Raw genomic sequence first — 144,179 nt, 5'->3', positions numbered from 1 at the left:
TACAGTTAGGGTTGGGGCTAAAGTTAGGGTTGGGGCTACAGTTAGGGTTGGGGCTACAGTTAGGGTTGGGCTAAAGTTAGGGTTTGGATTAAATTTACAGTTGGGATTAGGGTTAGGGGTGTGTCAGGGTTAGGGGTGTGGTTAGGGTTATGGTTGGGATTAGGGTTAGGGGTGTGTTGGGGTTAGGGTTTCAGTTAGAATTGGGGGTTTCCACTGTTTAGGCACATCAGGGCTCTCCAAATGCGACATGGCGTCCGATCTCAATTCTGCGTTGAAAAAGTAAACAGTGCTTCTTCCCTTCCGAGCTGTCCCGTGCGCCCAAACAGGGGTTTACCCCAACATATGAGGTATCAGCGTATTCATGACAAATTGGACAACTTTTGGGGTCCAATTTCTCTAGTTACCCTTGGGAAAATAAAAATTTGGGGGCTAAAAAAAAACATTTTTGTGGAAAAAATCTTTTTTTATTTTCACGGCTCTGCGTTATAAACTGTAGTGAAACACTTGGGAGTTCAAAGGTCTCACCACACATCTAGATGAGTTCCTTGGGGGATCTAGTTTCCAATATGGGGTCACTTTGGGGGGGTTTCTACTGTTTAGGTACATTAGGGGCTCTGCAAACGCAATGTGACGCCTGCAGACCAATCCATCTAAGTCTGCATTCCAAACGGTGCTCCTTCCTTTCCGGGCTCTGCCATGCGCCCAAACGGTGGTTCCCCCCCCACACACACACACACACATATGGTGTATCAGTGTACTCAGGATAAATTGGACAACAACTTTTGGGGTCCAATTTCTCCTGTTACCCTTGCGAAAATACAAAACTGGGGGCTCAAAGCTCTCACCACACATCTAGATAAGTCCCTTAGGGGGTCTACTTTCCAAAATGGTGTTACTTGTGGGGGGTTTCAATGTTTAGGCACATCCAGGGGCTCTCCAAACGAAACATGGCGTCCCATCTCAATTCCTGTCAATTTTGCATTGAAAAGTCAAACGGTGCTCCTTCCCTTCCGAACTCTGCCATGCGTCCAAACAGTGGTTTTCCCCCACATATGGGGTATCGGCGTACTCAGGACCAATTGTACAACTTTTGGGGTCCATTTTCTCCTGTTACCCTTGGTAAAATAAAACAAATTGGAGCTGAAGTAAATTTTGGGGGAAAAAAAAGGTAAATGTTCTTTTTTTTTTTAAACATTCCTAAAATTCCTGTGAAACACCTGAAGGGTTAATAAACTTCTTGAATGCGGTTTTGAGCACCTTGAGGGGTGCAGTTTTTAGAATGTTGTCACACTTGGTTATTTTCTATCATATAGACCCCTTAAAATGACTTCAAATGTGATGTGGTCCCTAAAAAAAATGGTGTTGGAAAAATGAGAAATCGCTGGTCAACTTTTAACCCTTATAACTCCCTACCAAAAAAAATGTTGGTTGCAAAATTGTGCTGATGTAAAGTAGACGTGGGAAATGTTACTTATTTAGCATTTTGTGTGACAAATCTCTGTGATTTAAGGGCATAAAAATTCAAAGTTGGAATATTGCGACATTTTCAAAATTTTCTCCAAATTTCCGTTTTTCACAAGTAAACGCAGGTAATATCAAATTTTACCACTATCATGAAGTACAATATGTCACGAGAAAACAGTGTCAGAATCATCAGGATCCGTTGAAGCGTTCCAGAGTTATAACCTCATAAAGGGACAGTGATCAGAATTGTAAAAATTGGCCCGGTCGTTAACGTGCAAATCACCCTTGAGGCTTAAGGGGTTAAAGGGAATCTCTCACCCCCTGGACGATTTTGAGCTAATACTATGGGCATACAGGTAATAGAATGGTTTAACCACTGCTGCTGTGCAGAAGATCAATACAGACACTGCCTATAGGATTGTCACTTTTATCGCTGGTATAAAGCAAGGCAATGTTTTATACCTGTACAGAAGCTTCTTAGACCATGCTCTGATCATGGTCTAAGAGGCTTTCCATAGCCTGGTGACCCGGGGGTCATCATGACAACGATCAGGTCCCCGCAATGATGTCACGGTGGTGCCGACCTGAAGGGAAAAGCCAAAATGTTGAGATCACTCTCAAATCACAGCATTTAGGGGATTAAGCAGGCAGGGTCAATGCTGCCACCGACCCTGGCTATCCCTGCAGGAGCTTTGCCATTAGTAGCGCTGAGCTCCTATGGGGATTGTACAGGAAAGTGATGTTATTTCAGCACCTTCAGCGCGATCATGCTGTGATCAGTCAGTCAGATTAATTGGCTGATCACAGAGCCCCAAATGCGGGTACCGATGGCATGGGTCCTGGCACCTCTTCCCATGCCACTCAGCTTTCAGTGACCGAGGTCGGCATGGATCTGTCACAGCAGGTGACAGTTTTAAATCATGACGGTCATAGCTCGTCATGATGCAGGAACTGACACCTGATCATGAGGTGCTGTGTCCATCATTGGTCGTTAAGGGTTTAACTCACACTTTAGCCCCTATTCTCTTCATGAAAAACGTGTTCTGATAATATCTAGTATCTTGGGTATGCTCAAATAATATGTTCGAGTCCTTGCAGCTGCATGTTTTCCGGCAGTCTCTGCATATGATTTGGTCACGAATCATATAGCCATGGGGTACCTGAATATAGTATCCGAGCACACACAAAATACTCAGATAACACCCGAGCATGCTCCAACAGCACGTTATCCAAGCCCATTTGCTCATCACTATTAATTAACCCTATTACAAAGTGTATTTAAATTGCATTCCTAGTTAAAAAAAAAAAAAAAAAAACTTGTTGTTTTTTTTATATTTTAATTTTTATTAAAATGGATTCTTAGCCAATTTAAAAACCTTTTAAAGCTAACCTGTCATCAGGATTTTGCTAACTAAACTACAGGCATTGTCAAGTTGGCGCTGTTACATTGATTAAAATGATACCTGGGTTGAAGAACTCCATCTTGTGGTTCTTGTTTAATGTATGTGCTCCAGGGTGGTCTGTGAGCGAGGCTTTTTTTGTGTGTTCTGGCCTCATTGTCATAATTCTGGGCTTAAATGACAGGTCACTGAAGGTTCAGTGACCTACCTCCTATTTTAAATACTGCACCTGCACATTTAATATTGTGGTCTTCAGAAGAAAAAAAATTGCTTCAACAAAATGGTGTCGGCAGTGCATGCTCAGCAGCAGCTATCAGCAAGCGATGCTCTCAATCTGTACATGCGCTGTCCACTGTGTTCTTAGGGCCAGTGCGGGAGCATGCACAAGAAGAGGAAATCGTCGCCAATGAACATAGCAACGCTTCCACTCATGTCTCTGAATCACAGTGGGCGGCGTATGCAAAGATTGAGAGAATCACTTGCCGATAGATGCTACTGTGCCATTTTGTTAAAAAAATAAAAAAAATGTTGCTTTAAGACCACAATATTAAATGTGCAGGTGCTGTATTTAAAATAGGAGGCAGGCCACTGAAGATTCCATGACCTGTCATTTAATCTAAGAATGTTGATGAGGCCAGAGCACCAAAAAAAAGCCCCACCCACAGGCTGCCCCGAAGCACGAAAATCTCATTAACTCAGAACTGCAAACACAGATTAAACAAGAACCACAAGACAGATTTCTTCAATCCAGGTATCATTTTAATCAGTATAACGGCGCCGACCTGACAGTGTCTGTAGGTTACTGAGCATAATCCTGCTGACAGGTTCCCTTTAAGAACCAGACATTTGTGTCTTTTTTTTTTTCATGCCCTCATAGCTTAAACCATAGAATTTAAATGTATGATTCGCTTTTCTCATGACTGGTCAGGAATATCGTGATCTGTTTACGGACTGTGATATCACCATATGAACCTGGCCTGTCTTGGTGTTTTACCGGTCACGCAAGTATTACTGCGTCAAACCTCCTTTTCTACACAATATACACTGCTCGAAAAAATAAAGGGAACACTTAACCCCTTTACCCCCAAGGGTGGTTTGCACGTTAATGACCGGGCCAATTTTTACAATTCTGACCACTGTCCCTTTATGAGGTTATAACTCTGGAACGCTTCAACGGATCCCAGTTATTCTAACATTGTTTTCTCGTGACATATTGTACTTCATGACAATGGTAAAAATTCTTTGATAGTACCTGCGTTTATTTGTGAAAAAAACAGAAATTTGGCGAAAATTATGAAAATTTCGCAATTTTCCAACTTTGAATTTTTATGCAATTAAATCACAGAGATATGTCACACAAAATACTTAATAAGTAACATTTCCCACATGTCTACTTTACATCAGCACAATTTTGGAACCAAAATTTTTTTTTGTTAGGGAGTTATAAGGGTGAAAAGTTGACCAGCAATTTCTCATTTCTACAACACCATTTTTTTTTAGGGACCACATCTCATTTGAAGTCATTTTGAGGGGTCTATATGATAGAAAATACCCAAGTGTGACACCATTCTAAAAACTACACCCCTCAAGGTGCTCAAAACCATATTCAAGAAGTTTATTAACCCTTCTGGTGCTTCACAGGAATTTTTTTAATGTTTAAATAAAAATGAACATTTAACTTTTTTTCACAAAAAATTTAATTCAGCTCCAATTTGTTTTATTTTACCAAGGGCAACAGGAGAAAATGGACCCCAAACATTGTTGTACAATTTGTCCTGAGTATGCCAATACCCCACATGTGGGGGTAAACCACTGTTTGGGCGCATGGCAGAGCTCGGAAGCGAAGGAGCGCCATTTGACTTTTCAATGCAAAATTGACTGGAATTGAGATGGGACGCCATGTTTCGTTTGGAGAGCCCCTGATGTGCCTAAACATTGAAACCCCCCACAAGTGACACCATTTTGGAAAGTAGACCCCCTAAGGAACTTATCTAGATGTGTGGTGAGCACTTTGACCCACCAAGTGCTTCACAGAAGTTTATAATGCAGAGCCGTAAAAATAAAACAAAATTTTTTTCCCACAAAAATTATTTTTTTAGCCCCCAGTTTTGTATTTTCCCGAGGGTAACAGGAGAAATTGGACCCCAAAATTTGTTGCCCAATTTGTCCTGAGTGCGATGATACACCATATGTGGGGGGAACCACTGTTTGGGCACATGGGAGGGCTCGGGAGGGAAGGAGTGCCATTTGAATGCAGACTTAGATGGAATGGTCTGCAGGTGTCACATTGCGTTTGCAGAGCCCCTAATGTACCTAAACAGTAGAAACCCCCCACAAGTGACACCATTTTGGAAAGTAGACCCCCTAAGGAACTCATCTAGATGTGTTGTGAGAGCTTTGAACCCCCAAGTGTTTCACTACAGTTTGTAACGCAGAGCCGTGAAAATAAAAAATAAAAAATTTCCCCCCAAAATTATTTTTTAGCCCCCAGTTTTGTATTTTCCCGAGGGTAAGAGGAGAAATTCGACCCCCAAAGTTGTTGTCCAATTTGTCCTGAGTGCGCTGATACCCCGTATGTTGGGGGGAACCACCGTTTGAGCGCATGGCAGAGCTCGGAAGGGAAGGAGCGCCATTTGGAATGCAGACTTAGATGGAATGGTCTGCAGACGTCACATTGCGTTTGCAGAACCCCTAATGTACCTAAACAGTAGAAACCCCCCACAAGTGACCCCATATTGGAAACTAGACCCCCCAGGGAACTAATCTAGATGTGTTGTGAGAACTTTGAACCCCCAAGTGTTTCACTACAGTTTATAACGCAGAGCCGTGAAAATAAAAAATCTTTTTTTTTCCCACAAAAAATATTTTTTAGCCCCCAGTTTTGTATTTTCCCAAGGGTAACAGGAGAAATTGGACCCCAAAAGTTGTTGTCCTATTTGTCCTGAGTACGCTGATACCCCATATGTTGGGGTAAACCCCTGTTTTGGCACACGGGAGAGCTCGGAAGGGAAAAAGCACTGTTTTACTTTTTCAACGCAGAATTGGCTGGAATTGAGATCGGACGCCATGTCGCGTTTGGAGAGCCCCTGATGTGCCTATACAGTGGAAACCCCACAATTATAACTGAAACCATAATCCAAACCCATCCCTAACCCTAATCCCAACAGTAACCCTAACCACACCTCTAACCCTGACACACCCCTAACCCTAATCCCAAACCTATTCCCAACTGTAAATGTAATCTAAACCCTAACTGTAACTTTAGCCCCAACCCGAACCCTAACTTTAGCCCCAACCCAAACTGTAGCCCTAACCCTAGCCCTAACCCTAGCCCTAATGGGAAAATGGAAATACGTTTTTTTAATTTTTCCCTAACTAAGGGGGTGATGAAGGGGGGTTTGATTTACTTTTATAGTGGGTTTTTTAGCGGATTTTTATGATTGGCAGCCGTCACACACTGAAAGACGCTTTTTATTGCAAAAAATATTTTTTGCATTACCACATTTTGAGAGCTATAATTTTTCCATATTTTGGTCTACAGAGTCATGTGAGGTCTTGTTTTTTGCAGGACGAGTTGACGTTTTTATTGGTAACATTTTCGGGCACGTGACATTTTTTGATCACTTTTTATTCCGATTTTTGTGAGGCAGAATGACCAAAAACCAGCTATTCATGAATTTCTTTTGGGGGAGGCGTTTATACCGTTCCGCGTTTGGTAAAATTGATAAAGCAGTTTTATTCTTCGGGTCAGTACGATTACAGCGATACCTCATTTATATCATTTTTTTATGTTTTGGCGCTTTTATACGATAAAAACTATTTTATAGAAAAAATAATTATTTTTGCATCGCTTTATTCTCAGGACTATAACTTTTTTATTTTTTTGCTGATGATGCTGTGTGGCGGCTCTTTTTTTGCGGGACAAGATGACGTTTTCAGCTGTACCATGGTTATTTATATCTGTCTTTTTGATCGCGTGTTATTCCACTTTTTGTTCGGCAGTATGATAATAAAGCGTTGTTTTTTGCCTCGTTTTTTTTTTTTTCTTACGGTGTTTACTGAAGGGGTTAACTAGTGGGCCGTTACGGACGCGGCGATACTAAATATGTGTACTTTTATTGTTTTGTTTTTTTTTATTTAGATAAAGAAATGTATTTATGGGAATAATATTTTTTTTTTTCATTATTTTGGAATATTTTTTTTAATTTTTTTTTACACATTTGAAAATTTTTTTTTTTACTTTTTTACTTTGTCCCGGGGGGGACATCACAGATTGGTGATCTGACAGTTTGCACAGCACTCTGTCAGATCACCGATCTGAGAGCAGTGCAGGCTGCTTCACAGTGCCTGCTCTGAGCAGGCTCTGTGAAGCCACCTCCCTCCCTGCAGGACCCGGATCCGAGGCCATCTTGGATCCGGGCCTGGAGCAGGGAGGGAGGGAGGTAAGACCCTCGCAGCAACGCGATCACATCGCGTTGCTGCGGGGGCTCAGGGAAGCCCGCAGGGAGCCCCCTCCCTGCGCGATGCTTCCCTGTACCGCCGGCACATCGCGATCATCTTTGATCGCGGTGTGCCAGGGGTTAATGTGCCGGGGGCGGTCTGTGACCGCTCCTGGCACGTAGTGCGGGATGTCAGCTGCGATAGGCAGCTGACACCCGGCCGCGATCGGCGGCGCTCCCCCCGTGAGCGCCGCCGATCGCGCTGGACGTACTATCCCGTCCATGGTCATAGGGGCCCACCCCACATGGACGGGATAGTACGTCCGATGTCAGAAAGGGGTTAAACAGAATCTAACTCCAAGTAAATCAAACTTTTGTGAAATCAAACTGTCCACTTAGGAAGCAACACTGTTTGACAATCAATTTCACATGCTGTTGTGCAAATGGAATAGACAACAGATGGAAATTATTGGCAATTATCAAGACACACTTAATAAATGAGTGGTTCTGCAGGTGGGAACCACAGACCACATCTCAGTACCAATGCTTTCTGGCTGATGTTTTGGTCACTTTTGAATGTTGGTTGTGCTTTCACACTCATCGTAGCATGAGACGGACTCTACAACACACAAGTGGCTCAGGTAGTGCAGCTCATCCAGGATGGCACATCAATGCGAGCTGTGGCAAGGTTTGCTGTGTCTGTCAGTGTAGTGGCTAGAGGCTGGAGACGCTACCAGGAGATGTGGAGGGGGCCATAGGAGGGCAACAACCCAGCAGCAGGACCGCTACCTCTGGTTTTTGTGCAAGGAGGAACAGGAGCAGCACTGCCAGAGCCATGCAAAATGACCTCTAGCAGGACACAAATGTGCATGCATCTGCACAAATGGTTAGAAACCGACTCCATGAGGATGGTCTGATTGCCCAACATCCACAGATGGGGGTTGTGCTCAGCCCAACACCATGCAGGACGCTTGGCATTTGCCACAGAACACCAGGATTGGCAAATTCACCTTTGGCACCCTGTGCTCTTCACAGATGAAAGCAGGTTCACACTGAGCACATGTGACAGATGTGACAGAGTCTGGAGATGCCGTGGAGAGCGATCTGCTGCCTGCAACATCCTTCAGCATGACTGGTTTGGCAGTTGGTCAGTAATGGTGTGGGGTAGCATTTCTTTGGAAGGCCGCACAGCCCTCCATGGGCTCGCCAGGGGTTGCCTGACTGCCATTAGTGTTATGAATAGGTAATTCAGAACCACAATGGACCTTGAAGTTCAGAGCACACAAAGTGACCTGACAATAACCAAAAAACATAGGACGAGCTCTGAGACGTGGGAACTCTGCTGACCGCAATCCCTAAACCTATCACACCACGCTAGAGGTAGCCGTGGATTGCGCCTAACGCTCCCTATGCAACTCGGCACAGCCTGAGAAACTAGCTAGCCCTGAAGATAGAAAAATAAGCCTACCTTGCCTCAGAGAAATTCCCCAAAGGATAAGGCAGCCCCCCACATATAATGACTGTGAGTTAAGATGAAAATACAAACACAGAGATGAAATAGATTTAGCAAAGTGAGGCCCGACTTACTGAATAGACCGAGGATAGGAAAGATAGCTTTGCGGTCAACACAAAAACCTACAAACAACCACGCAGAGGGGCAAAAAGACCCTCCGCACCGACTAACGGTACGGAGGTGCTCCCTCTGCGTCTCAGAGCTTCCAGCAAGCAAGAAAAACCAATAAAGCAAGCTGGACAGAAAAAATATACCAAACAAAAGTAACACAAGCAGAACTTAGCTTATGCTGAGCAGACAGGCCACAGGAACGATCCAGGAGGAAGCAAGACCAATACTAGAACATTGACTGGAGGCCAGGATCAAAGCACTAGGTGGAGTTAAATAGAGCAGCACCTAACGACTTAACCTCGTCACCTGAGGAAGGAAACTCAGAAGCCGCAGTACCACTCACATCCACCAACGGAAGCCCATAGACAGAATCAGCCGAAGTACCACTTGTGACCACAGGAGGGAGCTCGACCACAGAATTCACAACACATTAGGAACCGAGATGAGATCCTCAGACCCCTTGTGAGACCATATGCTGGTGCGGTTAGCCCTGGGTTCCTCCTAATGCAGGACAATGCCAAACCTCATGTGGTTAGAGTGTGTCAGCAGTTCCTGCAAGATGAAGGCATTGAAGCTATGGACTGGCCCGCCCCTTCCCCAGACCTGAATCCCATTGAGCACATCTGGGACATCATGTCACGTTGCACCACAGACTGTCCAGGAGTTGGCAGATGCTTTAGACCATGTCTGGGAGGAGATCATCCGCCGCCTCATCAGGAGCATGCCCAGACGTACAGTAGGGAGGTCATACAGGCACGTGGAGGCCACACACAATACTGAGCATCTTTTCCTTGTCATGAGGCATTTCCACTGAAGTTGGATCAGACTGTAATTTGATTTTCCACTTTGATTTTGAGTATCATTCCAAATCCAGACCTCCATGGGATATTAATTTTGATTTACATTGATAATTGTTATGTTCTATTGTTCTGAACACATTCCACTATGCAATGAATACAAATTTGCAACTGGAATATTTCATTCAGAGATATCTAGAATGTGGTATTTTAGTGTTCCCTTTATTTTTTTGAACAGTGTATTTAGGTCTAAAGTCCAAGTCCAACGTATCTTCTGTAAAGGCCTACACAAAATGTGATCTTTGTTCTTTTAGACATAATGACAATTGAAGGTCTTCCTTAGCCGTTTTCACCCTGACTATATAAAGTGCATAGTTTATGATGTCTAAATCCTTTCTTATCAGTAAGGATATGTTCACATGCTCTGTTTTTTCTTCCTAAGGCAAAACCTGCTATCTTGACAGTAAGAAACTTGCCTCAAAAAGGCAAGTTTTGCTTAGTTTTTGTTGCTTTTTTTGGCTGCGTTTTTTTGCAGGTTGATCAGTGTACATTTGTCTCTTGTGGATGCTGCTAAAGTTTAGTGCAAAGAAAAATCTGATTCTATTTCATCAGGTTTTGGTGCAAAAAAAAAACCGCAGCAAAAACTGATACTTGCATTTTTGCACCACCCATTGCTTTTAATGGGTGAAAAACACTGACAAAAACACTGAAACTGATATGCTCCTTTCTGCAAAATCTCAGATATTGCACACAATACTGAGGACAAAAAACAAGCTGTGTGTAGGATATTTCTGAAATCGCATACCCTTTGTTGGTACTGTAAAATGCAGCGAAAACTTGTATAATTTTTTTTCCAAAGTTTTCATGATTGGCATTATTTGCAGGATAATCCCTTCTGGTTGCAGTGGGTCAGGCTCCTAGCAATCAGCCTTTTGAAAGAGATGATACATGAAAATATTTTTTTGTAAAATAATTATATTACTTTATTAACAATAGAGAAGCATAATAACACAAAATATCACATAAACATGAAGAATATTTTATTCATTAAAATCAATAAGAAAAATGAAAAAATTATAAAAGTTAAAAAATGTTATTGATAAAATCAAATACATTTAAACATCCTGTATGCACGGGGCAGGGTATGTCAGACCAACTGGTAAGAAAAAAAAAGCATTGTTTGATCAATATAAATAAATTAATAAAGCGATTAACACATCAAAAAATTAAATATATACAGTACAGACCAAAAGTTTGGACACACCTTCTCATTTAAAGATTTTTCTGTATTTTCAGGACTATGAAAATTGTAAATTCACACTGAAGCCATCAAAACTATGAATTAACACATGTGGAATTATATACTTTACAAAAAAGTGTGAAACAACTGAAAATATGTCTTAAATTCTAGGTTCCTCAAAGTAGCTACCTTTTGCTTTGATGACTGCTTTGCACACTTTTGGCATTCTATCAGGAGACTGGCTGATAGGAACAGCATGGAGCTGCACACTGTTGTAAAGTCCCATATGAAGGGCCAGCGTTAGGAACAGGCAAAATAGGCATTTGCATAGGGCCCCGTTACCTCAGGGCCTCCAGTCAGTGGCCTTATGGGGACTGTGAATCGGGGGGCCCGGTTCCAGCTCCAACCCTCCGACACCCCATTCAATTATATCAGCACCCAGCATCCAATGACACTCCTCCCATCATTCCCCCTCTGCCGCAGCGGGCTCATGATGTCACTTCATCGCACACCATGCTGTGCAGGGCAGTGGAGCTGCCGAGACATGCTGCAGACATCGGAGCAGCAGGGGAACGGGAGAAGCAAGTATTGTATTTTTTTTAAGTATATACAGTGGGGCAAAAAAGTATTTAGTCAGTCAGCAATAGTGCAAGTTCCACCACTTAAAAAGATGAGAGGCGTCTGTAATTTACATCATAGGTAGACCTCAACTATGGGAGACAAACTGAGAAAAAAAAATCCAGAAAATCACATTGTCTGTTTTTTTAACATTTTTTAACAATACTTTGTAATATATCCTTTGTTGGCAATGACAGAGGTCAAACATTTTCTGTAAGTCTTCACAAGGTTGCCACACACTTGTTGGTATGTTGGCCCATTCCTCCATGCAGATCTCCTCTAGAGCAGTGATGTTTTTGGCTTTTCGCTTGGCAACACGGACTTTCAACTCCCTCCAAAGGTTTTCTATAGGGTTGAGATCTGGAGACTGGCTAGGCCACTCCAGGACCTTGAAATGCTTCTTACGAAGGCACTCCTTCGTTGCCCTGGCGGTGTGCTTTGGATCATTGTCATGTTGAAAGACCCAGCCACGTTTCATTTTCAATGCCCTTGCTGATGGAAGGAGGTTTGCACTCAAAATCTCACGATACATGGCCCCATTCATTCTTTCATGTACCTGGATCAGTCGTCCTGGCCCCTTTGCAGAGAAACAGCCCCAAAGCATGATGTTTCCACCACCATGCTTTACAGTAGGTATGGTGTTTGAAGGATGCAACTCAGTATTCTTTTTCCTCCAAACACGACAAGTTGTGTTTCTACCAAACAGTTCCAGTTTGGTTTCATCAGACCATAGGACATTCTCCCAAAACTCCTCTGGATCATCCAAATGCTCTCTAGCAAACTTCAGACGGGCCCGGAGATGTACTGGCTTAAGCAATGGGACACGTCTGGCACTGCAGGATCTGAGTCCATGGTGGCGTATTGTGTTACTTATGGTAGGCCTTGTTACATTGGTCCCAGCTCTCTGCAGTTCATTCACTAGGTCCCCCCGCGTGGTTCTGGGATTTTTGCTCACCGTTCTTGTGATCATTCTGACCCCACGGGGTGGGATTTTGCGTGGAGCCCCAGATCGAGGGAGATTATCAGTGGTCTTGTATGTCTTCCATTTTCTAATTATTGCTCCCACTGTTGATTTCTTCACTCCAAGCTGGTTGGCTATTGCAGATTCAGTCTTCCCAGCCTGGTGCAGGGCTACAATTTTGTTTCTGGTGTCCTTTGACAGCTCTTTGGTCTTCACCATAGTGGAGTTTGGAGTCAGACTGTTTGAGGGTGTGCACAGGTGTCTTTTTATACTGATAACAAGTTTAAACAGGTGCCATTACTACAGGTAATGAGTGGAGGAAAGAGGAGACTCTTAAAGAAGAAGTTACAGGTCTGTGAGAGACAGAAATCTTGATTGTTTGTTTCTGACCAAATACTTATTTTCCACCATAATATGCAAATAAAATGTTAAAAAAACAGACAATGTGATTCTCTGGATTTTTTTTTCTCAGTTTGTCTCCCATAGTTGAGGTCTACCTATGATGTAAATTACAGACGCCTCTCATCTTTTTAAGTGGTGGAACTTGCACTATTGCTGACTGACTAAATACTTTTTTGCCCCACTGTATATATATATTATAAAGTGAGTACATGGCCACTGAGGACTCTGTGGCTGCATTATACTCCAAGGGGGGACTGCATTATACTTGGAGGGAGCTTCATTTTACTCTATGGAGAGCTGCATTATAATCTGAGGGTCTGCATTTTACTCTGGGGTGGCTGCATTATACTCTGGGTGTTACTGCATTATACTCTTCTGGGGTGGCTGAATCATACTGTATGAGGGGCTGCATTATACTCTATGAGATAGCTGAAACCAGAACACATGAGCTGCGCGCACAGTGAACAAGCCCGTAGAGACATGTTCACACCACCAAGAGACTTGAAAACACAAAAAAGCACAGTAAAACCAAAAACACACTGTTGCAAAAAAATCACAGTGGACAGCAAGTGCTAGTAAAAAGATGGAAAAAACAGGGTATTTGGTCGATACGTTTTTTGCAAAAAATGTATATTAAGCCGCTCTACCAAACGTCAAGGTATACCCATATCAGAGCAGTCCTAACTAATGTATGTAATCCCTATCTGATGTATTTAAAACCTGGTCATGTGTACAATACCTGTATGAGCAGGATTCAGAAAAGGAATGTCCATGTGGACACGCTGGACAGAACAGCTCCTGTGCGCACAGCTCAAAAAAAGAGGAGTGGAGGCCTCCCCAGTCTTGTGGACACAAGAAAACAATTATATGAAACCAGAACACATGAGCTGCGCGCACAGTGAACAAGCCCGTAGAGACATGTTCACACCACCAAGAGACTTGAAAACACAAAAAAGCACAGTAAAACCAAAAACACACTGTTGCAAAAAAAAAATCAGTGGACAGCATGTGCTAGTAAAAAGATGGAAAAAACGGTATTTGGTTGATACGTTTTTTGCAAAAAATGTATATTAAGCCGCTCTACCAAACGTCAAGGTATACCCATATCAGAGCAGTCCTAACTAATGTATGTAATCCCTATCTGATGTATTTAAAACCTGGTCATATGTATAATACCTGTATGAGCAGGATTCAGAAAAGGAATGTCCATGTGGACACGCTGGACAGAACGGCTCCTGTGCGCACAGCTCAAAAAAAGAGGGGTGGAGGCCTCCCCAGTCTTGTGGACACAAGAAAACAATTATATAAAACCAGAACACATGAGCTGCGCGCACAGTGAACAAGCCCGTAGAGACATGTTCACACCACCAAGACACTTGAAAACACAAAAAAGCACAGTAAAACCAAAAACACACTGTTGCAAAAAAATCACAGTGGACAGCAAGTGCTAGTAAAAAGATGGAAAAAAACAGGGTATTTGGTTGATACGTTTTTTTGCAAAAAATGTATATTAAGCCGCTCTACCAAACGTCAAGGTATACCCATATCAGGGTATAGGCAGCATGAATAGTAAAAAGATGGTCACACAGGGTTAATAGCAGCGTTAACCGAGTGCATTACACTGCGGTCAACGCTGCCATTAACCCTGTGTGAGCGCTGACTGGAGGGGAGTACGGAGCGGGCACTGACTGCGGAGAGGAAGGACCAGCCATTTTTCCGCCGGACTGTGGCTGTCGCCGATTGGTCACGGCAGCCATGACAGGCAGCTGGCGAGACCAATCAGCGACTTGGATTCCATGACTGACAGAGAGGCCGCGACCAATGAATATCCGTGACAGACAGACAGACAGATGGAAGTGACCCTTAGACAATTATATAGTAGATACTATATGGAGGACTATGGGGAGTGTATTATACTATATGGAGTGCTATGGGGCACATTATACAATACTAGCTGAAGAGTCCGGTGTTGCCCGGGCATAGTAACTAACTGTGGTTAGTTATAACAAATTATAATCATTATCCTCCATCCCATAGTCCAGTGACCATATACCCATCTAACAACCTCCATCCCATAGTCCAGTGCCCATATACCCATCACACATCCTCCATCCCATAGTCCCATGCCCATCATACACATCCCATAGTCCCATATACCCACCATACACATCCTCCATCCCATAGTCCAGTGCCCATATAACCATCATACATATCCTCTATCCCATAGTCCTGTGCCCATATACCCATCACACATCCTCCATCCCATAGTCCCGTGCCCATATACCCATCACACATCCTCCATCCCATAGTCCCGTGCCCATATACCCATCACACATCCTCCATCCCATAGTCCAGTGCCCATATACCCATCCTCCATCCCATAGTCCAGTGCCCAAATACCCATCATACACATCCTCCATCCCATAGTACAGTGCCCATATACCAATCATACATATCCTCCATTCCATAGTCCCGTATCCATATACCCATCATATATACCCTTCATCCCATAGACCCGTGCCCATATACCCATCATACATATCCTCCATCCCATAGTCCCATGCCCATATACCCATCACACATCCTCCATCCCATAGTCCCAAGCTGGCTGGCGCTGAGCAGGGAGTTCCTGGAGATATGCTGTTATGTAACCTGGCAATGCGGCTCTGTGCGGCCGTTGATGATGCAATTTTCTACGTCGGTAACAATAGAGCATGGCAGTAATGGAGGAGGCGGTGATTCACTTCTGTCATGTCTGGGGAGGGGGGGGGGGGCAGACAATGGCTGGGAGCTTATGTTCCCAGGGATGCTAGATTTCTCCCACCTGGTCAGTGTCTGCTGAGGTGTTGTGGAGTGGGAAAACTGTTGCTCGTAGCAACCAAACACAACTCAGCTTCTTTTAAACAGCTCTGGTGAAATGAAAGATGCTTAGTGATTGGGTGGGGCTATGTGGAGTGGACATGGCTGATACACATACACACATACACTCATTTTTATACATATAGATGGAGGACTATGGGGAGTGCATTTTACGTATGTGTAGGACTATGGGGGGGTGTATTATGCTATGTGGAGGACTATGGGGAGTGTATTATACTATATGGAGGACAATGGGGCATGTATTGTACTATATGGAGGACTATGGGGAGTGTATTATACTATATGGAGGGCTATGGGGTGCATTCTAATATGTGGAGAACAATGGGGTGCATTATACTAAACAAGCAAAATCCTGCCTATTCATCGAGTGATTGGATTGTTTATACTGGACAAAAAAATCATTGTTCTCAGCAGCACAATGCCTGGTGAACACTGCAGATATGCTGCTGATAACATGATACTGTATGTGGACAGATTGATTTATTAGTAATTGTTCAGTCCCCATCATTGTTCCTCAGCCAGCATAAAGAGGCCCAGAAACAAGGGCTGAACAACTGCAATATTGTCGACAGGCTCGGACTGGCCCACCGGGGAACCGGAGGATCCTCCGGTGGGCCCTGACACTGGCATCTGCTGGCAGGGCCTCCCCCCGCTCCAGGCCCCCCCCCCCCCGCCGCCGCCGCCCGCCCGCCCGCCTTGAATACTCACCCTGCTCCAGCGATGGTCTCGGCGTCTGCACTGCAGCTCGTCCTGAACGAGCGGTCATGTGACACCGCTCATTAAGATCATGAATATGCGCATATTCATGATCTTAATGAACGGTGTCACATGACCGCTCTAGCAGGAAGAAGGTGCTGCGCCGGCGCCGCCGCCTGGAGTCGGGACAGAGCGCGAGGGATGTCGGCATGGCCGTGCAGTGCGACAGGTGAGTATGAGGGACGGGGGAACGGGGGGGATGAAGGAGGACATAAGCCGGCGCGCCGAGCAGGATCGGAGAGATAAGCCTGCATACAGGGGGGAATATGAGCCATGCAGGGGGGGGGTAATATGAGCCATGCAGGGGGGGGGTAATATGAGCCATGCAGGGGGGAATATGAGCCATGCAGGGGGGAATATGAGCCATGCAGGGGGGAATATGAGCCATGCAGGGGGGGGGAATATGAGCCATGCAGGGGGGAATATGAGCCATGCGGGGGGGGGGGGGTAATATGAGCCATGCAGGGGGGAATATGAGCCATGCAGGGGGGGGGAATATGAGCCATGCAGGGGGGAATATGAGCCATGCAGGGGGGGGGGAATATGAGCCATGCAGGGGGGAATATGAGCCATGCAGGGGGGAATATGAGCCATGCGGGGGGGGGGGGGGAATATGAGCCATGCGGGGGGGGGGGGGAATATGAGCCATGCAGGGGGGAATATGAGCCATGCAGGGGGGGGTAATATGAGCCATGCAGGGGGGAATATGAGCCATGCAGGGGGGGGGGGGGTAATATGAGCCATGCAGGGGGGAATATGAGCCATGCAGGGGGGAATATGAGCCATGCAGGGGGGGGGGGAATATGAGCCATGCAGGGGGGGGGAATATGAGCCATGCAGGGGGGAAAATGAGCCATGCAGGGGGGAATATGAGCCATGCAGGGGGGGGGTAATATGAGCCATGCAGGGGGGAATATGAGCCATGCAGGGGGGAATATGAGCCATGCAGGGGGGGGGGTAATATGAGCCATGCAGGGGGGAATATGAGCCATGCAGGGGGGGGGGTAATATGAGCCATGCAGGGGGGAATATGAGCCATGCAGGGGGGGGAATATGAGCCATGCAGGGGGGGGAATATGAGCCATGCAGGGGGGGGGGGAATATGAGCCATGCAGGGGGGGGGGTAATATGAGCCATGCAGGGGCGAATATGAGCCATGCAGGGGGGAATATGAGCCATGCAGGGGGGGGAATATGAGCCATGCAGGGGGGGGGGAATATGAGCCATGCATGGGGGGAATATGAGCCATGCAGGGGGGAATATGAGCCATGCAGGGGGGAATATGAGCCATGCAGGGGGGGGTAATATGAGCCATGCAGGGGGGGGGGTAATATGAGCCATGCAGGGGGGAATATGAGCCATGCAGGGGGGAATTGTTATGTAGGCAATCCAGTGACACAGTGTGCCAGCAATCAGAGCACATACAGTGATCTGACAATAACCCAAAAACAATAGAACGAGCTCTGAGACGTGGAATCTCTGTAGACCGCAATACCTGAACCTATCCTAAACACAACTAAAGGCAGCTGTGGATTGCGCCTGTCACTACCTATGCAACTCGGCACAGCCTGAGGAGCTGACTAGCCTGAAGATAGAAAAACAAGCCTGACTTGCCTCAGAGAAATACCCCAAAGGAAAAGGCAGCCCCCCACATATAATGACTGTTAGCAAGATGAAAAGACAAACGTAGGGATGAAATAGATTCAGCAAAGCGAGGCCCGATATTCTAGATAGAGCGAGGATAGCAAAGAGAACTTTGCAGTCTACAAAAAACCCTAAAGCAAAAAACCACGCAAAGGGGACAAAAAGACCCACCGTGCCGAACTAACGGCACGGCGGTGCACCCTTTGCGTCTCAGAGCTTCCAGCAAAAACTAATAGACAAGCTGGACAGAAAAAGTAGCAACAAAAGCAAAGAAGCACTTATCTAAGCAGAGCAGCAGGCCACAGGAAAGATCCAGAAGCTCAGGTCCAACACTGGAACATTGACAAGGAGCAAGGAAGACAGAATCAGGTGGAGTTAAATAACAAAGCAGCCAACGAGCTCACCAGAACACCTGAGGGAGGAAGCTCAGAAGCTGCAGTACCACTTGTGACCACAGGAGTGAATTCAGCCACAGAATTCACAACAGTACCCCCCCCCCCCTTGAGGAGGGGTCACCGAACCCTCACCAGAGCCCCCAGGCCGACCAGGATGAGCCACATGAAAGGCACGAACAAGATCTGGAGCATGGACATCAGAGGCAAAAACCCAGGAATTATCTTCCTGAGCATAAGCCTTCCATTTAACCAGATACTGGAGTTTCCGTCTAGAAACACGAGAATCCAAAATTTTCTCCACAATATACTCCAATTCCCCCTCCACCAAAACCGGGGCAGGAGGCTCAACAGATGGAACCATAGGTGCCACGTATCTCCGCAACAACGACCTATGGAATACATTATGTATGGAAAAGGAGTCTGGGAGGGTCAGACGAAAAGACACAGGATTGAGAATCTCAGAAATCCTATACGGACCAATAAAACGAGGTTTAAATTTAGGAGAGGAAACCTTCATAGGAATATGACGAGAAGATAACCAAACCAGATCCCCAACACGAAGTCGGGGACCCACACGGCGTCTGCGATTAGCGAAAAGTTGAGCCTTCTCCTGGGACAAAGTCAAATTGTCCACTACCTGAGTCCAGATCTGCTGCAACCTGTCCACCACAGAATCCACACCAGGACAGTCCGAAGACTCAACCTGTCCTGAAGAGAAACGAGGATGGAACCCAGAATTGCAGAAAAATGGAGAGACCAAGGTAGCCGAGCTGGCCCGATTATTAAGGGCGAACTCAGCCAACGGCAAAAAGGACACCCAATCATCCTGGTCTGCAGAAACAAAACATCTCAGATATGTCTCCAAGGTCTGATTGGTTCGTTCGGTCTGGCCATTAGTCTGAGGATGGAAAGCCGAGGAAAAAGACAGGTCAATGCCCATCCTACCACAAAAGGCTCGCCAAAACCTCGAAACAAACTGGGAACCTCTGTCAGAAACAATATTCTCAGGAATGCCATGCAAACGAACCACATGCTGGAAGAACAAAGGCACCAAATCAGAGGAGGAAGGCAATTTAACCAAGGGCACCAGATGGACAATTTTAGAAAAGCGATCACAGACCACCCAAATGACTGACATCTTTTGAGAAACGGGAAGGTCAGAAATGAAATCCATCGAAATATGTGTCCAAGGCCTCTTTGGGACCGGCAAGGGCAAAAGCAACCCACTGGCACGTGAACAGCAGGGCTTAGCCCTAGCACAAATCCCACAGGACTGCACAAAAGTACGTACATCCCGTGACAGAGATGGCCACCAGAAGGATCTAGCCACTAACTCTCGGGTACCAAATATTCCAGGATGACCAGCCAACACCGAACAATGAAGTTCAGAGATAACTTTAGTAGTCCACCTATCAGGGACGAACAGTCTCTCCGCCGGACAACGATCAGGTTTATTCGCCTGAAATTTTTGCAACACTCGCCGCAAATCAGGGGAGATGGCAGACACAATGACTCCTTCCTTGAGGATACTCGCCGGCACAGATGAACCCGGAGAGTCGGGCACAAAACTCCTAGACAGAGCATCCGCCTTCACATTTTTAGAGCCCGGAAGGTATGAAATCACAAAATCGAAGCGGGCAAAAAATAACGACCAACGGGCCTGTCTAGGATTCAAGCGCTTGGCAGACTCAAGATAAGTAAGGTTCTTATGATCAGTCAATACCACCACGCGATGCTTAGCTCCTTCAAGCCAATGACGCCATTCCTCGAATGCCCACTTCATGGCCAGCAACTCTCGGTTGCCCACATCATAATTACGCTCAGCAGCCGAAAACTTCCTGGAAAAGAAAGCACATGGTTTCAACACTGAGCAACCAGAACCTCTCTGTGACAAAACCGCCCCTGCTCCAATCTCAGAAGCATCAACCTCGACCTGGAACGGAAGAGAAACATCTGGTTGACACAACACAGGGGCAGAACAAAAACGATGCTTCAACTCCTGAAAAGCTTCCACAGCAGCAGAAGACCAATTAACCAAATCAGCACCCTTCTTGGTCAAATCGGTCAATGGTTTGGCAATGCTAGAAAAATTACAGATGAAGCGACGATAAAAATTAGCAAAGCCCAGGAACTTTTGCAGACTTTTCAGAGATGTCGGCTGAGTCCAATCCTGGATGGCTTGGACCTTAACCGGATCCATCTCGATAGTAGAAGGGGAAAAGATGAACCCCAAAAATGAAACTTTCTGCACACCGAAGAGACACTTTGATCCCTTCACAAACAAAGAATTAGCACGCAGGACCTGGAAAACCATTCTGACCTGCTTCACATGAGAGTCCCAATCATCTGAGAAGATCAAAATGTCATCCAAGTAAACAATCAGGAATTTATCCAGATACTCACGGAAGATGTCATGCATAAAAGACTGAAACACAGATGGAGCATTGGCAAGTCCGAACGGCATCACTAGATACTCAAAATGACCCTCGGGCGTATTAAATGCAGTTTTCCATTCATCTCCTTGCCTGATTCTCACCAGATTATACGCACCACGAAGATCTATCTTAGTGAACCAACTAGCCCCCTTAATCCGAGCAAACAAGTCAGATAACAATGGCAAGGGATACTGAAATTTAACAGTGATCTTATTAAGAAGGCGGTAATCAATACATGGTCTCAGCGAACCATCCTTCTTGGCTACAAAAAAGAACCCTGCTCCCAGTGGTGATGACGATGGGCGAATATGTCCCTTCTCCAGGGATTCCTTCACATACAGTGGGGCAAAAAAGTATTTAGTCAGTCAGCAATAGTGCAAGTTCCACCACTTAAAACGATGAGAGGCGTCTGTAATTTACATCATAGGTAGACCTCAACTATGGGAGACAAACTGAGAAAAAAAAAATCCAGAAAATCACATTGTCTGTTTTTTTAACATTTTATTTGCATATTATGGTGGAAAATAAGTATTTGGTCAGAAACAAAATTTAATCTCAAAACTTTGTAATATATCCTTTGTTGGCAATGACAGAGGTCAAACGTTTTCTGTAAGTCTTCACAAGGTTGCCACACACTGTTGTTGGTATGTTGGCCCATTCCTCCATGCAGATCTCCTCTAGAGCAGTGATGTTTTTGGCTTTTCGCTCGGCAACACGGACTTTCAACTCCCTCCAAATGTTTTCTATAGGGTTGAGATCTGGAGACTGGCTAGGCCACTCCAGGACCTTGAAATGCTTCTTACGAAGCCACTCCTTCGTTGCCCTGGCGGTGTGCTTTGGATCATTGTCATGTTGAAAGACCCAGCCACGTTTCATCTTCAATGCCCTTGCTGATGGAAGGAGGTTTGCACTCAAAATCTCACGATACATGGCCCCATTCATTCTTTCATGTACCCGGATCAGTCGTCCTGGTCCCTTTGCAGAGAATCAGCCCCAAAGCATGATGTTTCCACCACCATGCTTTACAGTAGGTATGGTGTTTGATGAATGCAACTCAGTATTCTTTTTCCTCCAAACACAACAAGTTGTGTTTCTACCAAACAGTTCCAGTTTGGTTTCATCAGACAATAGGACATTCTCCCAAAACTCCTCTGGGTCATCCAAATGCTCTCTAGCAAACTTCAGACGGGCCCAGACATGTACTGGCTTAAGCAGTGGGACACGTCTGGCACTGCAGGATCTGAGTCCATGGTGACGTAGTGTGTTACTTATGGTAGGCCTTGTTACATTGGTCCCAGCTCTCTGCAGTTCATTCACTAGGTCCCCCCGCGTGGTTCTGGGATTTTTGCTCACCGTTCTTGTGATCATTCTGACCCCACGGCTTAGGATTTTGCGTGGAGCCCCAGATCGAGAGAGATTATCAGTGGTCTTGTATGTTTCCATTTTCTAATTATTGCTCCCACTGTTGATTTCTTCACTCCAAGCTGGTTGGCTATTGCAGATTCAGTCTTCCCAGCCTGGTGCAGGGCTACAATTTTGTTTCTAGTGTCCTTTGACAGCTCTTTGGTCTTCACCATAGTGGAGTTTGGAGTCAGACTGTTTGAGGGTGTGCACAGGTGTCTTTTTATACTGATAACAAGTTTAAACAGGTGCCATTACTACAGGTAATGAGTGGAGGAAAGAGGAGACTCTTAAAGAAGAAGTTACAGGTCTGTGAGAGACAGAAATCTTGATTGTTTGTTTCTGACCAAATACTTATTTTCCACCATAATATGCAAATAAAATGTTAAAAAAAACAGACAATGTGATTTTCTGGATTTTTTTTTCTCAGTTTGTCTCCCATAGTTGAGGTCTACCTATGATGTAAATTACAGACGCCTCTCATCTTTTTAAGTGGTGGAACTTGCACTATTGCTGACTGACTAAATACTTTTTTGCCCCACTGTAACTGCGCATAGCGGCATGTTCAGGCACGGATAAATTAAATAATCGACCTTTAGGGAATTTACTACCAGGAATCAAATTGATAGCACAATCACAATCCCTATATGGAGGTAGGGCATCGGACTTGGGCTCTTCAAATACATCCTGATAATCAGACAAGAACTCTGGGACCTCAGAAGGAGTGGATGACGAAATAGACAAAAATGGAACATCACCATGTACCCCCTGACAACCCCAGCTGGATACCGACATAGAGTTCCAATCCAATACTGGATTATGGGTTTGCAGCCATGGCAACCCCAACACGACCACATCATGCAGATTATGTAGCACCAGAAAGCGAATAACTTCCTGATGTGCAGGAGCCATGCACATGGTCAGCTGGGTCCAGTACTGACGTTTATTCTTGGCCAAAGGTGTAGCATCAATTCCTCTCAACGGAATAGGACACCGTAAAGGCTCCAAGAAAAACCCACAACGTTTAGCATAATCCAAATCCATCAGATTCAGGGCAGCGCCTGAATCCACAAACGCCATGACAGAATACGATGACAAAGAGCATATCAAGGTAATGGACAGAAGGAATTTGGATTGTACAGTACCAATGACGGCAGACCTATCGAACCGCTTAGTGCGCTTAGGACAATCAGAAATAGCATGAGTGGAATCACCACAGTAGAAACACAGACCATTCAGACGTCTGTGTTCTTGCCGTTCAACTCTGGTCATAGTCCTATCGCACTGCATAGGCTCAGGTTTAATCTTAGACAATACCGCCAAATGGTGCACAGATTTACGCTCGCGCAAGCGTCGACCGATCTGAATGGCCAAAGACATAGACTCATTCAAACCAGCAGGCATAGGAAAACCCACCATGACATCCTTAAGAGCCTCAGAGAGACCCTTTCTGAACAAAGCTGCCAGCGCAGATTCATTCCACAGAGTGAGTACTGACCACTTCCTAAATTTCTGACAATATACTTCTATATCATCCTGACCCTGGCACAAAGCCAGCAAATTTTTCTCAGCCTGATCCACTGAATTAGGCTCATCGTAAAGCAATCCGAGCGCCAGGAAAAACGCATTGACATTACTCAATGCAGGGTCTCCTGGCGCAAGAGAAAATGCCCAGTCCTGAGGGTCGCCGCGCAAAAAAGAAATAATAATCAAAACCTGTTGAATAGGATTACCAGAAGAATGAGGTTTCAAGGCCAGAAATAGCTTACAATTATTTTTGAAATTAAGAAACTTAGTTCTATCACCAAAAAACAAATCAGGAATAGGAATTCTTGGTTCTAACATAGATTTCTGATCAATAGTATCTTGAATCCTTTGTACATTTGTAACGAGATTATCCATTGAAGAGCACAGACTCTGAATATCCATGTCCACACCTGTGTCCTGAAACACCCAAATGTCTAGGGGAAAAAAAAGGCTGAACACAGAGCTGAGAAAAAAAAATGATGTCAGAACTTCTTTTTTCCCTCTATTGAGAATCATTAGGTTTAGTTGGCTCCTTGTACTGTTATGTAGGCAATCCAGTGACACAGTGTGCCAGCAATCAGAGCACATACAGTGATCTGACAATAACCCAAAAACAATAGAACGAGCTCTGAGACGTGGAATCTCTGTAGACCGCAATACCTGAACCTATCCTAAACACAACTCTAGGCAGCTGTGGATTGCGCCTGTCACTACCTATGCAACTCGGCACAGCCTGAGGAGCTGACTAGCCTGAAGATAGAAAAACAAGCCTCACTTGCCTCAGAGAAATACCCCAAAGGAAAAGGCAGCCCCCCACATATAATGACTGTTAGCAAGATGAAAAGACAAACGTAGGGATGAAATAGATTCAGCAAAGCGAGGCCCGATATTCTAGATAGAGCGAGGATAGCAAAGAGAACTTTGCAGTCTACAAAAAACCCTAAAGCAAAAAACCACGCAAAGGGGACAAAAAGACCCACCGTGCCGAACTAACGGCACGGCGGTGCACCCTTTGCGTCTCAGAGCTTCCAGCAAAAACTAATAGACAAGCTGGACAGAAAAAGTAGCAACAAAAGCAAAGAAGCACTTATCTAAGCAGAGCAGCAGGCCACAGGAAAGATCCAGAAGCTCAGGTCCAACACTGGAACATTGACAAGGAGCAAGGAAGACAGAATCAGGTGGAGTTAAATAACAAAGCAGCCAACGAGCTCACCAGAACACCTGAGGGAGGAAGCTCAGAAGCTGCAGTACCACTTGTGACCACAGGAGTGAATTCAGCCACAGAATTCACAACAGGGAATATGAGCCATGCAGGGGGGGGGGGATATGAGCCATGCAGGGGGGAATATGAGCCATGCAGGGGGGAATATGAGCCATGGGGGGGGGGTAATATGAGCCATGCAGGGGGGAATATGAGCCATGCAGGGGGGAATATGAGCCATGCATACAGGAGGGGGTAATATGAGCCATGCAGGGGGGAATATGAGCCATGCATACAGGAGGGGGGGAATATGAGCCATGCAGGGGGGAATATGAGCCATGCATACAGGAGGGGGGGAATATGAGCCATGCATATGGGATGGGAGAGAGATGAGCCATGCATACAGGAGGGGGGAAATATGAGCCATGCATACAGGAGGGGTAATATGAGCTATGTATATGGGATAGGAGGGAGATGAGCCATGCATACAGGAGGGGGGTCATTATACAGTATGGAGCATCATGTGTGGTCATTATACAGTATTGAGCATTATGTGGGATCATTATACAGTATGGAGCATCATGTGTGGCCGTTATACAGTATGGAGCATCATTTGTGGTCATTATACAGTATGGAGCAATGTGTGGCCATTATACAGTATGGAGAACTGTGTGGCCGTTATACACTATGGAGCATCATGTGTGACCATTATACAGTATGGAGCATCATGTGCGGTCATTATACAGTATGGAGCATCATGTGTGGCCGTTATACAGTATTGAGCATCATGTGCGGTCATTCTACAGTATGGAGCACTGTGTGGCCATATTTTTTTGTTTATAAATTGTATATAAAACAGTGTGATCAGCAGTGCTAAATGGCTGCGGTTGGGACGTGGATATGGGTGTGACTAGTTGTGAAATGGGTCTAGTCAGAGGCGTGGCCTAAAATTTGCCGCGGCGCTCTACGCGCGCCGCAAACTTTATACCTCCTTCCCTTCTTCAAAAGTTGGGAGGTATGGTACCACATTTCCCAGATCACGGCAAGTGCCGCAAATCCCATAGAGAATGACTGAGGCCGAACGCAGTGTTGCCGTAAGTGATCCGCTACGCGGCAGATGCAGAAAAACTGTAGGATCTGCTGCAAAAGGCGACTTTCACATCAGCGATTTTTGCCAAAGTCACTGCCGATAGTGTCATACTCACCAAAGGGGGAGGCAGCACTAAAAGTGCCTAGGGCAGCAGAAACTCTAAATACGGCCCTGGGGGGCAACATTATATTCTGTGGGGGGACTGCATTATACACAAGGTACTACATTATATTATGGGGGGCTACATCATACTATATGAGGGGTTACAGTATACTCTATGGGGGGCTGCATTATATTCTGTGGTGGGGCTGCATTATTCTCTCAGGGGACTACATAATATTATGGGGGCTACATCATACTATATGAGGGGGCTACAGTATACTCTATGGGGGGGCTGCATTATATTCTGTGGTGGAACTGCATTCTCTCAGGGGACTACATTGTATTCTGTGGTGGCTGCATTATACTATATGAGGGGGCTGCATTATACCCTATGGGGTGCTACATTATATTCTATGGTGGGGACTGTGTCATACCTGAGAGGGTTGCATTATATTTTGTGGGGTGCTGCATTATATTCTATGAGAGGGGACTGCATTATATTTTATGAGGGGGCTACATTATATTCTGTGAGGGGGCTACCCCAACCCTTGCTACATTATTAAGACGTGAACTACCTTATATTATACCCTGATATTAGCGCTTTTTACCGCACAATTGGTGGTCTTGTATCTATTTCTATGTAGCTACATAGTGGGCCCCAAGAATGATTTTCTCTGGTGGGCCCAAGGTGCTCCAGTCCGACGCTGATTGTCGATCGCACTTATTTACCGACCTGAACACAGCACATGTAAATACAGCCGAAATGTTTCTTTGTAATGGTGCAATATGCTAGTATTTGGAGCCCAACTTTAAACCTGTGCCCAAGGTCCACTTTGCCTAAAACCGACCCTGCCCAGATGGAGGGGTGAGCAGTGAGGAACAGCTCCTGTCATGCCGGCCCCCTGATAATGTCTCCATGTCTGCAGTTCTAGGTAAGGGGGTGTGGTGGAGCGGGGCCTGCTCCCTGCTAGTAGCCCTGCTGTGATGGAAACATCATCAGGGGCTGTTGCTACTAGAAACGGAGGATACGGGGAGGGGGGGAAGGCCAAGCCCCCATCATGCCACTTCACCTCGGACATTATCAGGGGCTGGCATGGCAGGAGCTGTTCTTCACTGCTCACCCCTCAGTCTAGGACATTACAGTAGTATCCAGCTCCATGCTGTTACTAATCAGCCAATCTCCTGATAATCTCTTTTTCTCTGCCCCCTCACCAAGGACAGGCTGTTAACCCTTGTCAGGCTGCATAATTTTACAACCTTAACAGGCTGCATAGGTACAATTGTACCTTCACATATACCTCCACTGTGGGAAGACTTTACTTGGTTTCAGAAACTAAAGTTCATTCAGCTACAAATGTTATGCTGATATCTATTGTTCAGTGTTGTTACTGGTCACTTATGTTGCTGTCAATTAAGTTAATTCAAACTGGGAGTGGCTTCTACTTGTCTTCCTGCCTCCCTCCTCTCATTAGCCATTTTGCTGTTCATCTCATTGCTGTGAGCACACATTTCTAGGCTTGTGAAGTCTTCAATTTCTTGGAAACGAAGGTAGGAAAGTCTCACAGCATCTAACAGCCAGTTATACCTTTATTCTCATTATGTGGGGACAGAACAGTCAAATTGTCTTTCAGCCTGGACTTGGCTTACATATATTTTGTATGAAACTTATCACTATAGGTATAATTTTTATACGAAAAATGGATAATAATTAGTATCTACATATTGTTTTACGATGTTTTATTTATATTCAGCACAAAATACGAAGCCAAAATTCATCTAGCAAGTCATCATGAGTGATAGTAATGCTGGATCTAGTTTCCGCCATAATCCAAGAAAACGTGTTTGCAGGTTAGTATAATTTTGTGAAAAGCCAATAATGTAGTATTTCGGAAAATTATTTATTTTACATTTTTTCATATTTACAGATTTACGTCTGACGAAATAATGCGAATGCTAGAAGAATCTGATTCTGAGCATGAGGATGAACCATATGTTCCATCTGATGATGAAAACTATGTACCACAAGTGGATGTTACTGAAGAAGATTCAGACATTGAACAAGAAATGGTCATAGAGCATGAAAATGAATACGAATCAGACGAAAGTGTTGAGGATGATTCTGTGCCTCAAAGTGCAGGCGACATTTGGACTGCTAAGGATGAAACTCAATGGTGCAGTAATCCACTGCCAAATGCACAAACAAAATCTCGTAATGTCCTACGACAAAGAGGTGGCCCTGCAGCAATCAGCAACCTATATACAGCAAAAGAGCTATTCAAGTCCATCATGACTCCCGAGATGTGTGACATCATATTACGGGAAACGAATCGAAAGGCCAAGAGAGTTTGTGATGCTTACAACAACGAACTGGTACAACGTTTTCCTGATTCTTCCAAACGGCCACCACAAAAAACATTCAAGCAATTTACTGAAACTGAACTTCATGCATTTTTGGGCATACTGATTGCTGCTGGTGTGCACAGAGCCAACAAAGAGAATCTGGAGGAAATGTGGAATGTTGCTGCTCTGCCTCTTATACGTGCAGCCATGTCTCGTGACCGCTTCAAGATGATACTCAGATTTATCAGGTTTGACAACGAAAATACACGTGCAGAACGTGTGCAAACAGATAAAGCTGCACCAATACGGGACATCTGGACAATGCTGAACAGTAATCTGGAGAGAGCCTACAAGCCATATCATTGTATCACCGTCGACGAGCAATTATTTCCATTTAGAGGTCATACTAAATTTACCCAGTATATACCTTCAAAACCAGCTAAATATGGCATAAAGATTTTCTGGGCTTGTGACTCATCAAATGCCTACCCTTTACAAGGTCAGCTCTACACTGGGAAACCAACTGATGGTCCTCGACAAGTAAACATTGGAGAACGAACAGTATTGGACCTAGTGAGCTCGTATAAAGGCTCTGGAAGAAATGTCACCACCGATAACTTCTTTACAACCATGGAACTAGCTAAGGTATTGAACTCCTGGAACATGACACTAGTTGGTACAGTGAGAAAAAACAAAAGGTTCCTACCTAACAACATGCAGCCTGCCAAAGAAAGGCCTGTATACTCGACAAATTTTGCCTACAATCATGATGCAACAGTCTGTTCATATGTACCAAAGAAGAACAAATCAGTCGTGCTTCTATCATCTATGCACATGACGGGAGAAGTTGAAGAGACACTAGCAGCCAAGCCAGAGATAATAAAATACTACAACATAACAAAAGGTGGCGTTGATGTTATGGATAAAATGTTGGGAGTACACTGTGAAACGACGAACATCACGTTGGACTTTGGCATTTTTCTACAATATGATTGATGTCAGTGGGTTAGCATCCTACATCATCTACAGAGAACACAATCCAAGCTTCAGGGCAAAGGATCAACGAAGAAAGTTCCTGAAAGATCTCGCAAATCAGCTGTGTATGATTGCAATTGAAGATCGTAGTACAAACAAAATGATAATGAGAAACCATTTTCTTCGAGGTGCAGTAGAAATGGTGCTTGGACGATGCATTGTGGTAGCATCGCAGCCAGCAGCTGGCCCCAAAATACCTCATGGTAGTCGTGGACCCTCCCCTGTTGTTGGTAGTTGCTATGTCTGCAGAGACCTGAGGCGAAAACAACGCAAGACTAGAAAGTCTTGTGTGGTTTGTGTGAAACCCATTTGCGATGAACACTCTGTAGCAAAGCCAACATGCATTACTTGCAAAGAAAATCAATAAAAAAAAGTTTCTTACATTTTCTTTTATAATGTAAATGAACAGTTTTTTACTTGTTTATAATAGTTAAATAGCATTATCATTAAAAAAAAATTTATGCTTTTTCCCTTGCATTATCTTCATTCAAAATATATGAGGTACATTTGTACCTATGCAGCTTGTTATGGATGCAAAAAGATCTCGACCCCTTATCTCGGAAGCGGGTGGAGATATTTTATTGAAATTTGGCCAATATATTCTGGACCAAAAATGTAGAGATGTCACGAAATTTCAGCCCTCTACGTCTTTTCAAAAAAAAGTTATTGCAATTTTAAAACGGAATAGTTACAATTGTACCTATTCAGCCGGATAAGGGTTAAGGTACCGTTACACTAAACTACTTACCAACGATCACGACCAGCGATACTACCTGGCTGTGATCGTTGGTAAGTCGTTGTGTGGTCGCTGGGGAGCTGTCACACAGACAGCTTTCTCCAGCGACCAACGATCAGGGGAAAGACTTCGGCATCGTTGAAACTGTCTTCAACGATGCCGAAGTCCCCGGGTAACGAGGGTAAACATCGGGTTACTAAGTGCAGGGCCGCGCTTAGTAACCCGATATTTACCCTGGTTACCATTGTAAAAGTAAAAAAAAACAGTACATACTCACATTCTGATGTCTGTCACGTCCCCCGCCGTCAGCTTCCCGCACTGACTGTGTCAGCGCCGGCCGTAAAGCAGAGCACAGCGGTGACGTCACCGTTGTGCTCTGCTTTACGGCCGGCGCTGAGTCAGTGCAGGGAAGCTGACGGCGGGGGACGTGACAGACATCGGAATGTGAGTATGTACTGTTTTTTTTTTTTAACTTTTACAATGGTAACCAGGGTAAATATCGGGTTACTAAGCGTGGCCCTGCGCTTAGTAACCTGATATTTACCCTGGTTACAAGTGAACACATCGCTGGATCGGGGTCACACACGCCCATCCAGCGATGACAGCGGGTGATCAGCGACCAAAAAAAGGTCCTGATCATTCCCCAGCGACCAACAATCTCCCAGCAGGGGCCTGATCGTTGGTCGTTGTCACACATAATGAGATCGTTAGCGGGATCGTTGCTACGTCACAAAAAGCGTGACGTTGCAACGATATCGTTATGTGTGAAGGTACCTTTACTCACAGTGAGATACTGAACACTGGTCTGTGATGTATTGTCCCAAACGGGAGGGGGAGCACTAAGGAGCAGGTGCTGTCACATGGTGACATAAGCAAATTGAAATTAAAAAAAAAAAGTGTACATAACCTATATCACTTAAATAAAAAACAACCTTAGTCATGTTTGGTATTTGCGTATTTGTACTGACCTGGAGAATCATATTGCTAGGTCAGTTTTAGTATTTAGTGATGGTAAATAAAAAAACGAAAAAACAATTGTGGAATTGCACTTTTTTGCAATTTTATCGCACTTTTGTTTGTTTTTTTGCCGTATTCCATTAGGCTATATAGTAAAATCAATGGTGTCATTTAAAAGTACAACTTGTCCCACAAAAAAACAAGCTCTCATATGGCTATATTGATGGAAAAATAAAAAAGTTATGGCTCTGGGAAGAAGAGAAAGAAAAATTAAAGCTCAAAAATGGAAAATCGCAAGGTCATGAAGAGGTTAAGGCTGGACAGCCCATTTGTTCTGTTTTACTTGTGTTTCCAATACCACATTGTCTGACTTCTCATACTTCACTTTGGCCCCAATTCATCCAACAGTTTTCATCAGAATTCTGTGAAATGTCACTAAATATTTGGCAAAAGCGGCAAAGAATTTCAGCAGAAATGTACTCTAGTCCATGAATGAATTCCCATTCCTGAGGTGGTACATGACAGCTGAAAGATGGTCAAAATGCAGTAAGAGAGAGACCCATTCCTCTTAATGAATTTGGCGCATCTTACTCCAGCTCATTATGAAGACACTAGATGGTGGCCCGATTCTAACGCATCGGGTATTCTAGAATATGCATGTCCACGTAGTATATTGCACAGCCCACATAGTATATTGCCGTCACGTAGTATATTGCCCAGCCACATAGTATATTGCCCAACCACGTAGTATATTGCACAGCCCACGTAGTATATTGCCCAGTCATGTAGTATATTGCCCAGCCACATAGTATATTGCCCAACCACGTAGTATATTGCACAGCCCACGTAGTATATTGCTCAGTCATGTAGTATATTGCCCAGCCACATAGTATATTGCCCAACCACGTAGTATATTGCCAGTCACGTAGTATATTGTCCAGCCACGTAGTATATTGCCCAGCTACGTAGTATATTGCACAGCCCACGTAGTATATTGCCCAGCCACATAGTATATTGCCCAACCACGTAGTATATTGCCCAGCCACGTAGTATATTGCCCAGTCATGTAGTATAATGTCCAGCCACGTAGTATATTGCCCAGCCACATAGTATATTGCCCAGCTACGTAGTATATTGCCCAGTCACGTAGTATTGTCCAGCCACGTAGTATATTGCCCAGACACGTAATATATTGCCCAGTGACGTAGTATACTGCACAGCCACGTAGTATATTGGCCAGTTACGTAGTATATTGCCCAGTCACGTAGTATATTGCCCAGCCACGTAGTATATTGCCCAGCCACGTAGTATATTGCCCAGCCACGTAGTATATTGCACAGCCACGTAGTATATTGGCTAGTTACGTAGTATATTGCCCAGTCACGTAGTATATTGCCCAGTCACGTAGTATATTGCCCAGTTACGTAGTATATTGCCCAGTGACGTAGTATATTGCCCAGTGACGTAGTATATCGCACAGCGACGTAGTATACAGCACAGAGCCACGTAGTATATTGCCCAGTCACGTAGTATATTGCCCAGTTACGTAGTATATTGCCTAGTGACGTAGTATATTGCACAGCGAAGTAGTATACAGCACAGAGCCACGTAGTATATTGCCCAGCTACGTAGTTTATTGCCCAGCCAGGTTTATCACAGGTGAAAAAATAAACATATACTCACCTTTCCGAAGGCCCCTTGTAGTCCACGGCAGCTTGCAGTTCCAGGGTTGGCATCAGAGCGCAGGACCTGTGATAACGTTGCGGTCACATGACCGTGACGTCATGGCAGGTCTTTCTAGCGCAGGCGCGCAGGGCCTGTGATGGCGTCACGGTCACATGACTGACGTCATGGCAGGTCCTTCTGCCATACCATCTTTGCCACGGGAAACTGCAGCGGAAGATGGCGGCCGGCGGGAGCGGGTCAGCGGACTACGGAGGGTGAGTATAGCAGGTTTATTTTAATTATTTTTAACATTACATTTTTTACTATTGATGCCGCATAGGCAGCGTCAATAGTAAAAATTTGGGGACACACAGGGTTAATAGCGGCGGTAACGGAGTGCGTTATCCGCGGCATAATGCGGTCCATTACCGCTGGCATTAACCCTGTGTTAGCGGTGACCGGAGGGGAGTATGCAGGCGACAGGCACTGACTGTGGGGAGTAAGGAGCGGCCATTTTCTTCCGGACTGTGCCCGTCGCTGATTGGTCGCGGCAGCCATGACAGGCAGCTGCCGAGACCAATCAGCGAATGAATAACTGTGACAGAAGGACAGACAGACGGAAGTGACCCTTAGACAATTATATAGTAGATTATACCTGCCATGCAAAACACCCGTCTTGATGAATTGTAGTTTTGTCTTTGCTTCCAGTTATGCGCTCTTTTGTCTAGTTTGTCCTTCTCATCAGGTTCATCCTTGACCTGATCATAAAACTGCAATCTCCTCTTTTATCTCCTTTATACCTGGAACAATTGTGGTTTAAATGGTTTTGCACAAACTTGTATAGACTTTAGTCGAGGATTATATATATTGACCGTCTTCTGAACACGTTCAAGGTTACATTCAGATATCTGTATTGTGGCAGGCTGCACAGAAATTGTACAAATCTTCCATATCTAAATGTGAACTTAGGCTCCTTTCCGTGAGTTTGTTTTCAGTGATGACTGATTATTTTGGGGTCTTGGTGATCACCAACCTTTGACATTTTCCTACAGTTAGGGCCAGAAATATTTGGACAGTGACACAAGTTTTGTTATTTTAGCTGTTTACAAAAACATGTTCAGAAATACAATTATATATATAATATGGGCTGAAAGTGCACACTCCCAGCTGCAATATGATAGTTTCCACATCCAAGTCGGAGAAAGGGTTTAGGAATCATAGCTCTGTAATGCATAGCGTCCTCTTTTTCAAGGGACCAAAAGTAATTGGACAATGGACTCTAAGGGCTGCAATTAACTCTGAAGGCGTCTCCCTCGTTAACCTGTAATCAATGAAGTAGTTAAAAGGTCAGAGGTGGATTCCAGGTGTGTGGTTTTGCATTTGGAAGCTGTTGCTGTGGGCAGACAACATGCGGTCAAAGGAACTCTCAATTGAGGTGAAGCAGAACATCCTGAGGCTGAAAAAAAAGAAAAAATCCATCAGAGAGATAGCAGACATGCTTGGAGTAGCAAAATCAACAGTTGGGTACATTCTGAGAAAAAAGGAATTGACTGGTGAGCTTGGGAACTCAAAAAGGCCTGGGCGTCCACGGATGACAACAGTGGTGGATGATCGCCGCATACTTAATTTGGTGAAGAAGAACCCGTTCACAACATCAACTGAAGTCCAGAACACTCTCAGTGAAGTAGGTGTATCTGTCTCTAAGTCAACAGTAAAGAGAAGACTCCATGACAGTAAATACAAAGGGTTCACATCTAGATGCAAACCATTCATCAATACCAAAAATAGACAGGCCAGAGTTAAATTTGCAGAAAAACACCTCAAGAAGCCAGCTCAGTTCTGGAAAAGTATTCTATGGACAGATGAGACAAAGATCAACCTGTACCAGAATGATGGGAAGAAAAAAGTTTGGAGAAGAAAGGGAACGGCACATGATCCAAGGCACACCACATCCTCTGTAAAACATGGTGGAGGCAACGTGATGGCATGGGCATACATGGCTTTCAATGGCACTGGGTCACTTGTGTTTATTGATGACATAAGAGCAGACAAGAGTAGCCGGATGAATTCTGAAGTGTACCAGGTATACTTTCAGCCCAGATTCAGCCAAATGCTGCAAAGTTGATTGGACAGCGCTTCATAGTACAGATGGACAATGACCCCAAGCATACAGACAAAGCTACCCAGGAGTTCATGAGTGCCAAAAAGTGGAACATTCTGCAATGGCCAAGTCAATCTCCAGATCTAAACCCAATTGAGCATGCATTTCACTTGCTCAAATCCAGACTTAAGACGGAAAGACCCACAAACAAGCAAGACCTGAAGGCTGCGGCTGTAAAGGCCTGGCAAAGCATTAAGAAGGAGGAAACCCAGCGTTTGGTGATGTCCATGGGTTCCAGACTTAAGGCAGTGATTGCCTCCAAAGGATTTGCAACAAAATATTGAAAATAAAAATATTTTGTTTGGGTTATGTTTATTTGTCCAATTACTTTTGACCTCCTAAAATGTGGAGTGTTTGTAAAGAAATGTGTACAATTCCTACATTTTCTATCAGATATTTTTGTTCAACCCTTCAAATTAAACGTTACAATCTGCACTTGAATTCTGTTGTAGAGGTTTCATTTCAAATCCAATGTGGTGGCATGCAGAGCCCAACTCGCGAAAATTGTGTCACTGTCCAAATATTTCTGGCCCTAACTGTATATTGACCAATATATGCGATAGGTTAAATTTGGCATCTCTGATAAAGCTGGCCATACACAATGGATTGCTGTCGGTAGAACGATTGTTCAGTTCACAATGATCTCTCCTGAGTCTTGAGTCCTTCATGGACAGGAACGCTGTGATCAGTCGGGTGCTCCTGTGTTTTTCATGAAAGAATCTCTGCCAGCGGTTTATCCTTCCACCTCAGAAAATAATCATCCTTTAAACTTCCAATAGATGAATACTTCGCTCCACATCATTTGTTGAGGGAATGTCGGGAGACCCCTATGCACATTAGATGATGAGCTGATCCTGTTGAAATTGTAGGGTTCAACCAACTTTTATCTAAAGTATGTGAGGGCTTTAAGACCTTTCTACCATGTGTGACCCCAGACCTCCACAAGATGTGTAAGAAAAGTTAGAGTAATATATACGAATATCAATGGAATAAAAATGATGTACTTTTTGTAGAGATTGTCCACTTTATCGGGACATGATTTTGTGGCAGGTGTTATCCTCCTGCACTTGTTAGTTTGGCTTTAATCGCAGCTCTCCTCCTGTCCTCAAAATGGCTGATGACGGAGAAACATGCGACCAGACCTGGAAGTTTGCTTCTTCCAATCGATAAACGCTGCACATGGAAAAGCTGTTTTTCAATTAGGGGAGGCAGATGGACAGGTCTGGTCGCATACTCACCTATCGACAGTCATTCTGTGCACATGAAAGCTGTGCAGTAGGAAATTACGCCATATTTACGCAATACCTAAAAGAAGATAAAGAGAACTAAGTCAAACAAGTAAAAAATATTAGGCATTTTAAACAATTTTTTAGGAAAATGATCCAATACCATGTCTGTGAGTAACAAAATGATGAGAACATTGAGGATAACCCCTTCACGACCTTAGACATTTCCACACGTTTAGGGTTGGGGAGAACTTCCCAACCTTGGACATATGTATATGTCCTGGCGATTTTGTGCACACAGGAGCTGTGGGCGTGACTGCCGCCGGGTGTTCAGCAAACATCACAGCTGACACCCGGCACTCACTGCCAGGAGCAGTGCCCGCTTCTGACAGTTTAAATCCTTAAATGCTGCGATCAATATCGATCGAAACATATAGAAAGCAGGGAGAGGGAGGGGACTTCCTTCCGATCAGTGCCCCTGCAATGTTATCGCGAGGGGCCGATCATTGCCGTGGTGACCCGAGCCACATACGGAACTACCTGACGTATAAAACTATCCAACCAACTAACCCCTTCAGTAAACACCGTAAAAAAGAAAGTGCAAAAATTAAGTTTTTTCATCATACCACCGAACAAAAAGTGGAATAAAATGCGATTAAAAAGACGAATGTAAATAAAAATGGTACCGCTTAAAACATCATTTTGTCTATGGCAGGGAGTGTTATGGGGGCACAATGGCTGGGAGTGTTATGGGGGCACTATGGCTGGGAGTGTTATGGGGGCACTATGGCTGGGAGTGTTATGGGGGCACTATGGCTGGGGGTGTTATGGGGGCACTATGGCTGGGGGTGTTATGGGGGCACTATGGCTGGGAGTATTATTGGGCACCATGGCTGACAGTGTTATAGGGGGCACTATGGGTGGGTGTGTTATGGGGGCACTATGGCTGGGGGTGTTATGGGAGCAGTATAGCTGGGAGTGTTATGGGGGCACCATGGCTGACAGTGTTATAGGGGGGCACTATGGGTGGGAGTGTTATGGGGGCACTATGGCTGGGGGTGTTATGGGAGCAGTATAGCTGGGAGTGTTATGGGGGCACCATGGCTGACAGTGTTATAGGGGGGCACTATGGGTGGGAGTGTTATGGGGGCACCATGGCTGACAGTGCTACAGGGGGCACTATGGGTGGGAGTGTTATGGGGGCAACATGGCTAACAGTGCTATAGGGGGCACTATGGGTGGGAGTGTTATGGGGGCACCCTGGCTGACAGTGCTATAGGGGGCACTATGGGTGGGAGTGTTATGGGGGCACCATGGCTGACAGTGTTATAGGGGGGCACTATGGGTGGGAGTGTTATGGGGGCACCATGGCTGACAGTGCTATAGGGGGCACTATGGGTGGGAGTGTTATGGGGGCACCATGGCTGACAGTGCTATAGGGGGCACTATGGGTGGGAGTGTTATGGGGGCACCATGGCTGACAGTGCTATAGGGGGCACTATGGGTGGGAGTGTTATGGGGGCACCCTGGCTAACAGTGCTATAGGGGGCACTATGGGTGGGAGTGTTATGGGGGCACCATGGCTGACAGTGCTATAGGGGGCACTATGGGTGGGAGTGTTATGGGGGCACCCTGGCTAACAGTGCTATAGGGGGCACTATGGGTGGGAGTGTTATGGGGGCACCATGGCTGACAGTGTTATAGGGAGGCACTATGGGTGGGAGTGTTATGGGGGCACCATGGCTGACAGTGCTATAGGGGGCACTATGGGTGGGAGTGTGGCGGACTGTGACGCGCCTGTTGCCCAGCCCCGCCGCATTCAGCACCTGGATGCCCTGCAGCCTGTGAGAACTCTCCCATCCTCCCCTCAGCTTCGCCCTTTGCCCCTCTCTCCACCTCTAGTATCAGTCCTGGCCGGGAGGAGCGGCCGCTGTCTGGGCTGGGGGAGGAGGGTACATGGCGCCATTCTGCACGCAGCCTCTCAGCTCCGGAGTAGGTGGGTGACTGCTCCCGCTGCGGACTCCGGAGCCCCCACCCACTGCTCCGTGTTACCTGCGGCGCAGGAGGGGAGCTCTGACACCAGTAGCCATGGCAGCGGCCGAGCAGGGAGCCGGGGCGCCGCTGGTGAGCGCCGTCACTGTGTACTCCCTGGCCGCCTGCGCCGCACAGCTGGCTCTGGGCTATGTGCTGGCTCAGCGCCTGGGGAAGAGGTGCTCGGGCGCGGACAGATGGGTGCTGGTCTGGCTCTTCTATGACGCCATTGTGCACTTCACCCTGGTGAGTAGTGTGGTGTGTGCTGTACAGCGCCTGGAGGGATGGAGCGTGATGTGCTGCCAGCAGGGGGCGCCTGTATGTGGAGCACGTGTATCTCTGCTGCTGGGGGAGAGCGGCATCTGCACATAACCACTAGTGATGAGCGAATATACTCGTTACTCCAAATTTCTCGAGCACGCTCGGCTGTCCTCCGAGTATTTTTTAGTGCTCGGAGATTTAGTTATTCTTGCCGCAGCTGAATGATTGTGGGGGTTGCCTGGTTGCTAGGGAATCCCCACATGTATTTATGCTGGCTAACAGATGTAAATCATTCAGCTGCGGCAAGAAAAACGAAATCTCCGAGCACTAAAAAATACTCGGAGGACCCCCGAGCGTGCTCCAGAAATCTCGAGTAACGAGTATATTCTCTCATCACTAATAACTGTGTCTGCCTGTAAACTGTTACATTTGGATCATGAAATCATTAGCAGGTCCGAACATCCCGGTCCATATTCAGACACTGGACTTAGGAGTCCGCACGGTAGACCATGTTAGGGCATGTTAGGTTAGGCTATGGGTTGAACTAGATGGACATATAGTCTTCCTTCAACCTTAATAACTATGTAACCAGCCACTGGGACCACTAGTTATAGGCTTAGTATAGAGTTGCACGCTGACCGCCGATGTCACTACTGACTGATATCCAACGAGGCGGCGTTCACTCTCTGACCCCCAGGGCTTGTTGTGCACACACATCTCACCCTAAACTCAAGGGTTAGAAAAGAGCATAACATAGAAAGCGAGGAGCCAGCACACCGAAGAAATGCAGGAAGCCCGGAACTCCGTCCTGATGTGACGTAAGGGATATCCAAGAAAGAAAAGAAAATGTTCCAGCTTCCAAGTAAAATATACAAATTTTAATCCAACATATTAAAATGAGGAGACAACTCCTGGGACGGCATCATACACATAGTAAAGCGAGCGACGCGTTTCGACCAAGCGGTCTTTATCACAGCTGATCTGCTAAATGACATATCCGGTATAAATGGAATATAGCACCAATCAAATGCTGGAGAAATGTCATGTGACACACAGGTCCTATACAATACAATATATATAGATAAAAACATTATAAATGTGAATACAAAACAATAATATATAAAAACAGTAAGGGACATTGCTAGTAATGAAACATCAATTCATTTCGTTTGTTTAACCCCTTAGTGACCGAGCCAAATTTTTGAAATCTGACCAGTGTCACTTTATGTGGTAATAACTCTGCAACGCTTCAACAAATCCCAGTGATTTTGAGATTGTTTTTTCGTGACACATTATACTTTATGATAATGGTAAATTTAGTTCAACATTTTTTGTGTTTATTTATAAAAAGTATAAAAAATTTGAGAAAAATGTTAAAAAATTAGCAATTTTCTAAATTTGAATGATTATCCCTTTAATACAGATAGTCATACAACAGCAAACCATTAATAAATAACATTTTCTATTCGCCACGACAGCACCCACTAGAGAGAGGGGATCCGCCCCTAGGAACAGGAAACCTACAGAGAGATAAAAGGGGCGGCCCCCCCTCGCTCCTCAGTTGGTTTCCTGTTCCCAAGGAGGGAACCCTCAGAGAGAATCTCTGCAGCTAAGAAGAGGAAGAGCTCGCCTGGAACACAGCCTGTACGTCTCTGCTGAGCGACAGGGGCCCCAGAGCGAGCATCAGAGACGGGGGTTCCTGTTGGTTCCCCCCTCATCTGGATACATCAGCATGCCGGGATCACAACAGTCTCCCTGTTGGGAGACCGTTGGTTTTTGCTCCACCGCCTAAAGAATCCCCGTCAGCACACCAAGTAAGTGTCGCTATGGAAAGCGCTTACCTTCCGGCCACAGTGGGGCATGAACGGCCGCGGTAGCAGGAGCTTCTCTTCCTCTGCAGAGAAGGAAGACGCGCGAGCGCATGCAGGCGCTGTATGGTCGGCGTACCCGGATGTAAAGAGCAACTTCCGGGTATGCGGGGTCAGCTGAGCATGCTGGCGTGGACGCCTTGGCGCTCAACAGCGGTGGAGAGGACCAATAAAGTTGGTCAGGTAAAAAAAAAAAAAAAAAAGGGGGGAGGAAACATGGGGGCGTGTATCCCTTGTAAGAACGGCTCTATATAAGGCTGAAGACACATGGCACTGTGCGCACCATGTCGTCTCGGGAAGATATTGAGCGCCCACTGGAGGTTGTAATCCTGCCTAGTGGTGATGCTAATAAGAAAATCAGCGGACACTCAAAAATGAGTGATTCCACGGATAAATCAGGGAAAAAATCGTCCCGTTCCAAACCCCAGGCCGACCAGACAACTCTGCAGCCGGTATATATTTTATTTTCCGGATAAGTATATATATAGCTTCATATCTCTTACAGTAGTCTCCTCTGCTTGTGTCTTTTTTATAGGCTAAGCGGACTTCAAAATCTAAACATAAGCAGTGTAAGATATGTAATGAGCCCCTACCTGACTCATATATTAAGGAGCTATGTCAACATTGCATTGATAACACTTTACAGCAGGAGAGTTCGGTCAGGATGAATGACATACGTCTCATGATCCGGGAAGAGCTTCAGTCCTTGAGGGGTAGTCCGGCGGTTAATATGGAAAGGAGAAGTAGAAGGACTCTTTCACCTATAGCCGACACATCAGCAGAAAGTGGAGAGGTGGACTCAGACATCTCTCAGAGATTGGATTCCTCGGAGGAGGAAGATTATGTCTGTTTTCCTACAGACAATGTAAATAATTTGGTTAAAGCTGTAAGAGGAACAATGGGGGTGTCAGAGTCTAAAGATCCCCAGACACCACAGGACATCATGTTCGCAGGTTTATCGCAGCGAAAGGGCCAAGTATTCCCTGTGAATCAGGCCATTAAAGACCTTGTTAAAAAAGAATGGGCTAAAGGACAGAAGGGCTTTGTACCGGTATCATGTAAGAGGCGGTACCCCTTTGATGATGAGGACTTGGCAGTTTGGTCTAAAATTCCTAAAGTGGATGCGGCTGTAGCATCAACTTCTCGCCGATCCTCCTTACCCGTAGAGGATGCGGGCTCCTTGCCGGACCCCATGGATAGAAAATCAGACGCTCTGCTTAAGAGGTCATGGGAAGCTTGTGTCACGGCATTTAAACCGGCGATCTCAGCCACGTCCACTAGTAGATCTATGCTGGTCTGGCTGGAACAGTTGGACCAAAATATTAAGAGTGGTGTATCTAGGGAGAAACTACGTGCCTCTATTCCTTTGATTAAGGGGGCGGCAGCCTTCATTTCTGATGCCTCTATAGACTCTCTCCGCCTAGCAGCCAGAACAGCCAGCCTTACTAATACGGCACGGCGCGCTTTATGGTTAAAGAATTGGAAAGGGGATGCCCAGTCCAGGGCTAAATTGTGTACTATACCCTGCCAGGGTGAGTACCTCTTTGGAACGGTCTTAGACGAAATTCTCACTAAGGCAGGTGAAAGGAAGAAGGGGTTCCCTAATCCCTTTATTCCTTCTTACAGAAGGGCGTTCAAGAAGCCACCATTCGGAAGGAAGGGAGGCTTCAGGGACCGATGGAATAACAAGGATTTCAAACAAAGAGGAAATTTGTTCAATAAGCGCCCCTTCAAGCCAGCAGATAAATTCCGCTGATTATATTTCACCGGTGGGAGGAAGACTAAAACAATTTAGTAAGCAGTGGAAAGACATAACGGTTAATCCATGGGCCATTGATTTAATATCTTCAGGCCTCACATTAGACTTTATTAGAAGACCTCCGGACTCCTTCCTCCTTACCACCTTAAGATCCAGGCCTCAACAAGAGGCACTTGAAACCGAAGTTAAATCCCTCTTACTCAAACAAGTGCTGGTAGAGGTTCCATCTTCCCAGATAGGGAGGGGATTTTACTCTCCCTTATTTCTGATTAGTAAGCCTGATGGCTCTTTCAGAACTATAATTAACTTGAGAAAACTGAACTCCTTTATAAGACCCAAAACATTTAAAATGGAATCCATACGTTCGGCCATAAAAAATCTATTTCCAAACTGTTACATGGTAGTATTGGATCTTAAAGATGCTTATTACCATATTCCTATACACCATTTACATCAGCAATTTCTTCGGGTAGCAGTTTGTATAGAAGGGCAAATTCGTCATCTACAATACCGGGCAATGCCCTTCGGTTTATCTATGGCCCCAAGGGTTTTTACCAAATTGCTACTGGAAGTAATGTCCTTTTTACGGGTAAAAGATACCTTGGTCATTCCGTATTTGGATGACCTATTGATTGTAGGTAAGAACTCCCTACAGTGTGAGCAGAGGTTACAGGAGGTAGTGTCATCCTTACAAAACCTGGGCTGGCTGGTTAATTGGGAAAAATCTAGACTCCAGCCAGTAACGTGTCAGAAATTCCTTGGGCTCCTTCTAGATTCAGTTGACCAGATTTGCAAGCTTCCTGAGGATAAGAAAACTTCCATATTCGATAAAGTGTCCTTAGCGATCAGAAAGCGTAGTATGTCATTAAGGAATGTCATGTCACTACTAGGTTCTTTAACATCGTGCATTCCTGCGGTCCAGTGGGCGCAGTTCCATACTAGACATCTACAAAAATTTGTATTGGATGAGGATATTAAAAATAGAGGATGTCTGGATAGAACAGTTTTCCTAACGTCAGAAGTAGTACACTCCCTTATGTGGTGGTTGAATCGGAAAAATCTTTCGAGAGGGGTTCTATGGGTAATCACCCCTTCTAGTATAGTGACCACAGACGCTAGTCCTGAAGGCTGGGGGGCACATTTTCAGAATCAATGGGTCCAGGGTCTTTGGTCCAGTTCAGAACTTAATAATTCCTCAAATGTCAAAGAGTTGAGGGCTATATACTACTCCCTACTTCACTTTCTTCCTCAGCTCAGCGGCTCACACACAAGAGTATTCTCCGACAACACCACTGCGGTGGCGTATCTGAACCATCAAGGAGGTACAAGGTCGGACAAACTCAGAGAAGTGGCTTCAGACATCATGGAGTTGGCCGAAGGTCATCTGCTATCCTTGTCAGCAGTGCACATCAGGGGCATAGACAATCTTCATGCCGATTTCCTCAGCCGTCACACTCTTCATCAGGGAGAATGGATGCTGAACAGGAAGATTTTCAGATTAATAACAGCTCGATGGGGTGTTCCTCAAATAGACTTGTTTTCCACAAGAGCCAACCGTCAGGTCAGGAGGTTTGCCTCTCTATGCAGGGAGGACAAGCCGGACATACTCGATGCCCTCCAGGTACCATGGACATTCGACCTGGCCTATGCTTTCCCCCCATGGAATCTATTACCTATAGTAATAAGAAAAATAAGGGAGGAAGGCGCAAGAGTTCTGTTAATAGCCCCATTCTGGCCCAAAAGGCCATGGTTCTCATGGCTGAGGGCGATGTCAGTGTCAGACCCGTGGATTCTGCCTCAGTCCAAGGACTTGCTCTCTCAGGGACCATTCCTTCATCCTCAGGCAAAGGGCATGAACCTGACTGCCTGGAGTTTGAGAGGCAGTTACTAAGTATAAGGGGGTTTTCTAGTGGGTTAATTAACACTCTTATGAAGAGTAGAAAACCTTCAACTACTAGAATTTATGTTAGAATTTGGAGAAAATTTCTTCAATTCCATACTGCACAACTTTCATCTGAGGTTCCTATATTTCCAGTGTTGGAATTTCTACAAAGAGGTTTGGAATTAGGACTCTCCGTAAGCACTCTGAAGGTCCAGGTTTCAGCTTTAGGAGCTCTTTTTAATTATGATGTTGCGGGTAATAGGTGGATATCCCGATTCATATCTGCCTGTGAGCGTTCAAGACCAATTAGCATACCGCAGGTGCCTCAGTGGGATTTATCCATAGTCCTGGAAGCATTGACACAGCCACCGTTTGAGCCTCTCCATACAGCCTCACTAAAAAATATTTCTTTGAAAACGGTATTGTTAGTGGCATTAGTTTCTGCTAGAAGAGTGAGTGATCTCCAGGCATTATCTATAGATCCTCCCTTTTTATCTGTAACATCAGATAGGATAATTTTGAAAACAGACCCTTGTTATCTTCCTAAAGTAGCCACTACTTTTCATAGAACCCAGGAGATCTTGTTACCTACCTTTTATGAGAACCACTCAACTCCAGAAGAAGTAAAACTTCATACTCTAGATGTAAAAAGAATTGTGCTAGCCTATTTAGAGAGAACCAGGGACTGGAGGAAGAGTAGGGCTCTCTTTGTGTCTTTCCAGGGTAAAACCAAAGGTACCAGAGTGACAAAGAACACATTATCTCGCTGGATCAGAGAGGCCATAATCCTGGCGTATAAAGCTGGAGGTAGAGATCCTCCAATGCATATAGGAGCACACTCTACAAGAGCCTTGTCGACTTCCTGGGCAGAAAGGGCGAATGTGCCAATAGACCTTATATGTAAGGCTGCAACTTGGTCTTCACCTAATACCTTCTATAAACATTATAGATTAGATCTATCCTCTGCTTCTGATCTGACTTTTGGGGTATCGGTCCTTGACTCAGTAAACCCACCCAGTCTATAGTCTCTGAAATTCTCTCTAGTGGGTGCTGTCGTGGCGAATAGAAAATACCGGATTACGTACCGGTAATGCTCTTTTATAGAGCCCACGACAGCACCCTTTCACATCCCTCCCTTTTCTGTATATAGTCGCACGTGGTGCTTCTTTGGTGAGGTGTAAATATTAGAAGAAAGTAGCATAAGGTTGTAAATATGTATATATATATATATATGAATATACCTGAACCTGTTAACTAAAACCTGGCGGCGGTTCCTCCTATTCTCTGTAAAACAACTGAGGAGCGAGGGGGGGCCGCCCCTTTTATCTCTCTGTAGGTTTCCTGTTCCTAGGGGCGGATCCCCTCTCTCTAGTGGGTGCTGTCGTGGGCTCTATAAAAGAGCATTACCGGTACGTAATCCGGTATTTCCCACATGTCTGCTTTACATCAGCACCATTTGTAAAATGTTATTTTATTTTGTTAGCATTTTAGGAGGTTTAAAAATGTAGCAGCAATTTTTCATTTTTTCAAAGAAATTTACCACATTTATTTTTTTAGGGACTTATCCATGTTTAAAGTGACTTTAGGGGTCCCATATATTGGGAAACCCCCAAACGTGATACCATTTTAAAAACAGCACCCCTAAACATATTGAAAACTGCTGTCAGGTAGTTTATTAACCCTTCAGGTGCTTTACAGGAATTAATGCAAAATGGCATGACAGAAATGAAAATGTGTATTTTTACCACCTAAATGTTGCTAACTTCTAAACAGATTACTACAGCCGTCAGACTCTAAGGCCGCTATTTGGTCATGAATTGCCATGGCAAACATCAGGACAACAAAATCATGATCTGAGGGCACCAATTGGGATAAAGAAGAAGCCCCCACACTCTGTTAACCATTTATAATGATGTAGTCACTATTGACAGCAGCATCTAAGGGGTTAAACAGATTTAGAAGGCGCAAATACTGATCGTGGCTGATACAGCAAGTTGTCAGCTATAGTGTACAACCGACAGATGCTGGATTGTCACCTGTATGGGGATACTATTCTCTTATATCTAAGGTCAGTTAAAAGACGTATTGGCGGTCATTAAGGGGTTAAACCATTTGGAAACCTTGTACCCAAATTAAAGATCCAGAACGCTTCTCTGGTAAGTAACGCTCTGTGAATATCCCCACCACGACGAGGCTGAAGTTGGTTTCTTATTCGGCAATTTTTTCTTTTCTGTTTTTTATAGGTTTAACAACAAAAAATAATCATCACAATAATAAAAGACAATGCAGCGAGGAGCCCTGATGTGAATACGCTTAAAAACGGCTACAAAAACAATAAAACTGGCACAAAAATGGGCATCAAAGTGGGCACCAAAGAGCGCTGAAGAAAGGGTTAAATACCTTTCAGCCACTGATCTCACACTGCAGACATATAGAACAGGGAGCCCCACATCAAATCCAGTTATTTCCAGCCTGGCCCAAATGGGTTCTGGGCATCAGAACTGGCATCAAAGTGGGCAGACAGTCAATTTTGGCCATTTGAATAAGTAGCTGATGTTATTAAGGGGTTAAATGCCTTTGGGCCACTGATATGACACTTGCAATACAAAGACAGTGATGCCCTGCATCAAACCCAGGTCCCTTCAGCCTGGCCCAAATGGGTTCTGGGCACCAGAACTGGCATCAAAATAGGCAAACAGCCCATTTTCACAGATTTGAATAAGTAACTGATGTTTTTAAGGGGTTAAATGCCTTTGGGCCACTGATACGACACTAACAATACACAGATAGTGATGCCCTGCATCAAACCCAGGTCCCTTCAGCCTGGCCCAAATGGGTTCTGGGCACCAGAACTGGCATCAAAATAGGCAAACAGCCCATTTTCAGAGATTTGAATAAGTAACTGATGTTTTTAAGGGGTTAAATGCCTTTGGGCCACTGATATGACACTTACAATACACAGAAAGTGATGCCCTGCGTCAAACCCAGATCCCTTCAGCCTGGCCCAAATGGGTTCTGGGCACCAGAACTGGCATCAAAGTGGGGAAACAGCCCATTTTCACAGATTTGAATAAGTAACTGATGTTTTTAAGGGGTTAAATGCCTTTGGGCCACTGATACGACACTTAAAATACACAGAAAGTGATGCCCTGCATCAAACCCAGGTTCTTTCAGCCTGGCCCAAATGGGTTCAGGGCACCAGAACTGGCATCAAAGTGGGCAAGCAGCCCATTTTCACAGATTTGAATAAGTAACTGATGTTTTTAAGGGGTTAAATGCCTTTGGGCCACTGATATGACACTTACAATACACAGAAAGTGATGCCCTGCATGAAACCCAGGTCCCTTCAGCCTGGCCCAAATGGGTTCTGGGCACCAGAACTGGCATCAAAGTGGGCAAACAGCCCATTTTCACAGATTTGAATAAGTAACTGATGTTTTTAAGGGGTTAAATGCCTTTGGGCCACTGATACGACACAAAAAATACACAGACAGTGATGCCCTGCATCAAACCCAGGTCCCTTCAGCCTGGCCCAAATGGGTTCTGGGCACCAGAACTGGCATCAAAGTGGGCAAACAGCCCATTTTCACAGATTTGAATAAGTAACTGATGTTTTTAAGGGGTTAAATGCCTTTGGGCCACTGATACGACACAAAAAATACACAGACAGTGATGCCCTGCATCAAACCCAGGTCCCTTCAGCCTGGCCCAAATGGGTTCTGGGCACCAGAACTGGCATCAAAGTGGGCAAGCAGCCCATTTTCACAGATTTGAATAAGTAACTGATGTTTTTAAGGGGTTAAATGCCTTTGGGGCACTAATACGACACTTAAAATACACAGATAGTGATGCCCTGCATCAAGCCCAGGTCCTTTCAGCCTGGCCCAAATGGGTTCTGGGCACCAGAACTGGCATCAAAGTGGGCAAGCAGCCCATTTTCACAGATTTGAATAAGTAACTGATGTTTTTAAGGGGTTAAATGCCTTTGGGCCACTGATATGACACTTACAATACACAGAAAGTGATGCCCTGCATGAAACCCAGGTCCCTTCAGCCTGGCCCAAATGGGTTCTGGGCACCAGAACTGGCATCAAAGTGGGCAAACAGCCCATTTTCACAGATTTGAATAAGTAACTGATGTTTTTAAGGGGTTAAATGCCTTTGGGCCACTGATACGACACAAAAAATACACAGACAGTGATGCCCTGCATCAAACCCAGGTCCCTTCAGCCTGGCCCAAATGGGTTCTGGGCACCAGAACTGGCATCAAAGTGGGCAAACAGCCCATTTTCACAGATTTGAATAAGTAACTGATGTTTTTGAGGGGTTAAATGCCTTTGGGCCACTGATATGACACTTACAATACACAGAATGTGATGCCCTGCATCAAACCCAGATCCCTACAGCCTGGCCCAAATGGGTTCTGGGCACCAGAACTGGCATTCACGGGTGCAAACAGCCCATTTTCAGAGATTTGAATAAGTAACTGATGTTTTTAAGGGGTTAAATGCCTTTGAACCACTGATACGACACTTACAATACACAGAAAGTGATGCCCTGCGTCAAACCCAGATCCCTTCAGCCTGGCCCAAATGGGTTCTGGGCACCAGAACTGGCATCAAAGTGGGGAAACAGCCCATTTTCACAGATTTGAATAAGTAACTGATGTTTTTAAGGGGTTAAATGCCTTTGGGCCACTGATACGACACTTAAAATACACAGAAAGTGATGCCCTGCATCAAACCCAGGTTCTTTCAGCCTGGCCCAAATGGGTTCTGGGCACCAGAACTGGCATCAAAGTGGGCAAGCAGCCCATTTTCACAGATTTGAATAAGTAACTGATGTTTTTAAGGGGTTAAATGCCTTTGGGCCACTGATACGACACTTAAAATACACAAAAAGTGATGCCCTGCATCAAACCCAGGTCCCTTCAGCCTGGCCCAAATGGGTTCTGGGCACCAGAACTGGCATCAAAGTGGGCAAACAGCCCATTTTCACAGATTTGAATAAGTAACTGATGTTTTTAAGGGGTTAAATGCCTTTGGGCCACTGATACGACACTTAAAATACACAGATAGTGATGTCCTGCATCAAACCCAGGTCCTTTCAGCCTGGCCCAAATGGGTTCTGGGCACCAGAACTGGCATCAAAGTGGGCAAGCAGCCCATTTTCACAGATTTGAATAAGTAACTGATGTTTTTAAGGGGTTAAATGCCTCTGGGCCACTGATATGACACTTGCAATACACAGAAAGTGATGCCCTGCATCAAACCCAGGTCCCTTCAGCCTGGGCCAAATGGGTTCTGGGCACCAGAACTGGCATCAAAGTGGGCAAACAGCCCATTTTCACAGATTTGAATAAGTAACTGATGTTTTTAAGGGGTTAAATGCCTTTGGGCCACTGATACGACACAAAAAATACACAGACAGTGATGCCCTGCATCAAACCCAGGTCCCTTCAGCCTGGCCCAAATGGGTTCTGGGCACCAGAACTGGCATCAAAGTGGGCAAACAGCCCATTTTCACAGATTTGAATAAGTAACTGATGTTTTTAAGGGGTTAAATGCCTTTGGGGCACTAATACGACACTTAAAATACATAGATAGTGATGCCCTGCATCAAGCCCAGGTCCTTTCAGCCTGGCCAAAATGGGTTCTGGGCACCAGAACTGGCATCAAAGTGGGCAAGCAGCCCATTTTCACAGATTTGAATAAGTAACTGATGTTTTTAAGGGGTTAAATGCCTTTGGGCCACTGATACGACACAAAAAATACACAGACAGTGATGCCCTGCATCAAACCCAGGTCCCTTCAGCCTGGCCCAAATGGGTTCTGGGCACCAGAACTGGCATCAAAGTGGGCAAACAGCCCATTTTCACAGATTTGAATAAGTAACTGATGTTTTTGAGGGGTTAAATGCCTTTGGGCCACTGATATGACACTTACAATACACAGAAAGTGATGCCCTGCATCAAACCCAGGTCCCTACAGCCTGGCCCAAATGGGTTCTAGGCACCAGAACTGGCATTCACGTGTGCAAACAGCCCATTTTCACAGATTTGAATAAGTAACTGATGTTTTTAAGGGGTTAAATGCCTTTGAACCACTGATACGACACTTAACATACAAAGACAGTGATGCCCTGCATCAAACCCAGGTCCCTTCAGCCTGGCCCAAATGGGTTCTGGGCACCAGAACTGGCATCAAAATGGGCAAACAGCCCATTTTCAGAGATTTGAATAAGTAACTGATATTTTTAAGGGGTTAAATGCTTTTGGGCCACTGATACGACACAAAAAATACACAGAAAGTGATGCCCTGCATCAAACCCAGGTCCCTTCAGCCTGTGCCAAATGGGTTCTGGGCACCAGAACTGGCATCAAAGTGGGCAAACAGCCCATTTTCACAGATTTGAATAAGTAACTGATGTTTTTAAGGGGTTAAATGCCTTTGGGCCACTGATACGACACTTAAAATACACAGATAGTGATGTCCTGCATCAAACCCAGGTCCTTTCAGCCTGGCCCAAATGGGTTCTGGGCACCAGAACTGGCATCAAAGTGGGCAAGCAGCACATTTTCACAGATTTGAATAAGTAACTGATGTTTTTAAGGGGTTAAATGCCTTTGGGCCACTGATATGACACTTACAATACACAGAAAGTGATGTCCTGCATCAAACCCAGGTCCTTTCAGCCTGGCCCAAATGGGTTCTGGGCACCAGAACTGGCATCAAAGTGGGCAAACAGCCCATTTTCACAGATTTGAATAAGTAACTGATGTTTTTAAGGGGTTAAATGCCTTTGGGCCACTGATACGACACAAAAAATACACAGACAGTGATGCCCTGCATCAAACCCAGGTCCCTTCAGCCTGGCCCAAATGGGTTCTGGGCACCAGAACTGGCATCAAAGTGGGCAAACAGCCCATTTTCACAGATTTGAATAAGTAACTGATGTTTTTGAGGGGTTAAATGCCTTTGGGCCACTGATATGACACTTACAATACACAGAAAGTGATGCCCTGCGTCAAACCCAGATCCCTTCAGCCTGGCCCAAATGGGTTCTGGGCACCAGAACTGGCATCAAAGTGGGGAAACAGCCCATTTTCACAGATTTGAATAAGTAACTGATGTTTTTAAGGGGTTAAATGCCTTTGGGCCACTGATACGACACTTAAAATACACAGAAAGTGATGCCCTGCATCAAACCCAGGTTCTTTCAGCCTGGCCCAAATGGGTTCTGGGCACCAGAACTGGCATCAAAGTGGGCAAACAGCCCATTTTCACAGATTTGAATAAGTAACTGATGTTTTTAAGGGGTTAAATGCCTTTGGGGCACTAATACGACACTTAAAATACACAGATAGTGATGCCCTGCATCAAGCCCAGGTCCTTTCAGCCTGGCCCAAATGGGTTCTGGGCACCAGAACTGGCATCAAAGTGGGGAAACAGCCCATTTTCACAGATTTGAATAAGTAACTGATGTTTTTAAGGGGTTAAATGCCTTTGGGCCACTGATACGACACTTAAAATACACAGAAAGTGATGCCCTGCATGAAACCCAGGTCCCTTCAGCCTGGCCCAAATGGGTTCTGGGCACCAGAACTGGCATCAAAGTGGGCAAACAGCCCATTTTCACAGATTTGAATAAGTAACTGATGTTTTTAAGGGGTTAAATGCCTTTGGGCCACTGATACGACACAAAAAATACACAGACAGTGATGCCCTGCATCAAACCCAGGTCCCTTCAGCCTGGCCCAAATGGGTTCTGGGCACCAGAACTGGCATCAAAGTGGGCAAACAGCCCATTTTCACAGATTTGAATAAGTAACTGATGTTTTTAAGGGGTTAAATGCCTTTGAGCCACTGATACGACACAAAAAATACACAGACAGTGATGCCCTGCATCAAACCCAGGTCCCTTCAGCCTGGCCCAAATGGGTTCTGGGCACCAGAACTGGCATCAAAGTGGGCAAACAGCCCATTTTCACAGATTTGAATAAGTAACTGATGTTTTTAAGGGGTTAAATGCCTTTGGGGCACTAATACGACACTTAAAATACACAGATAGTGATGCCCTGCATCAAGCCCAGGTCCTTTCAGCCTGGCCCAAATGGGTTCTGGGCACCAGAACTGGCATCAAAGTGGGCAAGCAGCCCATTTTCACAGATTTGAATAAGTAACTGATGTTTTTAAGGGGTTAAATGCCTTTGGGCCACTGATATGACACTTACAATACACAGAAAGTGATGCCCTGCATGAAACCCAGGTCCCTTCAGCCTGGCCCAAATGGGTTCTGGGCACCAGAACTGGCATCAAAGTGGGCAAACAGCCCATTTTCACAGATTTGAATAAGTAACTGATGTTTTTAAGGGGTTAAATGCCTTTGGGCCACTGATACGACACAAAAAATACACAGACAGTGATGCCCTGCATCAAACCCAGGTCCCTTCAGCCTGGCCCAAATGGGTTCTGGGCACCAGAACTGGCATCAAAGTGGGCAAACAGCCCATTTTCACAGATTTGAATAAGTAACTGATGTTTTTGAGGGGTTAAATGCCTTTGGGCCACTGATATGACACTTACAATACACAGAATGTGATGCCCTGCATCAAACCCAGGTCCCTACAGCCTGGCCCAAATGGGTTCTGGGCACCAGAACTGGCATTCACGGGTGCAAACAGCCCATTTTCAGAGATTTGAATAAGTAACTGATGTTTTTAAGGGGTTAAATGCCTTTGAACCACTGATACGACACTTAACATACAAAGACAGTGATGCCCTGCATCAAACCCAGGTCCCTTCAGCCTGGCCCAAATGGGTTCTGGGCACCAGAACTGGCATCAAAATAGGCAAACAGCCCATTTTCAGAGATTTGAATAAGTAACTGATGTTTTTAAGGGGTTAAATGCCTTTGGGCCACTGATATGACACTTACAATACACAGAAAGTGATGCCCTGCGTCAAACCCAGATCCCTTCAGCCTGGCCCAAATGGGTTCTGGGCACCAGAACTGGCATCAAAGTGGGGAAACAGCCCATTTTCACAGATTTGAATAAGTAACTGATGTTTTTAAGGGGTTAAATGCCTTTGGGCCACTGATACGACACTTAAAATACACAGAAAGTGATGCCCTGCATCAAACCCAGGTTCTTTCAGCCTGGCCCAAATGGGTTCTGGGCACCAGAACTGGCATCAAAGTGGGCAAGCAGCCCATTTTCACAGATTTGAATAAGTAACTGATGTTTTTAAGGGGTTAAATGCCTTTGGGCCACTGATACGACACTTAAAATACACAGAAAGTGATGCCCTGCATCAAACCCAGGTCCCTTCAGCCTGGCCCAAATGGGTTCTGGGCACCAGAACTGGCATCAAAGTGGGCAAACAGCCCATTTTCACAGATTTGAATAAGTAACTGATGTTTTTAAGGGGTTAAATGCCTTTGGGCCACTGATACGACACTTAAAATACACAGATAGTGATGTCCTGCATCAAACCCAGGTCCTTTCAGCCTGGCCCAAATGGGTTCTGGGCACCAGAACTGGCATCAAAGTGGGCAAGCAGCCCATTTTCACAGATTTGAATAAGTAACTGATGTTTTTAAGGGGTTAAATGCCTCTGGGCCACTGATATGACACTTGCAATACACAGAAAGTGATGCCCTGCATCAAACCCAGGTCCCTTCAGCCTGGGCCAAATGGGTTCTGGGCACCAGAACTGGCATCAAAGTGGGCAAACAGCCCATTTTCACAGATTTGAATAAGTAACTGATGTTTTTAAGGGGTTAAATGCCTTTGGGCCACTGATACGACACAAAAAATACACAGACAGTGATGCCCTGCATCAAACCCAGGTCCCTTCAGCCTGGCCCAAATGGGTTCTGGGCACCAGAACTGGCATCAAAGTGGGCAAACAGCCCATTTTCACAGATTTGAATAAGTAACTGATGTTTTTAAGGGGTTAAATGCCTTTGGGGCACTAATACGACACTTAAAATACATAGATAGTGATGCCCTGCATCAAGCCCAGGTCCTTTCAGCCTGGCCAAAATGGGTTCTGGGCACCAGAACTGGCATCAAAGTGGGCAAGCAGCCCATTTTCACAGATTTGAATAAGTAACTGATGTTTTTAAGGGGTTAAATGCCTTTGGGCCACTGATACGACACAAAAAATACACAGACAGTGATGCCCTGCATCAAACCCAGGTCCCTTCAGCCTGGCCCAAATGGGTTCTGGGCACCAGAACTGGCATCAAAGTGGGCAAACAGCCCATTTTCACAGATTTGAATAAGTAACTGATGTTTTTGAGGGGTTAAATGCCTTTGGGCCACTGATATGACACTTACAATACACAGAAAGTGATGCCCTGCATCAAACCCAGGTCCCTACAGCCTGGCCCAAATGGGTTCTAGGCACCAGAACTGGCATTCACGTGTGCAAACAGCCCATTTTCACAGATTTGAATAAGTAACTGATGTTTTTAAGGGGTTAAATGCCTTTGAACCACTGATACGACACTTAACATACAAAGACAGTGATGCCCTGCATCAAACCCAGGTCCCTTCAGCCTGGCCCAAATGGGTTCTGGGCACCAGAACTGGCATCAAAATGGGCAAACAGCCCATTTTCAGAGATTTGAATAAGTAACTGATGTTTTTAAGGGGTTAAATGCTTTTGGGCCACTGATACGACACAAAAAATACACAGAAAGTGATGCCCTGCATCAAACCCAGGTCCCTTCAGCCTGTGCCAAATGGGTTCTGGGCACCAGAACTGGCATCAAAGTGGGCAAACAGCCCATTTTCACAGATTTGAATAAGTAACTGATGTTTTTAAGGGGTTAAATGCCTTTGGGCCACTGATACGACACTTAAAATACACAGATAGTGATGTCCTGCATCAAACCCAGGTCCTTTCAGCCTGGCCCAAATGGGTTCTGGGCACCAGAACTGGCATCAAAGTGGGCAAGCAGCACATTTTCACAGATTTGAATAAGTAACTGATGTTTTTAAGGGGTTAAATGCCTTTGGGCCACTGATATGACACTTACAATACACAGAAAGTGATGTCCTGCATCAAACCCAGGTCCTTTCAGCCTGGCCCAAATGGGTTCTGGGCACCAGAACTGGCATCAAAGTGGGCAAACAGCCCATTTTCACAGATTTGAGTAAGTAACTGATGTTTTTAAGGGGTTAAATGCCTTTGGGCCACTGATACGACACAAAAAATACACAGACAGTGATGCCCTGCATCAAACCCAGGTCCCTTCAGCCTGGCCCAAATGGGTTCTGGGCACCAGAACTGGCATCAAAGTGGGCAAGCAGCCCATTTTCACAGATTTGAATAAGTAACTGATGTTTTTAAGGGGTTAAATGCCTTTGGGCCACTGATACGACACTTAAAATACACAGAAAGTGATGCCCTGCATCAAACCCAGGTCCCTTCAGCCTGGCCCAAATGGGTTCTGGGCACCAGAACTTTCATCAAAGTGGGCAAACAGCCCATTTTCACAGATTTGAATAAGTAACTGATGTTTTTAAGGGGTTAAATGCCTTTGGGCCACTGATACGACACTTAAAATACACAGATAGTGATGTCCTGCATCAAACCCAGGTCCTTTCAGCCTGGCCCAAATGGGTTCTGGGCACCAGAACTGGCATCAAAGTGGGCAAGCAGCCCATTTTCACAGATTTGAATAAGTAACTGATGTTTTTAAGGGGTTAAATGCCTCTGGGCCACTGATATGACACTTACAATACACAGAAAGTGATGCCCTGCGTCAAACCCAGATCCCTTCAGCCTGGCCCAAATGGGTTCTGGGCACCAGAACTGGCATCAAAGTGGGGAAACAGCCCATTTTCACAGATTTGAATAAGTAACTGATGTTTTTAAGGGGTTAAATGCCTTTGGGCCACTGATACGACACTTAAAATACACAGAAAGTGATGCCCTGCATCAAACCCAGGTTCTTTCAGCCTGGCCCAAATGGGTTCTGGGCACCAGAACTGGCATCAAAGTGGGCAAACAGCCCATTTTCACAGATTTGAATAAGTAACTGATGTTTTTAAGGGGTTAAATGCCTTTGGGGCACTAATACGACACTTAAAATACACAGATAGTGATGCCCTGCATCAAGCCCAGGTCCTTTCAGCCTGGCCCAAATGGGTTCTGGGCACCAGAACTGGCATCAAAGTGGGGAAACAGCCCATTTTCACAGATTTGAATAAGTAACTGATGTTTTTAAGGGGTTAAATGCCTTTGGGCCACTGATACGACACTTAAAATACACAGAAAGTGATGCCCTGCATGAAACCCAGGTCCCTTCAGCCTGGCCCAAATGGGTTCTGGGCACCAGAACTGGCATCAAAGTGGGCAAACAGCCCATTTTCACAGATTTGAATAAGTAACTGATGTTTTTAAGGGGTTAAATGCCTTTGGGCCACTGATACGACACAAAAAATACACAGACAGTGATGCCCTGCATCAAACCCAGGTCCCTTCAGCCTGGCCCAAATGGGTTCTGGGCACCAGAACTGGCATCAAAGTGGGCAAACAGCCCATTTTCACAGATTTGAATAAGTAACTGATGTTTTTAAGGGGTTAAATGCCTTTGAGCCACTGATACGACACAAAAAATACACAGACAGTGATGCCCTGCATCAAACCCAGGTCCCTTCAGCCTGGCCCAAATGGGTTCTGGGCACCAGAACTGGCATCAAAGTGGGCAAACAGCCCATTTTCACAGATTTGAATAAGTAACTGATGTTTTTAAGGGGTTAAATGCCTTTGGGGCACTAATACGACACTTAAAATACACAGATAGTGATGCCCTGCATCAAGCCCAGGTCCTTTCAGCCTGGCCCAAATGGGTTCTGGGCACCAGAACTGGCATCAAAGTGGGCAAGCAGCCCATTTTCACAGATTTGAATAAGTAACTGATGTTTTTAAGGGGTTAAATGCCTTTGGGCCACTGATATGACACTTACAATACACAGAAAGTGATGCCCTGCATGAAACCCAGGTCCCTTCAGCCTGGCCCAAATGGGTTCTGGGCACCAGAACTGGCATCAAAGTGGGCAAACAGCCCATTTTCACAGATTTGAATAAGTAACTGATGTTTTTAAGGGGTTAAATGCCTTTGGGCCACTGATACGACACAAAAAATACACAGACAGTGATGCCCTGCATCAAACCCAGGTCCCTTCAGCCTGGCCCAAATGGGTTCTGGGCACCAGAACTGGCATCAAAGTGGGCAAACAGCCCATTTTCACAGATTTGAATAAGTAACTGATGTTTTTGAGGGGTTAAATGCCTTTGGGCCACTGATATGACACTTACAATACACAGAATGTGATGCCCTGCATCAAACCCAGGTCCCTACAGCCTGGCCCAAATGGGTTCTGGGCACCAGAACTGGCATTCACGGGTGCAAACAGCCCATTTTCAGAGATTTGAATAAGTAACTGATGTTTTTAAGGGGTTAAATGCCTTTGAACCACTGATACGACACTTAACATACAAAGACAGTGATGCCCTGCATCAAACCCAGGTCCCTTCAGCCTGGCCCAAATGGGTTCTGGGCACCAGAACTGGCATCAAAATAGGCAAACAGCCCATTTTCAGAGATTTGAATAAGTAACTGATGTTTTTAAGGGGTTAAATGCCTTTGGGCCACTGATATGACACTTACAATACACAGAAAGTGATGCCCTGCGTCAAACCCAGATCCCTTCAGCCTGGCCCAAATGGGTTCTGGGCACCAGAACTGGCATCAAAGTGGGGAAACAGCCCATTTTCACAGATTTGAATAAGTAACTGATGTTTTTAAGGGGTTAAATGCCTTTGGGCCACTGATACGACACTTAAAATACACAGAAAGTGATGCCCTGCATCAAACCCAGGTTCTTTCAGCCTGGCCCAAATGGGTTCTGGGCACCAGAACTGGCATCAAAGTGGGCAAGCAGCCCATTTTCACAGATTTGAATAAGTAACTGATGTTTTTAAGGGGTTAAATGCCTTTGGGCCACTGATACGACACTTAAAATACACAGAAAGTGATGCCCTGCATCAAACCCAGGTCCCTTCAGCCTGGCCCAAATGGGTTCTGGGCACCAGAACTGGCATCAAAGTGGGCAAACAGCCCATTTTCACAGATTTGAATAAGTAACTGATGTTTTTAAGGGGTTAAATGCCTTTGGGCCACTGATACGACACTTAAAATACACAGATAGTGATGTCCTGCATCAAACCCAGGTCCTTTCAGCCTGGCCCAAATGGGTTCTGGGCACCAGAACTGGCATCAAAGTGGGCAAGCAGCCCATTTTCACAGATTTGAATAAGTAACTGATGTTTTTAAGGGGTTAAATGCCTCTGGGCCACTGATATGACACTTGCAATACACAGAAAGTGATGCCCTGCATCAAACCCAGGTCCCTTCAGCCTGGGCCAAATGGGTTCTGGGCACCAGAACTGGCATCAAAGTGGGCAAACAGCCCATTTTCACAGATTTGAATAAGTAACTGATGTTTTTAAGGGGTTAAATGCCTTTGGGCCACTGATACGACACAAAAAATACACAGACAGTGATGCCCTGCATCAAACCCAGGTCCCTTCAGCCTGGCCCAAATGGGTTCTGGGCACCAGAACTGGCATCAAAGTGGGCAAACAGCCCATTTTCACAGATTTGAATAAGTAACTGATGTTTTTAAGGGGTTAAATGCCTTTGGGGCACTAATACGACACTTAAAATACATAGATAGTGATGCCCTGCATCAAGCCCAGGTCCTTTCAGCCTGGCCAAAATGGGTTCTGGGCACCAGAACTGGCATCAAAGTGGGCAAGCAGCCCATTTTCACAGATTTGAATAAGTAACTGATGTTTTTAAGGGGTTAAATGCCTTTGGGCCACTGATACGACACAAAAAATACACAGACAGTGATGCCCTGCATCAAACCCAGGTCCCTTCAGCCTGGCCCAAATGGGTTCTGGGCACCAGAACTGGCATCAAAGTGGGCAAACAGCCCATTTTCACAGATTTGAATAAGTAACTGATGTTTTTGAGGGGTTAAATGCCTTTGGGCCACTGATATGACACTTACAATACACAGAAAGTGATGCCCTGCATCAAACCCAGGTCCCTACAGCCTGGCCCAAATGGGTTCTAGGCACCAGAACTGGCATTCACGTGTGCAAACAGCCCATTTTCACAGATTTGAATAAGTAACTGATGTTTTTAAGGGGTTAAATGCCTTTGAACCACTGATACGACACTTAACATACAAAGACAGTGATGCCCTGCATCAAACCCAGGTCCCTTCAGCCTGGCCCAAATGGGTTCTGGGCACCAGAACTGGCATCAAAATGGGCAAACAGCCCATTTTCAGAGATTTGAATAAGTAACTGATGTTTTTAAGGGGTTAAATGCTTTTGGGCCACTGATACGACACAAAAAATACACAGAAAGTGATGCCCTGCATCAAACCCAGGTCCCTTCAGCCTGTGCCAAATGGGTTCTGGGCACCAGAACTGGCATCAAAGTGGGCAAACAGCCCATTTTCACAGATTTGAATAAGTAACTGATGTTTTTAAGGGGTTAAATGCCTTTGGGCCACTGATACGACACTTAAAATACACAGATAGTGATGTCCTGCATCAAACCCAGGTCCTTTCAGCCTGGCCCAAATGGGTTCTGGGCACCAGAACTGGCATCAAAGTGGGCAAGCAGCACATTTTCACAGATTTGAATAAGTAACTGATGTTTTTAAGGGGTTAAATGCCTTTGGGCCACTGATATGACACTTACAATACACAGAAAGTGATGTCCTGCATCAAACCCAGGTCCTTTCAGCCTGGCCCAAATGGGTTCTGGGCACCAGAACTGGCATCAAAGTGGGCAAACAGCCCATTTTCACAGATTTGAGTAAGTAACTGATGTTTTTAAGGGGTTAAATGCCTTTGGGCCACTGATACGACACAAAAAATACACAGACAGTGATGCCCTGCATCAAACCCAGGTCCCTTCAGCCTGGCCCAAATGGGTTCTGGGCACCAGAACTGGCATCAAAGTGGGCAAGCAGCCCATTTTCACAGATTTGAATAAGTAACTGATGTTTTTAAGGGGTTAAATGCCTTTGGGCCACTGATACGACACTTAAAATACACAGAAAGTGATGCCCTGCATCAAACCCAGGTCCCTTCAGCCTGGCCCAAATGGGTTCTGGGCACCAGAACTTTCATCAAAGTGGGCAAACAGCCCATTTTCACAGATTTGAATAAGTAACTGATGTTTTTAAGGGGTTAAATGCCTTTGGGCCACTGATACGACACTTAAAATACACAGATAGTGATGTCCTGCATCAAACCCAGGTCCTTTCAGCCTGGCCCAAATGGGTTCTGGGCACCAGAACTGGCATCAAAGTGGGCAAGCAGCACATTTTCACAGATTTGAATAAGTAACTGATGTTTTTAAGGGGTTAAATGCCTTTGGGCCACTGATATGACACTTACAATACACAGAAAGTGATGTCCTGCATCAAACCCAGGTCCTTTCAGCCTGGCCCAAATGGGTTCTGGGCACCAGAACTGGCATCAAAGTGGGCAAACAGCCCATTTTCACAGATTTGAGTAAGTAACTGATGTTTTTAAGGGGTTAAATGCCTTTGGGCCACTGATACGACACAAAAAATACACAGACAGTGATGCCCTGCATCAAACCCAGGTCCCTTCAGCCTGGCCCAAATGGGTTCTGGGCACCAGAACTGGCATCAAAGTGGGCAAGCAGCCCATTTTCACAGATTTGAATAAGTAACTGATGTTTTTAAGGGGTTAAATGCCTTTGGGCCACTGATACGACACTTAAAATACACAGAAAGTGATGCCCTGCATCAAACCCAGGTCCCTTCAGCCTGGCCCAAATGGGTTCTGGGCACCAGAACTTTCATCAAAGTGGGCAAACAGCCCATTTTCACAGATTTGAATAAGTAACTGATGTTTTTAAGGGGTTAAATGCCTTTGGGCCACTGATACGACACTTAAAATACACAGATAGTGATGTCCTGCATCAAACCCAGGTCCTTTCAGCCTGGCCCAAATGGGTTCTGGGCACCAGAACTGGCATCAAAGTGGGCAAGCAGCCCATTTTCACAGATTTGAATAAGTAACTGATGTTTTTAAGGGGTTAAATGCCTCTGGGCCACTGATATGACACTTACAATACACAGAAAGTGATGCCCTGCATCAAACCCAGGTCCCTTCAGCCTGGCCCAAATGGGTTCTGGGCACCAGAACTGGCATCAAAGTGGGCAAACAGCCCATTTTCACAGATTTGAATAAGTAACTTATGTTTTTAAGGGGTTAAATGCCTTTGGGCCACTGATACGACACAAAAAATACACAGACAGTGATGCCCTGCATCAAACCCAGGTCCCTTCAGCCTGGCCCAAATGGGTTCTGGGCACCAGAACTGGCATCAAAGTGGGCAAACAGCCCATTTTCACAGATTTGAATAAGTAACTGATGTTTTTGAGGGGTTAAATGCCTTTGGGCCACTGATATGACACTTACAATACACAGAATGTGATGCCCTGCATCAAACCCAGGTCCCTACAGCCTGGCCCAAATGGGTTCTGGGCACCAGAACTGGCATTCACGTGTGCAAACAGCCCATTTTCAGAGATTTGAATAAGTAACTGATGTTTTTAAGGGGTTAAATGCCTTTGAACCACTGATACGACACTTAACATACAAAGACAGTGATGCCCTGCATCAAACCCAGGTCCCTTCAGCCTGGCCCAAATGGGTTCTGGGCACCAGAACTGGCATCAAAATAGGCAAACAGCCCATTTTCAGAGATTTGAATAAGTAACTGATGTTTTTAAGGGGTTAAATGCCTTTGGGCCACTGATATGACACTTACAATACACAGAAAGTGATGCCCTGCGTCAAACCCAGATCCCTTCAGCCTGGCCCAAATGGGTTCTGGGCACCAGAACTGGCATCAAAGTGGGGAAACAGCCCATTTTCACAGATTTGAATAAGTAACTGATGTTTTTAAGGGGTTAAATGCCTTTGGGCCACTGATACGACACTTAAAATACACAGAAAGTGATGCCCTGCATCAAACCCAGGTTCTTTCAGCCTGGCCCAAATGGGTTCTGGGCACCAGAACTGGCATCAAAGTGGGCAAGCAGCCCATTTTCACAGATTTGAATAAGTAACTGATGTTTTTAAGGGGTTAAATGCCTTTGGGCCACTGATACGACACAAAAAATACACAGACAGTGATGCCCTGCATCAAACCCAGGTCCCTTCAGCCTGGCCCAAATGGGTTCTGGGCACCAGAACTGGCATCAAAGTGGGCAAACAGCCCATTTTCACAGATTTGAATAAGTAACTGATGTTTTTGAGGGGTTAAATGCCTTTGGGCCACTGATATGACACTTACAATACACAGAAAGTGATGCCCTGCATCAAACCCAGGTCCCTACAGCCTGGCCCAAATGGGTTCTAGGCACCAGAACTGGCATTCACGTGTGCAAACAGCCCATTTTCACAGATTTGAATAAGTAACTGATGTTTTTAAGGGGTTAAATGCCTTTGAACCACTGATACGACACTTAACATACAAAGACAGTGATGCCCTGCATCAAACCCAGGTCCCTTCAGCCTGGCCCAAATGGGTTCTGGGCACCAGAACTGGCATCAAAATGGGCAAACAGCCCATTTTCAGAGATTTGAATAAGTAACTGATGTTTTTAAGGGGTTAAATGCTTTTGGGCCACTGATACGACACAAAAAATATACAGAAAGTGATGCCCTGCATCAAACCCAGGTCCCTTCAGCCTGTGCCAAATGGGTTCTGGGCACCAGAACTGGCATCAAAGTGGGCAAACAGCCCATTTTCACAGATTTGAATAAGTAACTGATGTTTTTAAGGGGTTAAATGCCTTTGGGCCACTGATACGACACTTAAAATACACAGATAGTGATGTCCTGCATCAAACCCAGGTCCTTTCAGCCTGGCCCAAATGGGTTCTGGGCACCAGAACTGGCATCAAAGTGGGCAAGCAGCACATTTTCACAGATTTGAATAAGTAACTGATGTTTTTAAGGGGTTAAATGCCTTTGGGCCACTGATATGACACTTACAATACACAGAAAGTGATGTCCTGCATCAAACCCAGGTCCTTTCAGCCTGGCCCAAATGGGTTCTGGGCACCAGAACTGGCATCAAAGTGGGTAAACAGCCCATTTTCACAGATTTGAATAAGTAACTGATGTTTTTAAGGGGTTAAATGCCTTTGGGCCACTGATACGACACAAAAAATACACAGACAGTGATGCCCTGCATCAAACCCAGGTCCCTTCAGCCTGGCCCAAATGGGTTCTGGGCACCAGAACTGGCATCAAAGTGGGCAAGCAGCCCATTTTCACAGATTTGAATAAGTAACTGATGTTTTTAAGGGGTTAAATGCCTTTGGGCCACTGATACGACACTTAAAATACACAGAAAGTGATGCCCTGCATCAAACCCAGGTCCCTTCAGCCTGGCCCAAATGGGTTCTGGGCACCAGAACTGGCATCAAAGTGGGCAAACAGCCCATTTTCACAGATTTGAATAAGTAACTGATGTTTTTAAGGGGTTAAATGCCTTTGGGCCACTGATACGACACTTAAAATACACAGATAGTGATGTCCTGCATCAAACCCAGGTCCTTTCAGCCTGGCCCAAATGGGTTCTGGGCACCAGAACTGGCATCAAAGTGGGCAAGCAGCCCATTTTCACAGATTTGAATAAGTAACTGACGTTTTTAAGGGGTTAAATGCCTCTGGGCCACTGATATGACACTTACAATACACAGAAAGTGATGCCCTGCATCAAACCCAGGTCCCTTCAGCCTGGCCCAAATGGGTTCTGGGCACCAGAACTGGCATCAAAATAGGCAAACAGCCCATTTTCAGAGATTTGAATAAGTAACTGATGTTTTTAAGGGGTTAAATGCCTTTGGGCCACTGATATGACACTTACAATACACAGAAAGTGATGCCCTGCGTCAAACCCAGATCCCTTCAGCCTGGCCCAAATGGGTTCTGGGCACCAGAACTGGCATCAAAGTGGGGAAACAGCCCATTTTCACAGATTTGAATAAGTAACTGATGTTTTTAAGGGGTTAAATGCCTTTGGGCCACTGATACGACACTTAAAATACACAGAAAGTGATGCCCTGCATCAAACCCAGGTTCTTTCAGCCTGGCCCAAATGGGTTCTGGGTACCAGAACTGGCATCAAAGTAGGCAAGCAGCCCATTTTCACAGATTTGAATAAGTAACTGATGTTTTTAAGGGGTTAAATGCCTTTGGGCCACTGATACGACACTTAAAATACACAGAAAGTGATGCCCTGCATCAAACCCAGGTCCCTTCAGCCTGGCCCAAATGGGTTCTGGGCACCAGAACTGGCATCAAAGTGGGCAAACAGCCCATTTTCACAGATTTGAATAAGTAACTGATGTTTTTAAGGGGTTAAATGCCTTTGGGCCACTGATACGACACTTAAAATACACAGATAGTGATGTCCTGCATCAAACCCAGGTCCTTTCAGCCTGGCCCAAATGGGTTCTGGGCACCAGAACTGGCATCAAAGTGGGCAAGCAGCCCATTTTCACAGATTTGAATAAGTAACTGATGTTTTTAAGGGGTTAAATGCCTCTGGGCCACTGATATGACACTTACAATACACAGAAAGTGATGCCCTGCATCAAACCCAGGTCCCTTCAGCCTGGGCCAAATGGGTTCTGGGCACCAGAACTGGCATCAAAGTGGGCAAACAGCCCATTTTCACAGATTTGAATAAGTAACTGATGTTTTTAAGGGGTTAAATGCCTTTGGGCCACTGATACGACACAAAAAATACACAGACAGTGATGCCCTGCATCAAACCCAGGTCCCTTCAGCCTGGCCCAAATGGGTTCTGGGCACCAGAACTGGCATCAAAGTGGGCAAACAGCCCATTTTCACAGATTTGAATAAGTAACTGATGTTTTTAAGGGGTTAAATGCCTTTGGGGCACTAATACGACACTTAAAATACACAGATAGTGATGCCCTGCATCAAGCCCAGGTCCTTTCAGCCTGGCCAAAATGGGTTCTGGGCACCAGAACTGGCATCAAAGTGGGCAAGCAGCCCATTTTCACAGATTTGAATAAGTAACTGATGTTTTTAAGGGGTTAAATGCCTTTGGGCCACTGATATGACACTTACAATACACAGAAAGTGATGCCCTGCATGAAACCCAGGTCCCTTCAGCCTGGCCCAAATGGGTTCTGGGCACCAGAACTGGCATCAAAGTGGGCAAACAGCCCATTTTCACAGATTTGAATAAGTAACTGATGTTTTTAAGGGGTTAAATGCCTTTGGGCCACTGATACGACACAAAAAATACACAGACAGTGATGCCCTGCATCAAATCCAGGTCCCTTCAGCCTGGCCCAAATGGGTTCTGGGCACCAGAACTGGCATTCACGTGTGCAAACAGCCCATTTTCACAGATTTGAATAAGTAACTGATGTTTTTAAGGGGTTAAATGCCTTTGAACCACTGATACGACACTTAACATACAAAGACAGTGATGCCCTGCATCAAGCCCAGGTCCTTTCAGCCTGGCCATAATGGGTTCTGGGCACCAGAACTGGCATCAAAGTGGGCAAGCAGCCCATTTTCACAGATTTGAATAAGTAACTGATGTTTTTAAGGGGTTAAATGCCTTTGGGCCACTGATACGACACAAAAAATACACAGACAGTGATGCCCTGCATCAAATCCAGGTCCCTTCAGCCTGGCCCAAATGGGTTCTGGGCACCAGAACTGGCATCAAAGTGGGCCAACAGCCCATTTTCACAGATTTGAATAAGTAACTGATGTTTTTGAGGGGTTAAATGCCTTTGGGCCACTGATATGACACTTACAATACACAGAAAGTGATGCCCTGCATCAAACCCAGGTCCCTACAGCCTGGCCCAAATGGGTTCTAGGCACCAGAACTGGCATTCACGTGTGCAAACAGCCCATTTTCACAGATTTGAATAAGTAACTGATGTTTTTAAGGGGTTAAATGCCTTTGAACCACTGATACGACACTTAACATACAAAGACAGTGATGCCCTGCATCAAACCCAGGTCCCTTCAGCCTGGCCCAAATGGGTTCTGGGCACCAGAACTGGCATCAAAATGGGCAAACAGCCCATTTTCAGAGATTTGAATAAGTAACTGATGTTTTTAAGGGGTTAAATGCTTTTGGGCCACTGATACGACACAAAAAATACACAGAAAGTGATGCCCTGCATCAAACCCAGGTCCCTTCAGCCTGTGCCAAATGGGTTCTGGGCACCAGAACTGGCATCAAAGTGGGCAAACAGCCCATTTTCACAGATTTGAATAAGTAACTGATGTTTTTAAGGGGTTAAATGCCTTTGGGCCACTGATACGACACTTAAAATACACAGATAGTGATGTCCTGCATCAAACCCAGGTCCTTTCAGCCTGGCCCAAATGGGTTCTGGGCACCAGAACTGGCATCAAAGTGGGCAAGCAGCACATTTTCACAGATTTGAATAAGTAACTGATGTTTTTAAGGGGTTAAATGCCTTTGGGCCACTGATATGACACTTACAATACACAGAAAGTGATGTCCTGCATCAAACCCAGGTCCTTTCAGCCTGGCCCAAATGGGTTCTGGGCACCAGAACTGGCATCAAAGTGGGCAAACAGCCCATTTTCACAGATTTGAATAAGTAACTGATGTTTTTAAGGGGTTAAATGCCTTTGGGCCACTGATACGACACAAAAAATACACAGACAGTGATGCCCTGCATCAAACCCAGGTCCCTTCAGCCTGGCCCAAATGGGTTCTGGGCACCAGAACTGGCATCAAAGTGGGCAAGCAGCCCATTTTCACAGATTTGAATAAGTAACTGATGTTTTTAAGGGGTTAAATGCCTTTGGGCCACTGATACGACACTTAAAATACACAGAAAGTGATGCCCTGCATCAAACCCAGGTCCCTTCAGCCTGGCCCAAATGGGTTCTGGGCACCAGAACTGGCATCAAAGTGGGCAAACAGCCCATTTTCACAGATTTGAATAAGTAACTGATGTTTTTAAGGGGTTAAATGCCTTTGGGCCACTGATACGACACTTAAAATACACAGATAGTGATGTCCTGCATCAAACCCAGGTCCTTTCAGCCTGGCCCAAATGGGTTCTGGGCACCAGAACTGGCATCAAAGTGGGCAAACAGCCCATTTTCACAGATTTGAATAAGTAACTGATGTTTTTAAGGGGTTAAATGCCTTTGGGCCACTGATACGACACTTAAAATACACAGATAGTGATGTCCTGCATCAAACCCAGGTCCTTTCAGCCTGGCCCAAATGGGTTCTGGGCACCAGAACTGGCATCAAAGTGGGCAAGCAGCCCATTTTCACAGATTTGAATAAGTAACTGATGTTTTTAAGGGGTTAAATGCCTCTGGGCCACTGATATGACACTTACAATACACAGAAAGTGATGCCCTGCATCAAACCCAGGTCCCTTCAGCCTGGCCCAAATGGGTTCTGGGCACCAGAACTGGCATCAAAATAGGCAAACAGCCCATTTTCAGAGATTTGAATAAGTAACTGATGTTTTTAAGGGGTTAAATGCCTTTGGGCCACTGATATGACACTTACAATACACAGAAAGTGATGCCCTGCGTCAAACCCAGATCCCTTCAGCCTGGCCCAAATGGGTTCTGGGCACCAGAACTGGCATCAAAGTGGGGAAACAGCCCATTTTCACAGATTTGAATAAGTAACTGATGTTTTTAAGGGGTTAAATGCCTTTGGGCCACTGATACGACACTTAAAATACACAGAAAGTGATGCCCTGCATCAAACCCAGGTTCTTTCAGCCTGGCCCAAATGGGTTCTGGGTACCAGAACTGGCATCAAAGTAGGCAAGCAGCCCATTTTCACAGATTTGAATAAGTAACTGATGTTTTTAAGGGGTTAAATGCCTTTGGGCCACTGATACGACACTTAAAATACACAGAAAGTGATGCCCTGCATCAAACCCAGGTCCCTTCAGCCTGGCCCAAATGGGTTCTGGGCACCAGAACTGGCATCAAAGTGGGCAAACAGCCCATTTTCACAGATTTGAATAAGTAACTGATGTTTTTAAGGGGTTAAATGCCTTTGGGCCACTGATACGACACTTAAAATACACAGATAGTGATGTCCTGCATCAAACCCAGGTCCTTTCAGCCTGGCCCAAATGGGTTCTGGGCACCAGAACTGGCATCAAAGTGGGCAAGCAGCCCATTTTCACAGATTTGAATAAGTAACTGATGTTTTTAAGGGGTTAAATGCCTCTGGGCCACTGATATGACACTTACAATACACAGAAAGTGATGCCCTGCATCAAACCCAGGTCCCTTCAGCCTGGGCCAAATGGGTTCTGGGCACCAGAACTGGCATCAAAGTGGGCAAACAGCCCATTTTCACAGATTTGAATAAGTAACTGATGTTTTTAAGGGGTTAAATGCCTTTGGGCCACTGATACGACACAAAAAATACACAGACAGTGATGCCCTGCATCAAACCCAGGTCCCTTCAGCCTGGCCCAAATGGGTTCTGGGCACCAGAACTGGCATCAAAGTGGGCAAACAGCCCATTTTCACAGATTTGAATAAGTAACTGATGTTTTTAAGGGGTTAAATGCCTTTGGGGCACTAATACGACACTTAAAATACACAGATAGTGATGCCCTGCATCAAGCCCAGGTCCTTTCAGCCTGGCCAAAATGGGTTCTGGGCACCAGAACTGGCATCAAAGTGGGCAAGCAGCCCATTTTCACAGATTTGAATAAGTAACTGATGTTTTTAAGGGGTTAAATGCCTTTGGGCCACTGATATGACACTTACAATACACAGAAAGTGATGCCCTGCATGAAACCCAGGTCCCTTCAGCCTGGCCCAAATGGGTTCTGGGCACCAGAACTGGCATCAAAGTGGGCAAACAGCCCATTTTCACAGATTTGAATAAGTAACTGATGTTTTTAAGGGGTTAAATGCCTTTGGGCCACTGATACGACACAAAAAATACACAGACAGTGATGCCCTGCATCAAATCCAGGTCCCTTCAGCCTGGCCCAAATGGGTTCTGGGCACCAGAACTGGCATTCACGTGTGCAAACAGCCCATTTTCACAGATTTGAATAAGTAACTGATGTTTTTAAGGGGTTAAATGCCTTTGAACCACTGATACGACACTTAACATACAAAGACAGTGATGCCCTGCATCAAGCCCAGGTCCTTTCAGCCTGGCCATAATGGGTTCTGGGCACCAGAACTGGCATCAAAGTGGGCAAGCAGCCCATTTTCACAGATTTGAATAAGTAACTGATGTTTTTAAGGGGTTAAATGCCTTTGGGCCACTGATACGACACAAAAAATACACAGACAGTGATGCCCTGCATCAAATCCAGGTCCCTTCAGCCTGGCCCAAATGGGTTCTGGGCACCAGAACTGGCATCAAAGTGGGCAAACAGCCCATTTTCACAGATTTGAATAAGTAACTGATGTTTTTGAGGGGTTAAATGCCTTTGGGCCACTGATATGACACTTACAATACACAGAAAGTGATGCCCTGCATCAAACCCAGGTCCCTACAGCCTGGCCCAAATGGGTTCTAGGCACCAGAACTGGCATTCACGTGTGCAAACAGCCCATTTTCACAGATTTGAATAAGTAACTGATGTTTTTAAGGGGTTAAATGCCTTTGAACCACTGATACGACACTTAACATACAAAGACAGTGATGCCCTGCATCAAACCCAGGTCCCTTCAGCCTGGCCCAAATGGGTTCTGGGCACCAGAACTGGCATCAAAATGGGCAAACAGCCCATTTTCAGAGATTTGAATAAGTAACTGATGTTTTTAAGGGGTTAAATGCTTTTGGGCCACTGATACGACACAAAAAATACACAGAAAGTGATGCCCTGCATCAAACCCAGGTCCCTTCAGCCTGTGCCAAATGGGTTCTGGGCACCAGAACTGGCATCAAAGTGGGCAAACAGCCCATTTTCACAGATTTGAATAAGTAACTGATGTTTTTAAGGGGTTAAATGCCTTTGGGCCACTGATACGACACTTAAAATACACAGATAGTGATGTCCTGCATCAAACCCAGGTCCTTTCAGCCTGGCCCAAATGGGTTCTGGGCACCAGAACTGGCATCAAAGTGGGCAAGCAGCACATTTTCACAGATTTGAATAAGTAACTGATGTTTTTAAGGGGTTAAATGCCTTTGGGCCACTGATATGACACTTACAATACACAGAAAGTGATGTCCTGCATCAAACCCAGGTCCTTTCAGCCTGGCCCAAATGGGTTCTGGGCACCAGAACTGGCATCAAAGTGGGCAAACAGCCCATTTTCACAGATTTGAATAAGTAACTGATGTTTTTAAGGGGTTAAATGCCTTTGGGCCACTGATACGACACAAAAAATACACAGACAGTGATGCCCTGCATCAAACCCAGGTCCCTTCAGCCTGGCCCAAATGGGTTCTGGGCACCAGAACTGGCATCAAAGTGGGCAAGCAGCCCATTTTCACAGATTTGAATAAGTAACTGATGTTTTTAAGGGGTTAAATGCCTTTGGGCCACTGATACGACACTTAAAATACACAGAAAGTGATGCCCTGCATCAAACCCAGGTCCCTTCAGCCTGGCCCAAATGGGTTCTGGGCACCAGAACTGGCATCAAAGTGGGCAAACAGCCCATTTTCACAGATTTGAATAAGTAACTGATGTTTTTAAGGGGTTAAATGCCTTTGGGGCACTAATACGACACTTAAAATACACAGATAGTGATGCCCTGCATCAAGCCCAGGTCCTTTCAGCCTGACCAAAATGGGTTCTGGGCACCAGAACTGGCATCAAAGTGGGCAAGCAGCCCATTTTCACAGATTTGAATAAGTAACTGATGTTTTTAAGGGGTTAAATGCCTTTGGGCCACTGATATGACACTTACAATACACAGAAAGTGATGCCCTGCATGAAACCCAGGTCCCTTCAGCCTGGCCCAAATGGGTTCTGGGCACCAGAACTGGCATCAAAGTGGGCAAACAGCCCATTTTCACAGATTTGAATAAGTAACTGATGTTTTTAAGGGGTTAAATGCCTTTGGGCCACTGATACGACACAAAAAATACACAGACAGTGATGCCCTGCATCAAACCCAGGTCCCTTCAGCCTGGCCCAAATGGGTTCTGGGCACCAGAACTGGCATCAAAGTGGGCAAACAGCCCATTTTCACAGATTTGAATAAGTAACTGATGTTTTTAAGGGGTTAAATGCCTTTGGGGCACTAATACGACACTTAAAATACATAGATAGTGATGCCCTGCATCAAGCCCAGGTCCTTTCAGCCTGGCCAAAATGGGTTCTGGGCACCAGAACTGGCATCAAAGTGGGCAAGCAGCCCATTTTCACAGATTTGAATAAGTAACTGATGTTTTTAAGGGGTTAAATGCCTTTGGGCCACTGATACGACACAAAAAATACACAGACAGTGATGCCCTGCATCAAACCCAGGTCCCTTCAGCCTGGCCCAAATGGGTTCTGGGCACCAGAACTGGCATCAAAGTGGGCAAACAGCCCATTTTCACAGATTTGAATAAGTAACTGATGTTTTTGAGGGGTTAAATGCCTTTGGGCCACTGATATGACACTTACAATACACAGAAAGTGATGCCCTGCATCAAACCCAGGTCCCTACAGCCTGGCCCAAATGGGTTCTAGGCACCAGAACTGGCATTCACGTGTGCAAACAGCCCATTTTCACAGATTTGAATAAGTAACTGATGTTTTTAAGGGGTTAAATGCCTTTGAACCACTGATACGACACTTAACATACAAAGACAGTGATGCCCTGCATCAAACCCAGGTCCCTTCAGCCTGGCCCAAATGGGTTCTGGGCACCAGAACTGGCATCAAAATGGGCAAACAGCCCATTTTCAGAGATTTGAATAAGTAACTGATGTTTTTAAGGGGTTAAATGCTTTTGGGCCACTGATACGACACAAAAAATACACAGAAAGTGATGCCCTGCATCAAACCCAGGTCCCTTCAGCCTGTGCCAAATGGGTTCTGGGCACCAGAACTGGCATCAAAGTGGGCAAACAGCCCATTTTCACAGATTTGAATAAGTAACTGATGTTTTTAAGGGGTTAAATGCCTTTGGGCCACTGATACGACACTTAAAATACACAGATAGTGATGTCCTGCATCAAACCCAGGTCCTTTCAGCCTGGCCCAAATGGGTTCTGGGCACCAGAACTGGCATCAAAGTGGGCAAGCAGCACATTTTCACAGATTTGAATAAGTAACTGATGTTTTTAAGGGGTTAAATGCCTTTGGGCCACTGATATGACACTTACAATACACAGAAAGTGATGTCCTGCATCAAACCCAGGTCCTTTCAGCCTGGCCCAAATGGGTTCTGGGCACCAGAACTGGCATCAAAGTGGGCAAACAGCCCATTTTCACAGATTTGAGTAAGTAACTGATGTTTTTAAGGGGTTAAATGCCTTTGGGCCACTGATACGACACAAAAAATACACAGACAGTGATGCCCTGCATCAAACCCAGGTCCCTTCAGCCTGGCCCAAATGGGTTCTGGGCACCAGAACTGGCATCAAAGTGGGCAAACAGCCCATTTTCACAGATTTGAATAAGTAACTGATGTTTTTAAGGGGTTAAATGCCTTTGGGGCACTAATACGACACTTAAAATACACAGATAGTGATGCCCTGCATCAAGCCCAGGTCCTTTCAGCCTGGCCCAAATGGGTTCTGGGCACCAGAACTGGCATCAAAGTGGGCAAGCAGCCCATTTTCACAGATTTGAATAAGTAACTGATGTTTTTAAGGGGTTAAATGCCTTTGGGCAACTGATATGACACTTACAATACACAGAAAGTGATGCCCTGCATGAAACCCAGGTCCCTTCAGCCTGGCCCAAATGGGTTCTGGGCACCAGAACTGGCATCAAAGTGGGCAAACAGCCCATTTTCACAGATTTGAATAAGTAACTGATGTTTTTAAGGGGTTAAATGCCTTTGGGCCACTGATACGACACTTAAAATACACAGAAAGTGATGCCCTGCATCAAACCCAGGTTCTTTCAGCCTGGCCCAAATGGGTTCTGGGCACCAGAACTGGCATCAAAGTGGGCAAGCAGCCCATTTTCACAGATTTGAATAAGTAACTGATGTTTTTAAGGGGTTAAATGCCTTTGGGCCACTGATACGACACAAAAAATACACAGACAGTGATGCCCTGCATCAAACCCAGGTCCCTTCAGCCTGGCCCAAATGGGTTCTGGGCACCAGAACTGGCATCAAAGTGGGCAAGCAGCCCATTTTCACAGATTTGAATAAGTAACTGATGTTTTTAAGGGGTTAAATGCCTCTGGGCCACTGATATGACACTTACAATACACAGAAAGTGATGCCCTGCATCAAACCCAGGTCCCTTCAGCCTGGGCCAAATGGGTTCTGGGCACCAGAACTGGCATCAAAGTGGGCAAACAGCCCATTTTCACAGATTTGAATAAGTAACTGATGTTTTTAAGGGGTTAAATGCCTTTGGGGCACTAATACGACACTTAAAATACACAGATAGTGATGCCCTGCATCAAGCCCAGGTCCTTTCAGCCTGGCCCAAATGGGTTCTGGGCACCAGAACTGGCATCAAAGTGAGCAAGCAGCCCATTTTCACAGATTTGAATAAGTAACTGATGTTTTTAAGGGGTTAAATGCCTTTGGGCCACTGATATGACACTTACAATACACAGAAAGTGATGCCCTGCATGAAACCCAGGTCCCTTCAGCCTGGCCCAAATGGGTTCTGGGCACCAGAACTGGCATCAAAGTGGGCAAACAGCCCATTTTCACAGATTTGAATAAGTAACTTATGTTTTTAAGGGGTTAAATGCCTTTGGGCCACTGATACGACACAAAAAATACACAGACAGTGATGCCCTGCATCAAACCCAGGTCCCTTCAGCCTGGCCCAAATGGGTTCTGGGCACCAGAACTGGCATCAAAGTGGGCAAACAGCCCATTTTCACAGATTTGAATAAGTAACTGATGTTTTTGAGGGGTTAAATGCCTTTGGGCCACTGATATGACACTTACAATACACAGAATGTGATGCCCTGCATCAAACCCAGGTCCCTACAGCCTGGCCCAAATGGGTTCTGGGCACCAGAACTGGCATTCACGTGTGCAAACAGCCCATTTTCAGAGATTTGAATAAGTAACTGATGTTTTTAAGGGGTTAAATGCCTTTGAACCACTGATACGACACTTAACATACAAAGACAGTGATGCCCTGCATCAAACCCAGGTCCCTTCAGCCTGGCCCAAATGGGTTCTGGGCACCAGAACTGGCATCAAAATAGGCAAACAGCCCATTTTCACAGATTTGAATAAGTAACTGATGTTTTTAAGGGGTTAAATGCCTTTGGGCCACTGATATGACACTTACAATACACAGAAAGTGATGCCCTGCGTCAAACCCAGATCCCTTCAGCCTGGCCCAAATGGGTTCTGGGCACCAGAACTGGCATCAAAGTGGGGAAACAGCCCATTTTCACAGATTTGAATAAGTAACTGATGTTTTTAAGGGGTTAAATGCCTTTGGGCCACTGATACGACACTTAAAATACACAGAAAGTGATGCCCTGCATCAAACCCAGGTTCTTTCAGCCTGGCCCAAATGGGTTCTGGGCACCAGAACTGGCATCAAAGTGGGCAAGCAGCCCATTTTCACAGATTTGAATAAGTAACTGATGTTTTTAAGGGGTTAAATGCCTTTGGGCCACTGATACGACACAAAAAATACACAGACAGTGATGCCCTGCATCAAACCCAGGTCCCTTCAGCCTGGCCCAAATGGGTTCTGGGCACCAGAACTGGCATCAAAGTGGGCAAGCAGCCCATTTTCACAGATTTGAATAAGTAACTGATGTTTTTAAGGGGTTAAATGCCTCTGGGCCACTGATATGACACTCACAATACACAGAAAGTGATGCCCTGCATCAAACCCAGGTCCCTTCAGCCTGGGCCAAATGGGTTCTGGGCACCAGAACTGGCATCAAAGTGGGCAAACAGCCCATTTTCACAGATTTGAATAAGTAACTGATGTTTTTAAGGGGTTAAATGCCTTTGGGGCACTAATACGACACTTAAAATACACAGATAGTGATGCCCTGCATCAAGCCCAGGTCCTTTCAGCCTGGCCCAAATGGGTTCTGGGCACCAGAACTGGCATCAAAGTGGGCAAGCAGCCCATTTTCACAGATTTGAATAAGTAACTGATGTTTTTAAGGGGTTAAATGCCTTTGGGCCACTGATATGACACTTACAATACACAGAAAGTGATGCCCTGCATGAAACCCAGGTCCCTTCAGCCTGGCCCAAATGGGTTCTTGGCACCAGAACTGGCATCAAAGTGGGCAAACAGCCCATTTTCACAGATTTGAATAAGTAACTGATGTTTTTAAGGGGTTAAATGCCTTTGGGCCACTGATACGACACAAAAAATACACAGACAGTGATGCCCTGCATCAAACCCAGGTCCCTTCAGCCTGGCCCAAATGGGTTCTGGGCACCAGAACTGGCATCAAAGTGGGCAAACAGCCCATTTTCACAGATTTGAATAAGTAACTGATGTTTTTGAGGGGTTAAATGCCTTTGGGCCACTGATATGACACTTACAATACACAGAATGTGATGCCCTGCATCAAACCCAGGTCCCTACAGCCTGGCCCAAATGGGTTCTGGGCACCAGAACTGGCATTCACGTGTGCAAACAGCCCATTTTCAGAGATTTGAATAAGTAACTGATGTTTTTAAGGGGTTAAATGCCTTTGAACCACTGATACGACACTTAACATACAAAGACAGTGATGCCCTGCATCAAACCCAGGTCCCTTCAGCTTGGCCCAAATGGGTTCTGGGCACCAGAACTGGCATCAAAATAGGCAAACAGCCCATTTTCAGAGATTTGAATAAGTAACTGATGTTTTTAAGGGGTTAAATGCCTTTGGGCCACTGATATGACACTTACAATACACAGAAAGTGATGCCCTGCGTCAAACCCAGATCCCTTCAGCCTGGCCCAAATGGGTTCTGGGCACCAGAACTGGCATCAAAGTGGGGAAACAGCCCATTTTCACAGATTTGAATAAGTAACTGATGTTTTTAAGGGGTTAAATGCCTTTGGGCCACTGATACGACACTTAAAATACACAGAAAGTGATGCCCTGCATCAAACCCAGGTTCTTTCAGCCTGGCCCAAATGGGTTCTGGGCACCAGAACTGGCATCAAAGTGGGCAAGCAGCCCATTTTCACAGATTTGAATAAGTAACTGATGTTTTTAAGGGGTTAAATGCCTTTGGGCCACTGATACGACACTTAAAATACACAGAAAGTGATGCCCTGCATCAAACCCAGGTCCCTTCAGCCTGGCCCAAATGGGTTCTGGGCACCAGAACTGGCATCAAAGTGGGCAAACAGCCCATTTTCACAGATTTGAATAAGTAACTGATGTTTTTAAGGGGTTAAATGCCTTTGCTTTGGGCCACTGATACGACACTTAAAATACACAGATAGTGATGTCCTGCATCAAGCCCAGGTCCTTTCAGCCTGGCCCAAATGGGTTCTGGGCACCAGAACTGGCATCAAAGTGGGCAAGCAGCCCATTTTCACAGATTTGAATAAGTAACTGATGTTTTTAAGGGGTTAAATGCCTTTGGGCCACTGATATGACACTTACAATACACAGAAAGTGATGCCCTGCATGAAACCCAGGTCCCTTCAGCCTGGCCCAAATGGGTTCTGGGCACCAGAACTGGCATCAAAGTGGGCAAACAGCCCATTTTCACAGATTTGAATAAGTAACTGATGTTTTTAAGGGGTTAAATGCCTTTGGGCCACTGATATGACACTTACAATACACAGAAAGTGATGCCCTGCATCAAACCCAGGTCCCTACAGCCTGGCCCAAATGGGTTCTAGGCACCAGAACTGGCATTCACGTGTGCAAACAGCCCATTTTCACAGATTTGAATAAGTAACTGATGTTTTTAAGGGGTTAAATGCCTTTGAACCACTGATACGACACTTAACATACAAAGACAGTGATGCCCTGCATCAAACCCAGGTCCCTTCAGCCTGGCCCAAATGGGTTCTGGGCACCAGAACTGGCATCAAAATGGGCAAACAGCCCATTTTCAGAGATTTGAATAAGTAACTAATGTTTTTAAGGGGTTAAATGCCTTTGGACCACTGATACGACACTTAAAATACACAGAAAGTGATGCCCTGCATCAAACCAAGGTCCTTTCAGCCTGGCCCAAATGGGTTCTGGGCACCAGAACTGGCATCAAAGTGGGGAAACAGCCCATTTTCCCAGATTTGAATAAGTAACTGATGTTTTTAAGGGGTTAAATGCCTTTGGGCCACTGATACGACACTTAAAATACACAGAAAGTGATGCCCTGCATCAAACCCAGGTTCTTTCAGCCTGGCCCAAATGGGTTCTGGGCACCAGAACTGGCATCAAAGTGGGCAAGCAGCCCATTTTTACAGATTTGAATAAGTAACTGATGTTATTAAGGGGTTAAATGCCTTTGGGCCACTGATATGACACTTACAATACACAGAAAGTGATGTCCTGCATCAAACCCAGGTCCCTACAGCCTGGGCCAAATGGGTTCTGGGCACCAGAACTGGCATCAAAGTGGGCAAACAGCCCATTTTCACAGATTTGAATAAATAACTGATGTTTTTAAGGGGTTAAATGCTTTTGGGCCACTGATACGACACCAAAAATACACAGATAGTGATGCCCTGCATCAAACCCAGGTCCCTTCAGCCTGGCCCAAATGGGTTCTGGGCACCAGAACTGGCATCAAAGTGGGCAAACAGCCCATTTTCACAGATTTGAATAAGTAACTGATGTTTTTAAGGGGTTAAATGCCTTTGGGCCACTGATACGACACTTAAAATACACAGATAGTGATGTCCTGCATCAAACCCAGGTCCTTTCAGCCTGGCCCAAATGGGTTCTGGGCACCAGAACTGGCATCAAAGTGGGCAAGCAGCACATTTTCACAGATTTGAATAAGTAACTGATGTTTTTAAGGGGTTAAATGCCTTTGGGCCACTGATATGACACTTACAATACACAGAAAGTGATGCCCTGCATCAAACCCAGGTCCCTTCAGCCTGGGCCAAATGGGTTCTGGGCACCAGAACTGGCATCAAAGTGGGCAAACAGCCCATTTTCACAGATTTGAATAAGTAACTGATGTTTTTAAGGGGTTAAATGCCTTTGGGCCACTGATACGACACAAAAAATACACAGACAGTGATGCCCTGCATCAAACCCAGGTCCCTTCAGCCTGGCCCAAATGGGTTCTGGGCACCAGAACTGGCATCAAAGCGGGCAAACAGCCTATTTTCACAGATTTGAATAAGTAACTGATGTTTTTAAGGGGTTAAATGCCTTTGGGGCACTAATACGACACTTAAAATACACAGATAGTGATGCCCTGCATCAAGCCCAGGTCCTTTCAGCCTGGCCCAAATGGGTTCTGGGCACCAGAACTGGCATCAAAGTTGGCAAGCAGCCCATTTTCACAGATTTGAATAAGTAACTGATGTTTTTAAGGGGTTAAATGCCTTTGGGCCACTGATATGACACTTACAATACACAGAAAGTGATGCCCTGCATGAAACCCAGGTCCCTTCAGCCTGGCCCAAATGGGTTCTGGGCACCAGAACTGGCATCAAAGTGGGCAAACAGCCCATTTTCACAGATTTGAATAAGTAACTGATGTTTTTAAGGGGTTAAATGCCTTTGGACCACTGATGCGACACTTAAAATACACAGATAGTGATGCCCTGCATCAAACCAAGGTCCTTTCAGCCTGGCCCAAATGGGTTCTGGGCACCAGAACTGGCATCAAAGTGGGCAAGCAGCCAATTTTCACAGATTTGAATAAGTAACTAATGTTTTTAAGGGGTTAAATGCCTTTGGGCCACTGATATGACACTTACAATACACAGAATGAGATGCCCTGCGTCAAACCCAGATCCCTTCAGCCTGGCCCAAATGGGTTCTGGGCACCAGAACTGGCATCAAAGTGGGCAAACAGCCCATTTTCATAGATTTGAATAAGTAACTGATGTTTTTAATGGGTTAAATGCCTTTGGGCCACTGATACAACACTTTAAATACACAGATAGTGATGCCCTGAATCAAACCCAGGTCCTTTCAGCCTGGCCCAAATGGGTTCTGGGCACCAGAACTGGCATCAAAGTGGGCAAGCAGCCCATTTTCACAGATTTGAATAAGTAACTGATGTTTTTAAGGGGTTAAATGCCTTTGGGCCACTGATATGACACTTACAATACACAGAAAGTGATGCCCTGCATCAAACCCAGGTCCCTTCAGCCTGGGCCAAATGGGTTCTGGGCACCAGAACTGGCATCAAAGTGGGCAAACAGCCCATTTTCACAGATTTGAATAAGTAACTGATGTTTTTAAGGGGTTAAATGCCTTTGGGCCACTGATACGACACAAAAAATACACAGACAGTGATGCCCTGCATCAAACCCAGGTCCCTTCAGCCTGGCCCAAATGGGTTCTGGGCACCAGAACTGGCATCAAAGTGGGCAAACAGCCCATTTTCACAGATTTGAATAAGTAACTGATGTTTTTAAGGGGTTAAATGCCTTTGGGCCACTGATATGACACTTACAATACACAGAAAGTGATGCCCTGCATGAAACCCAGGTCCCTTCAGCCTGGCCCAAATGGGTTCTGGGCACCAGAACTGGCATCAAAGTGGGCAAACAGCCCATTTTCACAGATTTGAATAAGTAACTGATGTTTTTAAGGGGTTAAATGCCTTTGGGCCACTGATACGACACAAAAAATACAAAGACAGTGATGCCCTGCATCAAACCCAGGTCCCTTCAGCCTGGCCCAAATGGGTTCTGGGCACCAGAACTGGCATCAAAATGGGCAAACAGCCCATTTTCATAGATTTGAATAAGTAACTGATGTTTTTAATGGGTTAAATGCCTTTGGGCCACTGATACAACACTTTAAATACACAGATAGTGATGCCCTGAATCAAACCCAGGTCCTTTCAGCCTGGCCCAAATGGGTTCTGGGCACCAGAACTGGCATCAAAGTGGGCAAGCAGCCCATTTTCACAGATTTGAATAAGTAACTGATGTTTTTAAGGGGTTAAATGCCTTTGGGCCACTGATATGACACTTACAATACACAGAAAGTGATGCCCTGCATCAAACCCAGGTCCCTTCAGCCTGGGCCAAATGGGTTCTGGGCACCAGAACTGGCATCAAAGTGGGCAAACAGCCCATTTTCACAGATTTGAATAAGTAACTGATGTTTTTAAGGGGTTAAATGCCTTTGGGCCACTGATACGACACAAAAAATACACAGACAGTGATGCCCTGCATCAAACCCAGGTCCCTTCAGCCTGGCCCAAATGGGTTCTGGGCACCAGAACTGGCATCAAAGTGGGCAAACAGCCCATTTTCACAGATTTGAATAAGTAACTGATGTTTTTAAGGGGTTAAATGCCTTTGGGCCACTGATATGACACTTACAATACACAGAAAGTGATGCCCTGCATGAAACCCAGGTCCCTTCAGCCTGGCCCAAATGGGTTCTGGGCACCAGAACTGGCATCAAAGTGGGCAAACAGCCCATTTTCACAGATTTGAATAAGTAACTGATGTTTTTGAGGGGTTAAATGCCTTCGGGACACTGATATGACACTTACAATACACAGACAGTGATGCCCTGCATCAAACCCAGGTCCCTCCAGCCTGGCCCAATGGGTTCTGGGCACCAGAACTGGCATTCACGTGTGCAAACAGCCCATTTTCACAGATTTGAATAAGTAACTGATGTTTTTAAGGGGTTAAATGCCTTTGAACCACTGATACGACACTTAAAATACACAGAAAGAGATGCCCTGCATCAAGCCCAGATCCCTTGAGCCTGGCCCAAATGGGTTCTGGGCACCAGAACTGGCATCAAAGTGGGCAAACAGCCCATTTTCATAGATTTGAATAAGTAACTGATGTTTTTAAGGGGTTAAATGCCTTTGGACCACTGATACGACGCTTAAAATACACAGATAGTGATGCCCTGCATCAAACCAAGGTCCTTTCAGCCTGGCCCAAATGGGTTCTGGGCACCAGAACTGGCATCAAAGTGGGCAAGCAGCCCATTTTCACAGATTTGAATAAGTAACTGATGTTTTTAAGGGGTTAAATGCCTTTGGGCCACTGATACGACACTTAAAATACACAGATAGTGATGCCCTGCATCAAACCCAGGTCCTTTCAGCCTGGCCCAAATGGGTTCTGGGCACCAGAACTGGCATCAAAGTGGGCAAGCAGCCCATTTTCACAGATTTGAATAAGTAATGTTTTTAAGGGGTTAAATGCCTTTGGGCCACTGATATGACACTTACAATACACAGAAAGTGATGCCCTGCATCAAACCCAGGTCCCTTCAGCCTGGCCCAAATGGGTTCTGGGCACCAGAACTGGCATCAAAGTGGGCAAACAGACCATTTTCACAGATTTGAATAAGTAACTGATGTTTTGAAGGGGTTAAATGCCTTTGGGCCACTGATATGACACTTACAATACACAGAAAGTGATGCCCTGCATGAAACCCAGGTCCCTCCAGTCTGGCCCAAATGGGTTCTGGGCACCAGAACTGGCATCAAAGTGGGCAAGCAGCCCATTTTCACAGATTTGAATAAGTAACTGATGTTTTGAAGGGGTTAAATGCCTTTGAACCACTGATACGACACTTAACATACAAAGACAGTGATGCCCTGCATCAAACCCAGGTCCCTTCAGCCTGGCCCAAATGGGTTCTGGGCACCAGAACTGGCATCAAAATGGGCAAACAGCCCATTTTCAGAGATTTGAATAAGTAACTAATGTTTTTAAGGGGTTAAATGCCTTTGGGCCACTGATATGACACTTACAATACACAGAAAGAGATGCCCTGAATCAAACCCAGGTCCCTTCAGCCTGGCCCAAATGGGTTCTGGGCACCAGAACTGGCATCAAAGTGGGCAAACAGCCCATTTTCACAGATTTGAATAAGTAACTGATGTTTTTAAGGGGTTAAATGCCTTTGGACCACTGATACGACACTTAAAATACACAGAAAATGATGCCCTGCATCAAACCCAGATCCCTTCAGCCTGGCCCAAATGGGTATTGGCCACCAGAACTGGCATCAAAGTGGGCAAACAGCCCATTTTCACAGATTTGAATAAGTAACTGATATTTTTAAGGGGTTAAATGCCTTTGGGCCACTGATACGACATTTAAAATACACAGACAGTGATGCCCTGCATCAAACCCAGGTCTCTCAAGCCTGGCCCAAATGGGTTCTGGGCACCAGAACTGGCATTCACGTGTGCAAACAGCCCATTTTCACAGATTTGAATAAGTAACTGATGTTTTTAAGGGGTTAAATGCCTTTTAACCACAGATACGACACTTAACATACAAAGACAGTGATGCCCTGCATGAATCCCAGGTCCCTTCAGCCTGGCCCAAATGGGTTCTGGGCACCAGAACTGGCATCAAAGTGGGCAAACAGCCCATTTTCACAGATTTGAATAAATAACTGATGTTTTTAAGGGGTTAAATGCTTTTGGGCCACTGATACGACACTTACAATACACAGAAAGTGATGCCCTGCATGAAACCCAGGTCCCTTCAGCCTGGCCCAAATGGGTTCTGGGCACCAGAACTGGCATTCACGTGTGCAAACAGCCCATTTTCACAGATTTGAATAAGTAACTGATGTTTTTAAGGGGTTAAATGCCTTTGAACCACTGATACGACACTTAACATACAAAGACAGTGATGCCCTGCATCAAACCCAGGTCCCTTCAGCCTGGCCCAAATGGGTTCTGGGCACCAGAACTGGCATCAAAATGGGCAAACAGCCTATTTTCAGAGATTTGAATAAGTAACTAATGTTTTTAAGGGGTTAAATGCCTTTGGACCACTGATACGACACTTAAAATATACAGATAATGATGCCCTGAATCAAACCCAGGTCCCTTCAGCCTGGCCCAAATGGGTTCTGGGCACCAGAACTGGCATCAAAGTGGGCAAACAGCCCATTTTCACAGATTTGAATAAGTAACTGATGTTTTTAAGGGGTTAAATGCCTTTGGACCACTGATACGACACTTAAAATACACAGACAGTGATGCCCTGCATCAAACCAAGGTCCTTTCAGCCTGGCCCAAATGGGTTCTGGGCACCAGAACTGGCATCAAAGTGGGCAAGCAGCCCATTTTCACAGATTTGAATAAGTAACTGATGTTTTTAAGGGGTTAAATGCCTTTGGGCCACTGATACGACATTTAAAATACACAGACAGTGATGCCCTGCATCAATCCCAGGTCCCTTCAGCCTGGCCCAAATGGGTTCTGGGCACCAGAACTGGCATCAAAGTGGGCAAACAGCCCATTTTCACAGATTTGAATAAGTAACTGATGTTTTTAAGGGGTTAAATGCCTTTGGGCCACTGATATGACACTTAAAACACAGAGAAAGTGATGCCCTGCATCAAACCCAGGTCCTTTCAGCCTGGCCCAAATGGGTTCTGGGCACCAGAACTGGCATCAAAGTGGGCAAACAGCCCATTTTCACAGATTTGAATAAGTAACTGATGTTTTTAAGGGGTTAAATGCCTTTGGGCCACTGATACGACACTTAAAATACACAGAAAGCGATGCCCTGCATCAAACCCAGGTCCTTTCAGCCTGGCCCAAATGGGTTCTGGACACCAGAACTGGCATCAAAGTGGGCAAGCAGCCCATTTTCACAGATTTGAATAAGTAACTGATGTTTTTAAGGGGTTAAATGCCTTTGGGCCACTGATACGACACTTAAAATACACAGAAAGTGATGCCCTGCATAAAACCCAGGTCCTTTCAGCCTGGCCCAAATGGGTTCTGGGCACCAGAACTGGCATCAAAGTGGGCAAGCAGCCCATTTTCACAGATTTGAATAAGTAACTGATGTTTTTAAGGGGTTAAATGCCTTTGGGCCACTGATATGACACTTACAATACACAGAAAGTGATGCCCTGCATCAAACCCAGGTCCTTTCAGCCTGGCCCAAATGGGTTCTGGGCACCAGAACTGGCATCAAAGTGGGCAAGCAGCCCATTTTCACAGATGTGAATAAGTAACTGATGTTTTTAAGGGGTTAAATGCCTTTAGGCCACTGATATGACACTTACAATACACAGAAAGTGATGCCCTGCATCAAACCCAGGTCCCTTCAGCCTGGCCCAAGTGGGTTCTGGGTACCAGAACTGGCATAAAAGTGGGCAAACAGCCCATTTTCACAGGTTTGAATAAGTAACTGATGTTTTTAAGGGGTTAAATGCCTTTGGGCCACTGATACGACACAAAAAATACACAGAAAGTGATGCCCTGCATCAAACCCAGGTCTCTCAAGCCTGGCCCAAATGGGTTCTGGGCACCAGAACTGGCATTCACGTGTGCAAACAGCCCATTTTCACAGATTTGAATAAGTAACTGATGTTTTTAAGGGGTTAAATGCCTTTTAACCACAGATACGACACTTAACATACAAAGACAGTGATGCCCTGCATGAAACCCAGGTCCCTTCAGCCTGGCCCAAATGGGTTCTGGGCACCAGAACTGGCATCAAAGTGGGCAAACAGCCCATTTTCACAGATTTGAATAAATAACTGATGTTTTTAAGGGGTTAAATGCTTTTGGGCCACTGATACGACACTTACAATACACAGAAAGTGATGCCCTGCATGAAACCCAGGTCCCTTCAGCCTGGCCCAAATGGGTTCTGGGCACCAGAACTGGCATTCACGTGTGCAAACAGCCCATTTTCACAGATTTGAATAAGTAACTGATGTTTTTAAGGGGTTAAATGCCTTTGAACCACTGATACGACACTTAACATACAAAGACAGTGATGCCCTGCATCAAACCCAGGTCCCTTCAGCCTGGCCCAAATGGGTTCTGGGCACCAGAACTGGCATCAAAGTGGGCAAACAGCCCATTTTCACAGATTTGAATAAGTAACTGATGTTTTTAAGGGGTTAAATGCCTTTGGACCACTGATACGACACTTAAAATACACAGATAGTGAAGCCCTGCATCAAACCAAGGTCCTTTCAGCCTGGCCCAAATGGGTTCTGGGCACCAGAACTGGCATCAAAGTGGGCAAGCAGCCCATTTTCACAGATTTGAATAAGTAACTGATGTTTTTAAGGGGTTAAATGCCTTTGGGCCACTGATACGACATTTAAAATACACAGACAGTGATGCCCTGCATCAATCCCAGGTCCCTTCAGCCTGGCCCAAATGGGTTCTGGGCACCAGAACTGGCATCAAAGTGGGCAAACAGCCCATTTTCACAGATTTGAATAAGTAACTGATGTTTTTAAGGGGTTGAATGCCTTTGGGCCACTGATACGACACTTAAAATACACAGAAAGCGATGCCCTGCATCAAACCCAGGTCCTTTCAGCCTGGCCCAAATGGGTTCTGGGCACCAGAACTGGCATCAAAGTGGGCAAGCAGCCCATTTTCACAGATTTGAATAAGTAACTGATGTTTTTAAGGGGTTAAATGCCTTTTAACCACTGATACGACACTTAACATACAAAGACAGTGATGCCCTGCATGAAACCCAGGTCCCTTCAGCCTGGCCCAAATGGGTTCTGGGCACCAGAACTGGCATCAAAGTGGGCAAACAGCCCATTTTCACAGATTTGAATAAATAACTGATGTTTTTAAGGGGTTAAATGCTTTTGGGCCACTGATACGACACCTAAAATACACAGATAGTGATGCCCTGCATCAAACCCAGGTCCCTTCAGCCTGGCCCAAATGGGTTTTGGGCACCAGAACTGGCATCAAAGTGGGCAAACAGCCCATTTTCACAGATTTGAATAAGTAACTGATGTTTTGAAGGGGTTAAATGCCTTTGGGCCACTGATATGACACTTACAATACACAGAAAGTGATGCCCTGCATGAAACCCAGGTCCCTCCAGTCTGGCCCAAATGGGTTCTGGGCACCAGAACTGGCATCAAAATGGGCAAGCAGCCCATTTTCACAGATTTGAATAAGTAACTGATGTTTTGAAGGGGTTAAATGCCTTTGAACCACTGATACGACACTTAAAATACACAGACAGTGATGCCCTGCATCAATCCCAGGTCCCTTCAGCCTGGCCCAAATGGGTTCTGGGCACCAGAACTGGCATCAAAGTGGGCAAACAGCCCATTTTCACAGATTTGAATAAGTAACTGATGTTTTTAAGGGGTTAAATGCCTTTGGGCCACTGATACGACACTTAAAATACACAGAAAGTGATGCCCTGCATCAAACCCAGGTCCTTTCAGCCTGGCCCAAATGGGTTCTGGGCACCAGAACTGGCATCAAAGTGGGCAAGCAGCCCATTTTCACAGATTTGAATAAGTAACTGATGTTTTTAAGGGGTTAAATGCCTTTGGGCCACTGATATGACACTTACAATACACAGAAAGTGATGCCCTGCATCAAACCCAGGTCCCTTCACCCTGGCCCAAATGGGTTCTGGGTACCAGAACTGGCATAAAAGTGGGCAAACAGCCCATTTTCACAGATTTGAATAAGTAACTGATGTTTTTAAGGGGTTAAATGCCTTTGGGCCACTGATACGACACAAAAAATACACAGAAAGTGATGCCCTGCATCAAACCCAGGTCTCTCAAGCCTGGCCCAAATGGGTTCTGGGCACCAGAACTGGCATCAAAGTGGGCAAACAGCCCATTTTCACAGATTTGAATAAGTAACTGATGTTTTTGAGGGGTTAAATGCCTTTAGGCCACTGATACGACACAAAAAATACACAGACAGTGATGCCCTGCATCAAACCCAGGTCCCTCCAGCCTGGCCCAAATGGGTTCTGGGCACCACATCTGGCATCAAAGTGGGCAAACTTCCCATTTTTACAGATATTAATAAGTAACTGATGTTTTTAAGGGGTTGAATGCCTTTGAGCCACTGATACCACAGTTCATATGTCAGGAAACAGGAAGAAGTCCTGATTACTTCAATTACACATACAGTGCTCTGAGCTGCAATTTCCTTTGCCTGCCCGCACAAGGCTGGAATTCTAAGACACTCTTTCTCCCTTCCCCCGCTATACGGCCGTAATGTACGACGAGTGTTGTGAATTCCACTCTTGGGCTCCCTCCGGTAGTTGTAAGTGGCACTTTCGTGAGTTCTGCTCTTGGGCTCCCTCCGGTGGTTTTAAGTGGAATGGCTGCTCCTTGGATTTAGCAGTCAACAGCTGCTTCCACTGATTGTCTATTCTGCTCGGCTATTTAGCCTGGCTCTTTCTTTCAGCTTGTGCCACTTGTCATTGGTTCCTGGTTGGATTCACATCTCTTTGGATTTCCCTGTTATCCTGACCAGTTCAGCAAAGCTAAGTCCTTGCTTGCTCTTTTCTGTCCACAGGTTGTGGACTTATCCGTTCTGTGCTTTCTATGTTTTGTCCAGCTTGTCAGTATGAATTAATTCAGTTAAGCTGGAAGCTCTGGGAAGCAGATTTACCCTCCACACCTTTAGTCAGGTGTGGAGATTTTTGTAAACTCTGTGTGGATTTTTTGTAGTGTTTTATACTGACCGCACAGTATTCCATCCTGTCCTATCTATCTAGCTAGACTGGCCTCCTGTGCTCATCCTGGTTTCATTCTGTGTATGTATTTTCCCTCTCCACTCACAGTCATTACTTGTGGGGGGCTATCTATCCTTTGGGGATTTTCTCTGAGGCAAGATAGTTTTCCTGTTTCTATCTTTAGGGGTAGTTCTCAGGCTGCGACGAGATGCCTAGGGAGTGTCAAGAGCATCCCACGGCTACTTCTAGTGTTGTGTTGAGCTTAGGGACTGCGGTCAGTACAGGTACCACTTCCTTCAGAGCTCGTCCCATGTTGCTCCTAAACCACCAGATCATAACAGACGAGCCTGCCAGCTTCATTGAAGAATTTATATGGCCCTGTGCTGCTGTCACGATAATGCCAAAAAATGTCTTATTGTGAGTGTAGTTTCAGAAGGACATGGCTAACTACACACACACTCACAATGCAGCTGCGACCCCTTTCTCTTCCCCCCCACCCCTCAGCTTCACTCCTACCCGAAACAAAGCCTATGATAGAGACTGGGCAACCTGATACTTATGGTGGGCAGGGTGTGGCTTTAAACTGCAGGTGACCAATCCGGCAAAGCCACCCGTTGTCCCTCCCCTCTCACTCAGGAATGCCTTTGTCTGAGACCTTGGAATAAGGTAAAGAACTATCAGATCAGTGCATATCATTAACCAGCCCTTTAGTGTTGTCACAAGCTCAGAAGTATAAGTCACTATACTCTTAGACCAGCCATCAGTCTTGGCCGGGAAGCGATCTAACACAGCTTGGTAAAGCTGTTCCATGCATCTGGATGTATTTATCCTCCTAAGGCTCCTTTCACACTAGCGTCGTTTTGGAGAAAAAACGCATTCTGCAAAGTTGTCTGCAGGATGCGTTTTTTCCCCATAGACTAACATTACCGACGTATTGCCACACGTCGTAACCATTGTGCGACGGTTGTGCCGTGTTGTGGGGGACCGCCGGCACAAAAAAAAGCGTTCAATGTAACTTTTTTTGTGCGTTGTGTCCGCCATTTTCGGCTGCACATTCGTGGCCGAAGCTCCGCCCCCTCCTCCCCGCAACTCACTATGGGGCAGCGGATGCGTGGAAAAAATGCATCCACTGCCCCCGTTGTGCGGTGCTTCCACAGCATGCGTCGGTACCTGGGCCACGCCCGACGCTAATGTGAAAGTAGCCTAAGCCACAGGCCAGCCAAGATGATACCATGACATAACCTGTAAGTTCTCTTTTCAACGTTAATCCTTTTTTATTTTGTAATCTGTAATGTACCGTATTTTCCGGCTTATAAGACGACTTTTTAACCGCTGCAAAGCATCTCAAAAGTCGGGGATCGTCTTATATGCCGGGTACGGCATGTGCAGGGAGTGGTCCTGTATGGTTCCCAGGATCTAAAGGAGAGGAGACTCTCCTTCAGGCCCTGGGATCCATATTTATGTAAAACAAAAGAATAAAAAAAAAAATATGGGATATACTTACCCTTCGACGGCCCGCGGCTCTCATCGGTGCAAGGGCCGGCCTCCGATCCTAAGGATGCATTGAGCGAAGGACCTTCGGTGACGTCACGGTCACCCGACCAATCACGCGACCGCGACGTCATTAAAGGTCCTTCGTTAAATGCATCCTTAGGAACGGAGGTCGCCGCTTGCGCCGCTGAGAGCCGCGGGCCGTCAGAGGGTAAGTATATCCCATATTTTTTATTTTTATTCTTTTTTTACATGAATCTGGATCCCAGGGCCTGAAGGAGAGTCTCCTCTCCTCCAGACCCTGGGAACCATCCGCACCTCACATGCTGTATAAGATGACCCTCGTCTTATACAGCGAATATATCCCAAACTCCATATTTTATATGGAAAAGTTGGGGGTCGTCTTATATGCCCAGTCGTCTTATACACCAGAAAATACGGTATATATGAATTGTCTCCTTTCTAATATCTTTTTATACTTTGTAAACACTGCCTAATTTTTCATGGAGTAAAATATTTAATTGCTAGCTTGTTTCTTCTGCTCTATAATGAACTGTGTCCTCTGAAGTGAATTGCGCTACTGATTTGAGTTGGCTCCGGACCCGTTAATCGGAGTTGGTGGCAGCATACTTTGTTCTGTGTGATTGGGAATCTTTGCAGCGATGGCAGCGTTGATAATTATTGTTCCCGCCTGTGTGGGAGTAGTTATATCGCCCTCGCTGCAGTGTGCCCAATAGCCAGTACAAAGCAGGCAGCCTTTCTGGCGACTAATTACCCTAGGTGCAGTACCCTGTTTGATCTCATCCCTTCAGAAATGGATAGTGGAATGAATAAAAATACAAATGAAATTAATATAGGCAATAAACCATATGTGTGTTTACAATTTAGTCCCCAATTTAATAGGATTAAAACTATCATTAATAAAGCCATACCAATTTTGTTTGAAGATCCCACTCTCGCTCTTATTCTGTCCAATGGATGTAATATAGTGGCAAGAAGAGCGCCCACTTTGGGTAATATGATATCTCCTAATCATTTTTCTTCTAAACATCCGATCAATACCTGGCTGCACTGCACAGGCTGTCACAAATGTAACGTAACTAACTGCACTACGTGTAAACATCTCATCACCGCTAAATTTTTCGGCATCGGAGGTAACAAAAATCAATATAAGATTCAAACATTTATAAACTGCAATACACGTTTTGTAGTTTATAAAATTGATTGTGCAATTTGCGATAAATCATATATCGGCTGCACCACTCGTAAACTAAAAAACTGCATATCAGAACATCTTTATGATATAAAATGTACCACAAACAATAGTCGCACCATTTCCTCTGTGGCAAAACATTTTATTGATTTTCACTCCCGAAATACCGATTCTCTGAAAGTAACGGGTATTGAGAAAATTAAAAAACCTCCGCGTGGTGGGGATATTCACAGAGCGTTACTTACCAGAGAAGCGTTCTGGATCTTTAATTTGGGTACAAGGTTTCCAAATGGTTTAAACAAACGAAATGAATTGATGTTTCATTACTAGCAATGTCCCTTACTGTTTTTATATATTATTGTTTTGTATTCACATTTATAATGTTTTTATCTATATATATTGTATTGTATAGGACCTGTGTGTCACATGACATTTCTCCAGCATTTGATTGGTGCTATATTCCATTTATACCTGATATGTCATTTAGCAGATCAGCTGTGATAAAGACCGCTTGGTCGAAACGCGTCGCTCGCTTTACTATGTGTATGATGCCGTCCCAGGAGTTGTCTCCTCATTTTAATATGTTGGATTAAAATTTGTATATTTTACTTGGAAGCTGGAACATTTTCTTTTCTTTCTTAGAAAAGAGCATCACAATTTTTATCCAAGGCATACAGCAAATGACAGACTTATTCCACTGGGCCTGTAGGTAGTTTTTATAGGGAAGAATTGGTGCTTGCAGAACTGTGTTGTGTCGTGTTGGGAGGCGTAAAAATGTAGATTCACCTGTGTTTAAGAGGTGGAGCTGGAAACCCAAAGATGACTGGGATCCGGCTGTTAATGTTGTCAGAAACTATATATTGTGTATTTTATACAGGAGTATATTGACCCGGCCTGACCAGCATATTCCTGTCTGTGCTTCCAGGAGGGGCCCTTCGTTTACCTCTCTCTAATGGGGACAGTTGGCACGTCTGAGGGGGCCATGGCTTCTCTGTGTAAGTATATGGATATAGCACCTTCATCACTACTGGAGGACGCTGCAAACCAGGGCTGTGGAGTCTGTATAAAATGGACCGACTCCTAAAATATATAATACATTGGGTACATTAAAACCTACAAGAGAAAAAAGTAAGCAAAAAAACCCTGATGTAACTAAGTAAAAAAGCAAAAGTGCATTTAAATAACACAGTTTTTAGTAATACTGTTTTTTTATAAAAAAATAGCACAAAAGCCATCCCACTGCGTCAAGGTAACTCTGATCGGGACAGTCCTACACTGTCTAATATTAAAACCTTACCATGTGTCAATGTTGACCTCAGTGTAAATAAGGGCAGACAAAAGGACTGGGCCCAACCAGTGAAACACTAGACTGGGGAAGCCTTATATATAGTCTCTAGCTCAGAAGCAGGGAGGCCACACCCCGGCTTGCACAGAATGCAACAATGCAGTGAAAAAAACACAAATTGAGCTTAACTTGAGTTGGTACACATGCAGAGGTTAAACGCATGTTCACATTGGCCACAAAACATTAGTTACATCAGGGGTTTTGCTTACTTTTTTCTCTTGTAGGTTTTAATGTTTTGTGGCCAATGTGAACATGCGTTTAACTTCTGCATGTGTACCAACTCAAGTTAAGCTCAATTTTTGTGTTTTAATACATTGGGTACAGTAGTACAATGCAGGATGTGCTGTAAATGTTTTCATAGGAATTTGTGAAAGTTATGAAATGTCTTTATGATGTCTGTTCTGTTCCTGATCTCAGGATCTCAGCTATTAGTGGAGATGAATCTGTGCTGCACTTTATGTACATGCTCTGACCAGGGCTGTGGGGTCGGAAGTCAGGGAAATTGAGGAGTCTGAGGTTTGGCTTACCCACTCCACAGCCCTGCTGCAAACGTGGGTGATCAGGACTAACACTGGATTCCCAAACTGAATTCAATGAATTGATACACTGTCATGGGCGACATATCACAGGAGCAACCTCTGCATCGTCCAAGGAGGCAGAGGGTCCACTACCACCTTCAAAGCAGGTGGAATTGTGCACTATGATGACTTAACGGACTGTGAAGTGCTCATGTATTGTTCTCGTGCAGGGGCCTTGCTCTGTGCCTGCTGCTGCGCACTGTATTCCTCACACTGCAGATAAGTGTATGTATGTTTGTGTATATCTACAGTTGTACTCAACAGTTTACATACCTTAGCAGAATTTTTGCTTTCTTGGCCTTTTTTTCAGAGAATATGAATGAGAACACCAAAACGTTTCCTCCACTCATGGACAGTGGTTGGGTGAAGCCATTTATTGACAAACTACTGTGTTTTCTCTTTTTAAAATCATAATGACTACCCAAAACATCCAAATGACACTGATCAAAAGTTCACATACCCTGGTGATTTTGGCCTGATAACATGCACAAAAGTTGACACAAATGGGTTAGAATGGCTACTAAAGGTAACATCGTCACCTGTTTGCTTGTAAGCAGTGTGTGTGCATAAAAGCTGTGTGAGTTTCTGGGATCCAGACAGACTCGTGCATCTTTCATCCAGCCACTGACTTTTCTGGATTGTGAGTCATGGGGAAAGCAAAAGAATTGTCAATGGATCTACGGGAAAAGGTAGTTGAACTGTATAAAACAGGAAAGGAATTGATAATGCCAGTCAGCAGCATTCAAACTGTGATTAACAAATGGAAAATCGGGCTGTGTGAAAACAAAACTACGGTCAGGTAGACCAAGAAAAATGTTCACAACTGCCAGGAAAATTGTTCGGGATGCAAAGAAAAACCCACAAATAGCATCGGCTGAAATACTGCACTCTCTGAAAACTAGCAGTGTAGCGGTTTCAAGATGCACAATAAGGAGGCACTTGAAGAAAAATGGGCTGCATGGTCGAGTCCCAGAAGAAAGCCATTATTGCACAAATGTCACAGTATCACGCTTACAATACGCAAAACAGCACAGATACAAGCCTCAATACTTCTGGAACAAGGTAATTTGGAGTGATGAGACCAAAATTTAACTTTTTGGCCACAACCATAAACGTTACATTTGGAGATAGGTCAGCAAGGCCTATGATGAAAGGAACACCATTCCTACTGTAAAGCACGGAGGTGGATCGCTGATGTTTTGAGGATGTGTGAGCTGCAAAGGCACAGGAAACTTGGCCAAAGTTGAAGGAAAGATGAATGCAGCACGTTATCAGCAAATACTGGGGGCAAACTTGCACTCATCAGCCCGCAAGCTGCGCATGCGACATGGACGTTCCAACATGACAATGATCCAAAACACAAGACCAAGTCGACCTGTCATTGGCTACAGCAGAACAAAGTGAAGGTCCTGGAGTGGCCATCTCAGTCTCCTGACCTCAATATCATTGAGCCACTCTGGGGAGATCTCAAGCGCACAGTTCATGCTAGACAGCCCAGGAATTTACAGGAACTGGTGGCTTTTTGCCAAGTAGAGTGGGCAGCTTTACCATCTGAGAAAATAAAAAACCTCATCCACAACTACCACAAAAGACTTCAAACTGTCATTGATGTTAGAGGGGGCAATACACGGTATTAAGAAATGGGGTATGTAAACTTTTGATCAGGGTCATTTGGATGTTTTGGGTTGTCATTATGATTTAAAAAGAGAAAACACAGTAGTTTGACAATAAATGGCTTCACCCAACCACTAACCATGAGTGGAGAGTAATCTTTTGAGCACAACTGTGTTTTTGTATATATAATTATTATTATTTTTTCTGCTACTCCTGTTTTGCAAATCAGATTCTCTTGTGTGATGTTGCTGTCTTGCTTGGCAGGGAAAGAGTATGGAAAAGCAGACGAACGTTGGCTCCATTCAGACCCCACAATTGTATCACTGGAGATCCTCACCGTTGTTGTGGATGGGCTGTTGGCTGTAGTGTTGACATATGCCATAATAAAGGATAAGTACTACAGGTGAGAGTGACCTCTTAGCGCAAGTCACCAGAGCAATATCGTGTCTTGTTTGAATATTTATAGTCTGAGTAATACTTTTGCCCCATCTAGTGGTGGAATTTGGGTAGTACAGAATTACCCACGACCAGCTTTCCCCCCAGGCTACATGATGGTTTCTGACCATAATGTGATGACCATGTGAGCTTTATGACAGGATCAGACTTTAGGGCATATCCTAGTAATGTACTGAGATCACCCAATTAAAGTAGCAGTGCACTAAATGTTTCTTTCACTGAAGTGACATGGATTCTTTTTACTTCTAATCTTCTTGTTTTTCAGGCATTTCATACAAATCACACTTTGTGTGTGCGAGTTATATGGAGGATGGATGACGTTTTGTCCAGACTGGTTAACTGGAAGCCCGAATCTCAACACCTCCAACTTTCTGTATCTGTGGGTTTATTTAGTGTTCTTCAATGGCATATGGGTCGTAGTTCCCGGCCTCTTATTATGTCAGTCCTGGGTGCAGCTTAAAAAAGTTCATATTGGCCGAAAACCTGTTGGAAAAAAATCAAGATAAGAGTATGGTGGCATTGTTTGACTCTTTGTGACATTATTTCCTTTTTATTAATTCACACATCTACTTTTATTCTTTTTTATGTTTCTTTTTTTTTTTGGAAACTTGCTTTTAATTGAGAGATGACATAGGGCCGTTTCATTTGGTTTTATTTATTTTTTTTAAGTTCCTTTTCAAGTTTTGTGTTTTTCGTTGATGGTTTTTGTGCAAAATTCTTCAAAATGACGCATGCGCTTCATCAATTTTGCGCAAAACCTAAAACTGTGCTCTATTTTTGTCTTATACCTTTTTTGCACCTTTGTTTTTTTTTGTTTGTTTTGTTTTTTAGAGCAAAAAAAATGGAATGTTCTGTTTAAAATGTCAAATTGTGCAAACATTTCTCGGTTACATAAAATTATTCTGGGCGTACTGGACTAAAAAATCGCTATTAATAAATGTGCCACAAACCTGGAAAACCACAGTCACATTAGCTAACAAAAAAAAAACAGGCATGGAAATAAAAAGAAAAATTAAGAGTAGAATTTAACCGAAATAAAAAACAAGAAAGAGCAAGTGCAATAATGAATCGGGCCCTATAAGTACCTGTCTTATCACACAAAAGCGTGGTATTGCTGACCCCACTGTAAGTGGAGGAAGGAGTAAGACCAGATCATTTTTTTTTTTAAAGGGATCTGAAGATCATATGATCCATTAAACAAGATTAAGTTGTCTGTAATTAGTAAAAAAAATACGGAGATATGTCCAATTTAGATAATTATCAGTGTGCAATCTTAGATTGCAATGTCAATGAATGGAAGCTTTTTTTTTTTTTTTTTGCAGACACAGTCCACAAAGTACAGATATATGAACAGACCCATAGACTATAATGGGTACGTGTTCCATCCATGAAAATCAGACGTGAAAAACAAACGTTTGACTGAGGCCTTATACAAATTGCAGACAACAACCTTTTTATAATGAGTTCTATAGTAACTGCTGGCCACCTCTGTTGCCCCTTTTGTATACTCTACAGCAGACTTGGGCAAAGTTCAACCCATGGGTTCTAATTGGCCCTCAGGATAGTACAGTCAGAGCACTCGAAATGGTGGCGTACTGCACCGTGTCACTAACCCCTTGCCTAGTGTCCCAGTTTTGAGTACAATGGTGTAACATTGTGCCATCTGATCCTTGCTGCACTGTTCAGCCTGTGCTTCTGTGGGTCTCAAGGCAGCAGGAGCAATGACTGTGCTAGATTTACTCTGCTGTGAGTGATAGGAAAATTAATAAACCATAATTACTTCCCCTTTAAAACTACCCCGATCCCTTTAACTGTCCTCTTGTTAGAATAGAAAAACCTCAATCCACATACTGCATAGACCGGAGCAGGTGAACAGAGTTAGGTGAGTATTCTATCTATATATATATATAATTGTCTAAGGGTTTTTCCGTCTGTCTGTCTGTCCTGGAAATCCCGCGTCTCTGATTGGTCGAGGCCGCCAGGCCTCGACCAATCAGCGACGGGCACAGCGACGATGATGTCATAAAGGACGTAGACATCCCGCGTCTGATTGGTCGAGGCACAGTATCGACGTAGATGTCATAATGGTTGCCATGGCGACGATGATGTCATAAAGGTTGCCTCGACCAATCAGCGACGGGCACAGTCTGCCGCGAATTCTGGAATCATCATTGTCCATATACTACGGGGACATGCATATTCTAGAATACCCGATGCGTTAGAATCGGGCCACAATCTAGTATTTTTATATACAGGTGGGAAAATAATTATTTAATGCCGATTTTGCATGTTATCCCACCTACAAAGAATGGAGGTGTCTGTAATTTTTATTGTTGGTATACCTCAACTGTAAGAGACAGAATCTTAACAAAAAATCCAGAAAATCACATTGTCATTGATATGCATAGTCAATTTCCATTTTATTGTTTGAAATAAGTATTTGATCACCTACCAACCAGCAAGAATTCTGGCTCTCACAGACCTGTTAGTTTTCTTTTAGAAGCCTCCTACTCTGCACTCATTACCTGTATTAATTGCACCTGTTGGGACTCATTGCCTGTATAAAAAGAGACCTGAGAGAAGGCAGCAATTGTTGACACAATTATTAGAAAATGGAAGAACTGCAAGATGGCTGCCAATCTTTCTCGGCCTGTGGCTCCATACAAGATCTTGCCTCGTGGGGTAAGGATGATTATGAGAAAGGTGAGGAATCAGCCCAGAACTACATGGGAGGCCCTGGTCAATGACCAGAAGATAACTGGAACATTACCGTTACTAACGCACTACGCCATCATGGATTAAAATCCTGAAGGGCACGCAAGGCCACGCCTGCAAATGTCCAGGCCCGTTTAAAGTTTGCCCTTGACCATCTTGATGATCCAGAGGAGGCATGGGAAGAAGTCATGTAGTCTGATGAGACCAAAATAGAACTTTTTGGTATCAGCTCCACTCGTTGTGTTTGGAGGATGAGTACAACCCCAAGAACACTGTCCTAACCATGAAGCATAGTGGGGAAAACATACTTTGGGCATGCTTTTCTGCAATGGGGACAGGACGATTGTACTGTATTGAAGGGAGGATGGATAGTTTCATGTATCTCTCAGATTTGGCCAATAACCTCCTTCCCTCAGTAATAGCTTTGAAGATGGGTTGTGGCTGGGTCTACCAGCATAATAATAATTTGATTTCTATAGCGCAGACATATTCCGTAAGAAGCCTTTCAAGGTCCTAGCGTGGCCTAGCCAGTCTCCAGACCTGAACCCAATAGAAAATCTTTAGAGGGAGCACGGAGGAGTGGGCCAAAATCCCTGATGCAGTGTGTGCAAACTTGGTCAAAAACTACAGGAAACATCTGACTTCTGTAATTGCAAACAAAGGTTTCTGTACCAAATATTAAGTTCTGTTTTTCTTTTGTATAAAATACTTATTTCATGCAAATTATGTAAAAAATCATGCAATGTGATTTTCTGGATTTTTTTTTTTTTAAGATTCTGTCAAAGTTAAAGTGTACCTATGATAAAAATTACAGACCTCCCCATTCTTTGTAGGTGAAAAAACAAAAACTTGCAAAATTGGCAGTGTATATATTGGAAGGTCGGCTCACTTGGCTGCTCCCTGAGGTAGACACCGAAACACGTTTAGGTTAAAGTCTCTGGGTGGTTTATTACTTCATAAACCATAAAGCCCAAAATAGTAATAAAAACACAGCCTTTCTTGCACAAATGAAAATAAAAAGTCCATACAAAGTCCTTCCCAGTATGGCTACTGCCTTCTGGGTTACACTCACACGGAAACTCTCTGTTTCCTCCAATACCACACCTACAAAAAAAAATGGCTGGACATTTAGCTCCCTCCAAACACACACTTGAGGTGGAGATATGGTGAGTAAACACCCCGCCTATCTCTGACCTACTCACCATGAAAGCCAGACCCTGAGAACGACTGATTTACTCTCAACACATACCACGCTGGAGGAAAACATATGGCTTTCACATCACGCAGGATAATAACCGTTATGACACATCTCCTCTCACATACGGCACCAGTGACTCTAACAAAATATATGTATATATACACACAGCTCTGGCAAAAATTAAAAGACCACTGCAAAATGTTCAGTTTGTCTGATTTTTCTCTTTATATTCATATTTTTGAGTATAATGTAAATTGTTCTTTAATTCTATAAACTTCTGACAACGTGTCCAAAATTCCAAATTTTTTCTGACAAAGAAAAATGGTCAAAATTTAAAAAAAAACAAAAAACAGTGCTTTCAGACCTCAAATAATGCAAAGAAAACAAGTTCATAATCATTTGGAAACAACAATACTAATGTTTCAACTCAGGAAGAGTTCAGAAATCAATATTTTGTGGAATAACCATGATTTTTAATCACAGTTTTCATGCGTCTTGGCATGCTTTCCACCAGTCTTTCACACTGCTTCTGGCGCAAAAATGTAAGCAGTTCTTCTTTGTTTGATGGCTTGTGACTATCCATCATCCTCTTGATTACATTCCAGAGGTTTTCAATGGGGTTCAGGTCTGGAGATTGGGCTGCCCATGACAGGGATTTGATTTTTTGCCAGAGCTGAATACATATGTATATAAATAAATGCATACATACATTTTCCTGTAGGTCCGTATGTCGAGGGAAACTGGGATCCATAATATACTGTTTACGGGGGTGATGTGAAGTCCATCAGATTGTGTAAGGGTGTGTGACAGTAATCATACTGTGTGGTGGGAGGAGCTGCTGGGTCATCATAGTGTGTGTGAGGAGTAGAGGTGGCATCATATTGTGTAAGGGCCTTCATACAATATGGAGTAAATTTCTGGCTGTAGAACATTTTCTCATAAGGATTATAGATTATCTGTTGTAGCAAGGCCAGGTAGGCTAGGGTTAAATCCTAGCTCTCCAGGCTTTGATTTGTGCACCTGGCTAGCTCTGCATATAAACAGGCTAGGTGTTCATCTAAGTCAGTCTGCTGAGGAGGCTGAGCAGACTGGATGTTGATGTCTCTTGAAATTGGAGAAGAACAAGCCAGAATCTCTTTGATAAGAGTCTGCACTCAGTGGTTGCTATGGACGATAGAAGTTTTGTTTGACTGAACTGTGGCTAGCTCAGCGGTGTCTGGAGTAGTCAGGGTCTGTACTGGTTAGTTAGCACCTGGACAAGGCTAGGGATTTATTTTGGTTTGGTTCTGTACAACCTGTAAGAAGAAAAAAACTTCATGTGTTTGGACCAAAACTTCAGTGCCTGTGTGAACACTACCTAAGGCCTATTGCCTATCGGAGCGAGTGAAATCCCACACTATGTAACCTTTTGCACAGTTCCGTAGTTTTTTGAGTTTTGTTGCCTCTCCGTGGTCCTCTATGGCCTTAAACCATAGGGTTTTAGTTTTGTTCAGTGTGTTACTTATGGATCGCGTTGAAACCATCATTCCAGTTATCTCCCTCTCAGCCCGAAGGTATTTGGATGTTGCATGTGGTTTCTTTGCCATATTTTAAACCAACTTTTGCTGTGTTCTCTTGTCAATGTACCTTTTGTATCATTATATTCAGCTCAACTTTGATGTGGTCAAAACTCAGCTGCGTTTGCTGATTTTTCATCCAATAAAAACATGCCCTGATTAGAATAGGTGCATCATATTGTGAATTAAAAGAACTGTTTTGTTAAATTGTGACCAATCCTTCTAGCTTCACCTTCACTTCTTTTGTTGTGCCCACCCATGAACAACCAGAGTGGGCAGCTGCAGTACAAATCCCCCGAGATCTCTTCTGGACCATACTTTTTCTTCGGCACTCCCAGTGCTGAGATTTAAATGTTAATAACAGGTTCCCTGACATAGTGAGGAATGGCAAATAGATATAAAAATACCTTTTTGATAGTGCCAAGCTGGTCATAGACTTATGGGCATTGCCACGATCCCCTGGGACTTTAAATATGTAGATGGCCTCTTCAGAGAGGAGGAAGACTTGAACCATAGTTCCAACTGCTGGCATAAGGAGAAACACTCCCCCCTATAACCCATATGAGGCCTCTCATCCAGCCAAATCAGACCTCCTTTGATCTGATGAAAGGCAACCCCCCAACCGTCTGATTTGGCTTCTTATCCTAAGGCCAGGTTCACACTGCGTTTTAGCGGTCCGTTAGACAGACTGCGTTACACCGCGGTGTAACGCAGTCCGTTAACGCCGCCATTAAGCCCTATGGCGGATGCATCACTAGCGCGTGCTCTAGCCATGTTCCGTCATTGAGTGACGGACCCTGGAACGCGGGCTGCAGCATTTCCGTGTCCATCACTGCTAGCGCAGATAGAGCATTTGCTAGCTCTCTGCGCTAGTGGTATGACAAGTCGGCACTTGCGTTAACAGCAGCCCGTTAACACATGTGTTGAACGGGCTGCTGTTAACGCAATGTTAACCTAGCCTTAGTCATGTGGCAAGGCTTGTTAAAGCATCAATATTGACTTCTAGTAATGTTACTTCCAATAGGTGGCGCCAGAACTCCTGTCCACTTCCATTGACATTGCATGGCCTACAAGTCTCCTTACGCTGATTTGGCATTCTCCCCAATGGGAACCAGTCCTCCTTAGTCTCCAACTTTGTGGGAACAGTTTAGAGAACACCTTTTACTGTTTCATTATGACTGCAATCCAGTGCACAAAGCAAGATCCGTAAAGGCATGATTGGGGAAGTTTGGTGTGGAAGAACTTTACTGTTTGCACAGAGCGTTGACCTCAATCCCATCTAGCACCTGAAAGTGAACTAGAGCAGAGGTTAGGAGCTAGGACCTCTCAGCCACCATCACTGTCTGACCTCACAAATACTCTTCTGAATAAATGGGCAAAAATTCTCACAAACTCCAAAATCTTGTACAAAGTTTTTACAGAAGAATGAAACCTGTTATAACTGCAAAATGGAAACTGACTCCATATGAATGCCTATGGATTTGGACCGGATGTCATAAAAGCTCATGCAGATGTTTCAATACTTTTGTTCTTAAATGGAGCAATCGGTCACAGTGGACAGATGAAGGCCAGAAAGTCTGGAAAATGAAGATTAGTAATGTAACCTACCAAGTCAGGGCGAAAATTAATTCTTGTACAAAGTAACAATAATAAGTTTACATGGATGTAGCTCCAGGACCTGGCAATAGGGATTACCAATTTTGATTGATCTACCCCACTTACCCCACTTATGGCTGCTCATGACATCCCCTCTGGATATTTTATAGGCTATGCCATAAATAAGTCATAGATGCAGATTCATCTGAGGTAATGAGCATTGCCTGGCAGAGGAGAGACAATCTCACAAGATCTCCTTCTCTACTCCCCTCTTATCTCCTCTTCTCACAATCGTATACAAGATTTCTCTCGCGTATCACCCCTACTCTGGAACCCTTTACCACAACACATCAGACTCTCGCCTACCATCGAAACCTTCAAAAAGAACCTGAAGACCCACCTCTTCAGACAAGCCTACAACCTGCAGTAACCACCGATCGACCAAACCACTGCACGACCATCTCTACCCTCACCTACTGTATCCTCACCCATCCCTTGTAGATTGTGAGCCTTCGCGGGCAGGGTCCTCATTCCTCCTGTACCAGTTATGACTTGTATTGTTTAAGATTATTGTACTTGTTTTTATTATGTATACCCCTCCTCACATGTAAAGCGCCATGGAATAAATGGCGCTATAACAATAAATAATAATAATAACTATAGTGGTCAGCTGCTCGCTGAGTGAAGAGAGGCCACGGAACATGATAATTCTATACTGTAGTCAGTGAATGACATCCGTACACTGGATTTTAACAGTCGTCACCCAAACACACTGAAACTGCCCCTTCTTCCCTACTATGGGTGCCGGGGTCATTTTCCCCACTATTATCTCCTGATTTATAGAACCCTTTTGACCCAATAGTATCAGACACTGCAGCTCAGGAATAAGTCACATTAAATAAAGATAACAGAACAATCGCTTTGAGTTGATCTCTATTGACTAACAATGATAGTGAAATTATCACCATCTTGGATTATATAGACAGTATATGTACCATATTTGTTTTCCTAACATATGAAGGTCCAGTATTGGCCACAAGGAGGCAGTGTAGTCAATTGGATCACACCTTAGCAAGCTATGCTTAGGCTACGTTCACATTACCGTTTTGCGTGTTTGCGTCGGGCGACACAGCGGCGACGCATGCGTCATGCGCCCCTATATTTAACATGGGGGATGCATGCGTTTTTGTGTGCTGCGTTGTGTGACGCATGCGTTTTTTTTGCCGCAAGCGTCGGGCACAGAAAACGCAACAAGTTGCATTTTTCTTGCGTCCAAATTTCGGCAAAAAATGACGCATGCGTCGCAAAATGCAGCGTTTTTGCGTGCGTTTTGCTGCGTTTTTATTTGCGCTGTGCGTTGCGTCGCTGACGCAGCGGCGCACAACGCAAATGTGAACGTAGCCTTACAAACCAGGCTGCAGCGACACCACTGGTTCGATGGTGGTCTCAATGCTGAGCTATATATGAGTATCCCAAAAGACGAGTTACTTCATACACTCAAGCACTATGGGTATGAAAAGGACGACATAGTGTTCTAGCAGGACAACCTACAAGAAGCGTCAACATAAAAAAAAAAGTCTATGCCTCCTGGCTTACTGAAAATAGACATATGGATAATTTAGATTAAGTGCTGGGTCCTCACAGGTGGAATTATAAAATAATACAAATTTAGATTTTTAGGAGCAAAACAGTAACAATGCAAGTCAATCTTATGTATGAGATGGTTGAAATGATTGTCTATAAAATTATGTCTCATGTTCGAAGCAATAGTGGATGGTGAGATATGGAGCTTGAAAGTCAAAATTTCAAAACATTGTTACCCTTTTGCTCGTCAGTGTATACACAAATGAAGCAGGACTATTCTGTTGGCCGTTTTAGTTCTGCCTCGAATCCCTGTGGGCATGACTGACAAGCCTTTGGTAGGATGACATCTGCAGGATGTCAGTCACGCCCAGAGAAACAATAAGGTCTAAAGAAGGAGCTATTTGGGTGAAATCATGCCCACCAAATAGTCCTGCTTCATTTATATATGTGACAATGCAAAATAACACTGTATATATTCAGGGGGCACAGTGCACTTGTTTTTTAATGTTAAGAGGCACGGTATATATTTTATGTTCAGGGGCACAGAGAATTTATACTGTATATGGTATACAGTATACATTCTTGACAAAAATGTTTGCACCCTCAAAATTGTTCAAGAAAATTAAGTATTTCTCTCAGAAAATTATTACAATTACACATGTTTTGTCATACACTTGTTTATTTCCTTTGTGTGTATTGGAGCAACACAAAAAAAAACAAAGAAAAAAGGCAAATTGGACATAATTTCACACCAAACCCAGAAATAGGCCAGAAAAAAATTGCTGGCACCTTTCCAAAATTGTGGGTATACAAGTTTTAAGCATGCCATGCTTGTTCAAACTCGCCTGTGGCAAGTAACAGATGTGGACAATATGAAAATCACACCTGAAACCAGATAAAAAGGGAGAAGTTAACTCAATCTTTGCATTGCGTGTCTGTGTATGCCACACTAAGCATGGAGAACAGAAAGGAGAAGTGAACTGTCAGGACTTGTAACCTTGAGATTGTTGATATTGTTCAACAATTTTGCTTCCCAAGTCCATCTCCAGAGATCTTCCTTGGTCCACTGTGCACAACACAATCAAAAGTTTACAACCCTTGGCACTGTAGCTAATCTCCCTGGACATAGATGGCAGAGAAACATTGATGAAAGGTTACAACGCAGGACAGTCCGGATGGTGGAGAAGCAGCCCTAATCAAGTTCCAAAGAAATTTAAGCTGTCCTGCAGGCTCAGGGTGCATCAGTGTCAGCGCAACTTATCTGCTGATATTTGAATGAAATGAAAAGCTGTGGCAGGAGACACAGGAGGAGCCACTGCTGATACAGAGACACAAAAAGTTAGACTGCAGTTTGCCTACATGTATGTAAGCCAAAATCCTTCTGGGAAAGCGTCTTGTGGACAGATGAGACCAAGATACAGCTTATGGTAAAGCACATAATTCTACTGTTTACCAAAACTGGAATGAGGTCTGCAAAGAAAAGAACACAATACCTACAATCAAATTTGGTGGAAGTTCAAAGATGTTTTGGGGTTGTTTTGCTGCCTCTGTTATTGTGTGCCTTGACTGTGTGCAAGGCATTATAAAATCTGAAGACTGACAAACGATTTTGGGTGCAATGTAGTGCCCAGTGTTAGAAAGCTAGGTTTGCATCCTAGGTCATGGGTCTTCCAACAATGACCTCAAACCTACTTCAAGAAGCTCCCAGAAATAGATGGAAACAAAGTGCTGGAGAGTTTTTAAGTTGCCAGCAATGAGTCTGGATCTAAATCCCATTGAACACCTGTGGAGAGATCTTGATATTTCTGTTTGGAGAAGGCACCCCTCAAAATGAGAAACCTGAAACAGTTTACGAAAGAAGTGATCCAAATTTCTATTTGGGAGGTATAAGAAGCTTGTTGATATAGATTTTATCAGTTTTTACAATTAAGACATCTTATACACACTACACAACTGACGTCTTTTTTTAATAACAACTTAGTTCGTACAGTAAATGGTCTTTTCTTGGTGCCTGGTCCTAGTACTCGGAATGTATTTTGTATAGAGCCCTGAATGATCCTGACTCAGAGGTTACGTTGAAATTCATGAGTCAGTGGGAGGATGACTTGCAGGTCACCCTAGCGCCTGATGGGTGGCAGGATGCGGTGTTAGAGGTTCGGAGAGTATCCTCCTGTGTAAACCATCTAGAGCAATTGAAAAAAGTCCACTTACGCTGGTACTACTACCCAGTTAAAGTTGCCCATTTTGGCCCTCAATGTTCCCCATTGTGCTGGAGAGGCTGCGGTATGTTGGGGACGCTTAGCCATATGTGGTGGTCGTGTCCGAAATTACTGAATCTTTGGGTTAGTTTGGAGGACGTGATAGCGGAGGCGACTGGGATTTGGATGGCCCTGCGACCTAGTATGGTTTTATTGCATATTGGTTTGGATGAGATCCCACATGAACTGAGAGGTCTGTTCTCACATTTGTTTATAGCCGCTAGACTGGCAATAGCTTCCAAGTGGAGAGTGACTAGCGCACCGACCATACAATCTGTGATTGATAGGATGAACCTTCATTGCCAATACGAACGGGCGCTGGTGTTATCTGCGTCATCAAAAACAAAAAAGTCTCACATCTGGAAGCCGTGGCTTGATAGCCGGTTTTCCTTTATCCCTTCGTGAAGAGGATTGTGCTGTGGTGATCCGTGATCTGATATCTCGGCCCGTGACAAATTCTTGCTTTGTGCCTGGCTGTTTAGTTTATATGGAGCTTTGACTTTCAGGAACCGGTATTTTGGTAGATTAGCTAATGTATAGACCTTCGATCTAAATAATCTACAGTTGCATACCTATGTGTACCTACCCCCCTTCCCCCCTCCCTTGCGTTGGATTGTCTGTTTTCTTATTGTATTATTATTCTACTCTGCTCTGTTTGCAGAATTGTTGTGTTTATCTGTTTAATCTGAAAAAATTTTTTTTTTAATAAATATGATTCAGCAAAAAAAAAAAAAAGAAGCTTGTTGATGGTTATAGGAAGCAATTTATCACAGTTATTTCATCCCAAAGGGGCACAACAAAATATTAAGTTGAGGGTGTCTCAGTTTTTTGTGTTTTTCCAATACACCCAAAGGAAATAAACATGTATAACAAAACGTGTAATTGCAATAATTTTGTAGGATAAATTTTCTGTAACGATTTCTGAGGTCCCCACTCTTCCGGAAATGGCTATATATTCTGGGGGGCAGAAAGTATTTTTTATATACAGTACATATTCAGTGGCACTGTATTTTCTCTTTATCTTCAGGGCCACAGTTTGTTTTTTGTTTCATTTGGGGGGGGGGGGACCATGTCAATTTTATTATATTCAAAGTGCACAGAATATGGTTTTTGGTCATTTGTAATTTTTTTTTACCTGGGGTGACTTAGAAGTCTCATAAAATCTCAGCCTGAGGGACATCGCATGCTCAACGGAGCTCAGCCGTGACACTTCTCCCCCTCCATGAGTGATGGTGGCGAAAGGATTGAATGAAAATACAAGGGATGTATGACCATTGTCTAATCGCTGTTTCCACTTTGCCCTAGAATCTTTATTTTTTATATTTTAATAATAGTGATCCAAGTAGTAAATGGAAAGTCAGAGCTTCCTTGTCAGTGAATATGCTGACTGTCATACTAATGTCAGTGGTTTTGGATATAATTATAGGCACCTCTAATGTGTAGTTGCATGATCTCACGGTGCTGTGCGGTCACAGTTTATGTCTCAGTTGCATTACCAATGAAGCTTGTCATAGGATTACATTTCTTGCAGGTATGTGACTATTAGTCATAGCCATGACAAGAAAATGTGTTGGTGGATATAAATATAGAGATAGAAGATCACCCACATACAGCTATGCTTATTATATGTTATTACTAGTACAAGGAGTCTTCCTATAGAATTTTAAAAATACCCCTAGTAAAAAAATAATAATCACATTTGCATGGCTGGCACCAGTCACCTCATATTAAAGGGTTTCTCTGCATTGGACTTTTCCGACTCGTTAGTGCATTTGTACTTTCGTATCTTACTGTCCGTGTTTGGGCCGCAATGTCTGGCCCAACCACTGGTCTTCTTATCTGATCTCACAGTCTCATAGAGACCGTTGGCTCAGGCCAGGAGAACCATGGTTGGGAAAGGAATTGCAGTCTGAAAACAGACTGTAAAATACGGTTATATGAATGCAGCCTTGGGAAAAGGAGTATCCAGAGGCATAGCTAGGGTTTCAGCTTAGAAAAATCTGAGTGGGCCCCTAACCAGGTAATCCTGACTACAGCTATGGTGGCGCATCCTAGTTGCGAGTACAGGGGAACCTCAGCAGATGACGACGCTTTAAATGAAAATAAATCTATATAACAAAACGAACACTGATATTACCCTGATATTACTATATGGGGATACCAGTCCTGCAGACCATACAAGAGATCACTGGACAGTCTTAGATGGTGACTTACAGCTGATGTTCTTTCTCATGGAGTCGTTCACTTTTCCCATCTTTTCCATCTGGCCTAGACCAGACGTCTGACATTTCCTGCACCATCCATATCTATTCCCAACCTGCACAAACGAATCATTCTACTGATACCCCAATACTGAGCCACTGCTGCCATATGTGTCCTACAGCACCTGCTGTGTGGTACAATAACGGCTCCTCTTACTGACCCACATAATACTGCCACCACTGTGCCCCTTATATAGTAACTAGCTATTGAACCCGTTCTACGCCCGGGTGGCGAGCATTTATATTGGTATATGGTCTCCATCCTGTCATGTGCTGCTCCATCCTGCGTCCCCATCCTGTCGTGTGCTGATCCATCCTGCATCCCCATCCTGTCATGTGCTGCTCCATCCTGCGTCCCCATCCTGTCATGTGCTGCTCCATCCTGCGCCCCCATCCTGTCATGTGCTGCCCCATCCTGCGTCCCCATCCTGTCATGTGCTGCTCCATCCTGCGTCCCCATCCTGTCATGTGCTGCACCCATCCTGCGCCTCCATTCTGACATGTGCTGCACCCATCCTGCGCCTCCATTCTATCATGTGCTGCATCCATCCTGCGCCTCCATTCTGACATGTGCTACACCCATCCTGCGCCTCCATTCTGACATGTGCTGCACCCATCCTGCGCCCCCGTTCTGTCATGTGCTGCTCCCATCCTGCGCCCCGTTCTGTCATGTGCTGCTCCCATCCTGCGCCCCCGTTCTGTCATGTGCTGCTTCCATCCTGCACCCCCGTTCTGTCATGTGCTGCTGCCATCCTGCACTGTTATGAAGGCAATCCAGTAACACAGTGTGCCAGTAATCAGAGCACATACAGTGATCTGACAATAACCCAAAAACAATAGAACGAGCTCTGAGACGTGGAATCTCTGTAGACCGCAATACCTGAACCTATCCTAAACACAACTAAAGGCAGCTGTGGATTGCGCCTGACACTAACTATGCAACTCGGCACAGCCTGAGGAACTGACTAGCCTGAAGATAGAAATACAAGCCTGACTTGCCTCAGAAAAATACCCCAAAGGAAAAGGCAGCCCCCCACATATAATGACTGTTAGCAAGATGAAAAGACAAAACGTAGGGATGAAATAGATTCAGCAAAGTGAGGCCCGATATTCTAGATAGAGCGAGGATAGCAAAGAGAACTTTGCAGTCTACAAAAAACCCTAAAGCAAAAAACCACGCAAAGGGGGCAAAAAGACCCACCGTGCCGAACTAACGGCACGGCGGTACACCCTTTGCGTCTCAGAGCTTCCAGCAAAAACGAATAGACAAGCTGGACAGAAAAAACAGCAACAAAAGCAAAGAAGCACTTATCTAAGCAGAGCAGCAGGCCACAGGAAAGATCCAGAAGCTCAGATCCAACACTGGAACATTGACAAGGAGCAAGGAAGACAGAATCAGGTGGAGTTAAATAACAAGGCAGCCAACGAGCTCACCAGAACACCTGAGGGAGGAAGCCCAGAAGCTGCAGTACCACTTGTGACCACAGGAGTGAATTCAGCCACAGAATTCACAACAGTACCCCCCCCTTGAGGAGGGGTCACCGAACCCTCACCAGAGCCCCCAGGCCGACCAGGATGAGCCACATGAAAGGCACGAACAAGATCTGGAGCATGGACATCAGAGGCAAAAACCCAGGAATTATCTTCCTGAGCATAACCCTTCCATTTAACCAGATACTGGAGTTTCCGTCTAGAGACACGAGAATCCAAAATTTTCTCCACAATATACTCCAATTCCCCCTCCACCAAAACAGGGGCAGGAGGCTCAACAGATGGAACCATAGGTGCCACGTATCTCCGCAACAACGACCTATGGAATACATTATGTATGGAAAAGGAGTCCGGGAGGGTCAGACGAAAGGACACAGGATTGAGAATCTCAGAAATCCTATACGGACCAATAAAACGAGGTTTAAATTTAGAATTGCAGAAAAATGGAGAGACCAAGGTAGCCGAGCTGGCCCGATTATTAAGGGCGAACTCAGCCAACGGCAAAAAGGACACCCAATCATCCTGGTCTGCAGAAACAAAACATCTCAGATATGTTTCCAAGGTCTGATTGGTTCGTTCGGTCTGGCCATTAGTCTGAGGATGGAAAGCCGAGGAAAAAGATAGGTCAAGGCCCATCCTACCACAAAATGCTCGCCAGAACCTTGAAACAAACTGGGAACCTCTGTCAGAAACAATATTCTCAGGAATGCCATGCAAACGAACCACATGCTGGAAGAACAAAGGCACCAAATCAGAGGAGGAAGGCAATTTAACCAAGGGCACCAGATGGACCATTTTAGAAAAGCGATCACAGACCACCCAAATGACTGACATCTTTTGAGAAACGGGAAGGTCAGAAATGAAATCCATCGAAATATGTGTCCAAGGCCTCTTCGGGACCGGCAAGGGCAAAAGCAACCCACTGGCACGTGAACAGCAGGGCTTAGCCCTAGCACAAATCCCACAGGACTGCACAAAAGTACGTACATCCCGTGACAGAGATGGCCACCAGAAGGATCTAGCCACTAACTCTCTGGTACCAAAGATTCCTGGATGACCAGCCAACACCGAACAATGAAGTTCAGAGATAACTTTACTAGTCCACCTATCAGGGACGAACAGTTTCTCGGCCGGACAACGATCAGGTTTATTAGCCTGAAATTTTTGCAACACTCGCCGCAAATCAGGGGAGATGGCAGACACAATGACTCCTTCCTTGAGGATACTCGCCGGCTCAGATAAACCCGGAGAGTCGGGCACAAAACTCCTAGACAGAGCATCCGCCTTCACATTTTTAGAGCCCGGAAGGTACGAAATCACAAAATTGAAGCGAGCAAAAAATAACGACCAACGGGCCTGTCTAGGATTCAAGCGCTTGGCAGACTCGAGATAAGTAAGGTTCTTATGACCAGTCAATACCACCACGCGATGCTTAGCTCCTTCAAGCCAATGACGCCACTCCTCGAATGCCCACTTCATGGCCAGCAACTCTCGGTTGCCCACATCATAATTACGCTCAGCAGCAGAAAACTTCCTGGAAAAGAAAGCACATGGTTTCAACACTGAGCAACCAGAACCTCTCTGTGACAAAACCGCCCCTGCTCCAATCTCAGAAGCATCAACCTCGACCTGGAACGGAAGAGAAACATCTGGTTGACACAACACAGGGGCAGAACAAAAACGACGCTTCAACTCCTGAAAAGCTTCCACGGCAGCAGAAGACCAATTAACCAAATCAGCACCCTTCTTGGTCAAATCTGTCAATGGTTTGGCAACGCTAGAAAAATTACAGATGAAGCGACGATAAAAATTAGCAAAGCCCAGGAACTTTTGCAGACTTTTCAGAGATGTCGGCTGAGTCCAATCCTGGATGGCTTGGACCTTAACCGGATCCATCTCGATAGTAGAAGGGGAAAAGATGAACCCCAAAAATGAAACTTTCTGCACACCGAAGAGACACTTTGATCCCTTCACGAACAAAGAATTAGCACGCAGGACCTGGAAAACCATTCTGACCTGCTTCACATGAGACTCCCAATCATCTGAGAAGATCAAAATGTCATCCAAGTAAACAATCAGGAATTTATCCAGATACTCACGGAAGATGTCATGCATAAAAGACTGAAAAACAGATGGAGCATTGGCAAGTCCGAACGGCATCACTAGATACTCAAAATGACCCTCGGGCGTATTAAATGCCGTTTTCCATTCATCTCCTTGCCTTGATTCTCACCAGATTATACGCACCACGAAGATCTATCTTAGTGAACCAACTAGCCCCCTTAATCCGAGCAAACAAGTCAGATAACAATGGCAAGGGATACTGAAACTTAACAGTGATCTTATTAAGAAGGCGGTAATCAATACACGGTCTCAGCGAACCATCCTTCTTGGCTACAAAAAAGAACCCTGCTCCCAGTGGTGATGACGATGGGCGAATATGTCCCTTCTCCAGGGATTCCTTCACATAACTGCGCATAGCGGTGTGTTCAGGCACGGATAAATTAAATAAACGACCTTTAGGGAATTTACTACCAGGAATCAAATTGATAGCACAATCACAATCCCTATGCGGAGGTAGGGCATCGGACTTGGGCTCTTCAAATACATCCTGATAATCAGACAAGAACTCTGGGACCTCAGAAGGAGTGGATGACGAAATAGACAAAAATGGAACATCACCATGTACCCCCTGACAACCTCAGCTGGATACCGACATAGAGTTCCAATCCAATACTGGATTATGGGTTTGTAGCCATGGCAACCCCAACACGACCACATCATGCAGATTATGTAGCACCAGAAAGCGAATAACTTCCTGATGTGCAGGAGCCATGCACATGGTCAGCTGGGCCCAGTACTGAGGTTTATTCTTGGCCAAAGGTGTAGCATCAATTCCTCTCAACGGAATAGGACACCGCAAAGGCTCCAAGAAAAACCCACAACGTTTAGCATAATCCAAATCCATCAGATTCAGGGCAGCGCCTGAATCCACAAACGCCATGACAGAATACGATGACAAAGAGCATATCAAGGTAATGGACAGAAGGAATTTGGACTGTGCGCTTAGGACAATCAGAAATAGCATGAGTGGAATCACCACAGTAGAAACACAGCCCATTCAGACGTCTGTGTTCTTGCCGTTCAACTCTGGTCATAGTCCTATCGCACTGCATAGGCTCAGGTTTAATCTCAGACAATACCGCCAGATGGTACACAGATTTACGCTCGCGCAAGCGACGACCGATCTGAATGGCCAAAGACATAGACTCATTCAAACCAGCAGTCATAGGAAAACCTACCATGACATCCTTAAGAGCCTCAGAGAGACCCTTTCTGAACAAAGCTGCCAGCGCAGATTCATTCCACAGAGTGAGTACTGACCACTTCCTAAATTTCTGACAATATACTTCTATATCATCCTGACCCTGGCACAAAGCCAGCAAATTTTTCTCAGCCTGATCCACTGAATTAGGCTCATCGTACAGCAATCCGAGCGCCAGGAAAAACGCATCGACACCACTCAATGCAGGGTCTCCTGGCGCAAGAGAAAATGCCCAGTCCTGAGGGTTGCCGCGCAAAAAAGAAATAATAATCAAAACCTGTTGAACTGAATTACCAGAAGAATGAGGTTTCAAGGCCAGAAATAGCTTACAATTATTTTTGAAGCTCAGAAACTTAGTTCTATCACCAAAAAACAAATCAGGAATAGGAATTCTTGGTTCTAGCATAGATTTCTGATCAATTGTATCTTGAATCTTTTGTACATTTATAACGAGATTATCCATTGAAGAGCACAGAGCCTGAATATCCATGTCCACAGCTGTGTCCTGAAGCACCCTAATGTCTAGGGGAAAAAAAAGACTGAACACAGAGCTGGGAAAAAAAAATGATGTCAGAACTTCTTTTTTCCCTCTATTGAGAATCATTAGTTTGGCTCCTTGTACTGTTATGAAGGCAATCCAGTAACACAGTGTGCTAGTAATCAGAGCACATACAGTGATCTGACAATAACCAAAAACAATAGAACGAGCTCTGAGACGTGGAATCTCTGTAGACCGCAATACCTGAACCTATCCTAAACACAACTAAAGGCAGCTGTGGATTGCGCCTGACACTAACTATGCAACTCGGCACAGCCTGAGGAACTGACTAGCCTGAAGATAGAAATACAAGCCTGACTTGCCTCAGAGAAATACCCCAAAGGAAAAGGCAACCCCCCACATATAATGACTGTTAGCAAGATGAAAAGACAAAACGTAGGGATGAAATAGATTCAGCAAAGTGAGGCCCGATATTCTAGATAGAGCGAGGATAGCAAAGAGAACTTTGCAGTCTACAAAAAACCCTAAAGCAAAAAACCACGCAAAGGGGGCAAAAAGACCCACCGTGCCGAACTAACGGCACGGCGGTACACCCTTTGCGTCTCAGAGCTTCCAGCAAAAACGAATAGACAAGCTGGACAGAAAAAACAGCAACAAAAGCAAAGAAGCACTTATCTAAGCAGAGCAGCAGGCCACAGGAAAGATCCAGAAGCTCAGATCCAACACTGGAACATTGACAAGGAGCAAGGAAGACAGAATCAGGTGGAGTTAAATAACAAGGCAGCCAACGAGCTCACCAGAACACCTGAGGGAGGAAGCCCAGAAGCTGCAGTACCACTTGTGACCACAGGAGTGAATTCAGCCACAGAATTCACAACACTGCACCCCCGTTCTGTCATGTGCTGCTCCCATCCTGCGCCACCATTCTTTAATTTGCTGCTCCTATCCATATGCCCCATACGCTGCTCCATAAAGGTTGATGGCCCCCATAAGATGCACCACAGTATATGCCCTCGTACACTTCTTCATTATGGTTTATGGCCCCCATAAAATGCTCCATGGTATATGCCCCCGTACACTGCTCCATAAAGGTTTATGGCCCCCATAAGATGCTCCATGGCATATGCCCCTGTACACTGCTCCATAAAGGTTTATGGCCCCCATAAGATGCTCCATGGTATATGCCCCTGTACACTGCTCCATTACGGCGCGCTGTGGGGGTCAGGTGCCGGTATCGCCACTAGCTCAGCCCCCCGACACTTACTATATTCACCTGGCCCCGTTCCACCGCTGCGCGCCGCCATCTTCCGGCTCCTCTGGCTATGACTGGTCAGTCAGAGGGCGGCGCGCATTAAGCGCGTCATCGTGCCCTCTGAACTGAACGTCAAAGGCAGAGGACCGGGAGACGGAGCCGCACGCAGCGCTGGAACGGGGGACAGGTGAATATAGCCGATACTTACCCTCCTGGCGGTCCCTGCCTCTCCGTTGTAGATCGCGGTGTGCGTTCAGTGTTTACGCATACCGCGATCTCCTGGGAGCGTCACTGTGGGGTCCAGACTGCGCCGGCACTTGCGCTTGTGCAGTCTATAAAGGCATCGGACAGAGTGACGCTCCCAGCGTTATATTATAGATAATGACCACTTTGTGCTCTCTAGATAGTAAAATTCCCACCTAGAAAATATTAATGCCCTGTGCTAGTGCCCTCCACTAGGGTTGAGCGAAACGGATCGGACAAATTCAAAAATCGCCAACTTTTGGCAAAGTCGGGTTTCATGAAACCCGACCCGATCCTAGTGTGGGATCGGCCACGAGGTCGGCGATCTTCACGCCAAAGTCGCGTTTCGCATGACGCTTTCAGCACCATTTTTTAGCCAATGAAGGAGGACGCAGAGTGTGGGCAGCGTGATGACATAGGTATCGGTCCCCACCATCTTAGAGAAGGGCATTACAGTGATTGGCATGCTTTCTGAGGAGTCACAGGGGCTATAAAGGGGCGTGCACGCCGACCGCCATCTTACTTCTGCTGATCGTAGCATAGAGAGAGGTTGCCGCAGCTTGATCAGAAGAAGGGATATAGTTAGGGAGGGAAGATTAAGCCCCAAAACTGTGCTGTAGCGAATTCCACTGTCCAACACCACCATTTGTTTGCAGGGACAGTGGAGGCTATATTTTTTGTGCATCAGCTCTGTAGCTTATTAGGCTGCCTTATAAGGCTCCCTGATAGATGCATTGCTGTTTGCACGCCGCTGTGCAAACCAACTGCTTTTTTAAAAGCAAAAATCCTGTTGCTCCTTTCTGCACAGTTATATTGTTTATTTGTCCACACTTTTGTGTGCAGCAGTCCTTTTTATTGCTGCCATACTTTTCCTGAGATCATTGTAGGGAGATTGAAATTGTACTACTGTCCTTATAGTTTTTCATATATCTTCCAGCCACTTTCTGCCACTTACATTGTGTTAAATATACAAAAAAGGTTGCACTCTATCGTGCAAAAGCATGTCTAATATGAAATATATGAAATATGAATAGCAAAATGGCTTTTGAACATTAGGAAAATATTTAAGAGACGCTTTGCACAGAATTTGATATAATCAAATAGTGTGAGCCCATCAACCAATCGTCAAGGTGGTCTCATAAAACTGATGGGTCCCTGATCTCCCTGTCCAAATGTGAACACTTACCGAAGGCCAATGTCTGTATGCCTGGGTAAATGTGGACACCTCTGTTCAGCAAAGCCTACATATGGGTTGACCGGGACCAAGTGTGATGAGATGTAATTAAAAACCACATGGTGATGGGAGGAGTGCGCAGTCAGTCAGCTAACATAGAAATTACAGAAAAAAGACTCGCACATCCAAACTAGTGTGAATAGGTGCATACCAGGAGCAGCTACCTCCATACATAAATATACAAAAAAGGTTGCACTCTATCGTGCAAAAGCATGTCTAATATGAAATATATGAAATATGAATAGCAAAATGGCTTTTGAACATTAGGAAAATATTTAAGAGACGCTTTGCACAGAATTTGATATAATCAAATAGTGTGAGCCCATCAACCAATCGTCAAGGTGGTCTCATAAAACTGATGGGTCCCTGATCCCCCTGTCCAAATGTGAACACTTACCGAAGGCCAATGTCTGTATGCCTGGGTGAATGTGGACACCTCTGTTCAGCAAAGCCTACATATGGGTTGACCGGGACCAAGTGTGATGAGATGTAATTAAAAACCACATGGTGATGGGAGGAGTGCGCAGTCAGTCAGCTAACATAGAAATGACAGAAAAAAGACTCGCACATCCAAACTAGTGTGAATAGGTGCATACCAGGAGCAGCTACCTCCATACATAAATATACAAAAAAGGTTGCACTCTATCGTGCAAAAGCATGTCTAATATGAAATATATGAAATATGAATAGCAAAATGGCTTTTGAACATTAGGAAAATATTTAAGAGACGCTTTGCACAGAATTTGATATAATCAAATAGTGTGAGCCCATCAACCAATCGTCAAGGTGGTCTCATAAAACTGATGGGTCCCTGATCTCCCTGTCCAAATGTGAACACTTACCGAAGGCCAATGTCTGTATGCCTGGGTGAATGTGGACACCTCTGTTCAGCAAAGCCTACATATGGGTTGACCGGGACCAAGTGTGATGAGATGTAATTAAAAACCACATGGTGATGGGAGGAGTGCGCAGTCAGTCAGCTAACATAGAAATGACAGAAAAAAGACTCGCACATCCAAACTAGTGTGAATAGGTGCATACCAGGAGCAGCTACCTCCATACATAAATATACAAAAAAGGTTGCACTCTATCGTGCAAAAGCATGTCTAATATGAAATATATGAAATATGAATAGCAAAATGGCTTATATCAAATTCTGTGCAAAGCGTCTCTTAAATATTTTCCTAATGTTCAAAAGCCATTTTGCTATTCATATTTCATATATTTCATATTAGACATGCTTTTGCACGATAGAGTGCAACCTTTTTTGTATATTTATGTATGGAGGTAGCTGCTCCTGGTATGCACCTATTCACACTAGTTTGGATGTGCGAGTCTTTTTTTCTGTCATTTCTACACTTACATTGTGTTGTTTTATGCACAGGGCCTGAGGTTTGGTTTAGTCTCCCAAAAAAATAAGTGAGATTCAAATTCTCACAAAGTGGATATACTTCTGTCCTGTTAGTTTGTCGTATATCAACCAGCCACTTTAAACCACTTACATTGTGTTGTTTTTTGCACAGGGCCTGATTTTTTGTTCAGTCTCCCAAAAAAAAGGGAGATTTAAAATCTCAACACGTTTATATACACCTTCTACCTTGTTTTACAGTACCATATAACGGTTGTTATTTTGGTTAGATTTTCCAAAAAATGAGGAAGTCAGGTGGAAGAGGCCGTGGGTGGTGGTTGCGAGCTGGTACTGATGGTGGTAGTGGTGCATCTGGTGGTAGTGGCAAAAGCACAATAGCACCTAAGGCTGGAGGTGTTGAGCCAGCGTCATCGTCTGGCTACACAAGGCCTCGAAGGCTCCCTTATCTGGGAGTAGGAAAACGGCTTTTAAAGCCGGAGCAGCAGGAAAAAGTTTTGGCTTTCCTTGCTGACTCAGCCTCTAGCTTTTTCGCCTCCTCTTCAGAAAGTTCCAAATATAAAAGCAACGAGTCATCAGTGGATGCTCCCGGTCAGAAACAAGACGTTTCCTTGTGTCCTTCACCCAAACCAAAAGTGAAGGATGCGTCAGGCGACACTACAGGTTACTCCATGGAACTCTTTACACATACCGTGCCTGGGTTAGAACGGGAAATTGTTAACTGCACATTACAAGATGAATCGGACATGGAGTGCACTAATGCACAGCCACAGCTAGATTATAATGCTGTTCCATTGACTCAGATCACTACATTGCCCTCGCAGTGTACTGAGCCAGAATCTGACCCTGATGAGACTATGGTGCCCCGTCCCGAACGCTATAGCACCTTACACGGTGACACAGAGGAAGGTGCACATGACATTGAAGAGGAGGTGATAGATGACCCAGTTGTTGACCCAGATTGGCAGCAATTGGGGGAAGAGGGTGCCGCTGCCAGTAGCTCAGATGCGGAGGAGGATGATCCACAGCAGCCATCTACATCGCAACAGTTGTCATCTGGCAGGCCCGTATCAGGCCAAAAACGTTTGTCAAAAACAAAAACCGTTTTAGGACAGAGTGGCCATCCGGTGACAGTAGCACAGCGTGCAATGCCTGAAAAGGTATTCCATAGTAGGAAGAGTGCAGTGTCGCAATATTTTAACCCCTTCCCGACCTTTGACGCCACGTAGGCGTCATGAAAGTCGGTGCCATTCCGACCCATGACGCCTATGCGGCGTCATGGAAAGATCGCGTCCCTGCAGATCGGGTGAAAGGGTTAACTCCCATTTCACCCGATCTGCAGGGACAGGGGGAGTGGTAGTTTAGCCCAGGGGGGGTGGCTTCACCCCCTCGTGGCTACGATCGCTCTGATTGGCTGTTGAAAGTGAAACTGCCAATCAGAGCGATTTGTAATATTTCACCCATTATAACGGGTGAAATATTACAATCCAGCCATGGCCGATGCTGAAATATCATCGGCCATGGCTGGAAATACTAGTGTGCCCCCACCCCACCCCTCCGATCGCCCCCCCACCCCCCCGATCTGGCCGGTACACTGCTCCGGCTCCCCTCCGTCCAGTGCTCCGCTCCCCCCCCGTGCTCGTGTCCGCTCCCCCCGTGCTCCAATCACCCCCCCGTGCTCCAATCACCCCCCCTGCACTCCGATCCACCCCCCCCCGTGCTCCGTTCCACCCCCCCGTGCTCCATTCCAGCCCCCCCGTGCTCCGTTCCACGCCCCCCGCGCTCCGTTCCACCCCTCCCGCGCTCCGATTCCCCCCCCGTGGTCCCCCCCCACCCCATCATACTTACCGATCCAGCCGTGGTCCCGTCCGTCTTCTCCCGGGCGCCGCCATCTTCCAAAATGGCGGGCGCATGCGCAGTGCGCCCGCCGAATCTGCCGGCCGGCAGATTCGTTCCAAAGTGCATTTTGATCACTGAGATATAATCTATCTCAGTGATCAAAATAAAAAAAATAATAAATGACCCCCCCCCCTTTGTCACCCCCATAGGTAGGGACAATAAAAAAATAAAGAAATTGTTCAATCAGGTTTACAGTACCATGTAAACATATGAAAAACCAAATCCGCTGTGCCCATGGTGCGGAAAATACCGCGCGGGAACGCTGCGTTGTATTTTCCGCAGCATGTCAATTCTTTGTGCGGATTCCGCAGCGTTTTACACCTGTTCCTCAATAGGAATCCGCAGGTGAAATCCGCACAAAAAACACTGGAAATCCGCGGAAAATCCGCAGGTAAAACACAGTGCCTTTTACCCGCAGATTTTTCAAAAATGGTGCGGAAATATCTCACACGAATCCGCAACGTGGGCACATGGCCTTAGGGTTAGGGTTGGAATTAGGGTTGTGGTTAGGGTTAGGGGTGTGTTGGGGTTAGTGTTGTGGTTAGGGGTGTGTTGGGGTTAGGGTTGTGATTAGGATTATGGCTACAGTTGGGATTAGGGTTAGGGGTGTGTTGGGGTTAGTGTTGGAGTTAGAATTGAGGGGTTACCACTGTTTAGGCACATCAGGGGTCTCCAAACGCAACATGGCGCCACCATTGATTCCAGCCAATCTCGTATTCAAAAAGTCAAATGGTGCTCCCTCACTTCCGAGCCCTGACGTGTGCCCAAACAGTGGTTTACCCCCACATATGGGGTACCAGCATACTCAGGACAAACTGCGCAACAATTACTGGGGTCCAATTTCTCCTGTTACCCTTGTGAATCTAAAAAAATGCTTGCTAAAACATAATTTTTGAGGAAAGAAAAATGATTTTTTATTTTCACGGCTCTGCGTTGTAAACGTCTGTGAAGCACTTGGGGGTTCAAAGTGCTCACCACATATCTAGATAAGTTCCTTGGGGGGTCTAGTTTCTAAAATGGGGTCACTTGTGGGGGGTCTCTACTGTTTAGGCACACCAGGGGCTCTGCAAACGCAACGTGACACCCGCAGACCATTCCATCAAAGTCTGCATTTCAAAAGTCACTACTTCCCTTCTGAGCCCCGACGTGTGCCCAAACAGTGGTTTACCCCCACATATGGGGTATCAGCGTACTCAGGAGAAACTGGACAACAACTTTTGGGGTCCAATTTCTCCTGTTACCCTTGGGAAAATAAAAAATTGCAGGCTAAAAGATCATTTTTGAGAAAATAATTTTTTTTTTTATTTTCATGGCTCTGCGTTATAAACTTCTGTGAAGCACTTGGGGGTTCAAAGTCCTCACCACACATCTAGATTAGTTCCTTTGGGGGTCTAGTTTCCAAAATGGTGTCATTTTTGGGGGATCTCCAATGTTTAAGCACACAGGGGCTCTCCAAACGTGACATGGTGTCCGCTAATGATTGGAGCTAATTTTCCATTTAAAAAGCCAAATGGCGTGCCATCCCTTCCGAGCCCTGCCGTGCGCCCAAACAGTGGTTTACCCCCACATATGGGGTATCAGCGTACTCAGGACAAACTGGACAACAATATTTGGGGTCCAATTTCTCCCATTATCCTTGGCAAAATAGGAAATTCCAGGCTAAAAAATCATTTTTGAGGAAAGAAAAATTATTTTTTATTTTCATGGCTCTGCGTTATAAACTTCTGTGAAGCACCTGGGGGTTTAAAGTGCTCAATATGCATCTAGATAAGTTCCTTGGGGGGTCTAGTTTCCAAAATGGGGTCACTTGTGGGGGAGCTCCAATGTTTAGGCACACGGGGCTCTCCAAACGCGACATGGTGTCCGCTAACAATTGGAGCTAATTTTCCATTCAAAAAGTCAAATGGCGCGCCTTCCCTTCCGAGCCCTGCCGTGTGCCCAAACAGTGGTTTACCCCCACATATGAGGTATCGGCGTACTCGGGAGAAATTGCCCAACAAATTTTATGATCCATTTTATCCTACTGCCCATGTGAAAATGAAAAAATTGAGGCGAAAATAATTTTTTTGTGAAAAAAAAGTACTTTTTCATTTTTACAGATCAATTTGTGAAGCACCTGAGGGTTTAAAGTGCTCACTAGGCATCTAAATAAGTTCCTTGGGGGGTCTAGTTTCCAAAATGGGGTCACTTGTGGGGGAGCGCCAATGTTTAGGCACACAGGAGCTATCCAAACGCGACATGGTGTCCGCTAACGATGGAAATAATTTTTCATTCAAAAAGTCAAATGGCGCTCCTTCCCTTCCGAGCCTTACCATGTGCCCAAACAGTGGTTTACCCCCACATGTGAGGTATTGGTGTACTCAGGAGAAATTGCCCAACACATTTTAGGATCCATTTTATCCTGTTGCCCATGTGAAAATGAAAAAATTGAGGCTAAAAGAATTTTTTTGTGAAAAAAAAGTACTTTTTCATTTTTACGGATCAATTTGTGAAGCACCTGGGGGTTCAAAGTGCTCACTATGCATCTAGATAAGTTCCTTGGGGCGTCTAGTTTCCAAAATGGGGTCATTTGTGGGGGAGCTCCAATTTTTAGGCACACGGGGGCTCTCCAAACGTGACATGGTGTCCGCTAAAGAGTGGAGCCAATTTTTGATTCAAAAAGTCAAATGGCGCTCCTTCCCTTCCAAGCCCTGCCGTGCGCCCAAACAGTGGTTTACCCCCACATATGAGGTATCAGCGTACTCAGGACAAATTGGACAACAACTTTCGTGGTTCAGTTTCTCCTTTTACCATTGGGAAAATAAAAAAATTGTTGCTAAAAGATAATTTTTGTGACTAAAAAGTTAAATGTTCATTTTTTCCTTCCATGTTGCTTCTGCTGCTGTGAAGCACCTGAAGGGTTAATAAACTTCTTGAATGTGGTTTTGAGTACCTTGAGGGGTGCAGTTTTTAGAATGGTGTCACTTTTGGGTATTTTCAGCCATATAGACCCCTCAAACTGACTTCAAATGTGAGGTGGTCCCTAAAAAAAATGGTTTTGTAAATTTCGTTGTAAAAATGACAAATCGCTGGTCAAATTTTAACCCTTATAACTTCCTAACAAAAAAAAATTTTGTTTCCAAAATTGTGCTGATGTAAAGTAAACATGTGGGAAATGTTATTTATTAACTATTTTGTGTCACATATCTCTCTGGTTTAACAGAATAAAAATTCAAAATGTGAAAATTGCGAAATTTTCAAAATTTTCGCCAAATTTCCGTGTTTATCACAAATAAATGCAGAATTTATTGACCTAAATTTACCACTAACATGAAGCCCAATATGTCACGAAAAAACAATCTCAGAACCGCTAGGATCCGTTGAAGCGTTCCTGAGTTATTACCTCATAAAGGGACACTGGTCAGAATTGCAAAAAACGGCAAGGTCTTTAAGGTCAAAATAGGCTGGGTCTTGAAGGGGTTAACCAAGATCCAAATGATCAGTCAAAAGTTATCTGTAAGAAATGCTCAAAGACCTTTAGCAGAGGGAAGAATCTTCAAAATTTAAATACAACCTGCATGCTTAGACATTTAACCAGCATGCACTTGCAAGCCTGGACTAACTACCAAACGTCCCGTACCGGTGCTGCAATGCTACATTGCTTCCCTCACTGTAAGCCCACCGGTTAGGACACCACCAGCAGCAAATGTGGAGGTATCGTCGCAAGGCCAAAGCTGTCAGGGAATCACAAGGTTATTGGTAGGAAATACTGTATATAGGCTAACATCGAGAATACCATCACCAACCCTCTCTCAATCCGCCATGTCCACCACCACCACCGCTAGTTCCACTATATGCACCTCTCCAGTCCAGCTCACCCTACAAGAGACTCTCGTTAGGAAAAGAAAGTACTCATCCTCTCATCCGCATACACAGGGTTTGAATGCCCACATTGCTAGACTAATCTTGTTATAGATGATGCCCTACCGGTTGCATGAAAGCGAAGCTTTCAAAGCCCTGATGGCCTACGCAGTACCACGCTATGACCTACCCAGTCGACACTTCTTTGCGAGAAAAGCCATCCCAGCCCTCCACCAGCATGTCAAAGACCGCATTGTCCATGCACTGAGGCAATCAGTCAGTAGAAAGGTGCACCTCACAACAGAGGCATGGACAAGTAGGCATGGCCAGGAACGTTACATGTCCATCTGGCACACTGGGTTAATGTGGTGGATGCAGGGTCCAGAGGGGACAGCCATAGTGGGACAGTTCTGCCTAGCCCACGGTCTAGGAAACAGTTGGCTGTAGGCGTTTCCAACCCCTCCTCCTCCAGAAGCGAAAGCTCGTCCACAGAGCGTAGTCGCACGACCACTCCATCCGCAGCTGACAGTGTTGCACACGAGGTGTCCCATTATCGAACAGCTAGTGGTAAGCGTCAGCAGGCTGTGTTAGAAATGAAGTATTTGGGCGACAACAGACACACTCCGGAACTTACTACTGGCCGAGTACTTGCAGCAACAAACTCAGTCATGGCTGGGCAGTGTACATCTTGAGGCAGGCAAGGTAGTCAGTGATAACGGAAGGAATTTTATGGCTGCCATAGCCCTTTCAGAACTTAAACAAATACCTTGCCTGGCTCACACCTTTAACCTGGTGGTGCAGTGCTTCCTCAAAAATTATCCGGAGTTACCAGCCCTGCTCCTGAAGGTGCGAAGACTTTGCTCGCACATCCGCCGGTTGCCCGTACACTCCAGCCGTATGCTGAACCATCAGCGATCGCTGAATCTTCCCCAGCACCGCCTAATAATCGACGTTGCAACAAGGTTTATCTCCACACTGCACATGCTTCAGAGGCTGTGCGAACAGAGGCGTGCTGTAATTAATTTGTGGGAGGATACACATACACGGGCAGGCAGTTGACGGCAGACATGTAGTTGTCTGGTGTGCAGTGGTCGAAGCTCCAAGACCTCAGTCAAGTCCTTCAGTGTTTTGAGGAATGCACATGGCTGGTAAGTGCAGACGACGCCATCATAAGCATGAGCATCCCACTAATGCATCTGCTGATGCAATGTTTGATGCACATTAAGGAGCTGGCGTCTGAAACCGAGGAGGAGGGAAGCCTTGATGACAGTCAGCCATTGTCTGCTCAGGGAACTCTCCTGGACGAGGTGGCGGACGAAGAGCAGGAGGAGGAGGATGATGGGGATGAATATTTATGGGAGGAGGATGCTTCACAGGGGGCAATAGAAACTGGTGGCGTTGCAAGGTCAGGTACAGGGTTTTTGCGGGACACAAGTGATGTTGATTTGCAAGAAAGTGCTCCTTAGCCCAGCACAAACAGTGAATTGACACCTGGAACATTGGCCCACATGGCTGAGTATGCCTTGCGTATCCTAAAAAGGGACCACCGCATTATCAAAATGATGACCGATGACTGGTTGGCCTGCCTCCTGGATCCACGATATAAAGGAAAATTACAAAATATCATGCCACATGAGAACCTTGAGCAAATATTGGCTACCAAACAAGCAACTCTTGTAGACCGTTTGGTTCAGGCATTCCTAGCACACAGCGGTGGTGATGGTTCTCACACGAGCCGTAGGGGGCAACATGGCAGAGGTGTTAGAGGTGCACAAATCTGAAGTGGCATTGGAAAGAGGGGTTTTATGACCAGGTTGTGGAGTGATTTTGCAATGACCGCTGACACGACAGGTAGTGCTGCATCGATTCAAAGTGACAGGAGACAGCATTTGTCCAGTATGGTTACGAACTACTTTTCCTCCCTTATCGATGTTCTCCCTCACAGGTCATTCCCCTTTGATTACTGGGCATCTAAAATAGACACCTGGCCTGAAATGGCAGAATATGCATTACAGGAGCTTGCTTGCCCTGCTTCTAGTGTGCTATCAGAAAAAGTCTTCAGTGCTGCTGGTTCAATACTGACCGAAAAAAGGACACGTCTGGCTACCCAAAATGTTGAGGATCTGACCTTCATTAAAATGAACCAATCATGGATTTCAAATTATTTTGCCCCACCTTCTCCTGCTGACACGTAGCTTACCTGTAAAATGTCTTGCTTTTGGCCTCTTCTTACTGACTTCTCCAATTCCGCCATTTGCAGCTTCTGAATGTCCACCATAGGCCATTTTTATACCTCCCTAAATGGGCTGACTCCGCCCACAGGGCCGTGGTCACCACCTGGCGCAAGCACCCGTGCGAGTGCCGTTTGCCTGGACAGGTGGGTGCTCCCACTCTTGGGCGACGGCACTGGCACAGGGTCCCTCATAGTACAATGAAGTGTCTCTGATGGTGGTGGTGCACAACCAACGTCAGACACACCGTCGTAATATGAAGAGCCCTGTGCCAGTACCGCCGCCCACGAGAGAGTGTTCCCCCCCAGCTCGAACAGTGCTCTATCACTTGCAATACTTACCTCTCCCTGCTCCACCACTGTGTAGTCTGTGCTGTTAAATCCTTCAATGGCACTGTCAATACAAATTTGTTGAAATGATAGATGATAGTTAAAATATACAGGGGCCCTGGCCTCCATTTAGACCAGTTAATACTTTGCGCCTACTACCACTGTCTGCTACTCAGCAGAGGAGCCCACCCCAGTACCTAGCTATGCCGCCTGGTTAGTCCTGTTACCAATTTTGAACTGCATTTAGCCTACTTTTTTATTTTGGGCCTACTAACTGTGTCTGCGCCACTCATTACAGTTGTCCTCCACTGAACAAAGCAATGCCGCCTGTTTAGTCCTGTTACCAATTTTGAACTGCATTTAGCCTACTTTTTTATTGTGGGCCTACAAACTGTGTCTGCGCCACTCATTACAGTTGTCCTACACTGAACAAAGCAATGCCGCCTGTTTAGTCCTGTTACCAATTTTGAACTGCATTTAGCCTACTTTATTATTTGGGCCTATATCTGTGTTTCCTCCTCATCCTGCCCATTGCCCAGCCACTGCTAGATGAGTCTGCTGGTACATTGACCCAGACCACTACATTCCCCTTGCACTCTACACAGCCAGAATCTGACCCTGCTGAAAGTCAGGTTCCCCTTCCCGCATACTATACCACCTTACACGGGGACAAAGAGGAAGGTGCAGATTAAAGTACAGGTTCCTTCATCAGGTGGGGGGGCATACTCGTTTGCGACGTCACTGGCACAGGGCCCCTCATAGTACGCAAAAGTGTCTCTTGCACTGGGAGGCGCCACCCGCCGTCAAACACACCGCCGTACTATGAGGGGCCCTGTGCCAGTTACAACGAGTGGGCCCCCCCGCTTGCTCAGGATCACAGTACTTGCAAAGTTGAAATACTTACCTCTCCCTGCTCCACCACCGTGACGTATTCCGCGTTTTCTGGGCCCACGAAAATCTTGAGCCAGCCGTACCCCCCCACAACTTTAGCCAAATGACCCCCTGTTTTCAATGCCTAACTATTATTATAAAGTAAATTAAGATTGACAAGCTTAAGAAATAAGAATTTATGTTTTTGGCTTTAAAATGGACACTGTAGGTGTTTTCCTGTCCTCCACTCACTGCCGACTTTGATTCCCCATTGACTTGCATTCGGTTTCGAGTTTCGGTCGGCCCCCGACTTTTAGCAATAATCGGCCGATTTCACTCGACCCGACTTTTGACAAAGTCAGGTTTCGCGAAACCCAACTCGATCCTAAAAAGTAAAAGTCGCTCAACTCTAGTAATGACACTCGGCTCAAATTCTGATCCGGATTTGAGCAGTTTACTGTGATCCGATTTCTGAGGTGTAGCTAGGGTTTCGGTTCATAACTTCTGAGTGGGCCCCTAACCAGGTAACCTTGATTACAAATGGGTGATGCACCCTAATAATGGAGGAGAACATTAGCAGATGACCATGCTGCTGCTGAAAATAATCTCTATACAAAGACCAATATTGATATTACCGCAATATGGTCAGTGGTAGATGCCAGTCCTACAGAACATACAGTTATAGAGGGTGACTTACAGCTGATGTTCTTTGCTATGGAATCTTTCACTTTTCACGTCTTTCCCATCTTGCCCAGACCGACAGGACAACTTCTTTCAGCCATGATTCAGCTGCAGAGATTACAACAAAGACACATTTCACATTTTCAGCACTGTCCCCAATGGGACTATTCCCATCCTGCACAAACTCCTCATCCTGCTGATACCACAATACTGAGCCGCTGCTGCTGTATATGATCAGAAAAAACAGCAAAACGAGGCAGACATGCTTACCTGCCTAGGCCTCTAAACAAATGCACTATCAGGATGCAGTGGACCCATGTGGTTAAGATGGAGATTACACAGGTGCAGCATAACCGATGAGGCAGCCACTCTCAACCTACCAAACTAATGTAGGGGGTGGCTGCTTGGCACATTGCTGCACATAAAAGACTTGCATGTGGCGCTGTTCACACAATGGAGATGCACAGCATCCAGGCAGGCCTAGTAGTGACACCCTTCTATTAGATCAGGCGGGCCTGCCCAGCGCTATCCAAATGCACCCCATGTGTACAGACACTACAGCTTACAAGACAAAAATGGGCCCAACTGCACCCCGAAAAAAAGTGCAAAAAACACACAAAAAAAATATATAAAATTTTTTTTGTGAGGTATTAGTTTATACTTTGGCCAAAATACGCAAGCTCGTAACCCGCGTCAAGGGTCCCCACGCTTACGAGTCCTAATTCTAAACAGCAAGAGCACAAGAAGAGGATTCAGAGATCCTCCAAAAATTAGAAAAAACAGCAAAACACGGCAGACATGCTTACCTGCCTAGGCCTCTAAACAAATGCACTATCAGGATGCAGTGGACCCATGTGGTTAAGATGGAGATTACACAGGTGCAGCATAACCGATCAGTGGTAGATACCAGTCCTACAGAACATACAGTTATAGAGGGTGACTTACAGCTGATGTTCTTTGCTATGGAATCTTTCACTTTTCACGTCTTTCCCATCTTGCCCAGACCGACAGGACAACTTCTTACAGCCATGATTCAGCTGCAGAGATTACAACAAAGACACATTTCACATTTTCAGCACTGTCCCCAATGGGACTATTCCCATCCTGCACAGACTCCTCATCCTGCTGATACCACAATACTGAGCCGCTGCTGCTGTATATGATCCTATTACTGCACCTGCTATGTGGTACTGTGTGCCCTCTAAAGTCAACCCTTTAGAATATAGTAGTGCCGTTTGCAAGTGCCCTAGAAAACAGTGTCCAAATTTTGTCCCCTAGAAAGTAATAATGCCCTGTGTGCCCCTTTGACAGTCACAATAACCTGAGTTCCTCTATTGTTATAGTGCCCACTTTACATTTAATAATGTCTCGAGCCTCCCCCCTGTACAGCCCCCTATACACAGTATGATGCTCTTATGCACAGTATAATGCCCCCTCATTGTAAAGTACCACAACACAGTATACTGACAACTTAGTAGCCCCCAAACTGTTTGATTGCTCCAACTCCCTAGATAGCCTCCATATAGTATAATGCACCAGATAGTTCTCTATATAGTATAATGCACTCCCCATAGGCCTCCATATAGTATAATGCACTCCTATTGGCCTCTATAGTATAGTATAATGCATTCCCCATAGGCATACTTTACATAGTATAATGCACTCCATAGGCCTTCAAATAGTACATGTACTCCCCATAGGCAGACTCTATATTGTATAATGCATTCCCCATAGACAGACTCAATATTGTATAATGCATCCCCCATAGGCAGACTGTATATTGTATAATGCACTCCCCATAGGCAGACTCTATATTGAGTAATGCACCCACATAGGCAGACTCTATATTGAGTAATGCACCCCCATAGGCAGACTCTATATTGAGTAATGCATACCCATAGGCAGACTCTATATAGTATAAAGCACCCCCATAGACAGACTCTATAGTATAATGCACCCTCCATAGGGAGACTCTATATTGTGTAATGCACCCCCCATAGGGAGACTATAGTATAATGTATCCCCAATAGGCAGACTCTATATTGTATAATGCACCCCTCATAGGCAGACTCCAGTATAATGCAACACCCATAGGCAGACACTGTATAATATAATACACTCTCCATAGGCAGACTCTATAGTATAATGCAGACCCCTTTATGGAGACTCTATATTGCATAATGCACCCCCATAGTCAGACTCTATATTTTGTAATGCACCCCCATAGGGAGATGCTATATTGTATAATGCACCCCCATAGGGAGACTCTACATTGTATAATGCACTACCCATAAGCAAACTCTATAGCATAATGCACCCCCATAGGCAGACACTATATTGAGTAATGCACCCCCCATAGGGAGACTCTATAGTATGATGTACCCTCCATAGGGAGAATCTATATTGTGTAATATACCCCCCCCATAGGGAGACTCTGTATTGTATCATTTACCCCTATATGGAGACTCTATTGTATCATGCACACCCCAATAGGTTGACTCTATATAGTATAATTCACCCCATAGGCAGAATCTATGTAATATAATGCACCCCCATAGGCAAACTCTATAATATAATGCATCCCCCATAGGCAGATTCTATAGTATAATGCACCCCCATAGGCAGTCTCTATATTGTATTTGTAGCCCTTCATTGCAAGTGGTCACGATGAGCCGCGGTATATTATAGCTGCCTCGTACTGGGAGAAGCCCTGTTCCTTCCCCTGATGAACCCTGTTGTACTGTCCTTTGGGGGGAACGCGTAAGGATGGGTGACAAATTGGATGAGTACATCCTAATTTCTCTTTGACCACTGTGAAGATATGATTATTAATGATTATTTTTCTGCATCAGTTTTATTATAAGAGCTAGGAGGTATATGCATTAAGGGAATAGAATCATTACACCCCGAAAATGCACAGATATGCTTTTATTTCTTGATACCTCTATCCTCGCTTGTGTATTATTAGATAAGAGGTTAACAAAAGGAGGAGTATTATTGAAAGTATAATAGGTATTGCAGTTTTGAGATTTATCCCTGTCTTTGATATGATTCACAATTGCACCCTAGTATAAAATGCATCAGGGTCCAAAAATTATTAAACCCTGAAACAACGTGGGATTTACCCAAAAAAGACCGTTGCAGTTTTGACCTAGCACTTTGTAAGCACATTTGCACTTTAGGTAATATTTGGAGTCGGTGGTCGTTTCTTTGTAAAGTTCCCTTTAGGGTCTCAAGGGAGAGCCGTCGGTGAGTGGGGGCGCCATGTCGAACTTAGAGTGCCAGCCTCCGCTTTGAGGTAGGGTGAGTAAGTGAGAGATCACCTCCTCACCATATTAGCCTCTATCCTTTTTTTAGTATTGTTTATATTGATAAGATATACTGTTTAGGCTGTTATTGTCTCCTGTCCCTATAATAAGGGTAATTTTACCCAGGAATATTAAAAGTTACATTTTGGGGGTATTTTTGTTTTGGTTTATAGTCTTTATATTGTGTAATGCACCCCCCATTGGGAGACTATAATATAATGCACCCCCCATAGGCAGACTCTATATTGTATAATGCATCCCCATAGGGAGACTCTATATTGTATAATGCACAACCCATAGGGAGACTATAGTATAATGCACATCCCATAGGCAGACTCTATATTGTGTAATGCACCCCCCATAGGGAGACTATAGTATAATGCACCCCCATAGGCAGACTTTATAGCATAATGCACCCCCCATAGGCAGACTCTATATTGTGTAATGCACCCCCCATAGGGAGACTATAGTATAATGTATCCCCTATAGGCACACTCTATATTGTATAATGCACCGCAGCACCCCCATAGGCAGACTTTATATTGTGTAATGCACCCCCCATAGGGAGTCTATAGTATAATGCACCCCCCATAGGCAGACTCTATAGTATAATGCACTCCCCATAGGCAGACTCTATATTGTGTACTACACCCCTCATAGGGAGACTATAGTATAATGTTTGCCCTATAGGCAGACTCTATATTGTATAATGCACCCTCCATAGGCAGACTCCAGTATAGTGCAACACCCATAGGCAGACGCTGTATAATATAATACACTCCCCATAGGCAGACTCTATAATATAATGCAGCCCCCATAGGTAGACTCTATATAGTATAATTCACCCCCATAGACAGACTCTGTATAATATAATGCACCCCCTATAGGCCTCAATAGTATAATGCACCCCCATAGGGAGACTATATATAGTATAATGCACACCCCATAGGCAGACTCTATATAATATAAAGCACCCCCAAAGAAAAAAAAATACAATACACCCATCTCCTTTGCTGCTCCATGCGCTCATACGTCTCTGGCACCGAGTAGTGATGTCATCGTGCCCACTGTCAGTGTCTGCATCAGTGACATCATATGTTACATATAGTATACACCTGTATGTAACATAGTAACATAGTAAGGCCGAAAAAAGACATTTGTCCATCCAGTTCAGCCTATATTCCATCATAATAAATCCCCAGATCTACGTCCTTCTACAGAACCTAATAATTGTGTGATACAATATTGTTCTGCTCCAGGAACACATCCAGGCCTCTCTTGAACCCCTCGACTGAGTTCGCCATCACCACCTCCTCAGGCAAGCAATTCCAGATTCTCACTGCCCTAACAGTAAAGAATCCTCTTCTATGTTGGTGGAAAAACCTTCTCTCCTCCAGACGCAAAGAATGCCCCCTAGTGCCCGTCACCTTCCTTGGTATAAACAGATCCTCAGCGAGATATTTGTAGTGTCCCCTTATATACTTATACATGGCTAATAGATCGCCCCTCAGTCGTCTTTTTTCTAGACTAAATAATCCTAATTTCGCTAATCTATCTGGGTATTGTAGTTCTCCCATCCCCTTTATTAATTTTGTTGCCCTCCTTTGTACTCTCTCTAGTTCCATTATATCCTTCCTGAGCACCGGTGCGCAAAACTGGACACAGTACTCCATGTGCGGTCTAACTAGGGATTTGTACAGAGGCAGTGTATCCAGACCTCTTTTAATGCACCCCATGATCCTGTTTGCATTGGCAGCTGCTGCCTGGCACTGGCTGCTCCAGGTAAGTTTATCATTAACTAGGATCCCCAAGTCCTTCTCCCTGTCAGATTTACCCAGTGGTTTCCCATTCAGTGTGTAATGGTGATATTGATTCCTTCTTCCCATGTGTATAACCTTATATTTATCATTGTTAAACCTCATCTGCCACCTTTCAGCCCAAGTTTCCAACTTATCCAGATCCATCTGTAGCAGAATACTATCTTCTCTTGTATTAACTGCTTTACATAGTTTTGTATCATCTGCAAATATTGATATTTTACTGTGTAAACCTTCTACCAGATCATTAATGAATATGTTGAAGAGAACAGGTCCCAATACCGACCCCTGCGGTACCCCACTGGTCACAGCGACCCAGTTAGAGACTATACCATTTATAACCACCCTCTGCTTTCTATCACTAAGCCAGTTACTAACCCATTTACACACATTTTCCCCCAGACCAAGCATTCTCATTTTGTGTACCAACCTCTTGTGCGGCACGGTATCAAACGCTTTGGAAAAATCGAGATATACCACATCCAATGACTCACCGTGGTCCAGCCTATAGCTTACCTCTTCATAAAAACTGATTAGATTGGTTTGACAGGAGCGATTTCTCATAAACCCATGCTGATATGGAGTTAAACAGTTATTCTCATTGAGATAATCCAGAATAACATCCCTCAGAAACCCTTCAAATATTTTACCAACAATAGAGGTTAGACTTACTGGCCTATAATTTCCAGGTTCACTTTTAGAGCCCTTTTTGAATATTGGCACCACATTTGCTATGCGCCAGTCCTGCGGAACAGACCCTGTCGCTATAGAGTCCCTAAAAATAAGAAATAATGGTTTATCTATTACATTACTTAGTTCTCTTAGTACTCGTGGGTGTATGCCATCCGGACCCGGAGATTAATCTATTTTAATCTTATTTAGCCGGTTTTGCACCTCTTCTTGGGTTAGATTGGTGACCCTTAATATAGGGTTTTCATTGTTTCTTGGGATTTCACCTAGCATTTCATTTTCCACCGTGAATACCGTGGAGAAGAAGGTGTTTAATATGTTAGCTTTTTCCTCGTCATCTACAACCATTCTTTCCTCACTATTTTTTAAGGGGCCTACATTTTCAGTTTTTATTCTTTTACTATTGATATAGTTGAAGAACAGTTTGGGATTAGTTTTACTCTCCTTAGCAATGTGCTTCTCTGTTTCCTTTTTGGCAGCTTTAATTAGTTTTTTAGATAAAGTATTTTTCTCCCTATAGTTTTTTAGAGCTTCAATGGTGCCATCCTGCTTTAGTAGTGCAAATGCTTTCTTTTTACTGTTAATTGCCTGTCTTACTTCTTTGTTTAGCCACATTGGGTTTTTCCTATTTCTAGTCCTTTTATTCCCACAAGGTATAAACCGCTTACAGTGCCTATTTAGGATGTTCTTAAACATTTTCCATTTATTATCTGTATTCTTATTTCTGAGGATATTGTACAAGTCTACCAGATTAAGGCATCTGTAAGCTGGTCAAACTTTGCCTTCCTAAAGTTCAGTGTTTTTGTGACTCCCTGACAAGTCCCCCTAGTGAAAGACAGGTGAAACTGTACAATATTGTGGTCGCTATTTCCTAGATGCCCGACCACCTGCAGATGTGTTATTCTGTCAGGTCTATTAGATAGTATTAGGTCTAAGGCCATGTTTACACGATCCTTTTTTTCATGCGGAATTGCCGCGATTTTCGTTTTCCATGCAGGGTACCCTATGTACCATATTGTACCCTATGGAAAACAGGAACTGCTGTGCCCACAATGCGGAAAAAAAAAAAAAAGCCGCGCTGAATAGCTGCGGGAAAAAAGAAGAACCATGTCACTTCTTTTTTCGGAGCCGCATCGGTTCTGCACCCATTGACCTCCATTGTGAGGTCAAACCCGCAGTAAAACCCGCAGATGAAAAAAATATCTGCGGGTTTTACTGCGGTTTGTGGTGCAGAACCGCTGCAGCAGGAAGTGCGGGGAAGCGGGCGGAAGTGCGTGGGCGGAGTGTGGCTGCCACCCCGTGCTCCGATCCCGCCCCCCCGTGCTCCAATCCCACCGCCCCGTGCTCCGATGCCCCCCCAGTGCTCCGATGCCCCCCCGTGCCCTAATCTCCCCCCCTTATATTTACCCGGCGTCCCGGTGTCCGTCCGGCCGTCTTCTCCCTGGGCGCCGCCATCTTGCAAAATGGCGGGCGCATGCGCAGTGCGCCCGCCGAATCTGCCGGCCGGCAGATTCGTTCCAAAGTGCATTTTGATCACTGAGATATAACCTATCTCAGTGATCAAAATAAAAAAATAGTAAATGACACCCCCCCCCCTTTGTCACCCCCATAGGTAGGGACAATAAAAAAATTAAAAAATTTTTTTTTTTCCACTAAGGTTAGAATAGGGTTAGGGGTAGGGTTAGGGTTAGGGGTAGGGTTAGGGGTAGGGTTAGGGGTAGGGTTAGGGTTAGGGGTAGGGTTAGGGGTAGGGTTAGGGTTAGGGGTAGGGTTAGGGTTAGGGGTAGGGTTAGGGGTAGGGTTAGGGTATTTTCAGCCATTTTAACCCTAAAAAACTTCCTAGAAAACACACAGACTCTGCATAGAAAACTGCATAAAAAAAAGGATCAAAAAAAGGATCAAAAAAAGGATCAAAAAACGCATAAAAAAGGACCAAAAAAAGGACCTGCGTTTTCTGCCAAGAGCTGCAGTTTTTTAAAAAACAGTCCTGAAAAAAAAAGGATGGAAATCAGGAACGTGTGAACATACCCTAAAAGTGCTGCTCCTCTGGTTGGATTCTGCACCAATTGTGAAAGATAATTTTTCTTGGTTATTAGCAGAAACCTGTTGCCTTTATGGGTTTCACAGGTTTCTGTTTCCCAGTTAATATCCGGGTAGTTAAAGTCCCCCATTACCAGGACCTCATTATGGGTTGCAGCTTCATCTATCTGCTTTAGAAGTAGACTTTCCATGATTTCTGTTATATTTGGGGGTTTGTAACAGACCCCAATGAGAATTTTGTTACCATTTTTCCTTCCATGAATTTCGACCCATATGGACTCGACATCCTCATTCCCTTCACTAATATCCTCCCTTAAAGTGGACTTTAGACAAGACTTTACATAGAGACAAACCCCTCCTCCTCTCCGATTTTTACGATCCTTTCTAAACAGACTGTAACCCTGTAAGTTAACTGCCCAGTCATAGCTTTCATCTAACCATGTCTCGGTTATTCCCACTATGTCAAAGTTACCTGTAGATATTTCTGCTTCTAGTTCTTCCATCTTGTTTGTCAGGCTTCTGGCGTTTGCGAGCATGCAGTTTAGAGGATTTTGTTTTGTTCCAATCTCCTTGCTGTGGATTGTTTTAGAAATGTTCTTACCTCCCTTCTGAGTATGTTTTCCTGGGTCTTCTTTGTTCGAGTCTAATGTTTTTCTTCCCGTCCCCTCTTCTTCTAGTTTAACGCCCTCCTGATGAGTGTAGCGAGTCTTCTGGCGAATGTGTGTTTCCCAGGTTTGTTGAGGTGTAGTCCGTCACTGGCGAGGAGTCCATCGTACAAGTAATTCACTCCGTGGTCCAGGAATCCGAATCCTTGTTGTCTGCACCATCGTCTTAGCCAGTTGTTCGCATCAAGGATCCTGTTCCACCTCCTGGTGCCATGACCGTCTACTGGAAGGATAGAAGAAAAAACTACCTGTGCATCCAGTTCCTTTACTTTCTTCCCCAACTCTTCAAAGTCCTTGCAGATTGTCGGTAGGTCCTTCCTTGCCGTGTCATTGGTGCCAACATGTATCAGAAGAAATGGGTGGACGTCCTTGGAGCTGAAGAGCTTTGGTATCCTATCGGTCACATCCTTGATCATCGCACCTGGAAGGCAGCATACTTCTCTTGCGGTTATGTCCGGTCTGCAGATGGCTGCTTCTGTGCCTCTCAGTAGTGAGTCTCCCGCCACCACCACTCTTCGTTGCTTCTTGGCTGTACTTTTTGCTGTCACTTGTTGCTGTTTGCCCTTTTCTTTTTTGCTTGCTGGTATTGCTTCATCCTTAGGTGTGCCATCTTCATCCTCTACAAAGATTTGATATCGGTTCTTCAGTTGTGTGGTTGGTGATTTCTCCATGGTCTTCTTGCTTCTTTTGGTTACAAGCTTCCACTCATCTGCTTTTGGAGGTTCTCTGACACTTTTTTCACCTTCTGTGACCAGTAGAGATGCTTCTGTTCTGTCTAGGAAGTCTTCATTCTCTTTGATGAGTTTCAAAGTTGCTATTCTTTCTTCCAGACCCCGCACTTTTTCTTCTAAAAGGGCCACTAGTCTACACTTCAGACAGGTGAAATTAGATTCTTCTTCTTCTGGTCGATCTGTCTTCTCTTGTATATGGTATATACCTGTATGCCATCTCCCCTGTAAATAGTATATACCTGCTGTATGTCATCTCCTCCTGTATATTGTATATACCCATGTGTCATCTCCTCCTGTATATACTATATACCTGTATGTCATCTCTTCTGTATATACTATATACCTGTATGTCATCTCCTCCTATATATAGTATATGCCTGTATGTCATCTCCTGTATATAGTATATACCTGTATGTCATCTCCCCTGTATATAGTATATACCTGTTGTATGTCCTCTCCTCCTCTATACCTGTGTCATCCCCTCTTTTATATAGTATATACCTGTATGTCATCTCCTCCTGTATATAGTATATACGTGTGTCATCTCCTCCTGTAAATAGTATGTACCTGTAAGTCATCTACTCCTGTATATAGTATATACCTGTGTATCATCTGCTCCTGTGTAAAGTATATACCTGTGTCATCTCCTCCAGTATATAGTATATACCTTTATGTCATCTCCACCTGTATATAGTATATGTTGTGAATTCTGCTCCTGGGTTCCCTCCAGTGGTTGTTGGTGGGAATGCAGTTGTCTCTGACTCGCAATCCTGGCCAGGTGTATCGGATAATTACAATTCTGACTGGGATATTTAGGTGTGCAGGATCCTTTAGCCCTTGCCAGTTGTCAATGTTTCTTTGGAAGTGTTGGATCTCTGCCTGGCCTCTCCTGCTTATCTGCCAGTTCAGCAAAGATAAGTGTCTGTTTCTTTTCCTGTGGCACACATGCAGTGTGCTTATTTTCAGTACTGTTCGTTTGTTTTTCTTTTGTCCAGATTAGATTGTGTCTGTGTTTTCTCAGTCTGGTTGGTTTCACTGGAGTTGCAGATTTACGCTCCTACATCTTTTAGTAGATGTAGGAAGTTTTTTGTATATTCTGCTGTGGATTTTTTGAAGGGTTTTAATACTGACCGCACAGAACTCTGTCCTATTCTGTCCTATCTAGCTATAGTGGCCTCCTGTGCTAAATCCTGTTTTTTCTGCCTGTGTATGTTTTTTCCTCTCCGACTCACCGCCAATATTTGTGGGGGTCTGTCTATCCTTTGGGGATTTTCTCTGAGGCAAGATAGTATTCCAATTTCCATCTTTAGGGGTATTTAGTCCTCCGGCTGTGACGAGGTGTCTAGGTGTGTGAGGTACACTCCACGGCTACTTCTAGTTGCGGTGTTAAGTTCAGGGTTGCGGTCAGTATAGTGGCCACTTTCTCCAGTGAAAGTTCTCATGCAGCTCCAAGGTCATCGGATCATAACAAGTATATACCTGTGTGTCATCTCCACTGTATATAGTATATACCTGTGCGTCATCGCCCCTGTATATAGTATGTACCTGTATGTCATTTCCCCTGTATATAGTATATACCAGGATGTCATCTCCTCCTGTATATAGTATATACCTGTGTGTCATCTTCTCCTGTATATACATAGTAACATAGTAACATAGTTAGTAAGGCCGAAAAAAGACATTTGTCCATCCAGTTCAGCCTATATTCCATCATAATAAATACCCAGATCTACGTCCTTCTACAGAACCTAATAATTGTATGATACAATATTGTTCTGCTCCAGGAAGACATCCAGGCCTCTCTTGAACCCCTCGACTGAGTTCGCCATCACCACCTCCTCAGGCAAGCAATTCCAGATTCTCACTGCCCTAACAGTAAAGAATCCTCTTCTATGTTGGTGGAAAAACCTTCTCTCCTCCAGACGCAAAGAATGCCCCCTTGTGCCCGTCACCTTCCTTGGTATAAACAGATCCTCAGCGAGATATTTGTATTGTCCCCTTATATACTTATACATGGTTATTAGATCGCCCCTCAGTCGTCTTTTTTCTAGACTAAATAATCCTAATTTCGCTAATCTATCTGGGTATTGTAGTTCTCCCATCCCCTTTATTAATTTTGTTGCCCTCCTTTGTACTCTCTCTAGTTCCATTATATCCTTCCTGAGCACCGGTGCCCAAAACTGGACACAGTACTCCATGTGCGGTCTAACTAGGGATTTGTACAGAGGCAGTATAATGCTCTCATCATGTGTATCCAGACCTCTTTTAATGCACCCCATGATCCTGTTTGCCTTGGCAGCTGCTGCCTGGCACTGGCTGCTCCAGGTAAGTTTATCATTAACTAGGATCCCCAAGTCCTTCTCCCTGTCAGATTTACCCAGTGGTTTCCCGTTCAGTGTGTAATGGTGATATTGATTCCCTCTTCCCATGTGTATAACCTTACATTTATCATTGTTAAACCTCATCTGCCACCTTTCAGCCCAAGTTTCCAACTTATCCAGATCCATCTGTAGCAGAATACTATCTTCTCTTGTATTAACTGCTTTACATAGTTTTGTATCATCTGCAAATATCGATATTTTACTGTGTAAACCTTCTACCAGATCATTAATGAATATGTTGAAGAGAACAGGTCCCAATACTGACCCCTGCGGTACCCCACTGGTCACAGCGACCCAGTTAGAGACTATACCATTTATAACCACCCTCTGCTTTCTATCACTAAGCCAGTTACTAACCCATTTACACACATTTTCCCCAGACCAAGCATTCTCATTTTGTGTACCAACCTCTTGTGCGGCACGGTATCAAACGCTTTGGAAAAATCGAGATATACCACGTCCAATGACTCACCGTGGTCCAGTCTATAGCTTACCTCTTCATAAAAACTGATTAGATTGGTTTGACAGGAGCGATTTCTCATAAACCCATGCTGATATGGAGTTAAACAGTTATTCTCATTGAGATAATCCAGAATAACATCCCTCAGAAACCCTTCAAATATTTTACCAACAATAGAGGTTAGACTTACTGGCCTATAATTTCCAGGTTCACTTTTAGAGCCCTTTTTGAATATTGGCACCACATTTGCTATGCGCCAGTCCTGCGGAACAGACCCTGTCGCTATAGAGTCACTAAAAATAAGAAATAATGGTTTATCTATTACATTACTTAGTTCTCTTAGTACTCGTGGGTGTATGCCATCCGGACCCGGAGATTTATCTATTTTAATCTTATTTAGCCGGTTTCGCACCTCTTCTTGGGTTAGATTGGTGACCCTTAATATAGGGTTTTCATTGTTTCTTGGGATTTCACCTAGCATTTCATTTTCCACCGTGAATACCGTGGAGAAGAAGGTGTTTAATATGTTAGCTTTTTCCTCGTCATCTACAACCATTCTTTCCTCACTATTTTTTAAGGGGCCTACATTTTCAGTTTTTATTCTTTTACTATTGATATAGTTGAAGAACAGTTTGGGATTAGTTTTACTCTCCTTAGCAATGTGCTTCTCTGTTTCCTTTTTGGCAGCTTTAATTAGTTTTTTAGATAAAGTATTTTTCTCCCTATAGTTTTTTAGAGCTTCAATGGTGCCATCCTGCTTTAGTAGTGCAAATGCTTTCTTTTTACTGTTAATTGCCTGTCTTACTTCTTTGTTTAGCCACATTGGGTTTTTCCTATTTCTAGTCCTTTTATTCCCACAAGGTATAAACCGCTTACACTGCCTATTTAGGATGTTCTTAAACATTTCCCATTTATTATCTGTATTCTCATTTCTGAGGATATTGTCCCAGTCTACCAGATTAAGGGCATCTCTAAGCTGTTCAAACTTTGCCTGTGTGTCATCTCCTCCTGTATATAGTATATACCTGTAAGTCATCTCCTCCTGTATATAGTATATGCCTGTGTGTCATCTGCTCCTGTATATAGTATATACCTGTAAGTCATCTCCTCCTGTATATAGTATATACCTGTGTGTCATCTGCTCCTGTATTTAGTATATACCTGTGTGTCATCTGCTCCTGTATATAGTATATACCTGTGTGTCATCGCCTCCTGTATATAGTATATACCTGTGTGTCATCTCCTCCTGTATATAGTATATACCTGTGTGTCATCTCTCCTGTATATAGTACTAAATTGGCAGCCTGATAAATCCCCAGCCAACAGGAAGCCCTCCCCCCTGACAGTATATATTAGCTCACACATACACATAATAGACAGGTCATGTGACTGTCAGCTGCTGTATTTCCTATGTGGTACATTTGTTGCTCTTGTAGTTTGTCTGCTTATTAATCAGATTTTTATTTTTGAAGGATAATACCAGACTTGTGTGTGTTTTAGGGCGAGTTTCATGTGTCAAGTTGTGTGTGTTGAGTTGCATGTGGCGACATGCATGTAGCGACTTTTGTGAGATGAGTTTTGTGTGGCGACATGCGTGTAGAAACTTTTTGTGTGTCGAGTTGCATGTGACAGGTTAGTGTAGCAAGTTGTGTGCAGCAAGTTTTGCGCATGGCGAGTTTTGCTCATGGCGAGTTTTATGTGTGGTGCGTTTTGAGTATGTGCAAGTTTTGAGTGAGGCAACTTTTGCATGTGTTGCAACTTTTGTGCATGTAGCAATTTTTCCGCGTGTGCAAGTTTTGCGTGTGGCGAGTTTTCCATGAGGTGAGTTTTGCACGTGTGGCGAGTTTTGCATGAGCCTAGTTTTGCATGTGGCGAGTTTTGAGAGGCGACTTTTGTGTTTCGACTTTTATGTGGCGAGGTTGGTGTATGTGTGGTGAAATATGTGCTGAGGGTGGTATATGCATTCAAGCACGTGGTAGTTTGTGGCGCCTTTTGTGTGTGTGTTCATATCCCCGTGTGTGGTGAGTATCCCATGTCGGGGCCCCACCTTAGCATCTGTACGGTATATACTCTTTGGCGCCATCGCTCTCACTCTTTAAGTCCCCCTTGTTCACATCTGGCAGCTGTTATATTGCCTCCAACACTTTTCCTTTCACTTTTTCCCCATTATGTAGATAGGGGCAAAATTGTTTGTTGAATTGGAAAGCGCAGGGTTAAAATTTCACCTCACAACATAGCCTATGAAGCTCTCAGGGTCCAGACGTGTGACTGTGCAAAATTTTGTGGCTGTAGCTGCGACGCCTCCAACACTTTTCCTTTCACTTTTTCCCCATTATGTAGATAGGGGCAAAATTGTTTGGCGAATTGGAACGCGCGGGATTAAAATTTCGCCTCACAACATAGCCTATGACACTCTCGGGGTCTAGACGTGTGAGTGTGCAAAATTTTGTGGCTGTAGCTGCGACGGTGCAGATGCAAATCCCGGACATACACACATACATACACACATACACACATACACACATTCAGCTTTATATATTAGACTAGCTGAAGAGCCCGGCGTTGCCTGGGCATAGTAAATATCTGTGGTTAGTTATAGAACCTCACTTCTCTTATTTTCCCATCACGTCTCTCATTTTCCCAATCACGTCTTTCATTTTCCCCCTCACATCTCTCATTTTCTCCCTCACACCTCTCATTTTCTCCCTCACTCCTCTCATTCCCCCCTAACACTTGTCATTTCAACCTCACATCTGTCATTTTCTGATCACTCCACTATTTTTCCTCACTCCTCTCATTTTGCACTCACACCTTTTCATTTTCACCTCACACCTCTCATTTTCACCTCATCACCTCAGTATATACATGTTTGTCATCTCCCTTATATATAGTATACATCTGTATGTCATCTCCAGTATATAGTATATACCTGTATGTCATCTCCCCTGTATATAGTATATACCTGCTGTGTGTCATCTCCCCTATATATAGTATATACCTGAATGTCATCTCCTTCTATATATAGTATATACCTGTATGTCATCTCCTCCTGTATATAGTATATACTGTACCTGTGTGTCATCTCCCCTGTATATAGTATATATCTGTGTGTCATCTCCTCCTGTATATAGTATATACCTGTGTGTCATCTCCCCTGTATATAGTATATATCTGTGTGTCATCTCCTCCTGTATATAGTATATACCTGCATGTCATCTTCTATATATAGCATATACCTGTATGTCATCTCCTCCTGTATATAATATATACCTGTAGGTCATCTGCTCCTGTATATAGTATATACCTGTGTGTCATCTCCTCCTGTATATAGTATATACCTGTATGTCATCTCCTCCTGTATATATATATGTACCTGTATGTCATCTCCTCCTCTATATAGTATATGCCTGTGTGTCATGTCTCCTGTATATAGTATATATCTGTGTGTCATCTCCCCTGTATATAGTATATACCTGTGTGTCATCTCCTCCTGTATTAGACCTCGTTCACACGTTATTTGCTCAGTATTTTTACCTCAGTATTTGTAAGCTAAATTGGCAGCCTGATAAATCCCCAGCCAACAGGAAGCCCTCCCCCTGGCAGTATATATTAGCTCACACATACACATAATAGACAGGTCATGTGACTGACAGCTGCCGTATTTCCTATATGGTACATTTGTTGTAGTTTGCTTATTAATCAGATTTTTATTTTTGAAGGATAATACCAGACTTGTGTGTGTTTTAGGGCGAGTTTCGTTTGTCAAGTTGTGTGTGTTGAGTTGCGTGTGGCGACATGCATGTAGCGACTTTTGTGAGATGAGTTTTGTGTGGCAACATGCGTGTAGCAACTTTTTGTGTGTCGAGTTGCATGTGACAGGTTAGTGTAGCAAGTTGTGTGCAGCAAGTTTTGCGCATGGCGAGTTTTGCGCATGGCGAGTTTTATGTGTGGTGCCTTTTGAGTATGTGCAAGTTTTTTGCGAGGCTACTTTTGCATGTGTTGCAACTTTTGTGCATGTGGCAATTTTTCCGCGTGTGCAAGTTTTGCGTGTGGCGAGTTTTCCATGAGGTGAGTTTTGCACTTGTGGCGAGTTTTGCGTGAGCCTAGTTTTTGCATGTGGCGAGTTCTGCGCGTGGCGAGTTTTGAGTGGCGACTTTTGTGTTTCAACTTTTATGTGGCGAGGTTGGTGTATGTGTGGTGAAATGTGTGCTGAGGGTGATATGTGTTCAAGCACGTGGTAGTGTGTGGCGCATATTGTGTGTGTGTTCATATCCCCGTGTGTGGTGAGTATCCCATGTCGGGGCCCCACCTTAGCAACTGTACGGTATATACTCTTTGGCGCCATCGCTCTCATTCTTTAAGTCCCCCTTGTTCACATCTGGCAGCTGTCAATTTGCCTCCTACACTTTTCCTTTCATTTTTTCCCATTTTTGTAGATAGGGGCAAAATTGTTTGGTGAATTGGAAAGCGCAGCGTTAAAATTTCACCTCACAACATAGCCTATGATGCTCTCGGGGTCCAGACGTGTGACTGTGCAAAATTTTGTGGCTGTAGCTACGATGCCTCCAACACTTTTCCTTTCACTTTTGCCCCATTACAAAATTGTTTGGTGAATTGGAAAGCACGGGGTTAAAATTTCACCTCACAACATAGCCAATGACGCTCTCAGGGTCCAGACGTGTAACTGTGCAAAATTTTGTGGCTGTAGCTGCGACGCCTCCAACACTTTTCCTTTTACTTTTTTCCCCATTATGTAGATAGGCGCAAAATTGTTTGGTGAATTGGAACGCGCGGGGTTAAAATTTCGC

General features: G+C 44.7%; 1 protein-coding gene across 1 annotated transcript; it reads left to right on the top strand.

The window, feature by feature from the left end:
• Positions 1-38,371: 38,371 nt before the first annotated feature.
• On the top strand, positions 38,372-100,485 carry EBPL (EBP like). Its single transcript, XM_069758860.1, has 4 exons — positions 38,372-38,773; positions 91,784-91,853; positions 94,660-94,798; positions 95,117-100,485. The coding sequence occupies exons 1-4, from the start codon at positions 38,585-38,587 to the stop codon at positions 95,355-95,357; spliced, it is 639 nt and encodes a 212-aa protein (XP_069614961.1). The 5' UTR covers positions 38,372-38,584; the 3' UTR covers positions 95,358-100,485.
• Positions 100,486-144,179: the final 43,694 nt, after the last annotated feature.

The sequence above is a fragment of the Ranitomeya imitator genome, chromosome 3 (genome assembly GCF_032444005.1).
Source record: "Ranitomeya imitator isolate aRanImi1 chromosome 3, aRanImi1.pri, whole genome shotgun sequence".
Classification (NCBI taxonomy): domain Eukaryota; kingdom Metazoa; phylum Chordata; class Amphibia; order Anura; family Dendrobatidae; genus Ranitomeya; species Ranitomeya imitator.
The sequence above is the reverse complement of the archived record's forward strand: the minus strand, read 5'-3'. Positions and strand labels throughout refer to the sequence as shown.

Excerpts from the sequence above, each read along its gene's own strand:
- EBPL (XM_069758860.1), top strand. The coding sequence starts at position 38,585 with ATGGCAGCGGCCGAGCAGGGAGCCGGGGCGCCGCTGGTGAGCGCCGTC. Across the intron at positions 91,854-94,659 it reads GGGGGCCATGGCTTCTCTGT|GGAAAGAGTATGGAAAAGCA; the intron begins GTAAGTATATGG and ends CTTGCTTGGCAG. Across the intron at positions 94,799-95,116 it reads ATAAAGGATAAGTACTACAG|GCATTTCATACAAATCACAC; the intron begins GTGAGAGTGACC and ends CTTGTTTTTCAG.